Here is a 120,351-nt window from a genome sequence, read left to right on the forward strand (position 1 = left end):
AAGGGTTTGCTTGAACAATAGCTGCAGAGGCACACACCTTTTCTCAGCAGTAATTTAGCATTTACATTTCAAATCTGTTTTGCCTAGCCCTGGCAAAACTGAGCCTCTGGGGGTCCTATCCACAGATACTCAGAATTCATAGTAGTCAGCCAGAGATATTCCAGACAGGAAGAACATCATCTCCCCAGTGTCAGTCAGTACTTTGTTCAGAGGGAAAGATGAGGAAACAAGACAGAAGGCTGCTGAAAACACAGATGCTCACATTTCTTCCCCTGGAAACAGAATAAAGGGTTCCTTTCTTTTTATCATAAATCACAGGTTTTCCTTATTGCTTTGCTTTAGACTTTCAATCAGCACCAATGGCTGTAAAGAACCACATGCTCAAGCAAATCTAAATTACCTGGTGGAAAAGCCTCACCTTTCTCTCCTTGCCCTGTCTGATTGATTTCATGATTACTGGGGAATTTGCTGCATCACACATTCGGTTTGTATTATAAACTGGTCCAAAGTAGTTCATGTCACCCATCCAACTTTTGTTTCCATATTCAAATTCAAGCTCCCACTCCCTCTGTCAGCATCACCAATATATCTATGAGTTCTTACCAAACAACTGTGCCACACCATATGTTGCAGAATTGTTCTGGATTTTCACCAGCTTAGTTTAAAATTCAGCCCTCAGTCTGAGCATAATTCAGCTAGAAGGAGATAGAGTAATAGATCATTTTTTCTGCCTCACTTGGAGGCATTAACTGTTTGTCACATTGAGTCTTGACATATTGATTTCTTTACCTCCACTATAAAAATGAAGCATCTGCTCCATGGGGCTGCCCAAGTCATTTTGTGATCCTTGTGCTTTCTTGGTGGGGAAAATTTTTGGGAAAGAACATGTCATATCAATAGAGTGGCTGAGCAGCCCTTGCCCACTTTCAGCAGTGATTTTTAAAAAGCCTGATGGGATCCATGAACCATAAGCCTCAGACACTATGAAAAGCAGCAGGACTGAAGAGGAAGCCTTGGCTTTCAACACAGGAGGAGCCAATTTTTGTCAGGAAAGTGTATCCCATTACTAGAAGTCCAAATAGTGATAAATCACAACTACTTGAAGTCATGAAACTTGGATAAACCAAACCAAAAAAGAATGAACTCTGAAAAAAATAAACACTGCATTCTTTTTGGTTTGCAGATTCTTTAGGATTCATTCTTTAAAACTTAAATCTACGAGCATGTGAGAGAATTTTAGAAAAAAACTTGAAATCCTTGCATAGAAACCTCACCGGAGCTTCAAAAAACATCACTGCATATGAAAATCATACAAGCTTAAAACTTAGATAACCCCTATATTTAGAAGCATAATTTTACAAAATATTGATATTTTTAATTTATTTTGTTTGTTACAGTTTCACATGCCTGTCTTGGTGTCTTACAGACATTGCAAATGCTACCTAGGAAGAGAAATGGATGGATTTTCTACTGACTGCATCTGCAAAACACCAGAAAATATTGTTTTCTGGATCGTATGCATTTTTGTGAGCTGGACGCAAAAGGCAGCCGGAAAGGAAATACATAAAGCTGATCCAATCCTTGCTCAGCTGCAAAAGTATTCAGAAAGATCTCTCCTTTCTCGTTTCAGGTGCTGTGTTTGCTCAGCACACTGAAGATGACTGGCATTATATTCTCTCCTATTCTCTGTCACACCATTGCAGCATTTACTTTTCTCATCTTCATGTTCACTGTGGGTATTTTCTGGAAAGAAGCAGATTCTCTTGTTCAGAAAACACCTGCTGTCACTTCATATCATTCTCCTTCTGCCAGATGTTAGTAATGAGATCTTTTAAGAGCTGCCTGGAGAATGGGAACAGGTTGGTAATAGCAAGGAAAAAAACCCAAGCGTAACCCATAATTGCATCTGTAAAGGAGTTTCTCCCCAGCTGCCTTCTGCTTTGGGTCTTGATCCCAAATCTGTGGAAGTCAATAAGAAGACTCCCACTGACTTTGGATCAGAAACTAAGAGACTTCTGTGAAAGGTATATCGAGAATATTTTGGTAATCTACAGCTTCTTGCATTTGCAAAAGTTACTCTGCTTGTGGTGCAGAAAAACAGAAGTGCAAGAGATCCTGACCTTGCAAACACTCGCCTTTGTGAGCAACCCTCTCCTGAGTAAACAGGCAGCCTTTCATCAGTGGCTCTATTTGCCTAAGTCCTTGCACATACATTAAAGATTTATAGCGGGACCATTATAGACAATGAAGTTACGTACCATCCTGTTGTTTTCTAATAGTGGCTTGATTTAAATTAGACGTGGAACAAAGGAAATAACATTTTAAAAGAGGAATGAAAGCATAATACAAGCACAAATAAAATTTGGTTATAGATGGAATATCTTTTCTTATGAAGAAATACTGCACCTAGGGAAAATGTTTTGTGTAGTGCTACATAGCCTGGGATTTGATTTAAATTGCCCTTTAGACATCCTTAGATCTCAAAATGTAGCCCACTGGACAAAACCAAAACCAGCAAGGGAGTGTCCTTTTTTTTTTTAAAGCATTTACTTAATAGGATCCTCATAAAACAGATCTTCCTAAAAAATAGTATAGTCAGTGCATAAAAATGAAGCAATATGTCTGAAAAAAATAAAACCAAAACCCCCTAATGGATCAAGATCTGGAAAGGAAATGAAAGCAGCATATATTCTATGGGAAAGTTTCCTTAAGCAGTATGTAGCACTACAGTATTTGCTCTTTTTAAAAGAAAATGCAATGTGTCACCTGAATGGGTGCCAGCTGGATACACCTCTCTCTTTTGACCAAAGCAGCTTCATTTCCAGCTTACTGGACAGGACTTGTACAGCCCACACTCACCCGGATGGCTGATATTAGTATTTGTTTCCAAAACTACCCTCTGACACCACGACTGATTCAAAAGGATACTGTCTAGCTGTTAGGAAGAACAATGCATGCAGAAACCATCCCCGTCCATGAGAGCAAGAGGTTGAATAACAGTAAAATGCAGAGAGGGCATTTTATATATAGCTGTGCACACACATGCAAACCTTAGGGTTCATCTTTGGGGTTTCCACCAGCTGCCCATTAAAAGGGCTGCTATGAAGGACTCGAGACCCCCTGCAGCCCACAAACACAACAATTTTTGTAGCTTTTATCCACAGTATGAAAGAAATATACTAAGATTTTTAATAAAACAAAGAACACAAAGCTTTGCCATTCTTTTTTTTTTTCCTCTTCCCTCTTTGAGGTTCCTTCCTTGAGCTGTTAGACCTGGAGAAACAGCACATTAGAAGCATTGCTCCCTACCCCTGCCTGCAGGTGAGGGAAGCACAGATTAAATACAACAGAGATTGGGCTAAAATATGTCACCTGAGTCAACAGAACAGCTTTATTTTGGTTCCCCTGCAGCTATGATCTTGCTCTAAAAGTGAAGTTATGTTTTGAGGTGATATTTAATCAGACACTTGTTTGTAAGAAAACACCTGAACTGACTGCTAGGCTATTCTGGGTTAGTGCTAAAGCATAAATGTACCAAGCATGGAACAAACTCTTCAGTGATATTTCCCTGGGTTCCAAGTATCTGGATCTGATATATGTGTAGTGGCTGGAACCTATCAGCCTCCACATCACACCATTTGTATACAAGGGAAGTACCATTACTATTGTAGCAATCTGATCCCATGGATTCAAAATTGAAATGTGTATGTACACACGCTGCCCTCAAAACCATTTATATACGCTCCAGTGACTTCACTGGGTAGTCTGGTTACAGACAAACTCTTCTTAGTTAAAATTCACCGAGGTTACAGTTTAAAACTGAATTTGTGAAGTTGTTTATATAAGGGAACCACAGATGCAATCAGCCAGGCTGAGATTTTTTATGAAGTCTGTGATTTAGTGGTTTAAATTTACTTGGTTTTCTGAGATGGACTAAAAGCACATGGACAGTGTATTATTCTGTCTTAACTGACAAGAGGTAACTTCTAAAGACACATTACCTCACTTGCTTACTGTCTTGAAAATATAATCCTACCGTGTTCCAAGTATTATGCTAATAAAATGTTTGCTACCCTACCTGCAGTTATTGCTGGTTTATGTGTTATGTGACAGCAATAACTGAAAGACATCAACATGAACTTCGCTAGATATAGCTCTACCACAGCTTTGAGAGCCACTTTTTCAGGTGAACGAGGTAAAGAGAAACTTTTCATCTCCAGGAAACATAAGACTTTCTAGTGCACTTCAAAGTCTTGGCCAACTGGAAGCAAACGCTATAGGAAACTGCTGTAGAGTCCATTTGGAAGCTGACTGTAGCACAGGAATCTAAAGAAATAAATTTGGCATCCAAAAGGAGGTTTTTTGGAGTCAACACTTTCTAAGCAGAGGACAGAGAGAGACTTGGCAAGGTTGGTGCATATATTATTGATATTTTGTGTCACAAAGGGGTAATCCGAGATCTAACTCTAAGCCAGCTGGGTTTGCAGTGGTCTTGAAGCCCACCCTTCTCAGGTGTGGGACTTTGCAATGCTGGTGAGACTGTCAGAAAACACATACAAAAAAAACCCAAACAAAACAAACACCAACAACAAACCCCAAAACAACCAGCAACAACAAAACCCAAAACCAAATCAACCAACACCACCCCCCCCAAAACAAACAAACAACACAACCATAAAACCACCCCACAACCACCCACCTGCTTTTGCACTAACATGGGATTTTCTACTTTCCCTCCTACCTGCTACCAAAGATAAAGCTTTTATGTGGACAGTTGTCAGAGAATTAGCATGGGAGTGTTGAGGAAGGGAATAATTGTGCCTGCTTTAGGTTGTTCAAATTGAAACACTTTTCTAAAGGAATCATTAAAAAATGGAAATCAATGATGGTTGGCATCATACTCAGAATGTTCCCTTGGGACACTGAAGTGCAGAAATGCTTTGCTGATATTTTGGACGGAGTGCAAAAGAATTTTCCAAGTTGTTTTCCATCTCACAGCAAGAAAAATATTGCATTTTCTTATTGATATTATTTGTAGCTTAAGCAAGCATCTGCAAAACATTAATTTTAAAAAACTGTTATAGGCATTAATAACAGAGAAGGAAATAACACTGGCATTTTTAGCAGAATTTTATCTCTGGGGTTTGATAAGAACGGGATACTCTATATAAACAGAGTCTTGTTTCCTTATTTGCCTAGGGATCACAACAGTTGTCTTTAGCTCTCTTTTCTCCTGACAAATCATTCCTGTAATCTCCTTATGCTCCCACATTAAAACCTTTGGCTAAATTGAGAGGTCACTTAACTGACAGCTTAATAGTTAATAATTAGGATACATAACAGGAGGCAATGGAGCAGGTCATAAAAAAGGAAAGAAAAACAAACAACAGGAATCTGTACTAACTCACATACTACTTTTTATTCCTCTTTTTAAAACAAAAATTCTGTTTCTTGCTATGCTCGCTTGCTTCCTTCCTCCCCTTGGAGATTACATCTGCTTACACTGAGTTCATGAAATGTAAAGCAGTTTACACTACCGTTAGGTCTCTTCTGAGGAGATACTTGATATTAATATTTAACAGTGGTGAGGATGTGAACCCCATGCAGAACTGCACAACCAGAGGGTGCTGAGACTCTGTGCACACCCAGGATAGCAAAGTACCAAGGCAGAGATTTCAGATGGGCCAAGTGACCTTGTTTTCAGTTTATTTTGGGGAATCCTACTTGACTCAAAACATCTTTTCAAGTGCAAGGCAGATGATCTTACAAAACCTTAACTGAGAAATCACACAACAGGTAATTCTAGGTAACTCCTCAGAAATGGGGACACACAAGACGGGGTCGCTGTTTAGATGGGACAGAAGAGACTGCGGGTGACAGCAGTGGCTTGTCTGAAGCACTGACCAGGGAGGGTGTCCTGGGCACCCCCAGACACCCAAGAAGAAGCAGGTCCTGCCAGGTGCTCACCTTGGGGCACAGACAGCTGTGAGGGGATGGAGAAACCGCTGGAAACAGCATTCAGCTACAGTGAAAAAAAAGTCAATAAATGATTTTTTGTGACAACTGGGGCAATGGAATGCATAGAGTCCAGCTATTTTCACTCCAGGGAAGCCAACTATAGAATAATTTCCCAAAGACTATCACGCAACACAAGTGCCTGATCATCCCAAAGAACAGTTGCAGGATTGTTCTCTCTTCTTACAAGGGACATTCAGTGCAAATTGTTCTACTGTGGCATTACTATCACACCAGATTAGAACCCCAAGGAAATAATCACCACCCCAAATTCTAGTTTCAGTCAGAGTTGTGATCCCACAGGCAGAGAAATTCTGGGAACCTCTTGAAGGACTTTGCCATCGCTTTTTTTCTGAGCAAAGATCATGGACAGGAACCAATGTAATTAGTATGGCATTTCAAATCTGTTTTCTGCAAGAACCCAACCTGGCCTCTAAACAGATAGTATGGAGAACAAAACCAAAGAAGTCTGTGGGGTTTTTTTTAAAAAAGGTTAAAAAACATTAAGTATTTTGTCTTTTGCTGGGAACAAAATATCTTTTCTTAATAGATACCAATTACTAGAGCTTTTTCGTTTTAAATCTTGTCTCCTTCTAGCAGAGCAAACCCAGGATTGTCTCACCCTGGAGCAAGAGAGGAAGGGGCTGCATTGGCAGGAATTCTTCTGAAGCACCAAACCTCTGCCCTTACATCTTCCTCACTTTTCCCCCCTCTTCATCATCTGATCCAACAGAGTTTCTTGCCCATCCAATGTCCAGAAAATGTATTTTGATTAAGAAAAGAGAAGTTTCTCCACCAGCTCTATTAAATTCACCAGCTTTCCTGAGAGAAGAGTGCACAGTATAGATGTATATGGTTGCCGGCAGACAATTTTATCACACAACTGCCCAATAGCACTTTTCTGAAATATCTGGAAGTTCGGCTGCGCAGGGAAAGTCAGCATTTTTTAGAGCTGTTTAAGCCATAAAACAGTAGTAACTGTCAGGGGAAAATAAGAATAGCTGTTCCTTCAAAATCTGAGTGATTAGACTAATTTTCAACCTTTCCTCTATGTGATCTATTATTTAATATCCCACCTTACTTCATAACAGCAAACAACATCTTTCAATTCTAAATTTTTGTTTTTCCTCCATTATTGATGCTTTTCTTTCCAAAATAAGAGATTCTTGCAAAATGCTTCTGTAAGAGAGTTCAGAAACCAGGAGCAGCTGCAAACAAGTGCCATGTCACTGCTGCTATTTAGCATTTTTCTCACCTTGGAATCCAAATCAAAGAGAATTTTAAAGCAAGGAATAAAATTAGAAGACCAAATATGTCAGGGTGAGGAAAGCCAGATCTGATCCAGTACTGGCTTGGATAAGCAAAATAAGAATTAAGCTACTTTTTCAAGGTTTTTTCCTCTATTTATATTACCATGAAATAAAAATCAGTAAATGCTCCAACTACAACCTCATGTCAGAGGAAAAAGGAGGGGGACAGCCAAATTTCTACAATTCTTTGGCTTTTGTCATATGACATACAGGCTATTTCTTTTTTCCCACTTGATCTCTTCGTAATATTATCTTAATGAGTTTTCCCCCCATTAAAGGAAGAACTGACTACAAAGATTGAACTCCATTTCTAAACAGAATTTATGGGCAAATTTTTCTGATTTCTATTCTTTTGGTTTCTTCTGGTCGTATTAGCTTTGTTTTTCCTTTTTCCACACAGCTCCGGCTAATATAACCTGTCATTCAGTGAGCCCATAAACAAATTGTCATTCAGGGTATTAAACAACTAGTAAAGTTCTTGTGAAAACACTTTTAGCAAGTGAGAATGCACTTGAATGAATAGTAGCCACATCTTGAAAACAGTAAGGAAAATTATGCAAATCTCTTTTTTTTTAGATCTCAGTAACTTTCTGAGAAGCTGCTGTTTAAAAACATGACAGTAGCACGAGCACAGAACATAAAATCTGGGGTCATGTACTTTCATTCCTTCGCAAATATGCAGTATTTGCTTTTAGAGCAGAACAGCTACAGGGACTCCGAAGGGGTGCTGGAAAATCACTGCTCCATAAATTACTTGCTGGTTACTGTTTAGAAAAAGAATAAAAGCACTTTTTCAATAGATTACAAGAAAAAAAACACAGAGTTCTCCTTTGCAAGAGGAAGGAATGATGAGCAGAAGGCCTCAAGAAAATTCTTCTATGTGAGGAAAGATTTGTATATAATTAACTTCTTTTTGCCAAATAGTTGTTTCTGACATATTTCCATGCAAGCCAATGTTGTCTTCCCTACTTAAGTGGCATGGCAATAATTAATACATTTATTATTCATTAAACGACAAAGTACTTTAAATGCCTCAGCATTTCTGAACAGCAATCAAATCTCAGCAATACAACCCCCTTCTCTCCTAATTTACTGTATTAACAACCAAATATTCAAGTTTGCAGCTTAAACTTCCTGAGTGCTGGAAGGGGGAGGTTAATTTTCTTCAGCATGTGTTGCAGGTGAGGTAGGACAGGAGGGCTGGTGTTGGCAGAACAGGAGCTCATCTTGCTGAAGCATAAGACCAAACATTTCTAGGCAGTATGGGGACTCTCTTAAGTATCCATAGTCAAATCTTTAAAAAAGCACCTTTGTCTTATTAAAAAAAAAAAGGGGGAGGGGGAGAGGAGGAAAGGAGGGGTGAGTTTGGCCTTATGTACAGCTCAGTTCTCCCATATCTATATTTTAAAATAGGATTTATAAAATTCATCAAGCTCAGAGCAGGTGAAATGTGGAAAAAGACATTTCAAAAATAAAGGGAAATCCATAGATAGATGCTCTAGTATCTGTACGCATTGTTTTGTGTGAGGGCTTGGGTTTTTTTTTTTTAATATACACAGAGAAAAAATAAGAAAGGAAGGAGAAATCAAGAAGACTTACTATTGTGGCTTCCTCTGCTTGCTGTTGAGAAGCAAGTCCTCCCATTGCTGACTTAACTAGCCACAGGGTCCCAGCTTACATTTGCATGACCGAGAGCTCTGCATAACATTTCCCTGAGTGCCACTGCATGTAGGAGTAGATGGAAGATGATTTATGGATTTCATTGTTTATGGGGTTAAATGAGGACAGAATTATGCCTAGTTCACCGTGTCACAAATAATTCCTTGAGGATACAAAGTCTGCACAGCGCTGTCTTACCATAGGTTTATGCCAGCATAAAAATCAAAATAACAGGAAGTGAACTGCTGAAGCAGAATGCATAGGGAACATAGCAAAGCACATAGTGCTATGGGAGATGAATTTATCTATAACTGAACCATATCAACCATGGAGAAGAACCAAGTTTTATTCCCAGTTAATGCTCAGTGCTTCCAGTGAAACACTCACAGATCCTGTTATTGTCAGTAAGTTCAGCTTTTGGCAAACTGTATGTACAAATAGAGTCCTGCAATGCTTAGGGCATAGGCAAATGAATCTGAAAGCTAAATAGCTTTTCTTCTTAAAAGATCAGCACTTGAAACATCTAATAACAGTTAGCAATATTGTGCACTGTTAAGTACAAACAGAGAAATAATTAATTGATCTAAAAGCAGGCTGAAATACAGTGGACAATAAGAGTGGGATACTCTTTAAGTAGCAGGGAGATGCCTGCTGCCATTCCTGCAGAGCATTAGAGGCACTATAGATATGATCCTATGCGACTGAAGCTGGCAGTAACATCTCACCGAGGTGCAAAATAAGGCTGAAAGTGAATATGCAAGTCCATTGATATTGATGCTATTTGCTGCAAGCCTGGCAAATAAGAATAAGGAACTCCATGTTTTTAAAGGATGATTCCCAGCTTGTACTGTCGTCAAAGCCCTGACAGTGACAGAACTACCATTCATGAATTTCAGCACATCCCAGGAGCTAAGGCTGGTTTTATCATGTGTTAACATCACTGCAGTTTGAAACTTAAAATGGAACACAAATCTACTTGTAACTCTGGCCAAAGCCTTATTGCAAGGAGTTCTCTTTTTGGTATATTAACTCCTGTTTTCATGGTTGCATAGTAAGATCAGGTGTTGAAAAAACTAGCTGGTGTTTGGGGCAAATGCTGCTGAAGTGGTCATATGAGGTTGAGGTCTCAGTGAATGTGAGATAGGATTTAGTTCTAAAATGGAAAAGTCCAACATTTGTAAATTAAATGCTCTGGAAAGATTCTGTGCAGGAAGAAAAGCCTTCCAATATAGATTTCTATCTACTTGGTCCAAGTCTGCAGTTTTTCAACATTTCTGTAAGCAGTAATGCTGTCCTGCAAGACAAACACCCATTGATTTGAGTTCCTAATGACTGCTAGGTCAGGATTGCTGTATATTTACTTAATTTCTCTGATCTTCCTTCCAGTTAATACTCAAGATGACAAACTTCCATTTTACCAGCTGTATGGATGTTAGTATGAAGCACATATAATGTCAAAGGCTTTGTATTAATTTACTAAACAAGTTATTTCCAGCCATTTTGTTTGCATATATGCCTAGTCAGCATAGATTTATGATTTTCTTTCAGCTCAACCTGATATCATTTGTCACATGGACTTGAATTAATGCAAACACATTGACCTACAGGAAGGAGATCGTTACTGTTTCTTGAAATATGAGAAAATAACCTGAATTCTAGGGAGGATTTCAGAGAAATGTATTAATTTTTAGAGTCAGAAAGGTCCTCACTACTTGTAATTAGCAATGCTTCAATTTTCTGCCTTAACATTCAATAGAGGTGGAGATTGGAAAGAGAAGTACCACATCAATACAAAGACGGCAGTGTACAGGGTGTTCTATAACAGGTGCTATCCAGCAAACTATGCAAATACTTACAGCATGAATTCAAGCCCAGCAGTATTAGTTGGACTTAGGTTAAAAGTCAAAGGCATAGGAACAGATTGGCTCCCAAATCCTGCCTAGGAACCCCTGTTCTCATTAAGGTCTATGAGAATTTAAGAACCCAAATGCAATTAGATATCTTGGTCTTACTGCTTTACTTTTCAGGGCTGCCCTAAGCACATATTTAAAGTTAGGCATGTGCTTAAACCCTTATGTGAAAATTGCATTCAGATAAGCGATCTAAAATTAAAATGTCAGCCTGAACCGTTGTATACTTGCAAATCAAATTTATTTTGACAACAAGTTAACATAAGACACAGTGGAGACATAGCCTAGAGCTAGAGGGATTGTATGATTTAATGCTCTGCAATTAAAAAACAAAGCCCTGAGATGCTGCCTTTCAAATGTGCACGTTAAAGTTCTGCCAGGATTCTGTTGTCTGCCTGCATGCCAGTGACCTGGAGCAGTCGCCATGCTATTTCATGGAAAATTATTTAGTAAATCAAAGATTTATTAAGTCTGTTTGCAGAAGGCAGAATAAAACACTTGGGTCATACTGCCATGATGATTATGCTATTATTTTTTCTTTAATTAATATTGAACAACCTGTACTGCAGCCAACTTCAAGACACTTCAGAAGTGCACTTCTCATTCTCTGGCTGGAGCACAAAAACCTTCATTCTAGACAAGGATAAGATAAATAATATTGTCATTCCAGGAGCCTACAGAAAACCACTTTTCCTAGAAACTTCCATGCACAGGCAGAGAAAACAGGCTCTTGATTTTACTGTCTCACCTGAAGAGGGGAGATATTAACTTTTTTTTCCCTTTTCTGAAAAATTAAATATAAGCCAACCTTGCATCAGAGCAGATGGAGTCCTAGGTCTGAAGATCCCAGAGAGAAATTCAATTCCTACCTCCATGCTTCTGTAACTCAATGCGCTGTTCACCGGGATAAAGCCAGACATGGCCTTCCTCACCCTGCTGACCTGGGATAAGTGATTCTTTCCACCTGTCTATCCAAAACCACCCATCACTCTTCCCTTCCTGATAGTTTACCAGCACAACTGCCCTCGTGGTCACTCCCCGACCTGCTCTGTGTTATTAAGGGGAAGTTTTTTAACACTTTTGACAGAGGTAAAACAACACAGAATTTTATACCAGAGATTTGGCATTGGAGTAGAGGGAAAGGAAAGAAAGTAAAGAGCAGCTGGACACAATACCCTCAGCTCAGCATGTCTGACCACCAACCTCTACACCTTGTTCTTGCAGCTGAACTTTATACAACCACTGGAAGAGACTTCTTCAGCTCTCATGGGAGACAGCTGGGATTTTGGTGCTAAAAGCCCCCAATATATTGCTGTTTCCCCACCATTGAGGCCAGTGGGCAGAGGCCTGTCACTGTCAGTACTCAGTGACAGTATCTGAACTGTGGAAAACCATATTAATTGGAAGCTGCCTGACCCAAAGAAGAGAGATGTAGATAACGGCAAACCCATCCTGGTGCATTGGTATAACACTATGTTGTGTTAAATCCTTAATAGAAACAGTCTTCAGAAGCTATTCTAATCAATTAAGAACAGTTGGACCCTTTAGCACATGGTTACTATTGTCTACTTATTATGTATTTAAAATGCAATTATGGACAAGAAGAATAATGTTCATTTCCTCTTGACCTCTTTTTAGTCAAGTGAATTAAATCTACTTTCTCATCTGCATTCAAAGTCCCAGCTGCTTCCTGACTAAAACAGATCCTGTAGGCTTTTTATATCCAGTAGCGATGCAGCGATGCCATATGTAAGGCAAGGGTTTGTGGGGGAGCTGGGATGTCTCCTGGCTCCTGAATTATCAGGCTGTTCCAAGTCCCACTGCAGAATCATTCCCAGGATGGTGATTCATGAGGTAGGAAAGAACATAGATCCAGTTCCCAAGCTGAGCTTTCAGAGTTAGAAAAGCAATCTTGCTTCTCAAGCTTTAAAAGAAAAAAGTTATAAGTGTCACTTTCTGTAATAGAGCAGATCTTTGAAATTATTAGTTTCCCAACAGACAAAGGGTAAAGTAAAAACTGTGAATGCATAGTAAAGGAATTTTCTTAAATATATATAAATAGCAAACTATCACACTTCCACTGAAGAAGAAAATTTGCAGGAGGAGCAAGTAACTACACTTCGAAATGGCTTCACACATGGTTTCCACAACTGAGACAGCACATCTGAAATTCAGGACAACACGAGAACTCCAGAAAACACAAATGTTCATATTTCTGGAATTATATTGATGCAAGTTGGTTGCTATCATAATGAGCTTTGTCAGAAGACCTTAAATAGAAAGGAATGGAGGGGAGTCCCTGCAGCACAAACCAGCTGATACATGTACCACAGTGGTGTGTGGTAAGGATGTCCCTAATTTCTTAAAAGCAGATCTGCATTCATTGCTAAACACTGCTCATTTGATGCACAGATATGCGTAGGCTAGCTACATTTCACCATTAGATTGCTAATACAGTTTCAAGGTTATATTTATAAGAAACCTGGCAAACACTTTAGTTGGTATCCACTGCAGTAGGTCACCAAGGAAAAAACACAACAAAACAAAACTCACACCCACAAAAACAACCAAACAACCCACCCCAAACAAACAAACACACACCAAACCCACCACCCCAGTATAGCATTCAGGAAACTACTTCATAAGCTTAGAGAAGTTTTAAGTTGGGAAAAACAGCCTATCAGATTTAAGGCTTCTGTGAAGACTTGTTGCTTTAAACTATACCTTCATTAGATGCCAAGGGAGTAATTTGAACACCATTCTTTGTGGTCAAGCTTAGGTTTTTATGCTGCTATTATAATATGCAAATACTTCCTACTAGAAGTTGCATATAAATAGCAATGGCCATATCAAATATCAGATAATTGCTGGCATTTATTTTTCAAAGTTAAACTTCTGCTTGGACTTCCCTTTGAGAATATGAGGGGTTTTATTAGTTGGCAGAGAAGGGGAGGTGATACCAAGGGGAATTTGGCTTGGGAATCCAGAGTACCAGTTGCAGCATCCTTTTTGGCAGAAAGGATTCCCTCAGACAAAGCTCAGCGGAGTTTCCTGAGACTGCCCAGCTCTCAGACCTGGTTTTAGCGAGGCCTCAGAAGATGTCGTGATGGTGCTTTCAGACAGATGGACTCACCACCAATGCACAAAACCCACCATCTTGCTCACTGCATAGTCAGTAGTGAGTCAGTGTGGCACTTGTGGGAGAAGAAAAAGTTGAGGGGGAGAAGGGCTAAAGTTTGTGCTTGTCATAGTGCTGCATCATATGGGAAATGCCAAGTGTAGGCTGTCGGCCTATATGGCCCCCTAGTTTCATATAGGTAGCTTGGAGACACAGACTTTACTCAGTTTGAACCTCACATGGGGCCTTCCTCTCCTCTAACCTGACCAACCACATGTCCATGTGAATAATGCACCCTGTATCTCAGGACATCATTGCCCTTTCTTTTCATGCTCATCGGGGACATTTGCCAGAAAGATGATGACATTTGTCAAGTATTTGTGTTCTGTTTAGCCAAAAAATACTGGGTTAAAGTGAAGCAATCAGAAGTTTCTAGCTGCACACAGTCTGCCTGGTTGAGTCAATGCAGTTTTTATGAGGCATTTTATTACTAATAGAATTTTTCTAGAAAAATCAACCTGCCTCCTGCCAGCCCAATGTTTGCAAAACTAATTTAATTCAAGGGTTCTCACAGTCAGGTAAATGCAAGGCAAACATTATTCTCTGTTAGGGAAAAGTCATTCAAAGAGAGGTACCTAGTAACGTGCAGATCATATTTTAACATACCTATACAGTGCTATTTTCTAGCTTAGCACTGCATATCTCTGCTTTTGAATGGTTTGCAATCGCACTTTTCACTCAAGCCAGGAAAGCTGCCCTGGGCAGCTCTACCATGTGAGCCCCATTATTTACTTGAGGCATCACCACAAGGTTGTGACCTTGGTAACATTACATACATCAAGCTTTTTGGGAGCAGCCTCTCCAACCTCCTTCCCACACTCTGTCGTCTTTATCCACCAGCTAATACATGTCTTTCCTATTTTGAGTCTTGGTGTATTTATAAGAACTAAATTTTATGGCAGTTTCGGGCTATTTTCTATTGTTGGCCCCCCTCAAAGCTGCAGGTGCAGTTTGGGTAGCCAGGTAAACGGATAGAGATGCTGGACTGAATCACAATTTGCAAAGTAGGCTCGAGCAGAAAGCACCGCACTGTCAGGTACTGATCTGACCTACAGACTGTGGGGCCATGTTGGAGGTTTCAGTTATTAAAGGAGCTTCCTTGTATCTTTGCCTAATATATTCCCCTTAGTTCTTAATAGTTACTTTCAGTTTATTCAGAAGAGGTCATATGGTTTTATTGGCCTTCTTTTAGAAGTGTTAACTTTTAAACTCTGCTAAACTTGAGGTCTGTGCTTCCCCACTACAGGTGACTCAATCCTGCTCTGGGTAGCCAACCTGAAGCAAAACAAGGCTCCTTGCCTTGTCCTACTGTAGGAAATCCCAGTGGCCTGTGTTGGCTCCCACCACAGAAACCTGAGCATCTCACACACATTTGCATCCCAGGCTCTACACACAGAGGTCTCATTTTTGCCTCAGTACAAAAATAATACAGGATTTTTTAATAAATAGGAAGCTATTTTTCCCTCAGCCACTGCAGACAGGTAATTCTTAGTGTTAACCTGCAATGACAGGGAAGATGCTAATGGGATTTGTTATTTCTGTGAATAAGCTAATGTCAGAAATACTGCAAAGCTGATGAAAACCATTTGCACTTGTTCCTCTTCTAAAGGAAGACCTATGCTGAGCCACGATGGAATTATAAATGCTCCTTCTGCCACTTCGCTTTCTCCCTCTTATCAATCAAAACCCCGTTTTAAGAAACCTGACTGTTATTGGCACAAGAGCAGGAACAGCTTCTGAACCCAACATTGATGGAACAGCACCAGGCAGAACTGCAGCAGAGCAACAGAAAAGCAAGTGCTGGTTTTGAGCTGAATGTCTTGTCCTTCCAGATGCTCCCAAACTCAGCTGTGGAACATTGAACCTGTGGGAGATCTGGAGTAATTCCTTACCATAATGCACAGCAACAGGACAGCTAGAAGACCTTGCAGAGCAAACAATCCAAGGGGAAGGAAAGAACAGTCAAAAAATCCCCAACTAACCAAAACCAAAGAAAAATACACAAAAAATTTCAGATCTGCATTTGTACATATATAAAAATTTGCCTTAAAGTCTAGTTCTGTAATGAGGTATGAATGCAGTCCAGCTAGTTCCTATCCTGGCACAAATCTTAACATAAATGTACACCAAACAAGGCAGGAAAACTTAGTTAATCCTAATGGCATCCTCATGTCTTGCTCATTGTATAGTTTTAATGTTGATTGGCTGGATGCTCTGTACCGAGTCACATGTGTGTAGAGATGATGCTCAAAGGTAATTCCATGTTTTTCAGGACACACAGATTTGGGGATGTAATTTCTATCTGTTAGATGTGTACTTGTTTCTGGCCCAAAGTCAAGTGTTCTGTAAGACAACTGGTCTCCATTGCCTGCACTTGCAATTAACTCAGTCTCGAAGAACACAGATGTAAAATGAGCCTGTGATAATAAACAAACAACTACCAGTCAGGGGACAGACAGAGACCCACGGGGACACATCTCACCTTATTATTCATAGGACTGAGCTGTTGGAGCTTAGCTTTCTTTCATGCATGAAAAGCTTTTGAGGAATGTCATTATCATGCTGAATATGTAAATGTAAAGAGACAGAATTAACCAAGAAGCAAAGACCAGTGCCTGGTTTTAAAAGCATTAGAGCTACATTACTTAGAGATAGAAATAGAGATTGAATCTGAAATAGGATCAGACCTTTAATTTTTTCTCTTTAGTTTTCAATGAGGAGTTTCCAGCAGTCAGCCTGAAATCCTTAGCAATCAAAGAAATTAGAAAATAAGAAACCTGTTGGCTGGGTCAGATCAACGGTCCATCCAGCCCAGTGCTCTGTCTCTGGCAGTGTCAAGAATTGATGCCCATTAGGGATATCACGTAAGCCTGGCCACACTTGCCAGTCTGTCCTCCAACATCCACATGTGCTGTGTTAGGGATGTTTTATGGAAGACTTTGCTTAGTGCCTTTAGTATCCTGTCGTCCATACCCCATCCAACCCCTTCTGAGCCTGCTGGTACTTCACAGTCCCCTGTGGCAGCAAGTTTCAGAAAGTCACGACCTGCTGAATAAAGAAGTATTTTTATCTGTTTCTGATTTCCTACTAGTTCCATTGAATGCACCCAAGTTTCCCTATTTTGGAAACTGGTGATTTTTTTTTTAATAACTAGGAGAAAACCATTTCCCCACCCACCTGATCTGTGATTTTGTACAGCTCATATTATTCCTCAGCCACCATTTTCCCAAACTGAACAGTCTCCTCTTCTTCAGGCACTGGTAAAGCAACTAATCATTCCTTTGGCATTTTTAATTGTTCTAAAGAGAACTCTCTAATAGAAGGTACCTATTCCTCAGCACACTGAACTGCTTTCAAATTGCAGTGATCCTAGTCCACCGGAAACCAAAATAATAAAGATGGCTAGAAGGAGAAAACCAGCATTTAGGCTTGGGACATTTGAGCGCATTCAGTAATTGGTGTGGTCCTTGCAAAGAAGAAAAGACCTTCCAAACTGCTGAGTCAGTTCAGGCAAGCCCTCATCACTCCCTGTACATTAGATTCACCTAAAAATGTTCCTTGTGGCTAATGGTGCATTAATAAGGTACTGGCTGTATAGGAGTGTTGGGTGCTGTGCCAGAAACACGGTCTGTTATAAATTGAACATGTACAAAGGCTCTGGCAGTCTGATTCCCAGTGACCCACTGACAAGCTACTGATCTAGCTGAAGATGTGGAGATGGAATGTAATTGCACACAATCTTTTTAATCAAGGACTACACTTCCAATAATCTGCTGCAGTGACAAAGAAAACAACATCAGGCTGTAACACATGTCTGGAATCAAAGCTCCTTTCAATATAGTCTTAATTAAGGCTCTGAGTACAAGTTTTATAGAATACTCAATGAGCTGTTGGCTGAGGAATGGACCTTTCTTGATGTGACGGAATGGCTGCACATGTACTTCAAGTATAATCAGAATCAAGCACGTACAAACACAGGTAGAACTCAGGCCATGGGCTGTACTTGGTAATACCATCAATACAGACAGGGATGAGAGGGAAGGAGGGAATGAAAAGGCATTAATCACCCTCAAAACCCCAAGCCCAAACAAAGCTCTGGACAAAGCCTTCACTAGCACAGATCAGAGCTGCTTCAGGGATGCTGTATTACAGCCAGGTGATCCAGGGAGCACACCCCAGGAACAGGAATGATGACCAGGGTAAGAGCCACCGGGTGACTTTTCACCACTCAGACAGTCTTCAGTGTCAGGCTGTGCTGGTGGTCACTAAATCAGTATTCTGCCCACTTGACATCATCAAAGCCCATTCAGAAAGTGAATTACCAATCTCAGAGATGGCTGTTCTCTGTCTTTGATTAAACCCAAACTATTTCACACCCATCCATCTGGAACTTCTCAAAAACATTCTGCAATTAAAAGATATCAGAAGTTTATTTTGTCATCCCTCTATATAACCACATTATAGCATAACAATCTGCCACAAAGGTCAAGCAACTTTAACAACATTTGCCAGCTAGCCTCAATGCCAAAAATACAGTCTTGAGCACATGTGATTTACTAGTACAGATACAGTCCACATGTTCTGTGAAGGACAAGAGGCAGAGACCATGAACAGCTGGGACTTAGACTCGGGATCATGACTGATTCTCGCTCTTCTAAGCAATGGGCCATTTATCCTTTCACCCAGCCTTGCTCGATGATACACAGAATTTAGAGGCTGCTCTATTTGTTATCTACCTGCAGAGCTGGAGACTAGAGTTCAATTATCCTTAAATTCTTATCAGGATCCTTCAGTCTTGCCAGTGCTGTCATGGAAACATAATGCATGTCCTGCCTCAAGGTTTTGGTTCATTTGTAATAAAAATTGTCTGGCCTCTCTCTGAAGGAAAATGCAATCCATCCCCACTGGAAGACAGTTGAAAATATAGTTCATCTGGATGCCAACTGGATCCTCATCATAAAGAAGCTTTTGTACAGTTCTGTACATGAGTACTGCACAAAGAAGTGGGCTCTGAAAAAGGGGAAGGTTTTCTGTAATGTTGAATTGTTTGCCTGGTTGCAGTTATTCCAGATGCTGCTCCAGGCACTCAGCATCAGTGAACACGGCCAATTTTCATTCTCCCAGTTCTTATAATTGTAATAGAAAAACTGTTCTCTTGAAAAAACAGGGAAAAACTAGTAATGATATTTCCACTTTTCCTTTTAGCAAATTATAACCAAAATGGGCTAACATGCTGCAACAATTCAGGTTTTCCAGCTGAGAGGGTGAGGAGCAGTGAGCTCCTCGGGATGCTCACACAGCACAAAGCGCTGCTCCCTCAAACAGCCCTCGCCCAAAGGCATTTCAGATCACCTGAGGCTTCTAACTTCTCATTCCAGGGTTTCACATTTTTTTTTTCTCCAAGTCCTCATACCAGTGAAGAGAGATAAATCTGTTTAAGTAGGGTTGTTTTTGCCAACATTTTCTAAGGGTTTCTCACCCTTACCCAACATCATCTCAGGGCTTTAGGGCTGTTCCTCCTGTAGTTCCATTTTTGCCCAGTGACCTGGCAACAGATTCTGAAGAGTACCTAATGTCATGTCCCGCTTTGCAGTCAAATCCATATTCCTACACAGGAACACCTCTATATCCCACGGCTTATTCATTCTGTCTTTAAGACTCTCTTGCAAGATTTTTTCAGTATAAAGATACAATGAAGTTCACATCTCTGATTTACATAACCATAAAGAAATAGCACAATAAATTCCATGCATGAGCACAAGCTACAAATTTCCATCTTCACAGCCCTCTGCAAACTAAACCAGTTCTGAAAAAGAACAAACATGAGCAGTGTCTTTGATGGGGGCCCAGTGTGAACCTTGTATCATTTTGTTTTGAACAAAGTCACACTCTGTACTTCATGCTTTATTTTTGCTTTACATTTATTTGATCAAATCCCTCTTCCCACAAGTTTCTGAAGTACCGAGAAAATTTTATATTAAAAAAGCTTATTAATTAATTATCAATATGGATTCATGAATACCTGCATACACAAAACCTACATCTTCTATTATAGCAAAGCTACCTGTAACTATTTTTTTTTCTCTTTTGCATCTGACTTACTAAATCAATACTTTCTTGACTAGGAGTTTCCTTCATTAGTGAGAATCTGACTTCTCAATTTAAATAAGCAGTTCAGAAATGACACAGGGACACACAATGTCTCCATGCCAATGTTTGTGGCAGTTCTGCAGGTGTAACCCAGCTGTTTTGGTAAGCATTCCTCCACAATAGTTTTCCTTGAATGTCAAAATGTTGATAGCACCTCAACCTGATCCAGGCCCTTGTAGCTTTTCGAGAGGGAAGGGAGAAAGATGAGAAGTATCCTGCAAGTTAGAAAATACTGGACACCACCACTAGAAGGTAGGTGTTAATGTAAAAAGGAGTTGCTGTTTTACCTTGAAGTCCACCTTTAGTTTTTGTATTAAAAACAAACAAAAAACCCACCACAAACAAACAAAACCAAAACAAAAGCAAACAAAACAAACCCAAAACATTTCAGAGCAGCCATGGAAAAGATGATGTTTTTCTTTTTTGCCTCCCTATCAGCTTTGCTGCAGTGAAAAATTTCCACATTGATTTGCTTACAGTTCTCCTGGCTAACAGCCACAGTTTAATTTATAAAATAACTGACAGGACCAACAGGCTTGTTTGTCTCCTTCCATTGGATTTAAACAGCAGAGAGCTTAAACAGCACATATTCTGTTAAATTGAGTTCATATCATATCTATTCAGACCTTACAAGCCTTGGCTTAAAAGCCAAATCCGTTTGTTTCTCTAAGACTCCTTGGTGTTTGCCACACACCACAGTGAAGGGGGATGCACATGCTTATCACTGAGTGATAAGAGAAGCAGCTTCAGACTCCTTATCAAAATAAGTATTGACTGAAGGAAGTTCGTGACTTACCTGCCCTTGCCCAGCAGCCAGCAACTCATAATGTCCACCACCAATTCTACTCTGCTTTTTTACCTCTAAACTACCACTTCCAGTCTCTGAAAAAGTTCTCTAGATGTTCTCAGGCCCTTGCTTCAGTGAAGTTTAATCAAAGATTATCCATGCAAGTTGAACTTTGGGAGGCTGGAGGCACTTTTCTCTCCAGAACCCACTGTTCATCTGTTCACTCCACAGCTCTAAAGATCAACCTTCTCCCAAGCATAACCTCCTTTTTCCTCCCCCCACCCCGTTTTGTTAACAAGGAATACCACATGCTCCTCAAGGGAGTGAGAAATGATTATTTGATTTAGGATGCTCTCAAATTACAAGCAGCCCACAGTTATTTTAAGTGTATCTCGCATCTTTTTCTCAATGAAGATTAATGTTATTCTTGCCATGGGGTTATGTAAGAAGGAAACATTTTTGCAACAGCAATTTTTAGCACTTTCTCTGGATTGATTTATATGTTTATTTGGGTTTGACTTTTTGGGAACCTATAAATGATGTCTTTATTTTTCAGAGGAAATACTGACATCCAGTAATTTATGACTGGCTAAAGGCGAGTGTGTTGAGGAAAGATTGTTTGTCTCTTGACCATAACCGAGGGGGCTAGATTGAATAAATGAGTTTTCATAAACTAAGCTGAGCATAAAGATTGAAGCCAATATGTAAAGCAAGCAAAAAACCCCAAACTGATAGGCTAGACAGTGGGTTAAAAACAAAGATTAAACCTGCCTGTGTGCTACAGGTACATAGAAGAAATAACGCTCATAGGAAGCTGGAGTTACTGAAATACAGTATTGATTTTCTTCTGAAAGAACTGTAAGCATAAAGGACAATTAATTTTTAAATGAAGGTAGCGGTCATATTATTGCTCTCTGGATATAGAAAGAAACTCATCTGTCTACATCTATCTACAGCATTTGACTCTGTGCACAGAGGCAGTGAGTTTTTAATCAAAACTAGATTGTTAAGAATATTACAGCATGATTAAGTGTCCAGACTTGTCTTTTATAGATTTGAACTTCAAATTGAAGGCGAGTTCATCTGACACACACACAAAATACATTCCCGAAGCAGCACTTGACCTTCCTTCACCTCCATTCCCTCACCCAAGCAACACCCTGTCCTGCCACATCCCCTCACCTGGACTTGGGGTCACCTGTGGCTGGTTCCTCTCTCCAACCTTCATAACCTATATCTTAAAACTCCTTTCTGTACCAACCCCTTGAGTAACCATCTCTGCAGGCATCCTGAAAACAACCAGGCAGGTTCCTGCCACCTCACAGCTTCAACTACCACAATCTATTCTCCTCCAGCCTGGACAAGCATCTCCCACCACCACTGCAGGGCTCAGCTCCTGCTCTTTTTCTAAATTGAACAGGGAAATGGGTTTGTCATCCAGCAAGATTTAAGGGTTTGTCTGGTTGAAATTATTTTGTATGAGTGTTAAAAAAAAAAAAAAAGTCATCCCAAATCAGACTGGAAAAAGTCCAGATAATAAGTAGTTTTAAAGTCCTGGTGTAGCAGTTCAGATCAATTAAATAGTTTTGTTTAAGCAACTGAAATATTTCACTTTGATTCTGGCCATCTTTTGTGAAAAAAAGGAGAAAGGAAAAAACAAACCAACCCCAACCCACAACAAAAACTAGATAAAGAGACAGACTGCTGAGGAGCATCATTTCAGACCTGGCTGATCTTTCACTATGTGCTAAAAAAAAAAAAAAAAAAAAAAAAAAAGGGGATTTTCCTTTTTAAGAAGAAATAATGGCATGATGACTTTGAGCTCTAACATCGCTCTTTGTATCATAATTGTACTTCTAGGGAATGTCTGACAAATCCATCTTGCATAGGACTGCATTCGATTGCCTCAGGCTGTCACTGGAGCAATTCCCAACCGCTTAATGAATCTGTAACGCCCACATCCTGCCTGATGAGCAACGGTGAATGTTCTTCTGTTTTTGCAGAACACAGGGGTGAGGAGAACTGCTTCCAGGTCTGGGTGGACACGAACCTGAGTGGAGCCTGAACACCATTAAAGCCACGCTGACTAACAAAAATCTAAAAATATGACTACAGTCAGGATTTCAACTCCACAATGCTGCTATGCCGGGATGTGACAGGCTTCATACCCAGGTCTGGAAGGTAGGGATCTGCTTGTATATATGAAATCGCATAGTTTCCCATCCCTCCCCTCCCTGCACATCTGTTGTTTTGGGAAAAGAGTACAGAAGGAAAAAAAATACAATTTTAAATGTATTGTATGGGTTGAGAATAGTGGAAACATGATTAACCAGTATAGGAACTAGTAAGGTTTAGACCAGCTCTCTGCAATATATGTAGTATATTATTACTTTATATTTAAAGCGACAGTGCCAAGATTGTCAGGTTTGGAAAAAAAAAAAAAACGAAACAACAAACCTATGTATTTTAAAGTATGTTTTGCAGGTAAGAATAATGAAGTTTGGCTGCACTGATGAGCACAAGCACTATATAGAGTCTGTAACAGAGCTGGTATACTAAAGAGGGTGCTAACATATCTCCACCTGCTTGTGTACATCATAAAAAAATGAATATATCCTCTCTTCTGTGGCAACCTTTTGTGAAAAGAGCACTGGGAAACACAAAACAAACCTCAGAGCAAAGACCAAATGCTCGGGACAGATTATTTGTTGAGGTACTAAAGTTCTTTATCCCCAGACCATGGTCCGTGACTGTTTTGCACATCACTGTCAGGCTGCAGATTTTCCCAACTGCAAGAATGGTTGGACAAGAACAACCCAGGGAGACCAGGGCACCAAAACTAGATGATGCTGATCCCTCAGCTGCTGAGATACAGTTGCTGCCCAGCGCACACAGTCGCTTTTGGTACTGAAATACACTGCCCATCACAAACCAGCTCAGATCCATCCCCAGGATACCGAGGCTGCTTGTGGCACCCATCTATTCTCAGAGCAGTTAGAGAGGGAGAGGCTGTATTGAAACACCTGGAGATTTACAGAAAAGTGTACACTCAAGACTGCTAAATTTAATAATCTGAACCAGGGATTGCCTTTCGTTTGGCTTTGTTTAAACCAAATTACCTTTTCAACAAATCTGAAGAAATTTAAAAAATACAATTCTACAGCTGGGTGCTGACAAGCTGGAAAAAAGTAATTTTTGTACCATTCAGCTACTCAGAGAAAGCTTGATCATTCAAGTGTGAACCTTTATAATTGTTTTTGCTAATCTTTCCCCCCTGCCCGGGCACCCATATGCTGTCAACATCAGCTATGCTGGTAAATTAGAGCAAAGCAAAGCCAACCAGTCTGGAGCCGGAGCAAGAGTTTGTTTCAGTAGCACCGATGGATTTCACAAGCCAGACTGGGATTTCCAAAACCATTCTGCTAAGGCACACAGCACATCCCCATTGGCTGAGATAGATGGTAGGATGTGCAGGTAGGGTCTCCTCCAGCATGGACCAACTCTGCTTCAACCTATATGATGCTTCCACACTCCCCCCAAGCCTGGCTGTACCACTGGGCTCCAAAGAAATGAACAGGGAGGTTGACACACTGGCCAAAGAATCAGTAAATAAGCGGAACAAGTTTTTCAGCTGTGGAAGAACACAGGTACCTTGCAGATAGGGGTGAGTGACATGCAGCTGTTGTACCCTCACTCATGTAAGCACATCATTGCTGTACAGGAGATTCAGCTATCTGTGCTAGGAGACACGAGACATGTTGGATATTCATACGGGAACAAGCTTGTTCCCTCCCTGTGCACTGCTGTATCTGCAGGCAGATCCCCATCTGCAGCAGTGCTAAAGGGTTTTTAAATAATCAAACAGCATATCCACAGTAAAAGCCAGGAGCTGGACTTTCTCAAGAGGAATCAGCCCTGGTGAATACATGCAAATAACTCCTTTCACATTTGGGTACCCTCTCTTGCTGGTCCCCCAGATGCCTGATCTAGAACAGTGGTATGTTCCAACAACAATAAATTCACCTGGAGACAACTGCCTCAGACACAACCCCATTCCAACACCAAGACCCATTCAGCACTAATAACTGTCTCTACACTGCCAAGCTGGCTGAAAGGCAATTGCAATAACTAACAGTGCAGAAAAGGAACAAATGTGTTTTGATGTCTAATCCACTATGCGACTCAGATGAGCATAAGCATGATGTTGGTGCTGTTCTGACCAGCTGGAACCACGGAGGAGGTTTCCCTCTCTGACAGTGCTGGTGTACAATCAGATTCAGGTGAGCAGTCAAGCTGTGAGCAGTGAGAACAACTGGGAGAGTCTGGCCTTTCTGGCCAGCCCCAAGAGATATATTCTCCATCATTAATGACAATGCAGAATAGTAGTCACAGCATAGAAACACTATCAATTCATGAGAAAAGCAGAAGGAGGTAAGGCCCGTGAATTATTCAGCCTCAATATGCTTTTTGGAAAAAATAATTATATTCCCAGGGAAAATGCTGACTTTTTGGGAAAACGGATCAGCCTAAACCTGAAACCATTCGATTCAAGCTGTCACTGTAATTTCCTGTGCAAACTCCAGCTCAGATGCCATGCTCTTTCACTCTGCTCACTGGGTAAAGCTTTCTGTCTGACACATCCTTCCATAATATGTTTTTCCCTTCCAGTAGGAGAAGGGACTGCATGACAGCTCAGGTGTTTCATAGGAAACATCATCCAGCCACAGTCCTTCGGGCAGAGGCAAGAAGGAGGATGCAGCACTTGAACCACAACACCTGTGGGATTGTGTGATGGCATTTTGAAGAGAAAAATCTCCAAGGAACTGTTATAAACTGTAATGTAAGATCTTGTGGTTTGTGAAACAGAATGATAAGAGTCTTCTGGGAATAAAAGACCTTTGATCAGGCTGGGTGAGCATTACAAGCCTGACCCCGCTTCTCAGCGATTTCTTCATGAGCCCCAACTCACTGGTCCACCCTGAGGATCTGACTGGTGAATACACACGATGTCTGCTTTGTTTCATTCACTTTGTGTCATCAGCTTCTCTTTCATCTCCCTACTGCAGGACGGCTGTTGCAGTAACTTCTGTGCTTTCAGGAAGTTAAAAAAAATCTGCCGTCCTTGTGCTTAAAATAGACTAGAGGGCACAGCTGATTTATACTTGCCTTGTAGGATCTAGGAGGTGGTGGAATTGGAAAACCATTTGAAAAGGAGTAAATTATGAGATGGAGAAGTGTAACCTTTTAAATTAAAAGGTCCTCAGTTCACTCTGAGAAAAATTCCCAGGGCATAAAAGTTCAGGAGTCCCTGGGACACCCACTCACTGGCTCAACACGATGCTGCAAGAACACGATGCTCTATCCTGATGTGAACTGCCAGCAGCATCCGCTCACTGGAAATGTAACCAGGCAAACTTAGCTATGCAGATAAAAACTGCTCCTCAGATTTCCTCACTGCATTAATGCAGTTCTAGGGAGCACCTGGGCCATTTAATACCCATGTTTAACCCAATTCTCCCTATGGTTCAAGTTCTTCTTTTTCCCATCTCTCCCTTCTCCAAATAAAGCAGGGATTGATTCTTAGATTGATTATTGCATTTGATGGAAATGACTTCTTGTTGTTGTTCTTTGTTTTAAAGAGGCTGCTCTTGTACAGTAGTAACCGCCAACGCTTCTACCTCTTACCCTGACCAAGGGTGGATATGAGGAAAAGTTTCCCCTGCCCCTGGGCAGAGACTTGATTCCATGAGTCAGGTCAGTTCCTCTCCAACATCATCATACAAAGCAGCTAAAGAACTATCCAGAGGAAAACTTGCAAAGGCAGAAGAGAGACAATATCTACTGAAGCCATTTTGGTTATGGATTCAGATGATGAGGTCAGAAGAGACTTTTAGCTATGCAGACATCCGCATCAAATGAGACAATCCTTGTACTAAGCACATAATCACCTGTACCTCTCTGGGAGATAAAACATCCACTTAAAAATGATATTGCTCTTAAAAATATTCTTTTGCCTGAAGAACCTATGAGTACCAGAGATTAAATGTTATGGAGAATAAGTACACATAATTTTCACTTTGCTTTGTGCCAGCAAGAGACAGGGAATGTTTGGACAGAGAAGAAAATTGGGATGGAAACAGTCTGCTCTGCCATTTGTCTGCTCCTTCACACTAGCAGAGGAGAGGAAATATTTTTATAATTGGGAAATGCAGAGACAAGAACAGCGTCTGTACCTCTTAAGAGATTATGTTTCAAGTGGATTGTGTTCATTCACCACAGCTTCTCTTTTCTTTGTTAACATCTCTTTTTATTATCTAATGTTTTAGCAAGAAGCATTCATGGGCTGAATTAAGGTGGAGATAAGGTTTCTCCTGTTCACAGCTCTCCCTGTTACCTTAGCTGTTACATTTCCAGCAGGTTTATTCCCCTCCAAGAATGTATCACATAGATCTTTCTGTTTCCAGTTCTACCCTCGAGTTTCCCCATAATCAGAAGCAGCAATCACTTCTCTGACACTGGCACCATGTTTGTTTTGCAGGTGGTTGATGATGTTAGGAGTAAAGAGAAACCCAGATGAAGAGCGGCATAAGCAATGGAGGTACCAACCCCCGAGCCTGTGTACGTTGATGTGGACAAGGGACTGACATTGGCATGTTTCGTCTTCCTCTGCCTCTTCTTGATTGTGATGATTATTCGCTGTGCAAAAGTCATCATGGACCCTTACAGTGCCATCCCTACGTCTACATGGGAGGAGCAGCATCTAGATGACTGAGAGGACTTTACTAGGCAGAGCCACAAAATGCTGCAATCCAGGAGGCCTCTTCCCACCGGGAAAGCAAACACACAAAAAGCCATTTTCAGATATGCAGGGTAATGGCAATATCTCTAAGAGCACACGGTGTGAGTGATTCTTGCTCAACAGATCAGGATATCAGCAAGCCATTCAGGCAGCCCAAATTAATACTATGCAGCAACCCTTATTTTACTGAAACCGGTTATCATTAACTCAAGTAGCACAAGACTTCCCAGACTTTTCACATTATAACTCTTGGTCTAGCACAGTTCATCCTCCTTTTACTGTTTCCCACAAAATCAGGGTAACCATCAGAATTTGGTAAAGCAACAAGAACATTTTGTCCTTTCTGAAAATGGATTGCTCCAAATATTTTCCTCAGATATTATATTTCTGTTTTGAAAAAGGCCCAGGTTTTACAGTTTCGTATCCTAGAGCATCGGTAAGTAGCAGCTCTAAAGCACCCTGGTTAAATAGGGTAATATGAGCAGATTAATTCCTGACTCCCTTGTTTTTGGATACACACTTCCTACCACAACACAGTCATATTTCCCCATGATCAGGATACAGAAGCTGTCAGACTGTGATTCCCAGGGGTGTGATGCACTACTGATGACCCTGTAGCACCACCACACTCTATCCTACTCATGCAAACACCGCATTTTATCATCTGCCACGGTTCCATGGATTAGCCAGAAGCATCAGACCACCTACGATGAGCTTGGTAGCCACCAGAAGTCCAAGGAGAAGACCTTGGACAGCACTGGTTTCAAGTATATAGAACTTGCTGTGATTTTCAAAGGGTGATTCCACATGCAACTTCATCCATCATTCGTTTCAGGTTCACTTCAGTGAGGTGAGACACAAATAGAATGGCAAAGACAATAAGCAAGGAGACATTGATCCTAGTTTTGTCCCTCAGATTCCTAAGCATAACAGTTACAGTAACATACAATAATAAGCATTCTACCTCGGAGATATTCAGCACCTTTAAAAGAATTTTCCCACAAATGTGTAAGGTGAAGAGCTGTACATTTCCTTCTCTGAGTTCATGAAGACAACCATTTTGCAAGAAAGCTTTTGTGAACATGGGAGCTTTAGAAACGTGTTATTTTCCATCTGAACAGTGGAGATTGAGGGATTCCCATGTCCTCTATTCCCCCTAAGGTTTGCTCACAGCTGCCTTTTTTAGTGACTGCAAGCTTGGCTTAAGGGATTTTAAGGAGTTGCTGAAGCAATATGGAATAAGTACTTCAATCACAAGCAAAAGATGCAGACAAGACTTAAAAGCACAAATCTGCAAGAAGAGCATTTAACTAGTTCTCCTCTTCCTCAACATCCTACCATCCATTCCCAAAGGTCTGGGAAGGAATCAGGACATAGACATTGAAGGTTACCATTACCAGTTCTGACAGATTTGTTTGACGATCACACAAGTCACTTTATGTGCCTCAGTCTGCTCATTGGTGAAATGGGTACAATATTAAGTTGTCACACAATGTTTTTTCTGTCTTATAATACCAGAAAGCACTTGGAGAGCTTTACATAGAGATACAGAAATAAGGTGTTGATTCACAACTCTTCCTGTGAAACTAATAGGGAAGGTCTGAATCTTAGTATGCAGCCAGGGAAGTTCTCTCCAGGCAGAGGACTTGTCCAGACCTCCATTTACTCTCTCACTAAGATTGTAGCATTTTGAGTCATGCCAAATAGCTCCTGGCTTTGTTACATATTCCACTGATTTCTGAGGACAGTCTGGATGTAAGGTGCTCAGCACTGTGATTACAGAGTTCCCAAAATAGCAGGCTGTGAGGCACGTGGAGATTTTTGCATAAATCTTTTGCACTGCACAAATTTCACTAATCTGTTGTAGGAGATCTCATTCAGGAGGCAGGAGATTTGAGGACTGGCTTTAATCCTCCTATTCTCTACCAAGAGACCTCCACTGCTTCAATTACCCACTGCAGATTGCTCATCAGGCTATTATTTAGCCTCAGTTCCTGCTAGCCAGCTAATCACCAGTAACAGGACTTTTTCAAGCGTGAATGTTAATGTTCACCATACTTTGAGCAAACACATTACTCTCTCTTACTCATGAGTGTGTCTATCTGTACCACAAATGGGTGCCCTAGCTCAAAGGAGATTGCTTCTGTTCCCCAGGCTAAAGTTTTAAACCCATTTTTTATCACCACATCTCATATCCCACCTTGATACTAGTGGGGCTACTTACAGAATAAACAAAAAAAATCCCAAATAAATCGATTTCCAAACCAGAGATGCTTTCACTTTGCAGATTACCTGGCTGCATTCACAGCTGATGCAGAGCAAGACCAGAGCCTGTCATCACTTTCCCAATGCCAATACTGCACTCAGTGTATATCTGCATGCAGAAGTCTCTTTGTCACGCGTTGCTGATAAGCCCCTGTTCAGCTAAGGACTTATGCACATGCTTAAGTTTAAGCCTCCGAGCATCCTGCCTGACTACGCAGAGATCAGGGCCAGTCGTGTGCCTGTCCTTGGCAGGGTCAGCAGCGCACAACCCTTGCAAGAGCAAAGCCTGTGTGAGAACAAAGGGTTACGAATGCTGGGGATGCAAACGAACAATTTTTCTTTGCAAGAATGTTTGCCACTACTTTTTTCTCTGTTTGTCCAACTGTACAAACCATCTTATGGATTTTCCTGATGATGCTAAAGGAAAGAATCCTATGGGTAGCTCTATTTTATAATGAAAAGGTACTTAACTTTCTGGCATAGCCTGTCAAGTCCATCCTGCTGTTGACAAAAAGGGTCTCTTTAAGCATCTACATCTTCATGTCAAACCTTTTCAGATGACTGTGTAAAAGTCAATGCAATTGTTTTTATATAGATATTGTAAACGCATTCTAATTTCTGCCTTCTCCCACTGGTTACCATCACACAACGTCAGCACTCTTTAACCAAAAGCAATACTAAACGTCATGCCAAAAGCAGAAATGTTATCCTCCTTGCATTCAGAGTTGGGACTTGCCCACCCAAGGTGCATCACTGCAGCATCCCAATGCCCGTCCTGCAAGCCCTGGCAGCAAAGCCACCCACACAGCCCATGGATGGTTCATTTTAGCAGGGGCTGCATTGCTGGGCTTGCTAGTAATTTCAGCTGCATGCAACAAGTGCCTCTGCTAGTTTCTTTTAATCATTATGCCATACTACCAGCAATTGCACTCAGAGGAAATAATTCAAACTTGTGGCAAATATATTTATCTAATGCAATAAACAGCTTCAACATGAGAAGTCTTCTTGCTGTCTCTCTTGTGGTTCACTTCTAGTTGCCAGGATCTCTTAAAAGCCACCCACAACACAAGAACGTGATTTTCAAGAAAGATATACATTCCTGCGAGCCCTCCTTGGAGGGGGACAGCAGAGAACTGCTCCCTGTGTAGCAGCACCACTACAGGCTCCCAGGAGCTCAGGACAGAGCTGATGGAGCTCTGGGGTTCCTGGGGCTCTGCTGGGAGGTCGGGTCCTCCTAAAGGGCTGTTTCAGGTTACTCCCTGGATCAGGAAGAGCACAGAGCTGAGCAGAGCTGCAGTTCAGCGGGGGACTGCAGCATGCTGTGTTTCAGCAGTTCTTTATCAGCAACGAATTGCATACCAAAAGAAATACGGAGACCAGAATCCCTCCTGCTAGCAACTGAAAATGAAGAGTGTGGAGCAGCTGTGGGGTCTCTTTGAGGAAGTCACAGAGTATGGGATGTGCTGAGTAACAAGTGCCCAGGGAACCACTCCTCTTGAAAAAGATGAAGAGATAAATTGCTAATTCTTTCATCTTGTAAGAAAACTCTGTTGCCTGAAAGCTGGGCATTTTATATATCTGCTTGTCCCTGCAGTGAGTCCTCTGGCACTAGGACTTTTTTGCCTGAAACCCAGTTTGCCACATTGACAAATCCCCACTGATAAATCATTATCCATGCCCTAGTCAGAAGCAGAGGCTGCAGTCTTTATGCAGCTACTATGGCTAATGACAGTACACCTGAGCTGAAGCCAGCAGTGCCTGAGCTCAGGTAGGCACCCTGGAGAACTGCAGGCATCAAGGTTTTTCCTGATAAAAAAATATGGACTAATGCCAGCCAGGGAACTGCATGAGCAATGCTGCTGCAGCCTGGGCTGCCCAAAGGTGTCCCCAGCTTGTTGGGTCATTACAGGTCTCAGTGGGTAATCGCAGCCCATGTTACCAGAGCTCAGAAGTCAAGTCAGCTCAGGACTTTGATGGGGAAAATGCTGTGCTCAGACTCCGCCAATCTGCAGGGCACACACAGGGAGGGTGGTGAGGACAGACTTCATGTTTCTAACGGGTTCACTTTAGCAACCCGTGCCGCAGAGAAAAGAGTGCATAAGAGATTATGGCAGTGACTTGAAGACAGCTCCAAACTAAACTTCCATGGAGCCAGACTGATAGCAGTCACCTGCAGCTTAGCTCTCAGTGATAACTCAGCCTATAAAGCCTTGAGCTTTATAGATACTCAAGGACAGCAGCAACGCCACGACCTGCATGTGGACTGAGAATTACTGCTGGGGGGCAAGGACACAGCCCAAAGGAGCAGCCACCCCTGCAGATCAACACGGCAATGCATGGAGTGACATCCATGTGCCAACACCAGACGCCCCAACCATCAGCACAGCAGCACCATTGCAATGGCTTTGGCTGAGCTGCCCATGATGGGAAAATTAAATGCAGGCTGGAAAACTTAAATTCATCTTCTCCCCTTCCTTACCCTTTCTGTCTCTGACCTCGTCAACCCAGATTTGCCAGGCTTCAAACCACTTGTCTTAGCTGTTTTACATCTCAGGTGATTTGATTTAAATGACATTAAATCCCTAATTTTAACCTTGTCTTAACATTGCAATGGGAATTCTTTATTTCAGTCAACATTCTTTTGTATTTACATTTTTTTATAAAACTGTTTTTGTTAAAAATGGTTGACACCCTTTGACCACTATTCCTTCTTGCTAACCAGGAGGAAAACACTGCTCATACATACATTTTTAAAGTAATACACCATTTAAGATTCTGTTTGCACTTATTCTCAGGGTTCAATTAAATGAACAATGGCATTAAGATATGTTGAATGATACACTTCTTAGTTACAAAACTCCATGTTTTGTACTGGGACTTGGCCAGGCAGCTCCCAGAAGGAAACCAGAAATCAATCAAAAGTGTATTAAAATTGCATTCAGTGTGCTGAAGCTGTAAGAAAAGCAAAGTTTTGTGAAATGTATTTTATATTTAAGACTAATTGGATTTCTCAGGCAGCAGCTGCATTGCCTCTGAAGAACAAACAAAGTACCTGGTATGGGCAAGTGGGCAGCAGAACTGGGCAGCCCACCAGCCCCCAAAGACAACCCCAGAGCCACCCAGGATCAGGGTCCCAGGACACGGCAGCTCCAGGGCATCCACCACTCTGCATGGTAATGGAAATGCAAGTCCTGAGCCTTGAAGCACATCTGCCCCGGCTCCAGCAACAGCAAAGAGGGGGCCAAAAACCCCTGCTTGCCCTTGTAGCTCCCAACCAGTTCCTTAATATTCACTGGCAAATGTGTCGATCCTACAAGCCAACCCAACAGGTGCTCAACTGCCTCCAGGGTCTTCTGCTCCTGCAGTATTTCCCTTAAACATTAATCATATCTACCCCAGCCCTGTTACAGCTGCCAATTAGACAATATAGAGCAAATGGAGTAAAAATTAGAAATCACAGGTCTGTAATTAAAACTTCACCAAAAACCACAGACGTGCAACAGAGAAAGCCTTGAGGTGAAGGTGTTCTTGGAGATGAGGGGACATGAGGAGGAACAGCTCACAGCAGATTGGTGTGGGGCAGCATGGTGTCAGCACTTCAGTGTGTCCTCAGTGACTTCCAAAGCCTTCAATCAATTTTTAAATTCCAGAAATTATCTCTCTCTTTCTCCCTAAGCAGTAACTATGTGGGCATCCTAAACAGAGGCACCAATCAAGCCTGAGAAATGACCTCCTGCCTTACTGCCTAAAGCCAAAACCAGTATGAATATCACCTACCAGCTCTGTCCCCTTTAACAAGGGCACTACCTTGACCCTGGATAGCTACTGAAAAAAATGTTTTACTTTGAGTTATTACCACCTGCTTAATGAAAGAATAATGAATATTGCCAACTGAAACATTTCCATCAAAACTGATTTTTTTTTCCATGATATCACATCCATTTCTAATTAGAATCACTGTAGAAAACTATTTTTGGTGAAAGATGCCAGCATTTCACACAGAAAATCTATTGTTTCCCTTAAATGCTGAAATATGCTTTAAGGGCTTTATTCCATCCTGTTCTTTTGACACTTAATTATACCAACAGTGCTATTATAAATTATAGCCAGCTTTTTCATGGCATACCAACCAGACGATGCCTTGATCTGTAAGAAAACAGACCTCAAACAGAGGCTGCCCTTAGTTTCCTTACTAACAAAATAACAAAAACAGATGAAATATTATCAGTCAGCATGATTCACTGGAGGTATGACCCTCCCAATAAGGCAACACAACACAGAAGTATCTCCTGCATCCCTCTAAGACCCTCCATCCAATATTTCAGCATTACTTACCCCAGGATTGTTGCGCTCCAGCACAGGTCACTACTGGGAACTGCTGAACTCTACTGAACATGAGACACCCAGTTAGCAAGAAGGATGCTCCAGGCAAGCTTAAGAGCTGTGGTTTCTATTTAGACACACATTTTCCTTTCCTCTGGTCAGGAAAGAAAGGTCTCTCTTCCAACACAACTTTCCATGGCTCTGAACAAGGTATCTCTGGTGGCTGACCCAACAGAAGGGTTTTCATTTTCCTTCAGGCTTCTGAAGATCCAAGGAGGGATTTCTTCTCCTATGCCCAGGTCACAAACCTGGTGCTATGACAGGGCACAGGAGAAGGAGCTCTGGGATTGATTTTTATTCCTTTTTCATTTTTGCTGGAACCCAGGTTATAAGGAAACTAAGGAAGACATTTAAATCAAATTAACATTGATAATCTCTAGAAGCAGAGAGAGCAATGCTCAAACTTAAATTGCAGCAAAAACCTCCAGAAACAGAGAGTAAGCTCTTTACAAAGAGGATCAACCTAATTGAAATAACACTTCAAAATAAACTTTTTGAAGCACCAAGTGCACATGCTGAACTGAGAACATCCAAACTGAGGCACCCTTCTGCTCCAAGAACCTCATCTTCTCATCCCTGCTCACCTTCATTTCTGTTCTACAAACACCTGCTCCCAAAGCAGGAGGGAAAGCTCAATGACTTTCAATTTAAAGGCCAAGTGGCCCCAGCTGTCCCAGTGAAGGTGGAGCAAGCAGAAGGTGCCCAAAACACCTGGGTGTTTCCCAAAACTCGCATTGGAGGCTGTTCCCTCCCCAGGCAGTGGGTGCAGCTGTACTGCTGCAAGTTCTAGGGAAAAGCAATGCTAATTTAGGACAGCACTGCAGGTTGCAGTATAGATGTATCCTTCATTTTTCCCTTGACACAGGATACCCTGGTAGGGGTGAGGATCAGGAGTGCTGGTGGCTCTGAGCTTGCTGTGACCAGCTATGGGACCCACTCAAACAAAGCCCATGACCTTATCCTGAGGGTGAGAAAAAAGTGGCCTTGGGCATAAAAAAAAAGTTTCTCTCCTTTTTTAGCATCTCGCAGCTTTTTGGCCCCCATCCACGCAGCAGGCAGCAGATGTCTCTGAGCTCTGTCCTGAGCAAGGTTTTGGACTTTGTCCAGCTCACCTCTGAAACCTGCTCTCAGAGCTGTAGCTGAGCTCTTTTCCATCTTCTGGGAACCTGGGACTTTCCCATATGTCCCCAGGCTGGAGTAGCTCAGCTCTGTCACCTTGGATTCACAGGGGGGACCTTTCCACCTCCCACCCATGCTCAGTACAATGCAGAGGTGCTTGGCCAGACACTGGGGGTTGTGGCCCCACAATGGGACATATGGCCACAGCAGATGGAAAGGGGCTGGGGCTGTGGCTGTCAGCCTGCCTCTGGTCAGGATTTGTGCCTGGGTTTCTCTGTCATGGCAGGGTTTGGTTTGCAGCAGGGTTCTCAGCATCACTGACCTTCCTGCCTGTCCAAGCAAGGAGCCCAATTTCCACTTGTTGGCAGCAACTGCAGTGTCAGCTTGTCTCTTTGGGATAGGAACTCGTTGCCCATGTACAGGACTCACCTTCCCTTTGCACAAAGCGAGGGGAGAGCACCATGGATTGAACAGTTACTATAAGTATTCCTGCACCCAGAAAGCGTTGACACTGTGGTCCTTCCTGCCTGCAAAATATCATGAGTCAAGGTCAAACCCGACGACTAATGATATGCTGCCCAACATCAGCTCTCGTCTCTCTGTAGCTGCGCCCTTATCCTCAGACATTGCATTTCCAACACATCAGATACAGCAAGGTGCAATATGGGTGTTGCTTCTGTGGAGAAATTCCTCCACTGGATAAATGTTTTCTGTGTCCTCCTGCTGCTACCAGGAGAAAAGCCAGACTGTGCTCAGAGGAACCGCATGAGTTATTTCAAAATCCAAGAGGGAAGGTGTCAACGGTGGTTGTGCTTTAAGGTCAAAAGAGAGTACAAAGCATCCTATAAATTGACAACCAAGTCAGAGTACATTAAATAAATGTCTGCCTATTAGCTCAGCTCTGAGTTTCCACAAGAGCCTGAAGGGGAAATAGCTTTTCCTTGATAAACAACGAGCCACTGTTTTCCTGGCCAGGTCATCCCTCCCGGTGAGAGCGGAATGTCTTAGGCTAAAAATTTAAATTGATTTGGGAATGATCCTCCAAGCATAATTCTTTAAAGGGACTATTATTACTGCACACTGGAATAGAGCTCGTTTCAGTTAACATGCCCCATTAGCAGTGATTTATCTGCATTGCCGTATTTTTTCATTAATCTTCATTTCAAATACATTTTTCTCTCCTGTGTGGCCAAGAGGTTCAGGCTCCCGACGATGACACGAAACACCCACGTGGCTCACACCAGCAAAACTACCCAGCAGACCTCGAGAGGAGCAACCGGGCAGCCACGGAAAAGCAGCCACCTGTGCTCATCCTGCTGCCACTGCACGGAGCCGGCAGCCTCATCAGGCTCTTCACTTTGAGGACCAAGCAAATATTTAACAAGTTCCCTTTGCATTGTACCAGAGTTCATTATCCAGTCTCCTGAGCTCCTTCAGTCAGTAATATCCCTCTAATTGATGTGATTTGGCTCTTGGCCATAGAGTTTAATTGATTTGTAGGCCAGCGGGAGACAGCAGATGCCCTTTACACTTGAGAAAAGTGGCATGTGGCTTTGTTTACTGCTGGCTGCAAGGGGATGCCAAGGCAAGAGGTGCCTTGTAGGAGTGCGGGAAGGGGGGTCTGCCTCCTCCCTGTCCTCTTCCGCAGCCCCTGTGAGGTGACCAGGTGTGACTGCCTGCGGGTCACTCCAGCCATGAAGTTCACCCTCCCTCCTTGACCCCAGGGAAGCTGGTGCACAGGGTGAGAGAAATCATAGAATCATTTGGGTTGGAAGAGGCCCTTAAGATCATCGAGTCCAACCATAAACCTGATTCTGGCACTAAACTATGTCCCTAAGAACCTCATCTCTATGTCTTGTAAACACCTCCAGGGATGGTGACTCCACCACTTCCCTGGGCAGTCAATTTCAATGCCTGACAACCCTTTCCATGAAGAATTTTTTCCTATTATCCAATCTAAACCTTCCCTGGCACAACTTGAAGACATTCCCTCTTGTCTTATCACTGGATATTTGGGAGAAGAGAGACCAACACCTTCCACGCTACAATGGGGAAACCCTTCTCTAAAATCAGGGCAAGGTCACAGGGTATCTCCACTCTCTCTTCTGAGGGGTGTCCCAGCATCAGGTCTCTGTTCTGGGTCACTGCTTCTGCCAGTGTTGGGGCAGGAGGAGCAGGGACATCCCACATGTTCCCAGGGCAAGGGGATGGTGGCAGATTGGGGCTGCACCCTGCTGGGGTTTGCTTCCAGGAGCTCGTCGGTGCTGCACTGTAAGGGCTGAACTCCAAATCCTGCACAGATTTTCTTTCCGAGATACAGGAGTTTAGTGCTGACTCTTCTTGGTCATCATTAGTTATTTGTTGGTGGGTTGGGTGTTTTTGTACAGTATGATTTTTATTTTCGCTATTTTAAAGGGTTGTTAGTTGGTCCTGTACTTTTTTGTTTTGCTTTTCTGTTCCTTTCAGTTGTACTATCACATTTGCAAATTGCTTTGTTACAGATTAGTTTAGGGCATAATCATGTAACTCTCTTTAACTTAGGATGGTCTACAAGATTTTACCATCCATATGCAATTCGCCTTCAGGGTTTTACCTTCAGTGTATTAACACTGAAAAAAGGAGGTCAGCATGCAGTCTCAGCTGTTACCATCAACATAGTGCTCTAAATGCACAACTTTACTTGAAAGCCTCTTTTCATCATTACAAAAAAATATTAATAAAATAGAAGAGTTAAGATTCTCACTTTCCATTTCGGTAATCTCATTTTGAGAGTTTTAAGCGAGCATTGAAATCCTTTTCTTATCACACCAGAGAGCCACATTCATCTTTAAGATATTTATTGATCGTTAAAAATAATAAGATTCCAATCACTCCTATAAAAAATAATACATCTGAATAAAGGAGCATGACTGTTAGAGGTGGGGGGAGAGATCCTCTTCCTCAGATGTCGCCTTACTCCGGTCATCATGGATCTGACAGGGCTGGAAGGATTTTTCCGGAGCACTGGCCGAATCCCACACGGAAGCCATTGCCCTGGCAGTAACCTGGGCCCAGAAAACAACAGACAGCTTGTTCTGTAAGGACAGCAGGATTTTACCAGGGGTCAAAGCAAATAAAGGCATAAAGAGACCAAAAACCAGTGGAAACATTTCAGAAATGAAATGAGGAGTAAAAAAAACAGAACACCTGGAAGAGTTCAAGTAGCCCAGGAATAGAAAAGTAGAGAGAAGAAGCACAAAATGTTAAACACAGCAATATGTGAGTTCGGTGAATTGATCAAAGAGCAAACAAGATGTGCAATATTTCTGTTTTCAAACCTAATCTGCAGCATCATCAATCTAACTGGCAAGCTGATTCGCTGCCTGGCCCAGCCTTGCAATTAATAAAGTAAATCTGAATTCTCTTTCTGCAGTATTAGGACTGCTCTTGGGACATCGGGACTCCTATAGCCAGAAAGATGATCATTAAACCTCTTCAAACAGCAGGACCTACCCTTGCAGAGCCTGTTTCTCTCGCTAAAATCAAGTAGTTTATTTCCATGAGAAACTCAGCATCTGACTCAAAATACTCATTTATCCTCTGTTATATAAAGAGGCATTGAAAGTCTGCTGACTGCTGCTGAAGTTACCAGGCTGTGACAACATCTCTAGCTGCAGGACCATCCAATCTGTCCCTGCTCCTGCATGGTGGGACAGATGACATTAGGACGGAGATGCTGCAGAGCCTCTTGCTGCCATGGACCAGCCGAGCTGCTCCAGAAACAGCATCCCTGAGCAAAGCTGCGGGTGGACGAGGGGAGGGGACACAGCCGGAGGCTTCAGGCCCATCTGGGAAGACTATTCTGGGAAGAAACAGCTGAGGAGACCTACTGTAGCTCTCCGCCAACAACAGCTGAGCAAAGGAAGGACACAAGTGGCATATGCTGTATTTTAAGGACCGATTTCATAATTAGAGATGGATTTTCTTAAAATAATGGAATACATCATCTTTGCTGCATGTGGTAAAACCCAGATGCCTTTGAGAAGCCTAGAGGGAGCTGAACAGAGCAGACTTTAGCCTCAATTCCCGCCCTTAGCAGGGATCAGTGGCAACCTCTGCTGAGCGAGAGGAGAACGGATGGGTTCAGGCAGCCAAAGTTACTGTAGCATGAGGATGGACCTTACCAGCTCCAACCCATAGGGCAGCTCGCATAGCCAGGCTCAAACGACATTTTTCCAAGGCCAGCAGTGTCTGTAAGTGCTAACAGCCTGCCCACAGCCACCACCCCAGTATCTGCCAGGTAATTCTCATTCCTAAGCTTTGCTTGAGTAAGGCACTTGCTTTGAGGCTCAGCTCAGTTTCCACTTGTCTCATCAGGCTTCATCGCCAACTCTCCTTTGAGCGCTGGCTTATTATTTCAGTCTAGTTTAGTTATCCCTGCTGTCAACTACAATTTAGAGCAGTACCAAGCAGCAGCACATTTAACAAAGCGAGCTCTGTGCTGCCAGCGCAGCGGCCTGAGCAGAGCGCAAGGAGCGACAGAGAGGATTTTACAATGGCTGCAGCAAACCTTCCCTTGCAAGGCTCCCTCCCCGAGATGCACTTCTTGGGAAAGATATATTTCTCTCATTTTATTGTGTTTGAGTCCTGAAATAGTTCCCACAAGGGGAGTGAGAATAAAATGTTGAAATAGGAGACTAGCAATTATGGGTTGGGTGCTTCGGAAGAGCTAACAGCACAGCCTCGGGGGAGGATGCAATAGCAGCAGTCCTGCCTCAAGGGTGTCTTAAGGCACTGGACTTGCTATATATCACTAAATAGGAGCAGGTCCCAAACTGTCCCAGCAGACAGCCCCAGCAGCATCTGCCTTTAACAAATAGCGTGGTGCCCTGATCACTACAACCACAAACTGTTGCTGGTGTAAAATAGCACAGCAGAGTGATTAACATGAGACTGTCCCACTGGAGCAACAGTGCCTTCATCCAGGTTAACACCACCACCATTGTGCCATCTTTAAGGATAAAAGTCATCAAAGATTTAAAGTACTTATTTAAAGGCAACTTGTTCTGGGTCACAGAACAATATGGGTCACAGTCTGGTCTCATTTGTCACCCAGCTGGTCACCTTGTGCCAGGTTGCCAAACTGCAAGGTGCTCATTGCCAGTAAGGATGTCAGCATGTAACCCTAAAGGGACATTCAGAATACCTGACTGTACCCTAAGTTAGGGCTCCTGGCACAGTTACTGGAGGGACATCTGCACCTCTGCAGGGCAATGAATTGCTGGAGGAGTGTCTCTGCATGGAATGTATGGGAGCCTATGGAGAGCAGCGTCAGATGCCTACATGTTGCAGCATGAGTTGTTGCTGGGCTGTTGGAAGGCAGAAGGATGTCAGAGTTATTGGGGACTCCTTGGTTTCATCATCCACCGTTCTCCCCAGTACATCTAAATCTCCAGTTGTCTCAGCATCTTCCTCTGCAAAACTGGCAGAATCTCACAGAAACGTGATTTTCAAAGCTATTGCACGGACCGCCAGATGGGAGGCACCAAGGCTCTGGCTGCAGCACTACCAAAACTACTTATACAGCCATCACTGGGAGATCAAAATATATCCGCATATGCGTAATATTTTTTTCATCACGGGCAAGTTCTTGGGTTTTGTTAAAAAGCTTTCTGAAAAAAAAATGAGAAATTTTAGAATGTTTTGGCAAAAGTCCTAAAAGTCTTGGTTGGATTGAGCAGGCACAGGTATGTGAACACAAACCAGCATCACGCTGTCATGTCCTTCAGGTTGCTGCATAGCCATCAGTCACATTTTCTCTGCCTTAAGTCATATTTTTAAGTGTTTTCTCATCGCTTGAACCTTTTTGCTCTTGTGCAGACTATCTCTGATCACATCAGCACAATGGAGGTGCTCAGAGCCAGCTGTGGCACTGGCTGGGTCTCAACTGATGTTCAACAAGATATTCTCTAAAAACAGAGTATGTGACACAGCAAAGACATATGCAGGCTTGAATCAAAAGTTTCTCAGGCTTGAATCAAAAGTTTCTCATGGATGTTTTGCCAAATATTTGTCACATTAAAGGCATAAGGGGTTGACAGGATGAGAGGAAAGGGAATAACAGATTTTTTTGCACTGGTCTTTGGATTAAAAAGAAGTAGGAGTAGGATTTAGATCGCAAATCATGACGGTAGATTTTAATTAATAAAATACTTAGTTTCTCAAGGTGAAAATTAAACCCATGACCCAGCATGAAGCAGCTCTGAAGCACAGCCCTTTTCAGAGGGCAGCTTCTTAGCTGTGTTAGCAGGCTTCCTGCTGTTTCCCACATATTTGATTTGCAACACACTTCACTCAATATGCACATTTTGCTTTTTTTTTTTTTTTCAAAATAACGTTTTGCAGCATTTGCCAAGCTCTGTTCCAAATGCAGACTTGGACTGTGTGGTGGCAACAAATCAACTAATTTTAGTCGTAATATATTTCTTGTCCATAAAAGCGAAAAGCTCTCCATTCCCTTAGCTTTCACGCCCAGTCATAGTGAGATCATCAATTACTTAGCAAAGCAAATAATCTAATTCAGAAAGCATTTAATGCAGGGAAACTTCTATCCACCTGCTTCTGCCTCCTGACAGGTAGGATGGAAACAACCGTGCTTGCGCAGCACAGTACAGAACAGCCCATCTCCCCGCCAGGTGCTTGCACTGGGATCAATCTATGGAAACACATCCTTGCTGCTGTGTAAGAGCAGATTTTTGGCCATTACCTGTCAAAATGATTTCGTCTCCATCCTGCAGGAATTTACGAGACTGTCCCCTGCCGAGAGGGATTTCTTTCGTTCCATTCCAGGACAGCTCCAGCATGGAGCCAAAGCTCTCCAGCTCCTGCAGCAATGGTCCATAAACAAATAAACAGCTGTTTAGTACCTGTCCGACCATTAAGCTACTTTCTGCTGGAAGTACAAGTATGTTAACTCTATAGAACAGAGTTTTGCTGTTGCTTGAATTCATTGATACATTATTTTCCTGCCTTTGCATCTTACTTGCTTGTTCACTGTCAGGAGCCGTGTTTCCAGCCATTATCTGGTGTGTTTAACATAGTGCTAAAACCTAAAAAGCAGTTTAGTCTGCTACAGAGAGAATGGAAACAAATCAAGGGCACTTCTGCAAACGCGGTGCTTTTATGTTGTCACGTTTCGCAGTTTTATTTACATTTTGTTCTTCAGAAGAGCAAAGCTGGCAAATGTTTGTAAGTCTTTAATGTCAATCTGCAGTATAATAGTTTAGAAGAAGGAAAAAAACACTTCAGAAATGCTTAAGATTGAAGTACAGGTATCCCAACTTGGGAACAACTTACTGTCTTCCAGAGCAGGATTTAAATCTGACGTTTCAGAAAGTGCTGGTACCTTACCCACATATTGCAACAACTGTGCATGTGGCAGTACAGGCAGAATAACAGCTTGTGAAATTAGCTCCAAATATGTAGCATTAGAGAAATGAAAAGCTATACCCATGCACCTTTTACATGTTCCTCAGAAAAAAAATCCCTGCATTTCACAGAGTATAAATGGGCTGTGTGGATTCTTGTGTGCAGAAATTAATTTGTATCTGCAGTAAAATAGTTCTTAGGAAAAGGAACACAGGAGGGATCATAAAAAACAGAAACCAATAACAGTATACACACCACTTCTCAGTGCAATTTTGGGCTACAAAAGCATTAACTCAAAGTACAGATATTTTCATGGCTGCTCACATCAAACAGGGCTTAGACCCAAAGCCCTGCTCAGTTGGTTTTGGATTGGTGACCAGTTCTCAGCGACTGTCGTTATTTGAACACTTACGGGTCCACTGATGGTGCCGGAGGCCAGGAGATCTCCAGGTCTGAGGTTGCACCCGTTGATGGAATGATGAGCCAGCTGCTGTTTCATGGTCCAGTACATGTGCTGGAGGAAGGAGAAGAGGAGGCTAAAGCAGTGAAGGCCAATCCTCGCAGGCATCTCATTAGCCTATGCAGAACATACTGCATTCTCGGGATGATGCTGGTAAGACTGTCCCTAAAGAAAAGTTTCCTCACTTAATGAGGAACCACTGCTACTTAGTGCTGCATTCACAGTATTTACTGTGGCCTGGCTGTTTGCTTCCTCAATGATGACCAAGAGCTGTTGTGTGCATATAAAACACATACTTTAACATGCAATTTAGTCATGTAAAATTTCTCTCCTTTCAGCTGGATGTCATCCCTCATCTTATTCTTCCTCTTTAAGGCCAGCACTGCTGACCCAGGATCCATGATTAAGTCCAGTATTTTAATGAGTTTATAGCAAAATCTCCTTATTACTGATTTGCTGACTACTGATTTACTGATTAAGGTAATTACTGTGCAAAGAACCAAATGTGAATATGAAATTGATTGAGAAATCCTGCAGCTGGTACATATACCTCCTGCCTTATGATCCCTTCAGTCAGCCTGCAGGGACAGACGGACAGACAGGGGCTGGGGACAGACTGGGGCTGGCACCTCAGCACATCGAGAGGCAATTCCTTTGCTTGCGAGTCATCCGCTTTCATTGCTCTCTGCAGAATTAGCACATGATTTACAATGCTCTGAGCACACTAAGCTGAGCAGTGGGAAGAGCTGCCACCTTCTTCAGTGCTCAAGCTTTCAGGTATTTCCACCTCCGCAGAGGGATGAACTGTCACCACCCTCCACTCTTCTCTGTCTGTCCCCTACACAAACACACGCCAGGCTTGATCTCCAGCTGATGCAAAAGTCAGCGTTCGAAATCGCCTAAGGCTGGAGCTGATGGAATCAGCAAGATTTCAAACAAATGAAAGATAGTGGAGCTTTACCTTGAAATTGGATCTGCATATGGTGGTTGGCGCGCTCATTCCTTCTCCTGCAGAAAATAAAAAATAAGAAACAGGGAAGCAAACTGTGTTGGATGAATAACTTTGGAGTCTTTTGATTTTACAGATGAATGGAGACTTCTTTTATCGTAATCTCTAGCAGGAAACAAGCAACAACATTTTCTATATCAATATGAAGGCCAGCATTTCACAGAAAACAAGTGTGTGGGTGGCACTGGGGTAGTATCAAGGCGCCCATTTCCCACTCTCTGCTCTCCTAAAGGAGCAGCACCTGGACCTACTGGGCAGCTGGGCCATGAGCTGGGTTAACATCTGTATCTCTTGTCGATCTCATCTTTCCATACCCAGGCAAGCAGACCCCACAGGGACCCTCCTCATCACGAACCGATCCCCTGGGAGACATTCCCTCCTCAACACATTGCTGCACAGCCAGCGGAGAGCACGAAGAGCTTTGCCTCCTTCTCTGACGGAGATAATATGGGCAAAGAAGGGAAAGAAGGATCGCAGAGCCAAGGGTAAAGTGTCTGAAATACATGGTGGCTCTGCATCCCTTAATTGGCAATTTCAGCTTTATAACCCACTCAGCAGTATCGTACCTTTAATAGCAACGAAGAGCTTGATGTCAAAAGTGTAGGGCTCTTCATCCTGAAGGTAGGGCAGTGGTTTGGGATCCTGAAAGCATATAAAAGGCACCACAGTCTAAACAAACAGAAAGGAAAACTTCCACAAGCCATCCCAGTGACTTTTTGTTTAACCAGGCTGTGCTGCACACCCCATTTACTCCACCATTGCTACTGCTCAGATCATTGCTTTGCTTGCTCTCATGCACACGCTTTGAAAGATCTTTCTGAGCAGATGTGATATCCATATAATCTGACTCCTTGGTCTGCACGTGGGCTCCAAAAGCCCTCTCCATCATTACGGCGTGGATGGCAATCCAAAACAAACACAGGGCCCACACACCTTTGCTCTGTTCCTGCACAGAGAAGGCAGTTGTGAGCTCTCTGTAGGACTCTTTATTGTCTTTTTCCATTATAACTAAATCTCTACATAATGCAGACAACTGGAAATGCTTGAACAAAGTGTTTTGGCTCAAGTTCACTCTCTCCACTGCTTGCTGGATGCCAAGGGCTACCAGACACTAATGAGAAGCTCTCTGATCAGTTTATTTTCCAGATGTTTTTAAGGAGAGCATTTTTCTGCCCTGCTCAAGCAGACAGGATGGCAGCTCAGGGCATGATGTGGCAGTGCCAGTGACATCAACGAGCATTTGAACTCAGATGTCCCAGGATGCCTTCATATGTTTAGAAGCAGGATCACACTTGCAAACTCTCTAAAGAACTGGTACAGCTCAGTGATTTCTACTGATGGGACCTACCAGCCCTGCTGAGACTTTTCTAGCCCTACTTTCCGCTTGTTTCTACCCTTTCTCTTGCTAACCTGGACAGGGTTTGGCAGCACAAATGGCATAAGAGCTTCCATGGTGACCACCCAAGGAGAGATGGTTGTGCCAAAGCTCTTGCCCAGGAATGGACCCAGAGGAACATATTCCCATTTCTGGATGTCACGGGCTAGGAAGAGAAAATTCAAAGCAATACTGTTGAATACATCCCAGGTATTGCACAGCTTTCACACCTGTTTAAAGAGTAATATGGACAAGTTATCACCACCCTTTTCTAGCCATTGTGCCCAAATCCTGATTTCAATCCATCCCTTTGAGATCCTCAAACTAGTTTTCTTAGACCGGCAAGATTAGGAAGAAAAGTCAGCTATAATTAAAACAAGTCAGGCCACCCCTATATGACCAGTAGTTTTATCCCCACTTTATTTAATGTTTTTACACCCCGCTAATGGTCCATGCCAGTTGCAGGGCCGTTTCGGCCATTGAAATCTATGCATATACTGAGGGATTTGTGATTGCCAAATCCTTTTCCTACTCCTGATACTGAAATCAATCCTCTGTTGGAATCGCCATCCTTAGGGCTGCTCAATCCCTGCCCAGAAGAACTTAGACTGATATTAGCTCATTCATGAGTAAATAAATCTTCATTAGGCAGCAATTTCTGGTTCTACTGATTGATCGAATATGGATTGAGACAGAGCCTGAGAAATGCAGACAGCATTTCATTTTCATCCCTTTCAACCATACCCAGTGGTTTCAATCATGACTATTCTAGTATTAAAATATATCATTTGTCCCTGTCTAAGGTTTCCTGCGATGCTGTAACCCCCTCTCCAGGCAGAGTCCCGCGGCACAGATTACCGCTCCAATCGTTCATCAGGACCATCCCAAAGATGTGCTCCTGTGCTCTGCTGATAGGAATTGGCTCCCCATACTTGTTGCCAGGACCTACAAAGAATGCCTGAAATTGAAAAAGGGTGATTAAAGAAGTTTTTGAGGTTAAAAATTTTCACTGCACAGGGGGTTATATGCACAAGCAACAGAGGATGTGTGGGATGGGATTTTGCATCGTTTCCCGTATACGATTAGATAAAACCCATGGCCTAACTTCTTCTTTCTTCCCCTCCATGAAACTGGCAGGCTTGAAATACTTAAGAGCACTGTGTTGCTAAGAGACAGTCTTAAACAAGGGTGTGACATTGTCAAAACACAGGAGAAAAAATGGTCCCTCTCAATCACAATCTGGATGCAGAGCAGGTTTGCCCACTGAAGTGACTCTGTTTGCTGCAGACAGTGACCAGGAAAGAGTTTGAAGTCATCTGAGGGGATGCTGAAGGTGGGGAAGAGGAGACAGGTGGAGAAATGTGCCCACTGATAAAACAAGTTCATGAACTGGGTGCCTGCCCTTACTCCCTTAGAACACGTACAGCCTGAGCCCTTGGCAGAGATATCTACAGGGAATCTCGGTTGTCTCTTTCCACCAACAGTATGAAAGGTTTTCTTCCGAAGCCTTCACCAGTGTAAATTCACTCTCACAGCTGCTGGCAGTAAAACTCAGGCTGCAAAGCAGACGTACGGCAGGACTTCAGGTACCCACTCCATGGGGCTGCCTCCTACTTTATTGCACTGATCTGCAAAGCATACAACATTAAAGGCTTGCAGTTTATTTTTGGTACCATTTCCCTTTATATTAGACTTCTTTCACTTCTTTTTTTTTTTTTTTTTACAGGGGAGAGATGGGGAATAAATCATATCAATGATACAAATCATATAAATCATAATGAACAATCCTGTAAAACTCTCCCTTCTGGACCACACTAAGCCACAAGAAGATGCACCTTCCAAGGATGATTTTTACAACACTCACAGCACGGGTTTCATCCTTCCAGCCAGAAAGATGCGGGGTTTGAATTGCGTTCCCAAGAACTCACGTCTTCCTCTGCTCTAGACTCAAGGCACAGCCAGCCTGTACCTCCAAAACCCCCAGCATCCACTAAAAGATCCTGGCTACAGCGCAGAGGCAACTGCTAACCAGATAACAGGCTGTGGTGTCTGATAAAAAGGATGATGCCTGAGTGCTTCCAGACTGCTGCACTGGTGCTCAGTGTTGGCCAGATGAGCTGTTTCCAGCCTGAAAGCTGCATTAGCAAACCACTGAACGAGCTAACGCACCCCACGACTCCTCAGAAGGGAAGGTTTCTGTCATAGAAATATTTATTGCCAGCTGCACACGCTGCTCAGAGGGAAACGCAGGGATGGACCTCATGAGACACTCATTTTAGAATATAAACCTACCTTTTCTTCCCTGTTTCTATTTTGATGTTTGTTTATTGAAGTAGCAGGGGCAAAAACCTCATCTTACCATTTCTAACTCAATATCCAGACGCTTACAAGCACCAAACACTGGAGGTTTATCTGTGGATAGAAGAAAGAGTATTTTACGACAGGGAGGCAGGTAGGGAAATAAAGGTAACAGCCAGAAGAAACAGAGCAGCTGGTGCTGCCCAGCATGCAAAGACAAGATGGACTTAAGTCAGGGCTTTCTCTTGCCCTGACCCCAGGCTGGGCTTTAGACAAGGCATCCTAAGGCATCCTCTCCACTATTCTGTGATGTGGAGGAAAAATAAAAACTAAAAAAATAAGAAGTCATATTAAAAGCCTATCGTGGACTCACCATTATCAGGTCTCATTTGCCCCACAGGTCTCCGGATGGGTGTCCCGGACACCACAACGGACGATGCCCGGCCGTGATAACCCACGGGTAAGTGCAGCCTGTGAAAGGACGTCACAGAGCTCAGGTTAGCTGTGTCACCATCGCCAGCCAGAGCAGCTTTTTGGGGTCGAAACACCATGGGGGTGTGAGGTACAAGGAGCGATCTCTGCATAAATGGCATGGACATTTGCAGCTCACTTGCTCTGATATAAAGATGTGAGCAAACTATAATCCAAAGCCGCGTCTTAATGCACTTTTGTGCCACTGCTCCGCTTAATTCCTTGGAGCTTAAGCTCTGCTTTCTTGTCATTCAGCAAACCCCCATTTCTTAGATAAATCTGTCTTTGCAGCAGAGAGTTGCATTGTAATTGGTGTGGCTGCTACAACGAAATGCAGAGCAGACTCGGCTAAGGTTGGAGAAATGTGGTTTTCAGCTCTCTTATCAAACTCTTGACAGTACAGATTCTCATCCGCCACAGAACTGAAATCAGTATTTTCCTGAAAAACCACTCAGATCTTTGAAAATTTCTGTATGAGTACATATAAGCATACAAAATAACGCTGTGTCAGGGAAAAACCTGAACTACCCACCAGTTAGGCATCAAAGCATTCTCCTTCCCCCTGAACATGATCCCAACGTTTGTGGCATGTTGGCGTGAAGAATAGAAGTCAGTGTAATCTCCTGCATGGAAAGAAACCCGTAAAATAGGGATGAACGGCAGGAAAATCCCTCATCTGCCAGGGCTAGAGCACAGTGCGCACTGCTGGCAATGAAAAGAGCAGGAAAGGAGGCAGTGAGAGCGCTGAGCAGGAGCAAGTAGCAACAATTAATATTATCAGTGCAGGTGTGTAATTAATAGCACAAAGGTGGTGATTGGCACAGTTCACCTATAAAATTGTGCATGCAAAACTGGCCTTTTTTTTAAAAAAAAAAAAGCCTCCAGCAGAGAAAAGGGGTAAAAAGAGCAGGGACATAAAACAGCAGCCGGCTTCCCATAGACAAGCCGGGTCCCGCTGCTCGGTTTGTTGTTTTGCCGGCGGTACCCGGGTGGAGGGAATCGGCTCATACTCAGGACATCTGCTGCCCTCTGCTGCCATCCCTGCAAACAGCTCCCACCCCTCGCATTCATGGGAAATCAGAGGGTTTGGGGGGAAAAACCCCTCAATTTAGGAGAGGGGGGTTATATCTGCAGGGTCAGTAAGTTATCTCGCAGCCCCAGCAGAGGACACAGCCAGGACAAGAACGAACGATGCACAGGGCAGAGCTGAACTAAGTGTGGCAGAAACCTAAATAACTTGTAGGTGTGTGAGACAGCAAGTTCACATCCCTGCTCCTGTGAAGGTCGCACCTCTCAAGCGATTTTGATCAAGTTGTTTTGGGTCCAAATATAAACTTCTGTTAAAAACAATAAGATGTTTATATACCTCTATGGACACACTAACTCCAAAACATTCCATGGCCTCACAGGAGCGGAGGTAAGATTTGAGCTGCAGAGTAGTAGTCTGGGAGCAGAGACTTGTGCTTATTTATGAGGCTGTGCCAGAGTATCTGCCTTGCAAAACTTTCAAAGATCTGCATTATTTTCTGATGGCAAATGGGGAAAATGTTGGAAACAAAACAAGTGTTTCTTCCCTGGCTCTAGTCACAAAGGCCTTTGGTGATGTCAATTTGATGACAAGACTTATATGGCATCAGGCAATATCTTCACTGATTTAATGAAAAATGCATCCAGGAATTTTCTGGCTGCTACTGAGCTTCCCCAGGCTTTTATTCTTGTGCCACAGACAGCGCTCACCTTTCATTATATACAATAATCTACTTCTGGCTCCTGCAAAACCCATTCAATGTCACAGCTATGATCTGTCTGTCTGAGCAAGCTGGAAATAAAGCAGCTTCTCCGGAGGAGAGTGAAGGGCAGCACTGAGCAGCCTTTGGCTATGGGAGACTCACCGATGTGGGCTGGCAGGTGCATCGTCGCAGAAGCCTGAGGTACAAATGCTCTAAAACGAAAAATGATGACTCAACTCTCAGAAAACTTGCAGCTCTCAAATATTAATAGTTTGTAAGCATGTAAGGGGCTCAGTCTCGACTAGCTCCTTCCTTAATTTATTTTGCAAAGACTTGCAGCAAAAAAAAAACTTGCAGAAAAATGAAGACAAGTGCACAGGCTGCTGTTACTGAGGCCGAAAGGAGCAGCCGTCAGGGTGTGAGCGGGAGGGAGGTGATGCTCGCGGTGAGCGGGCTGGTTTGCCAAGGGGCACGGAGAGACGCCCGATGCCCGTGCACACAGCCCAGCTGGTCACCGCTGCCTCTGCCGCATGGAAAGGATGATTTCATGGGATGGGGCTCTCGGGGTGCCCGATTCAAATGGCTGGACATGCTCAGGGAAGATCTGTGTGCCAACCCCTTTCCTGCCTGTGTATGCCTAAATCATCCCAGCAAGACAGGGAGGAATGGCTCCTGTTGCTGCCAGGGCAAGCAGTTGTAGTGCTTAAAGCATCACTCTGGACAAACAAGAAGGTATGTGATTAATGGACACACACATTTTCCATCAGCACAGCATGGAGCAGGGCACAGTCCTCCCCTCCCACCCCTACACCAGTGCACTGCCCCACATCTGAAACCAATTTGTGACAACAGGGTTGGTTTTAGCAAACTCCGGCTGTTTCTGAGGAGCAATTGGAGGGGTGACCCCTTGCCAGAAGAGGCTCCAGGGCAGTGCTGGGGGAGGTGGCAGAGGTGGGGTGGAGACCCTGGCAGCCACCTTGTCACCAAAGGCCATGATGGAGGGGATGCAAGCCCCCGCCTTCCTGGGCAGCCCAGCTGGACACCCTGCAGAGAGGCAGCAGGTCTGCGGCACCCCAGGGCAGAGCTCAGTGTCCCCAGGGGGAGCGTGACACCCCAGATCTGTGGGCATCTAAAGGACTAATGAGACACATAATTAAAAGAGGGAAGCTCTCAATATACCCAAACCCTGGTTAATTGGGGTGTATTACAAGGGGGGTGGTTAGTAGATCGAGAGAGGTCCTCCTTCCCCTCTACTCCGCCCTGGTGAGACCACACCTGGAATATTGTGTCCAGTTCTGGGCCCCTCAGTTGCAGCAGGACAGGGAACTGCTGGAGAGGGTCCAGCGTAGGGCAACGAAGATGCTTAAGGGAGTGGAGCATCTCCCTTATGAAGAAAGGCTGAGGGAGCTGGGTCTCTTTAGTTTGGAGAAGAGGAGACTGAGGGGTGACCTCATTAATGTTTATAAATATATAAAGGGTGAGTGCCATGAGGATGGAGCCAGGCTCTTCTCGGTGGCAAACAATGATAGGACAAGGGGTAATGGGATCAAGCTGGAACACAAGAGGTTCCACTTAAATTTGAGAAAAAACTTCTTCTCAGTAAGGGTGACAGATACTGGAACAGGCTGCCCAGGGAGGTTGTGGAGTCTCCTTCTCTGGAGACATTCCAACCCGCCTGGACATGTTCCTGTGCGACCTCACCTGGGTGTTCCTGCTCCAGCAGGGGGATTGGACTGGATGATCTTTTGAGGTCCCTTCCAATCCCAAACATACTGTGATACTGTGATACTGTGAATTCCCGTGTAGGTGGCCACATTCAGACCTTCTATTTTGGCGCCTTGGACCACTGGGTGGCACAGGGCACAGCTGGAAGGCCACCGCGCCACCGTCCGCTCCCTCACCTTCCCCGCAGCTCCGCGTTGTCCCTCAGGGCCGGCTCGCCGGCCGACAGCAGCTCCTGCAGACGAGCCCTCGCCTCCATCCACGCCGCCCGGCCCAGCCCCATGAAGGCGTTCAGGGTCGGCTGACAGGTGACAGAGAGGCGAGAAGGCAGATAAAAGACCACGTTTTGCTTCCCCTTTGTGTGTGTGTGGAAGTTGTCCCACGCTTGCACCCCGGGGTTATGCGGCGGGGGTGCCCAGATCACCCGTCCTCCCTGTCGATCACTCCCCGTGCTCCTGTCCTCACACCACAAATCCTCTGAAGCAGGACCTGCTGCACCCTTGCCATGTGCCCATGTGCCTTAGCGGCTTTGATAACTCAACTAGATGTAACCAGAGACCATTTCTATTTACCTTCAAAACACAGCCTCTCTGTCATCAAAATCCCATCTGACTGGGATACAAGGGGGACTGAAGTAATTGTTTACACATTCTGTCAGGCCCCTGCATTGCCAAAGTCTGATGAAAATGTCCTTTGGACCCCAGATGCCTCTGCTCCCCTTGCGATCACAGATGTGATGAGATTACCCTGTAAGTAGAGCCCACCCAACAACACATTTTCAGTTCTTATCTCACCACAAGTTTCTACAAACTCTTAGGGGTGTTTCCAAAGTGTGCGTGGAAATTAGAACAACAGACACTATGATAAATACCTGGTCAAAGACATGCTGATGTTTGGCAAGAGCTGGTCCGTTGAACAGATGTTTAATGACACTGAGATCCAAAATCTGGTCTCCAATTGCGACCCCAAGTCTGTGTCTGGGCTGCAAAGCAGCAAGAGGAGAGCGGGAAAGAAGAAGAGTTTATGCTTGTACCAAAAAATCCTCTGAAGAGGGCATGGAGGAAGACAGTGACAGAGAGTTTTATTGATCAGGGACAAGGGTCTGGTATTACAGCAATTTGCCATTAAAAGCTAATCAATGAGACTGGCTACTGAAAAACGTGAAGACCCGGAGGCAGAACATTATTGCAGACTCCCTGCAGCCTTTGAGGGGTGGGAGAGCCTTCTCCTTGCCCCCATCTTTTGGGGGAACGATAGGACGACAAATAGAGGTTTATTTCCATGCTCTCTTCCCCCCGCTCCTCATTAATGACATGCATTTCAGAATAAACTTGTTTAATTGCCAGTCCAGCCCTAAATGTTGATGTTTGCATATCTGAAATATGCTGTGAAGTAGGAAAAAAAGCTATTCCTCCTTCTACAGATGGAGAACTGAAGCATAGACCTGCCACAGCAGGACTGATCTCATCCTTATAGCCATGTAACTGGAGAGAAATAGGGATTTCTGCAGCAGACAAAGGGTGCTCTGGACCCCACTGACGACGCTGGGAACGCAGCGCACCTTGCTCAGCCACGTTATTTCTGCAGCACGTTGAATGAGGCCGCCATACGTAACCCACCCTCACGCCACGCGAGGCGAACCCCAGCCCGGATCCTCACTCCAGGACCAGCTTCCCACATCTACAGGGACATCGCGGCTGCATTCATGGGACAGATGCAACGCAGGACACAAAGACCCTGTTCATCTCCGCAGCACCAAGCCCGTGCGGAGCCGGCGGCGACGGAGCAGCACGGCCGGTCCCACGGCGGCTCCACCGCAGCTGCACGGGGGGTTATAAAAATGCTGCATATTTCAATTATTCCCGTCTTTAGACAAACTAGTTACAGTCATTATGAAAACCGGCTTACCAAACGGGAACAGCCAACTATGAAAATCCACACTGTTAAACCTTTAATTTCTAAACAAGATTCCAAAAGTGATAGTAAGTGTTTATTCAGCAAACATTCCTGCAGAAAACTCTAAAGGTTGTGTCAGGTTAATCTGTAACTGGGGTAGTCAGGAATGGCATCGACTGCTTTAGCTTGAAATTGTGACAACGCTAGGCCACTTTTAGAACATTATTTTCCTAAATAATTTCTCTATGTCCTTGTCTGCCTTTTCATAGGGTTGGAGTGATGCTTTCTTCAGAGAACACTTACTGTACAAGGCAGAAAAATAATCCAAACTTGCTAGATAACAGTACACACATCTAGGAAGAGATTAAACAAACCATCTCAGTTTTATCTTTGGAAAATACCACATCAGAAAACACAATCTTCCACTTTATATATATATATTTTTTTAACCTGCATGGATAAGCCAAGACAGCAGAAACCAGGAGATAATCATGATGTTTCCGTGAGCAAGGATAAATAAATCCTCCACTTTTTCCTTCCGAGAAGCAGCTCTTGGCTTGTTTCCCCTTCTCCGAGGTCACGTCCCCGGGCTCTGTCCCACCAGGCACTGGGAGGTGTGAGATTAAAATAAATATATAACGTGGCTTCTTAAGAGTGAAGATGAGATTACACTCAGCCACAAGGAAAACGAAGGATTGAATTAAGAATAAAAAAATATCAGTGTGAACTGTGCCGTGCCTCTACTTAAAAGGATTAAATGCAGAATTAATGATTTCACAAACACAGTCAAAACCACACAAAAACTGCTGTATGTATTAGCCATAGTACTTCTTATAAGTATCAACACTTTTGTGCAATCTTAACGTGGTTATTCTGATAACAGCTTCTTTGAAGAGCCGATGCAGCAGCTACGGTTTTGCTGTCTCATCAGGAAGGTCCCGCGAGTGTCCCAGGCTGGGAAGTTCTCCTTTATAGCAGGTTGCAGGGAATTCCTGCTGTTATTCGTAGCCTTGGGACAATCGCAACACCCTGAGGACAAAGTTTGCTGTTACTCACCTCCTCCTTAGTGGAGAAAACCCCATATGGGAGATTCTGGAGAGGAAAATCCGAGTCCTTGTCCACCTGTATGAAAGACATGCTGACCACCAAGCAGTCCGCGCTTGCAGACGAGAGCCCCCACGTCTCGAGGAGGAAGATCCTCTCCAGATGTTGTAACCAAGAGCATAGCAGCACCAAATCCCACCCTCCATCCTCAGCCTCAAACCAATCGCAGACCCGTCTCCATCCCACCCTCTGCTGAGGGTTAATTAGTGCCAGAGGTCTGCAGGAGCCAGCAGCTCTTCAGTGCTCCCAGTGACGTAGGGACCGGTGTTAAACAACTCTTCCTGCTCCAGAAACCCTCATGTGAACCTGGGGCCCTTCTTCCTACAGTTGGACTCAATCTTAAAGGTCTTTTCCAACCGAAACAATTCTATATGTGCATGACTGCAGCTGGGGGATCTGAGCAGACAGTTCCAAAAACAGGGGTAATTCCTCTTATTTTACTTCCGAGTGGTCATTTACATGCCCGAGTGTATGGGAATGTATCGGATGATTTGGTAAGGAGGTTGGTTAAATGTAAATATTCTCAAGTGACTTGCACTTGTCTGTTCCTTGTACCAGCGACTTCAGAGATCCCCCAGTAGCGAGGTAACTAAAATACAACTTGCTCTTTGCAATGCATCCATAGCCTCTGGCTCTTGTGACATAGCTGTGTATGTGTACACACCGAGCAACGGTGAAACAATCATCCCCACGCTGAGCTCTTCCAGCAGGAGCTCAGCAACAATCGGGACATCACAGAAATCACACCTGAAACCGCACTGTGTGCTTTTTAGTTCTGAAATGCTGCACCCGATTTGAGTTCTTCCATTTTCTCCAGACAGCTCCAGCGGCTTAAAACGAGACATATTTGTGCAACCAACCCCAAAGAGCAGAGAGGCTGGTCACTTCACTCCCAGTCCCAACTGCCTCCCACCTGCAGCAGAAAATTCACCCATATTCAGGAAAAGTAGAAAGTAATGAGGGAATATCCTTGCAATTAAAACTAAATAGCAAAGACCCTTTTTGATAAAAAGGGTGAGATGCTTGCCCCTGCCAAAGAACTGGTGTCCTGCTCAGCTGCTTTTTTTTGGCAGAGAAGACTCATTAGAAGAAATGCAGCACACTGTGTAGCCAGATTCAATGTGAGGTGACACAACACCACTGATGACAGCCCATCTGTGACAGCTCCTCTCAGTGGAGACACAAGCTCACATGATGAAAGGGGATCTTAGTTAAGCACAACGCCTAGCACAAACTTCTGTATAATTCCCTGTAAAATTCCTGTACCTAAGGGACAAACCATTACACTGATTGCTGGAAAATGCAGTGCAGGGGGTTCATGCCAAGATTATGGGAACTGGGTGTAGAGCTGCTTGTTCCAAAACCACCTTGAAAGCTTGTTTCAAATACACACTACGTATCTTGAGAAGACAGATTCGCTCAAGTGTTCTGTAGTGCTGCAAATGTGCTGATGTTAAAATATTCATCTCCTAACCTCAAGCTGATGACACAAAACATGAAGCTTCACTACTTACCCAGATTGAGAAGCAGATTGACCACCACGATAGCACAGAGCCAATGCCAAAACAGACGACATGCCGTTCTTAAGCATTATGGAAAGGTGGGTTTCCAGTCAAGATACAAGTTTGTACACTAGGACCATACACTCCTTCAGTATTCTTAGCTCTGAGAAATGCACAGGACAGTAGGTTTATTGCTTTGAGAACAACAGGAGCGACAGCAGAACTGCCCGGTGCTGACCTGCCTCCCTGTTGAGGGCCAGAAGAGTTGTGGCTTCTTAACAGGTGATGGTAAAGAGAATATGTGAACTCCAAAGGCTTTTATTGTACTTTTTCTTCTTTCAGTCTCTTAAGATACCAGAAAATACAAACAGGATTGGTTTTCCCTCCCATTCTGAAATCTACAGCGTCTCCTCTCTGCTGGGCACTGTCAGCTGAATAGTGGATCGGAGGGGAGGGCACGTAAGGGAGAGGAAAAAGATACTTTTAGGAAAAGGAAGAGACCAAAAGCAGGGAAAAGGGGGACTCAAACTGAGAAGGGAAGGGTTACAGAATAGGGAAGCAGCAGCAAAGAGGAAAGCAAACTGAGGAACACCCACAAAGGACAGGATGCTGCTGCTCTCCCATGCTCTGTGCTGTGGTAAGAGAGTTTAGCAAACGCTCTGAGAAAATACAGGATCTTTGACCCATAAAAAGTCAGACCATTACTGAAATGTGCCAGTAAGAGTTATTTATTCCCCTCTTCACTATAAAAACCATGCGCTTCATAGATTGTGGTTAAGCCATTTTTGCAAGCACAAGATACTTCATTTATTATTGGGTTTTGCAGATTACTGTCCACAGCTATCTGACAGAGGAAGCTCCTTCTGCTGCGTAGCGTTTTTGTGCTAAATGTGGTGCTTTATCTACTAATTGCCAGCCATAGCTTTTAAAGAGCATTCCAAATTTTAAAGGATGTAGCCCGGCTTTGATTAAAAATTTAACATTTTAAATAAAGCCATGCAATCTCATTTCTTTCACAAACGCTCCAAAGCAGCAGCAAGCCACCAAGTGAAATTTCAACTGCAGATCAGTATTATCTGGAGAGGAATTAGTTCTACTTTGGCGTACTGTTAAGTGTGGTGATAAGCAGCATTGAAGTTACCACAGAACTACGTAAACCACTCAACCTTTAAGTTATATACGTGACCAGGGTGGTTGGATGGTTGAAGCAGACAGACTCCAAGACAGGCAGTCTTAACTCTGAGCATCCTCACAAGACAACAGAAGAACAATTCCTCCTACCTGCAGATCATTGCAAGCCTGTAGATCCGCTAAGGAGCACATGGAGGGCGGCAGTGGCAGCGTTCAATGCTGAAGTCTATAGATACCAAACTTCAGAAGGACATCTTGCTGCAGAAACTGCCTCAAGAACCATTCTCTCACCTAACTTCAAGAAATCTGTGCAGCGCTGTCTGTCAGATGATGGATCACAAACTTCATGGCTGTATTTCCAAAAACCACGTAGATGGATCCACAGCCTTGTCACCAGGCACATCTGTGCTACCTGCAGGTCTGCCCCCAACTGATGGACATTGTCACAAATGACCCCAACCCCTGCACCAAGTGACACTGCACAGGAAGCACAGAGAACTCCCTGTGTAGAATGTATCAATGCACAAGCTCAAAAGCTGCTGGAAACTTTAGCTGTGACTATCAGAGAGTAAAAAGAATAAATCAGAAGTTAGCTGGAATTGGGATACATGTGGTCTCTGTGAACGAATACACCGTAAGTAAAGGAACCACCCACCAATGGTTCCCACCTATGAAATCAAAACAAGAGAAATCCAAATTACAGATACTAGTGACAGCCACAGGGGCTCCAATTCTTTCAAATTTTATTTAATCAAAGTTAAGACGTGGATAAACATAAATACAGCACAGGTACTTCAGATCATTCTTCATATTTGTGTACAGACAGACTGGTGGATGTAATCCCAATGAAACCTGCAGTCAGTGAAGAGCATACAGCCTTCCCCCCCACACACACAAAAACAAACCCCATTTAAGAAAAAAAAAGAAAACAAACACCAAAACACGCAGACAATCTCAGCACACACTCTCATTACAAATGATTCATACATAAATAGGTAGAGGGTGCAAACAAGCTAATATGCAAACATGTATAACCTCTCGTTAATGGGAAAAAAAAACAAAAACAAAAAAACAGAAGCAGCCATAATGATTAAAGTACATTCAGTTACTGATAACTAGTTGTGCCATACAAGGCATTATCAAAAAAAAAGGAAATTGTGCTGCAGAGAAAAGCTATATACAAAAGAAAATAAACCTGCAAAGTTAACGCATGCATGTTTTATCCTGGAAAAGCACAGCCCTCCAATATTTTCTCCACATTTGTTATAAAAGCCCTCTGCACTTAACTAATTTTAAAATCATCTTAAAGGATAATACTTGTAAAGTTTACTTAAGTCTTCAGCCACAGAAAACTGCAATGAAAATAAATGTTCAGAGTCATTTTCAAAACAAAAAAAAAAATAAAATAAAACCAAAAAAATCTATTCATCTGATGACATGCATGATTAAAAGGTCTAGGCAAGATACACTGCTCTACATTCCTGATGACTAAGGAAAGAAGCTCAAGTCAATTTAATCTGCAGATGGTCAGAGGATTTTGTATTCCAGCAGAAGCAGCAGTTCAGATCTTCTGGATCTTTTCCCCAACAACTACAGGATTCTCTTTTCTGATTTTCTCAGCAGCATCGGCTTTGTAGTTGTAAGAGCAACTGTGTACATCTGAATAACGGTGCATACCACAGTAAACATTTCCACACCGACACTCAAACCCTGTGGACAGAAATAGTAGCTTAAGACATTTCAACATTCTTAATTGTATGGATTTGCTTTAAAACCTGAATCGTGTTCACTCACTAGCAATAAATGTCAAGTCACCACTGTCAATCAGCCAAAGAGCCTCTGCTGCAGAAAGCATAAGAATCACAAATAATACATTTTTAAGCAATTACAGCAAGATCTGATGATTCCTTTGTATTCCATGACACACAAAACACATCCCTGGACACCTCCTGCCCTTTTTCTTTGTTTAGGAATCTTCACCTGGCAGAACTCAAGTTTTCTTAGGCCCTTTCACTGAATCACTGCAAAGCCAGTGAGTGAACAGCAGCAAACTATCCTCCAATTCCTCAGCTAAGCAGACTTGCAAAGGGAAGTATTGGGAATTACGAATTTCAATTAAAGACAGGAAGCTGAAAAACAAAATATACGAATGACTAAATCTATTAAGAGCCAAGCTGAAAGCAGCTATGGCCAAGTTCCGTTTCAAATCAACAACATCAAGATGACCATTGACCCTACAAAGGTCCAAAGCGTAACCAAGTCTCCCTTTAAGAAAAGGTGAAATCGGAATTTCTTACCAGTAAGTCCAACCTTCTTCCTGCACATGAAACAACGATTCTTTTTCTGTTTTGGTTTGTCAAGTGACTTGTCTTGTTCTTCAGGTGTAGGCTCTGCATTCTCTGATGCTGAAGCTAACATTAAAAAAGTTAATGAGAACAATGGAAAAAAAGAGTCTGTCTCTCTCCCCTTCTTCTGTTTAAGTCATACAATAATCTAAAGCCCAAGTTGCAAATTTAAGTTCTGGGGTTAGTCATTTTGCTGCAGCTTCCATGCCCAAAGTGTAATGCACTATCAGTAGCTGTATTCCCCCTAGACCTTCCATCTCATTTAAGGAGTGAATTCGCTGAGTGCTCGAAGTTCACGGTGCAAAACAGCATAAAGAAACATCGAAATTCAAGTTTGAGAGTAAGATTCAAAGAGGTCAGATCTGGTAACAGAATGAATATCCAACACCAAGTATTTCCCTACCAGTGTTACTAGTCTGGTTCCCAAAATCTGCTTATAAGAAGCATTGTACTTATTAGGATCAGTTGAGCAAAACACTCAAATACTGAATCGACATTATTTTTGCTGAAGGCTGCAGTACCGAGGCCACACAAAATGCAGGGTTTCAGAACAATCTCTACCACTGTGATGCTGCTAATCTTGCACATCTTGAAAAAAACCTGCACATGGGCTATCGACTCCCCAGGGTGAAAAACAATCGGCTCAAGACACACAGACTTGCAGGGAGGACACACGCTACCCTGAAACCCCAAAGGAAGCAGGTAAACGCCTCATTTTAAAAACAACTTTGCACCTACTTTAATGTTCTCTCACATCTGAAGGAGAGAGGTTACAGGTTGTGTGGGAGAATATAAACAAGCAATGGTAGTATTTGCTTGACCCAGGTAAAAATAGAAATTGGCTGCTTTTCCTCAAGTATTTGCACATTCCTTACATTACAAAACAGAAATAGAAACTAAAAAAACCCAACTGCATTTCAAGAATGGCCCTGAGCCAATCTCTGCCTTCCAGCCATGGCTAGACCACAGCAGGACAAGTCTCCTGGGAGTAAGGTACACAGAAGCCAGGAGTATTTGCAGCAGAGAACAAGAGCAAGCTCTGGGAAGGAGGAGTGTCAGTGGAAGCAGAGCCAGAAGCAGCACTGTGGAGAAGGGGATACAGCAGCACCGCCAGACATTTGTCAGGGAAAAAGCTTCAGCATCTCTGTGCAGCTGGACTTTTGTTAGATGGAGACTGTCAGATGCAGCCCTGTGCTAGTTCCACACCAGCCGACTGCTATTCTGCAGAATGATTCTGCTGGGTTTTTTTCCTCTGCTGCTATTCTGATGACTTTTTTGTTTTTTTTAAATGGAAAGGACACTTTGCATCTTTGCAATGTATCAAAACAGTGTAGTCAGTACCAAGCATCATCAATGGGCAGCAAAATACCTGACCTCCAGCAAAGACTTTGCCAAGTGGACAGCATATGCCAAAGGTTAATCTAGCAAATATAGGCTGCTACACATGGTTTATTAAACTATTTATAATCACTGTGTTGGAAGCAGAGCTTTTTTTTTTGTCCAGAAGCATATAAGAATTGCTAGTTTGCAAAAAAAAAAATGGTTCAATGGCTATAAATGGCTTTTAAAGGGTGTATTTCTGAGTGGACAGGTAATATCCAAAGGTTTGCAAGATAATCATCAAAAGCAGTAAGGATTGAAAGATAAGTAAGACTTACTTAGATTAACTCTTGCTTTCTTATACAGGACACTTCAGTGTTTATTAATTCATTAAGAAAGTTTCATGCCATGAATTAGTGTTCAGCAGCCAACACTCTCAAGTTTGCATTTCCTGTTGTACCAAAATCCAGTTACCTCAATACAAATTTACTAAAAGCCGCTGTAACTGTTAGCTAAATTTAGGAAAAACTGGCACTGTTCCCTGCATAACAAGGCTCTCTAACACATACATACTTAGATTTTCTTTGTGTGTATGGCTCTCACATCAATTAGGTTTAAAATGTTGAAGGGCTGCTGTTCACTGTAGAACTGAGTGGGAAGATTCTTCTACTGCTGCCACAAGTTACTTTATATCTACTGTAGTAACTAAGTTTTTTATCTCAATTTGCTTTTCCATAGAAGCCAGAGGTTTGACTCAAAATCCTCTCTGATAATCATGAATATCCCAACTACTAAGTCACCTTTAGATGACAAGGTGCCCATGTTTAGTGCTCTAAGCGCTATCTGTGCTGAATGCAACAGAAAAAAAACGCAGGTAAAATGTGATAGCAGCTTGGAGCTCAGAGGAAACACATCGCAGCCCCTCCTGGCTCCTGTACTTTGTCTGGGCTCTGGATGCTGCTGCCTGCTTTGCTTGAACCAACTCCCCCCCTTTCCCCAGCCCAGCTCTGCCTTTCACTGGACAACAGAAGCACCGGCAGCACCAGTACAAGCTGCCAACTAACCAAGGAAGACTACAGCATGAACACACACTCATTTTTCTGCAGCTGACAAGTCAGGTTGGCTGCTGGAAGTTCCCTGTTCTACAGAGCATGTTCTTAGCTGATCAAAACAAGCAGAGCCTGGATTTCCTACTGAAGGCAGAAGCTTTTGCTACTGCTTTGTTTGTGCCAACCCTGCTTCAACTTCTGCATCCTCTGGCTGACCCTGAAAACAGCGCCTGTGAGATGCAGCACAGCCTGACCCTGCATCCCTGCAAGGATGAGGCAGAACGTTTGCTGCAAGGCTCTCCCCGCTCTCAAAGCTGTATGTTTATCATCCCTGTATTACCAGGCAGAGCTTCTCAAAGAAAGAGGTTCCTCATCCCCACAGGAAGAGTATTTACATTTACCTCTCAAGTGTGTCTGACCAGACCTAGGAAGAACAACACCCACTGTTTTGGTGTTAGGAAGAGGCAAATTTTTAAAAAGTAACATAAAACTACACTTACCTACAGAACTTAGTTTTACATCTTTCTTGTGAATGTTTTGTCTCTCCTTGGAGCATTCATCCAGTGAATCAGAATATCCTGCATCATTTTCTGTGCTTGTATCAGAATCATTCTCTACCTCTGAGGCCCTGGCACCATCACAAAAAACTGAAGTATTCATCGATTTCCAGTTCTGTCTCTGAGCTGGCCCTGATAAGGTCCACTGAAGTTGATGCCATTAGCTCAGCAGCCTCCACCTTAGGTCCAGGTTATCTCCATGTAAAATTCCATAGCAACTTAACAGTTTTAATATCGATTTTTTTACACTACATCAGCAATGACTGATTTTTAAACTGTTCTAGCTTACAAAAATCCTATATGAGTGCAAAACCAGGTGACTTCACTGAGAAGGACAGCCATGCACCTTTTAGCTAGCTAAATCTTTGTTTAGTATTTTGATTTTTCAAAATACTAACCACACCGTATTACACAACTGATTGCATTTTGCAATACTAATATATGGACCCCTCTAATTTAGCAATGAGTAGGAAAATCAGAGTGGCTGTTTCAGTTCTGTGAAGTTTTCAAAGAGGCTAAAAACTCATCTGTCAATACAATTTATACTTTTAGCCCCTATGTTCTTGAGTTGTAAGAGCTCCATAATGTATATGGTAGAATACTCCTGCCTTCCATGACCAGTTTCATTTACCTTTAAAAACTTCCCTGAAATATAAAGCATGAATCCTAACCTGGATGCTTTTAAACTCATTAATCCTAGAGAAGTGAAATGCCTCTTCACCTGCTTGCAGGCTTGCTGGGAGGCAGCCCTGTTAATCCTCAAGCAGACAAATATGGACTCTGTACCAGCTAAACCCAACAGGGCTGTCACGTTGAGCGAAAGGTACATCAGCCCACGAGGAAAACTAAAATGGGCTGGAGAGGTGTTCAGAAGAAAGCTGCTACAAGAGCTGGATTGTACCCTAATGCATTTCATTTTAGGTCATCGTTAATGACATGTTTGTGACTTTTAAGAGCGCTAAACTTAAAAATAATAGCATCTACCTAGTTTCTGGGCTCTTGGAAGTGTTCAGTACCTATAAGCATTATGACACAATCACATAAATGTAAAATCTAGATTCATATATTCTATAGTTTTCCTCTATTTCTTTTGCAATGCATAAATCCAATGAAGACAAATCCGAACTGCTCTTTGGGATTTTTATCCCTTTGTAGTTCTAGCTTGTCTGCAAACAGCAAGAACTGTGTGCACACACCTCAAGTCCCATGTATCTGTCTGCTTGAAAAAATAATAATAGTAATCTAAGAAATCCTAACTATTCTCACATTCTTTCATTCATTGTTATTGTAGCCAAGTAGACTTTGTTAAACAGCAAGTTAAGGGCACCTCAACTACAACAGACCACTTTACTATACAAACAGCATAAAGCTATTTGCTCCAGAACAGACATTCCAAAGCAGCAAGATTTTTATCAGACTAAACACTGAGCAAATTATCAAATCAGGCCATTTCTTTTTTTCCTCTTCTACACTGACACAAGTAGCATTATAAGTTCTTCAGTCTGGGACCAACTCCCACAGTACTATGATTTCTTTTTTAATGCTACAAAGCCAGACAATACTAAACTTTGATTCACACATTTCTATGACATTCTTGTCAGCAGCCTAAAATTCAAAATTTGAATGATATGACAAAAAAACCCCACAACTTTGGGATGCACAAGAGTAACAACAATTCAATGAAATCCACTTAACATCTATTATATGCTGCTTTCTTTACAAACTTACACTTTCAAAGTATTTTAAATATTTTAAAATTGGAAACGCCAAATTTCCTATGATTTTCAGTTAAGGGATAGCACAGAAGCTACTCTTCAGAAAATGAGGCTGACCCTGCCACAGTGAGTTATAAATAGGGATTGTAATTTAGAACTGCAATTACATGGTGGTGGTGTTCTTAGTTTAGAATCAGCGTGGTACAAAGAAACGGACACAGCTCAGTACTTTAAACACCTAATATAGGTTGATCCTTGAAACACATACGGTAAAATGCAAATACGCCCCTGAAATCAAAGCTTCTAGCTGAGAAACCTATTTTATCTTCTCGTAGGGAGAATTAGCTGTAGAGGTAAAGAATTAGAAGGAGCACAACTCTATCCAAACAGCTAAGAAGAGAGACATTCCTCTGAAAACTTGCTGGGAAAAGTCTTTTCACGTGCCCAAGTCACCTCACAGTATAAGATTATGTTAAAATAAAGCTCTCCCCCTTTCCCTGGCTCCCAGTGAAAAGACAGTGGATGTTGCAAACAGCTTCAATTTACAGTTAAGCCACGTAAATAAGACACACATATAAACAGAGACCAATTCAGGCCCTGGATGGAAAATGAAGAATCATGAGACTAACAGGAAGGAAAAAAACAAAGGTAGTAGGAAGATCAGCTTACAGAAGTTGCCTTTATGTTCTCTGACATATGCCACATCCATAACAGTGTAAACCTGCAGTGCAATAATGTTGCTGTGCCTGACTGAGCTGTTTACTCCCACAGCCCCCAGAAGGGGACGTACCTACACTGGGGCCCTTACAGCTGCCACGCAGCATGTCCCTCGTGCCCTATACTGCAAAACAGGGACAAAAGTAAAGCCATATGTCTATTAATCAGATGTGTATCAACTCAAAATGTCGCTTGAAAACCTACCTCTGCTGTGCAAATATACAGAATTTAAGCAGCATAAGCCTTTTCAGCACTTGGTCTTCTCCCAAGCTGGGTAAGGCCAGACATCCTTGATGGGTATTAAGAGCAAGGCTCGTGTGCATTGTCAAAACTGAGGCAACAAGAGCTCTCAGCTCCAAAAAACAAACTACATAGTGGGTATTAGAACGTGCTTAGAACATATCTTGTTTCTAATAACTGACATCTCAAAGGCTAGCACAAAACGGCATTAGCATTAAAATCTTTTCCAAGGTTTTTCAGCTACTGTTTATGTGACCGAGGAGGTGGCCTCAGCGCAGGAGCTGAATAGAGAGACTTCAATTCCACCCGACAAAAAGGCTCAGGTTTAGAAAAGTATCAGGTTTAGAAAAGTATGAAAACTTATATTTAGCACCTTTAAGTGGAATTACATGTTGTATCTGCGGAAAACTCAGACTCCTCTGTTTAGACTAGTCTACAGAAACCTAACTCTACCCACTAAAGCCTGAGCTGTGTCAGCAGAAGGCAGCTTACTGACTTACCTTTAAATACCTTTTATAATGTCTATGGATTACAAGTCTGAGCAAATTTAGTATACTATCTTGCATTTTTTCATTTTCCTATGAAATACTATTAAACACTCCTTAGTTCTAAGCTCTGCAAGCCTGCACATAAAAAGAAAAAAAATAAAGACCTTTACATTGTACCACAATAATGATTTTAGGTCAATATAGTTAAAACTCATCCACTCAGACATTTTCCTTCAATAAATCAGAGTTTGTGGTTTAGTATTTTTATATTTGATCAAGTGAATTTCAGTGGGTCAAAATATTACACCACTACACTTCATAGGGGGGAGGTTCTTTTATAGGTGTTTTATGTTTATACAAGATACTAACACTGCTCTTATAATAGCTGTGTCATAATACCCTCTATCACAAATATGCTTGTAAACTTCTGCGATATTTGCTGCAAATGATTACTCTGAGAAGGAGCAGATACTCAAAACTCTACTTACGTGTATTAGCTGTGGCATAAAGACAGAACAGTAGATGGATTTACAATTCGCATTTCTAAAGCAAATTAAAGCACTTACTAGAGCAGATAGTGAAATTGCTAGTTAAACACAAAAGAAGTTTAAGACTTGCCTTTTAAGAAAAGTTTATCCTTAGTTTGCCTTAGAATTTTGGGGTTTGAGAATAAGCCATCTCTTGAACAGGAGTATATTAAGAACAGTTTTTAAAACATTATTCCTAAGTTCTACCTCTGAAAACTAGTCACCAACCTTGCAAGTCTTCTGTCTCAGGAACTGTTTTGTCCACAGCTGAACTATCCGGTTGGGATGATGCTACAGACTCTGTTAAAAGTGACTGACTTGAAACAGGACTGGGGGGCAAAAAAAACAGTTATGATTTTTATGAGGCACGTCCATGTTCTATAGAGCATTCCTGAAAGAAATACATTAGAGTAAGTCTTGAGGAAAGAACACGACAAAACTCTTCACTCTGAAGTTGCTTCTGTAACCATTTAAAAACACCACAGTGTCTAAGAATACCGGACAATCTGAAGTGATGAAAACTAAACATTTTTGCATTCATATTAAGTGCAATAAACCAGTTTAACTATAAAATGGGAAAAAATATTTTGGGATATTTTGGCATACCATCCTTCCACACAGAAGCAACAATGCAACATTCAATATGCATGGATTTTTGTAACATAAGTCAGCAACATAATTGTAGAGGAGCTACTTTTGGTGTTTTAGGGATATGAACAAGAAAATTGCAGCGTGTCAGTGTTTCCAGTAATAAAGCATCTGCAGCTGTACATAGAACTCCTTTGATTTTTACAGTGTAAAGTGGTGCTGCCCAGACTTCCCAAGCCTGTCAGCAATACTGCTGAAAATCACATAATGGCTTAAAACTCACAGGAGAACACCCAGGCCAGTGATGGGAGATTCAGCACCAGCCACCTGCAGCCAAACGGCCCCTCCAGCAGCTCCACTATGGAACAAGACAGAGCTCAAGTCCCAGTCCAGTGGTGGCTCTACCCCATTTGCCCAATTTCTCCCTTTCCACATAGGGATCTGCTCTGAATCCAAGAAACTGGATTATCCAGCAGCCCATTTACCAAAGCCCTACCAGTAGTTCGTGACACAACCAGGGCGCTGGAGCCATAATTTTAATTGCCAAGGATTGCATGTAGGCCTTGAACTGCAGGTTTTCTCACCAACAAAAGGGCATTGTCAATTTTGTGGACATATCATAACTCTGAGTTATTAACAGAGACTGAAGTTGAATCCTTGCTTTTATTTTGGAAAAAAGAACAAGTCACACTGATTTTTTGAAGTGCAAGTCTAAAAGCAACCAACCACTCATTTCTCCTGTAACCACTAATCAAGCTAGTGATCAAACAGATACTTTTTTCTCCTCTTTCATGGGATTATGAAGGTTTTGTGAGAAAAAAAAAAAAACAAACCCAAGGCACTGTAATTGCTTCACCTTTGTGTATTGACCTGGATAAATTCTGACCCCCTCTCGCCCATATACCAGAAGAGTTTTATCAGAGTAAGATTCTATTTTCTGCCCCAATTAGAAGTCCCAGAATGGAAAGAACAAATATAGCATCAAGCATGGCACCTAGTGCTCAGTTCATATGCAGGATCCAAGCATGAGATGACACCTCCTATAAAAAGCCAAGGGGCAGAAAACAGAGTCTGAACAGAATCAGCCAACAATAACTTTAAGAAATCATGCTCAGCCTGTGTTTTACTACAATCAGCTTTTTAAAGGAAAGCCTGCATGAATATTACTGCAAGTTGGCTTCCACAGTATAACACACTGACATTTTTCACTCAAAAAATTTCCAAAGCACTTAAGTTGCTGTTGGTTGTATCATTCTAAATTGAAACACGGCCACTAAATATAAACAAATATTTCGCTTTTACAAATGGAGAGCACTTAGTAAGTTTGAGTGATTAACAAGAGGACATTATGTCTCCTTGAATAATCCAGTTGGAAATTACTTGTTTAATAAGAAATCAGTTCAGTAGCACAACTTGTACTAAGATCCAGATATCTTTCCCCTGTTCTAGAAGGCTCCACTTTTCACAAAGCAACCAGTTTGTTAAGATACTACAATACATTTCTGCCATTTTACAAAATCCTCTAAGATGGAAAGAGCTCTCCTTTGGTAAGTGTACAAACAACTGCAGATTGTGGAGTCAGAAGACCAGCCAGGCAAACCTCTGTAGAACAGCATGAAGAGGGCAATGCTCCTATTGGAGGCTAAATTCTAAAGATTAATCTGCATTTGAATGCAAGACATAGCTAAAAGACCCGCTACTATTTACTGGGAGATCCCACGTTTTCAAGTTAGCAATTAAATCTTACATGTTCTCCTAATCCAGGTCCTAGCGTTCAATTATGCAGCATCAATACAACTCACTACTCACCTCGATACAGATTTTTATGTAAAAACACAGAATAAGAGGCAGAAACAGCTTACCTCGGCTGCATAGACGGAGTCGATGTAGAATCTAAACCTGACTGAGTTTCCTGGGTGCTGCTTTCTGTGCACTGAACCGGTAAGGACTCGGTTATACTACTGACAGAAGTTTCTGGAAGGAAGACACCAACGTGAAATGTGTTATACTGCTTCCTGGGATTACTAGTGTTATACAGTCTTTTTTTTCGACTCTCATGACACCAGCCAGGAAAGTAACTGAATGTCAGCCTATATCATAATGAAACAATTCTACAAAAAAAGTCATATTGTTTGGCCATATTTTGATCACCTTCCAGCCTCAGACCCCCAGAAGTTACAGAGTATAAAATGTGAAGCTGGTACTTTAAAATAGTTACTATTTTCTGCTAATTAAAGCATCTACAAACATCTTCCTCAGCATAAACCATAGTACCCTGACACAAGTTTGATTTTTGTTCAAGAAACTAAGATGGATCTGTGAGAAGCAGCAGTGTAGCATTCCAACGCCAACAGAAGATCCATGTTGAAGTTGTAGAACCCAGGACCCCGGATTTCAACAGAAGTTGCCACTTCAGTTTTTAAAGTCAAGTTCACATTAAAGCCAAGGAGGAAAGTTTGCCAAAGTGCCCCATGAGATTCCTTGCAGTCAGGATCCAGAAGAGATTTTCAGAGCTCCAGGGAAGCATTCCCTAGCCCTCCATCCCCCAGCAGAACATGCTGAAGTTGAACATACTGGGGTGAACAGAGCAGAGAACGGATCCTTCTTCTGGAGGCACTACCATTAATTTAAAGTGGGAAGACCCCTCTAGCTTTATTTCTAGAGAGTGAATGTAGGAAGACAGCTTTTATTTCAATGGGAAATGTGCTTTGTAGGAAAGACCACAATACATGGAGCACTGGGCCAAAAAGGGAGTTAGACGAAACTATTCCTATAAAGTGTCTACAGGTTAATCCTTCAGCATCAGGCTGCAGAAATTAAATACCTTTATTTTAAATGCTTTTCACAAGCATTCCCCAAGCTAAATGTTATCTCTACTGTCAGTAATTTCAGGAAAAATATGTTGGTATGCTATTTTTTTATGCATTTTTCTATCTTCCAATTGGAAACGCTCAGATTAATATAAAAACGGGTTTGCAAGAGTCTGCTTCTGAGGAGATTAATCACAGCACAATTATATTACAAGTGTTTTATCTGAGTTCATTCCACAAGGTAAGATACTCTTATAAAATGGTTTGCACTAATGCTTCTATACTTTTATTATTTGGACATGATCAAGAAGCTGCTGTCTGCTGTGTCATTTTGAGCTGTTCAAACAGAATTATGTTGGCGTTACTTACCAGGAGGGCTAATTCTACCATTACTGTTCTGCCTTTGAAGATGTTCTTTGTAGCACACTGAACACATGCCGTTTGTACGAGGGTTCCCATAAAATCCGCAACCAGTGGAACACAGCATAGGCACTTGGCTACGGTTAGTTTCTTGAGCCATTTTCCCTTCTTCTATAAACCTGAAATTGATATATACAACCCAGTGTTTAGAGACCTGAGAAAACTCTTATTTTACAGTTGACATTCAAAAATCTGGAGTTTCCCATAGCTCAGCAAAAAGATCTTCTAGGAAAGACGCCTTGTGGGTAACTCAATGCCCTTTCCTAAAAAAATCTATAAAGTCTGTCCAATAATACAAATACAGCCATATGTATGCTTTGCATACATGCAGACCCTTCCAGCACCACCACTCTATGGTCAATAAACAGCCCACAAAGAAAAGTCATGATAGAAAATATTGAAAGTATCACTGCTGCCAGCAGTAAGTTACAGAGAGGCAGGGGAGGGGGACACCTACACTGAACTCCCCGTGAAACCTGAACACCTGATACTGTGAATGAGAATTATAAAATGAAAGACACGTATGGTAACATGCTTACTTGCTGCATAATAATTGTAATTAACAGTCACATGGATTCGCAAGTTACAATTAAGTCACTGCGTCATTAGTGAAGGACAACACAACTGCTCACCACAAAATCCGCAGTATCATTTTTCACATGCAAAAATAAAACCCCTTTCAGTCAAAAGTATTAGACTAGGTATGCATACCTCCTATATATCAATTTTGTGTGCAAATATACTAGAAGTGAGAAGAGAAATACCAAGCCAATTCATGTAATATCCTTAGATTTAGTTTTCATAAACACTGTACAGTTTGTATTTGTCGTCCCTGACTTGAAAAGATCTGTAAACCTTCTTAATACACGAAAATTATAGCAAATGATGATTTTCAATGGTGTTCTGAGCCTCCTAACTATTCTCAAATGCTCTAACCTGTACATCAGTTAACATCTATTACTCAGTGAGATAAAACTAATTTTCCATTTTTTGCCCCACCCATAAACATATTCTTGCCCTTTTTTGTATCGGTTTTGAAAGAAAAAAGCTTCTCATCAAGAAACTGAGTACCTCAAGATATCAATTATTTAGTTTGAGATCAACTTAGATGTACCATGTTATACTTCCTGATTAGAAATCAGGCTGAAGCATGGATTACTTTAACTTTTGCAAGTCAAACCAAAGACAAGCAATATTGCAAAAAATAAAATAATAATGAAAGTAACACCAGTATATATTTCAAAAGCAAGGAAAAGAAAATGCAGAGGGGAATGGGTTTCAAGATGTGTGAATACTTCACCAATTGCCAAGTTACAAAACTAGATTAAACCACAGTAACAAGTACACCAGGGTAAAGAGATTTCCTTTTACGTAAGGTGTGTTTGAAGCCAAATACAAACAAGTTTCCAATTATTTGGTTTTTAATAAATATGGTCCTCCCCTCTCACACCCACTCCCACTGCATTTTGGTTTTATTTCCCCAACACATATGAAATTGATACCTCAAAAGCAAACCTCTGGGTTACAAAGCTGTCATTTCTGTGTTGGTGCTAAGTCTCCTGTTCACAGCAATAAGACACTGTATTCTAAGGGTGAGATAGTAGTCAAGATAAAAGACAAGAAAGATGTACAGGCAATAAGATTAAAAATCTGATAGTATCTTGTTCAGCTTCAACCTGCAATTAAACTTATTTCAGCTGTTTGACTGTACTCCCCCACCCCAATATAGATGCATTTGCTTTCGACATACAAAGCCCCCATTGACCTCAAACAACAGCTAAATTTGATTTTGCTGAAGTATTGTACTTGTAGCTGAAAGAGCACTTTCATTCCTGCCTTTCTCTAGACAGCCCTTCCCAATGAAACTGCAAGTTCTGCATGTGGGAATTCAGTTCTTAGGCTGGGCCCAACCTTCAGTGAAACCATTTCAGGAGACTGTAAAAGAACACGAGTTGTCTGTGCTTTGGTAAGTCAAACCAATTTAAAGCTGAAACCTTACACAAGTCACTCTTGGCATAGAATGTTTAAGATTGAAAGACTAATTAAAAAAACCCCACTTTGGACAGATTATTTCAAGGGCTAATAGAGATTCAATGTCACAATACAAGTATTAATCCTTTTAATTTTAGACAGCAGCATATTAAATGAACCCTACCACATTAACTTTCAAAATTTACCATGATTGCCTTTCTGTTTAATAGTTTTAGCTTCAAACATCACACAGAAACTCAATAACAGCACCAGTTATGCCTAATTTTCTCATTCCCCAACACAACTGTTGCTGAAGGGACCGGGTGCTAATGCAATCACAGCATAACAATCTCTAACATGGACATAAAAAAAAGAGTCTGCTCCAATTCAATAAACAAATTGTGAAAGGTGCACAAAGATGCCCAGAAGAAAAACAAGAAAAGCTGGCCTGAGTTCCAGCTAAGCCAGTTCGCAAGTTCATTAACCAGCGGATCCTGGCACCAGCCAAAGCACAAGCCACTGGCATGAGGCTCCAGAACACTTAAATCTCCAACGGGAAGTGCCAGGGATTCTCCTGAACACACTGAATAAAAGCCACAGGAAGCACAAGATCCTTCATTGGTTGCTAATAGTTGGGGAATAAAATGGAGAAGAGATAAGATCAAACTGACGCAATGTGATGAAGTCAAATGAGAAAGAAGCTGAACTAATACAACAGCTGGGTGCCCACACCAGCTCCAGCACTCAGCTGGACCCTCACTGTCCCAATTGGTTCCCTGATCCATCAGGGAAAAAAAAAGGCTATCACCACCATAAAAAGTTTTCTGACAGTTCAGTGAGCAAAACCAGTTCAAAAAGAAGGCAAAAAAGGTGCCACACACAGAAGAAAATCTCTGGAACTGATGACATGTGACCAGGAGGGACAACGCACAAGGGACCACCTCTTCTAGCAGCCTGTAAGCTCCTAGCTAAGATGGTTGAGCTGATCTATCCAAACCCTAAAGCCACAGAATGCCAAAGCAGTATAATAAGCTCTTGCTCCTCAGTTTCTCAATCCCTCTCCCATGCTGCTCCCTCCCTCTCCCATGCACCAAAATGAACTGAGGAAGACACCTCAGAAAGCCAAGCACTCCATTTTTTCCCAGTTAATTTTAACACAAGACTAGTTTCTGAGCTTGGGTTTATCATGTGTGATGTTTGTGCATGAAAAGGTCTAGCTGAAAATGTGTGGAACCACTTGTTACAGCAGCAGAGCAGGCTTGGAGCATTAGGAGAGTCACTAGCCAAAAACAGGCATTGAAAACGTAAGGGAATAGAGATCCAGGTACTGGTAGTTCCTGCCACTGTCCTTCAGCCTCAGCTCTCCTGTCCATGTCCACCCTGCACAAGGGTGAAGGCCAAGATGACACAGCACTGTGCCTCATGGACTTCTCTTCCCCACCACCAGGGCTTGGTAAGAGTCAAACAGCCACACAGGGAGCAGCCCCACTCTATCCTCATCTCAGCAAATGTGAACAGCAGGAGATCACTGAACAGATATTTTTGGGGGAGAGAAGACCTCTCACCCCAGTTTTTGGCTCAGCTTCAGCTGTTTTTTTAATTTCAAAGCTGTCCATGACTCCTCATGCAGGAAGACATATAGCATCACACACGCCAGGAATGGTGGGCTGTCACTGAAACTGCACCCTTGGAAACGAGTGGGTCTCTGGCAGCCCCTGCTGCGCACCCCCACCCCGTCCTCCAGTCGTGTCAGCTCATCCATCTGATTGAAAAAACAGGAATACTTATTCTGGTGGACTGGAGAGATTGCTGATCTGAAAGAGATCAGCTATAGAGAACTGACATCCAGTGCAAAGGAAGTGACAAGGCTAAAAATAGGACGACCCTTTTTAGGGGCAACTAGCCCTTGCAGAGCATCAAGCCTACTATAAAATATATCGCAAGTGCATACCCCATGCATAGCTCCAAACCAGTCTCCCAGCTTGGCTTCAGTACAAAACTTAAAGCAACTTCATAGCTGAAATGACAGCAAGCTCTTGGGATCAACATGGCTACGTGTATGTCCTGCTCGGTTTGAGGTGTCACAAACAAATATGGAGCTTGGAAAACCGCTGGGAAAACCTCCAGGCTCCGCCAGTTCCCTCCAAGCTGTGCTCGCAGAATGTTCATGGGGTCATCCTGTTACTTTGAATGCAGAATTGCTTCATCTTAAAGGAAAAAACAAAACCAAAACAAATAAAAACCAACCCTAAACCAAACAAACAACAACTAACCAACGAACAACAACAAAACTCTTTACAATATTTTAAGTATGTTCCCTGCTTTGTTCTACATTATAGTTGTATAACCAGTTGTATGAGTGCTACTGCGAGAAGCATACTAAAGGAAAGGGCAAAAGCCTTCAAAAAAAAAAAAAAACCCTCAACATCCACTTTGTTGAAGACTATGGAATAAATAATCTGGTTTTAGCTAAAAAAACTGTTAAGCTCAAGCAAAAATTACGTCTGGTAATTTTCGTCTCAATACAAACATATTTATTGTCACTAGAAGCCTGCAGAGCTGTGTGCTACCATGCCAAGTCCCTCTTTTCCTACAAATATAGTGCTTAAAGGCTGCCCATTCCTTTCACTCCTCTCATACACAGGTATCTTAATGTATCTAGAAGGCCTGACCCACCAAAATCTCTCATGCAACTGATGTAACAGTCTGCTGCTACAGGTCCCCCTCATCACTGCACATCCTCAGAGAGTAAATTATCCCCTGTACCAAGCAACAACCACAAAGAACCATATAAAGCATATTCCTGATTATAAAATGTATATAGAGTTGAAGCTGTGTAAATGCTAAAACAGAGCAAGTATTGGATATCAGGTTCTCTAGGAAGAGCCATCTCTTCCAAGACTCTGCAAAACAAGTAACGATATATTTATGCATATCCCTTCCCCACAGAACAGGCACCATGGTACTAGTCTTTTTTTTCCTTTTAATCAAAACGTTTATTTGCTACTAGTTACTGATAGCCTTGCTTTATAGACTTCAAACGTTAATCAGTAAGATCAGAGAGAGCAGCATTTAGCAGGATTAAATACACAAGGTTGAGGAATAATCTCTCTTTTTCCCCCTCTCAAAAAGAAAAAAATCCTGCACACAAGTCAGTCTCTTGAATTCTAGTTGTCCTCATACTTCAGGTTGTGGTAAGGAAAGTAAGCAGATCCTCGCATCCACTACCCCGGCTGAAATAGTGTCTTGTATTCTGCAAACACTCCTACAATTCGTGACTGGTATGAGAAGGATTCCTCCCAAATGCTAATGCTGAAGCAGAAGAGACCACCCAAACAGCATTCGGCTGCTTTAGCTGCAGTACCAAACCAGACACAGTTTGAGCCACACTGACACCAGCTTTGGAAATGGTTCTCAAAGAGAAAGGAGAGCATTTAGTGTGAGCTTCTCTCTTCACTGTCAAAGATCCACGCACTGAGGACTGACACTGCAGCTGACACCTCCAAGGATGAATCCAATTTTTAACAAGTGATTAAGATATCCCCTCTTCTATCATAATCACCTTTATAACAAAGCAGTTCAGCACTGATTTAAATAGCACCAGTATTAACAGTCATTTTCCCCTTGTGCTAACGAAGCAAGGAAGAAACCACAAAAATTGTGATTTGTACATCTTAAAAAGACAAAGTTTCATCACCGGCACAAATAAAAGCAAGATATAAAGCAGTGTAGACAAAACAAACAAACAAAAACAACATGACATTTCATTTTATAGCATGTACTGGTAGAGATACCTGATACCACATGTATCACCGTATGAAAAGGCATGTTGGTACAAAAAACAATCAGTAGGAAATGCATTCCTCTACAGGCTTATCAAAAGAAATGCCACAAAAAGGCCTAAGAGCTCTGTTGAATCTTGCTGCAGAAGTTACCAAAGCACTGACTATGTTCAAGGATACTGCTTCAAAGCAGAATTTCCAGAGACAGTTGCTCAGGTGTCCTGCTGGAAGCAGGACACTACTCACGGTATAAAGCACTAGACTCGCAAATTAATACAAGTTACAGAACAGTCCCACTTTCTTTTTTATTCCATTGCTCTCTTCCAAAAGGCCTCAATTTACATTCACTGAGCAGCCACTTGTAGCTGCTCGCAGGCATTACCATGTCCCAATAACTTGCTGTGGAGCCAAGAACTGGCTGATTTGAATAGGGGCCTCAGTCACCCCGGTTCAGCCCAGCGCACTGGCTGCACTCAGACATGTCCTTTCATCTGCAGCTACAACACTACGGCTGGTTCAGATTTGCCAGCACAGCTACACATGTAGTTACACTCTGACCCAGTTTCATCAGAATGCTTTGAGTTTAAAAAAGTGAATATGGTTAAGGACCAACTATGCAAGCAGATCTGGAGGGGCAGTGACCTCTGTTCCTGCAGCAGCAGAACACACAGCTGCTGCATTTTTCAAAACACAGGAGTTGTCCAACTTCCTCAGCACCAAGAGAATCCATGCATTTTAAAGCTTTCCATTCGTTCCAGCAGGCCTCCAGCTTTCTTCCTGCTCACAACTGAATACAGTTCTAAGCTGTAATTTGAATTACTGAGGCAGAATTTATATAATGACATATCAAAAACAAAATATTCAAACTAATGACCAAAGACTTATGTAAGATGTTCTCCCAACTCACTTGACAAGTCATCCAATATCTACTTATGTTCCAGTCTATTCCTGTTGAACAGCTTTTTTATTTTTGTTTCATGCATGGACTTATTTTAGACTGAAATCAAGTACTTATATTAAAACACTCCTAGCAGAAACTTTACAAAAAGATGGAAAGAGCTACAGAAGTATTTTCTTCACTTCTAAGCAGTCAGCAAGTTTAAATCCTTCAGTACAAGAATTACAATATAAATACAATTTGGACCCTCAAGAAAGCTACAGATGGGAGAAAGACTGAAAGAATCCTACTGAGGGGAAAGAAGAGCCACAAATATGAGAGAAAGTGCAACCTCAGAAGTGGCAGATGGACAGAAAAGAGAGTTCAGGTCCTAGGAAGGGAAGGAACATCAGCAACTTTCATAACTAATCTGAGCCAGAATATCATACTACCAACATTACATCATTACAGAACCCGGGAACACCGGGTGCAGACAAAGCCTCCAGTGTCACAGCGCGTACATTGCTAACTACAGCTGGCTGCTCTGCTGCTCAAGGTTGCGCGAGGAACAAGGGAACATTTCACTACAACCTCTTCACTCTTACTAGGCAAGAACAGAGACGCACAGATACTACGCTGGTATCAAGAAGATCACTGATAATGAGGATTCGGCTTTCTATGCTTGTCTGCATACGCTATTAATAGATGTTACTTGGAAACTGTAATTACTACTTGTGGCCACGCTCAACCTCTGCAAAGTACGGATTACTAGAGCCAACAATTAACTGCTGTAAAACAGGGTCCCTTGGAAACTCTCATTCACCTCATGAAAAATGCATCAAATTACTTGCAGTGACCACTTAAAGTCTGCAAACAAAAACCAGAAGTATGAGCAAGTTTTTCTTATTTAATTTCCAGACTTTTTAGTATAGTCACCATACTAAATGAGGCAATTCCATGAAGCTCACTACTCTACTGAGTATTACACTTAAATAATGAGCAGTGTAACAGGTACATTTTATCGACTAGTAGGAGGAATCACATTTTGTTTATGTGGGATTTCAAAAAGGCAGAATACAGACAAAAGGAGTTTCATGAAAGTGCTGGAATTCCAGAAAGCTGCCACATCGAGCTACCAGCTTTCAGTACGTGATGGTGGGTTTTTGCGAGAACAACTACTACTTTATGCTGGAGCATCTGGTAACTGCTGCAGCACCTAAAAGACTAAATGAAGCACTCTGTACACAGCCTCCAAGAATTTTCCACCTATTTATCATGTATTTCAATTTGAGCCTAAAGCAGCAAAATACAGCTCAAGATGCCAAGGATTATCACTGTAGTACATTTCTGCATGTATATTTGTACTACTTAGTTGTTTAAGACTAACACCGCAGCACCACTAGAATCAGGCCCTTGCATATGACAGTATCCAAACTTTGTGAAATTCAAAGAAACATCGTTTTTTTCCTCTGACTTGGAAAACTTAATAGGTGCTTATTTACTTCTTATTCCCCAGCAGCACAATACATTTGCAGCCAACCTCAGTTAAACCAGGAAACTCCAGTCCACAGAGCTACAGAGATGCTTTCAGAACGGGCACCACCAGCATGTTCTAAGTTTCTGATTTTTCAGTGATGACTATCAGAAAATCTAAGCTGACAAAGCTGTCTTTTTGGAGACGTCAACCTGAATGCAACTGAAAAACAAAACCCACAACCTAAACCAATCTACCACAAACCACCCCCCCTAAGTCACTTCTTGGTTTCGAGGTGGACACACTTGTTTACAGCAGGACACAATAGGGACCTTCAATAAAGATAACTAGTTCAACATGAAAAAACACAGTAACTATAGTTGTTGCATACAAAAGAAAGACAATTTCTGAGGGAACTGCAGACCAAGAAAAGTGACCATGAGAAAGAGCATGTCATGTGTTTTGGGAAGCTGTTTATGTGCTGGTATTTCTGAGAAAGTCATGATGAGGAGTCCAAAAGGAACATCTGAGGAAAGCAGAGAGGACACTGGCCTGCTGCCCCACTGCTCATGCTGTCCTACCCAAAGCACTGTGTGTCCATACACAAGCCAGAGGAGAGACCAAAGTGTTTTCCTCCCTAAATGTGACATTGTACTCAATTTAACCTACCCAGATGATGCAAGATTTAAGGCCAGAGGCAGACAGGCTCAGCAGATCCATTCTGGCAGATGGCTCTCTCCATGACAAGACTGCCACAAAAACCTTAAATGAAGTTACACTTGTGACAGAACATGCAACTACTAATAAAAGACTATACTTTTAGTTAGTGCTTGCTCTGGTGTCTCTGCTCAAGAGGAATAAAAATTCAGGAGTTACACCCATTAGCAAAATCAAACCATCTCAGTAATTACTTGTCAGCACTCTGCTACGTCAACTCGCACAAACCACAGTTTCCACCATGCGCAGCTGAACCGGTGTCCGGCTGCACTGGTTCCAGATACTGCTGGAGGAGTCCTTTTCTTCCCTCTGGTCTTTTACTATCTCATAGCTGTACTTTGGCATTAAGGTACCCAAGCCAAAGACTGCAGGAATCCTCAAGCTGCTCTTCCACATTTTTACACAGCCCTGTAAATTCGGGGTTTACTTAAAATCAGTCAGATTACAGAAGCGCCTTGTTTTAAAATGCTCTGTGAAAGATAAAAAAGCTACTCTGAAACAGACAAGACAAGGCTTCATTCTGCTTTCTTCAGCACCATATACTGAAGCCGGTCATTTCAGAAAACAGAGGTTATGTAAAATTAGAATCAGGTGAGCCAAAAATTCTCTACATTCCCTTAAGATATCCCACCAAAGTTTATGGGATGCAGGAAGGCAACTCCACAAACTATCTTTGATGCTCTATTTTAAAACAGGTTTGGCTTTACAAACTGATGAAAAATAATCTGTAAGAAAGATTCAAACACAAGATTACTCATATAATTACCGAAAGAATAGATATAGATTCAGTAATCGCCTCTTTTGAGCTTCAGTGAATAAGTAATCTTCTCTCAATACAGCACAAGTTTCACTTATTTTAAGCATATGAAACCCAGAAGAGATAAAAGCTGCTTTAACATGAGTTCCCAAAATAGACAGCTTCTTGTTAACAAAACACCTGTTGCTGAGAACTGACAGTAAGCAGAAAATACATTATAATTTGTTTTTGTAAACAGCACTATGTAGAATTTTAATTAGCTTATAATGCTATAGTTCTACATGCGCCTAATGTTAAAGGAGGTCCTGTTCTAATATCAGGGTTTCAAGCTGTTAATAAATAAAATTATCACCGTCATCATTTCTGGCTAGGGCATTTTGAATTCAACTTCCAAGAACATTGTGATTATCATGCATGATGTGTTGTGCTATTTAGAATTATGCACTATGTCTAATTTAAGTGTTCAAAATTATACAATACCCTTACTGTGGTTTGACGGGGAACTCAACCTAAAGCTGAGGCCCGACCAAACAAAGAGGGTATTTAGGGACAAGTTTTCGGCAGAAGAGGTATAAGTATGACATTCCCTGTGACACAGCTGCATTCCTTGTCTTCTGCAATGCACTTAAATTTAGCCAAGGGACTCAAAGGTGCTACTTTGTTTTAACCCTAACGCTATTCTAAGGTTTTTTCATTGGTGGTTTATTTTTTCCCTTAATTATTTCAATCACTGGGGAAGCCAGCTTACATGTTCCCAAACAAGTTACTGGATGTCTAACTATTAAAATCTATCACTGTTGCCACAGTGTTGCTGGGCCAGGAGCTGATCTACCTTGAAGACTTCGTTCTTCAAAAGCTTGGATTGGTTCTTATATCTGGCTTACAGTGGAGCTCGACAGCTCTGTGCTACAAGAATCGAGGTTAAGAGTGCACTGCAGGAAGAAGGTGAAACTACCTGATTAGTATCAGAATGGAACTCTTAAGACACAGCCTTGCTCATAGTATAAGCCCAGGAAAAATGCATGCATGACCAAGAGGTCAGAGTAAAAATTAAGTAAGAGTTGCCTTGTGTCAGCCTTAACTATCCAAGACAGTGTCAGATTAATAGATAAGGGGCTAAGGAACGATGACAAATTTGCAGAGTGTAAGGCACTCTCCTTTCTGAAGGTTTCCAAAACCACACCACTTGCCCAGATGGAGAGGTCATTACAGTACTTGGGAAAAGCTTAAAAACCATTGGAAGAAGCTTGATTGAGGACAACTGGCATTTTTCCCACTGCCATCATGGAACAGAAAATCGGGTTTTTTTACATTTCTTTCTCAAGCCCATACAGAACAGACTGCATGTATTTCAGTTTCCCAGCTGACAAGCAAGCCAGAGCTGACAGCTTTCGAGTAAAGCCTGCATTGCAAACATTGTGCTTTAATCACCAGGGCATCCTTTTTACCTACTAATACTCCAGGTAAAACTCTGCAAACTGCCTTTCTGATAACCAAGTTTGCTACTCATTCTGTTTTCAGACAAGATACAGCTACGTGAGCATGCATTTCTCATACAATGTCTCTCCCACTTGCTGTCCAGAACACTTAGATCAGCAAGTTAAGAGCACAATAGCCTAAAAATAGCATGGCTGGATGCCACTGTCTCCCCATTTATTACGACGGTACCTTTGTACAGAGTTCTTTCTACAACTCTACACAGAAAAATACAGCCATAAATGGCTTTAAGGGAGGGACTTTTATCCAAAAGGGCCAAGCTGTTAAGTAGTACCATGGGATTTCCCCTTTTTACTCAAGTCACATAAACAGAAATTAGCATTTTAGAAGCATTTTGAACAATAACTCTTTAAGTACATGACTTCTCTTTTTATCCTCTTGCAACGGTGATTGTATTCTGCCAGAGAACAGATTGACACATGACAGAGTAACAGCACTTTCTAGAGAAAGGAAAATTCTTGATATAAAGGAGAAGTAGACAAACATAGAAAATACAAACCAGATCTCTCTTCAATTATTTTGCTTGGCATATTTAAGCCTGTATCACACTTTAGAATGGATGAAGAAGGAACAAAATCTGCTCACAAGATACCAAACCTCAACTGTCAGCAAGGTGCTGCTGTCATGATGCTCATTCCCTTCCATTAACACACATCAGCCAAGGGGCTTCCATCAGGAAACAACGGAAAAAGAGCACAACATATTCTCTTTTATTATTGTATAAGGTTGGAATCAAGAGGGAGATCAGCAAGACTGATGCTCTTCAGCTTGGCCTAAAGATGCATTCACAGGTCCTGCAGCTTCAGCTGCTCCATTACACTGGGTTAATTCCACAGGTACCACGGTTTGAAAAACAAAAGCCCAATGCCCTAACACAATCTGCCAGAAATCTCTTCTGCCTCACACTCCTTTATGAAGACAAAAACCCCCACACTGCTGTTGAAGACTATTTGTATTCCTTACACTAAAAAAAAAAAATTAACCATTTTAATCCATAACTCTGGGTTTCAAGGAAAGATTTTGCCATGTTTACAACCAGCTTGATGCTGCTTAAGTAAACCAAGCAACACTGCAACATGCGTTTACACTGTTTGTGCCACCCTGTGCGAATTCACCAGATCAAGCCATCAGGGCATATGAAGAAGTTTCAATAAAGTCTTCATCTCAGGCCTTGACAGTCTGAAAAATTAAGGTGTCAGAGCTGTGGCAAGGACAGAGGAATTCCTCAGCATAGCAGAGTGATAATTCAAGCACTCTGATTGTGCAGTGGGGGATCTGAGGTAGAAGATAGAAGGATAAGTAGGTAGCAACTAATCAGGGATTTATTTATATACAGAATGACTAGGTATAAACTTAACACCATGGGTCACGGTCACATTATGACATCAAAGAATAAAAAGCTAATTCTTGCAGTAATAGAGACCACAGGTAACACTCAAAAGTTTCATAGACACCAAGTTAGAGAAAAGCAAATACAGGAAGGTAACACAATCAACCAAGTGACCAGAGTGTGAAATTAGATTTTTTTGTTGTTGTTTTCCAAATATTTTTTTAAAGCCAGTCAATTACTCCACTGCTATGCATAGGAGTTTTAAATCACAATCAAAGCACTAAGTCAAGTTTGACTAGACATATTAGGAAGGCAGAAAAATTCATGCACGGCTGCCAAGCCAGTCCACAACAAATCAAATACTCCTTGATCTCAGCTCTCGTCTCAGCCCCCGCGTGGTTTGTCACACTCAGCTGACAATTTGTTTGTTATGTAACTAATAATACACCTTGACCTAATGCCACCCTCATCCTCTCCTAGGATACTTTAAACAAACCCCACAAAAATACACTCATATTCAAAACAATCCTGTTGATCAATTCTAAGGTCTCCTCCCTAAAAAAATGTTCCCAGTAAGTCCTTCCATACTCCCACAAAGGGGCATTTCTGTTTGTTTTGGTTGGGTTTTGTTGGTTGTTTTTTTTCTTCTTTCCAAGTTAGTAAACATACTTTTGATACCATAAAACACTAAAATAATTACTTTTCTAGTCACTTTCCACCTTTGTTTGATAACTAATTCCAATTAATACCTACAAAATCACGTTATTCAAGGACTTAACAGCAATATCCAACAGTACGTCATACTTGGATATTTGGATAGCATAATGCCAACACAAGAAGTTTGGTGAAGTTCACTTAGAAAACTCTCCTGTACCAGCAACAAAAACTACCTTGTGAGCTTCTTACCTAATGCTAAAGGCTCTGGGCAGGAAGAACAACCTCTACACCGTTTAATACTCAAACACAGATGCATCTTTTGCCCCTGCCTTGATAATGGTGCAGATTCCAATGCAAGGTCATTCTGTTACATTCTGCTACACCATAATGTTACATTGCATTCAGGCCTTGATTCCAGATACCATTTTAGAAAAACATCTTTGATTCATACAAGGGTAGGGGAGAAACAATTTTATCCTTCTTTGCAGCCTCATATCTCCCCTGCCACCCCATCCTCAAAACCAGCACAATCAACAACTCATGACATGTTTGCTTCTGGCAATCTAAGTTGGCCTTTTGTATTAAAATACATTAATATGTCCAATCTAGGTACTGAAATTCTGCATTTTCGCCTGCAGACTCAGTGGTTTTCTCTTGCATCTTACCTCCAAGTATAATTTAAAAACTTAAGAGGAAAAGATCTGTTTTCCCCATGCAATATTCTGCTTTCATCAACCTAATTACATTCAATGGCACACACACAAAAACTGTCTAGCCTCCTGCCTTGTCCAAGGCAATGGTGAAAACATAAGTCCTTGGTTTTTTGAGTTTCTTGTTTTATTTGGGTTTTTTTTAAACAAACAAACCAACCCAAAACAAAATCCAGAAAATATCCAATGCAAAACACTTCAATGAACTCAAAGCACCTCACTTCTGTCCTCAAATACTGCTATTATGCTCCTACTCCAATTTGATTATTAAGTTTATATTTGTTTCTCTAATCCTTCACATAGATAAATATGCATTAGCAGCATGAATCACAGGACATACCATCCCAGCGTCATCTTAAACCCTGGGCTAGTTAAACTGTTCAGGTGGTTGCCAGGGCCAGCCAAGTCAGCCACACTGTTGATAGTTTAGTTCTCCAGATACAGGATTATTACATTTCAGACTGACAAATACTGTATCCTGAAGGTCAGAGCACTGTGATACAAATAGATCCTGACAGGGCAGAATAGCTGAGCAGGGGTGGTCTTCAGCATGGAGACGGATTTGGCTTCTGCAAGATTGCTGAACAATTTAGTTAAAGGAAGAGCTGTGTGTTTAATAAAACCTCTGCTTAAAAAGGAGCTATTTTTAGGAAATACTCAAATGCGAGAGTTCATTTGTCTAAGTAATACTCAAAAGATTGTCTTAAGTTGATCTAAATGGAGCAGAAGATGGATCAAGTTAGGACTTAACTCAGTTTATCTCTTAATGCAAAATGTGATAGCCAAAAAAAGTTACTTTTCAAATGAAAAAAAAAACAGTTTCTATCAACAATTGGAGAACAAGCAGAAAAACACAACTTGATTGAAGAGAAATGTTTTTTACACCGTCAAAGCTTTGTTTTTGCTAATCTCTATTTAGCTCAAAAGCCCTATAAACACGGTTGGAAGAAGGGATCTGTTAAAAATATATCACCCCACCCCTTCAATTAAGGGCTGAGAAGCTTATGACACATCTGAGACATCCAACAAGAACAGGGAAGAAGGACTTCATGTTCCTGATATTTCTAAAGGTAAAAAAAAAAAAGAGCAGGTTTTAAAATCCCAAATGTTTCACGCCTCTCAAGTAGATTTTAAAGCAAAACCAGATCCAAGCTATTTTTATATCTTTTTAATTATGTGTAATTAACTGCGTATTTTCACAAAACCTTACTACAGTGTAAATATCAGTGTCCGGATCATCTGCCCCACCCAGACTGAGCTCCACACCACAGGAGGCCGACGCTGAGGAGTCCGTGGGTCTGCAGAGCTCTGGAACTCTGTCCCTCCAGCGTGGACATTCCCTGTCACAGCCCGGCTGTCACCACCAGCAGCTCCTGAGCTCACCCCTTCACCACCTCCTCCCGAGAAACCACAAGCGAATGAGTTAACAGGCCTGACCCCACATCTCAAACTATGGGCTGGTGTCCCTTTTTGGATCCAGCTGAAACTCTAAGATGACATTATTCTTCTCCCCACTCCCTTATGCCTTGGGCACACAGTAATTAGCAGAAATGATCACTAAACCTCTGGGGAAATAGGGGGAGGAAGAGGAGAGGAAGAGAGCCAGTTGGGTTGGCTCAAGCCACTAATTTAGAACAATTTATGCCAGCCTAGTTGACTTGGTCTCCAGTGCTCACACGACCCGCTCCACCGGAGAAGCGGCTGGAGGCCCCGAGCAGAGGGCACTGAGCAAGGAGGGATCTGAAGCCCATGTTGCTGTTTGCAGGATGGTCAACTGCCCTCCCCAAGGCTCCGAGCATGTTTTACAAAGATCATCCCACGGGAGATGCGCAGCCTTCTCCAATTAGCAGTAAACAGAACCAGAGCGCAGAGTTACCACCCCTGCACACGGTGGGCCACACACCACAATGCTGGTAAGTCCCACCCAGGTGGACCATAGAGCACAGATCCCCTTTGCCTCATAAACAAGGGGAGATAAAACGGGGTCCTGCATTTTGCATGCAGGTTTACAATCACTTTAAGAATGTCTTATTCACAGAGATGTATATTCCATCCTGGCACAAGAAGCAGACACATAAATCCCACAGCCCACAACGCATTCACAGTGTTTAAGATCTGCAGATGGAGCATGTGCAGGAGAAGGTTTTATGAACAAGAAGTGCTGGAACAACCAATCGTCGTGCGGGGACAACACGAGTCCTGCCAGCGACGGCTTTGAACACAGGCAAGAAACATTTGCTGTAGCCTGAATACAGAAGTTGTACAGCTGTGCCAGCAAAGTGGTATGTTTATCCTTTAGGGCAGATTTGCTTTCTACAAACAGCCTGCATTAGAACTGTATACATTTGGTGTGAGAGCTGAGCATTGCACTTCTATGTGGAATAAAACAGGAGAATTGGTCCCAGATTATTTATCTTTCCTAATTTAGTTGGGGAGCAGAGGGGACCCCAAGAACAATGGCTACTCAGTCATCAAGCAATATGAATTAAGTTACCTCATGTATTCAGCTTTTTTCCTGTTCTAAGCAAAACCAGCTTTTGGCTAAACGTAGTATTTAAAAGCACACAAATACTCAAATTTGCTTCCTTTTGTTTAAGCAACTCTAATATACATACTCATAAAGCAAGTTTATAGAAATTATAGCTAACTATATTGTTCTTCTTGCCATCACCTCAGACATCTGATTTAGCCACTCAATCTAGGCCTGGCATCACTTGCAAGTTAAGAAATGAATCAAAATCCAGGTATTTAAACACTTACATATCCCAGTTTTAAATATCTCCCCTGATAAAAGACATCTGGCCCACCTCTCAGCTGAAAGACCATATTTAGACACTGTTCATTCTACAGTAGTGTTTCTAGAGTTTAATTCCAATCTAAAATATTTTAAAAAATGCTATAAATAGATAAAAACAGATAGGAAGAGTGAATTAGTAATTCAGACCTATAAGCCAGCAGAGCCTGGCAATATGCCAGTATATCAAGACACACAAAAGTAAACCATAGCCTGCATTTGGGGAGTAAACAAAATGGCTCAATGTAAAACTGAAAGAAGGAGGTATACTTTAATAACCACATTTGTTTACATTCAGTAATAGTCTAAGCAATTGCTTTCCTTTGTCATTTGAAAGACTGTTGCTCAGTTTTTACATCCATTCTCCTATCACCTTGATTAATCATACAAACCCCATGAAACTGCTTAGACTCAACAAGTATTTGGGCCATGAGTATTTCTTTCCATTCGCCAGGAGCAGCTGTACACACACAAATGTTTTTATAAAAAACAGGAAATATTTAGGGAAGAAAATATATTCAACATTCTGAAAGCATTGTTCTGTATGTGGCCTCATCTAACATGTTTGTCAAAGATACAGAAAGGACGACAATTAAAAGAAAGTCTTCATTCTCACTAAAAACTCCCTGACTCGCCACTTCCTGCTTTCCTCCCCCTCACCCCGTCCCATGCCACCCACAGCAAATCGTACTTTTCCTGTTCCTGAAGATCTTCTAGATGCATAAAGTGTCACTAAAAATACCGTATATGATAAACCTTGTACAGAAACTGAAAATAACCTTGCCTCAAAGAAAACACCTGCTATCATTGTGCAATTCAGGCTTCAAGAGATTCTGACCAACATCTATATATCTCTATTTCTCCCCCCCCTTTCTTTTTTAGCTGGAACATGGGACAATAACACTTTATTTTCCTGCCTGTGTTTGTAATCAGAGCTCTGACAGACCCAGATACTCTGAAAAAAAAGTGATTAAAAGAGAAAAATTGCAGTGTTTTACATAATTTTCACACATCTTTGTTCTAAATGCTAAAGACCTGCGAGACATTCATCTCATCAAGAACAAACACACAGACAACAGCACAGCAGTCTTCAGTGATACAACAAAAGACAATTTAAGACAAATGCCTTAGAGCAAATGCTATCACTGAATAATCCCATAGCAGCTGTCATAATTAGTTAGCTCAAATCTCATCAGAATCAGAGAAGTCAGAGTTAAAATCGAGCTCTCTTCCTGTAACATTGTGTAACTCCAAAACAGCAGCATTATCCTCGCTATTTTAGAATTAACAATTCTCCGTAAGATAAGGTGGAACGACTCGATCCTTCGACGCCAAAAAACCCGGTGCAAGCCAACAGATGACAAAAGAAACTCGGTCAAGTTTGAGGCTCTCAACACCTTATTTCCTGTCTAAAGAGCCCTTTTGTTCTGCTTCCCTGCATAAATGTTAATATTCTGCCATCATTAGAAAGCGAAACAACGAAAAAAGCCCCACGCACATGAACTTCGCTGCCCCAGAGGGCGAAATAACGCCACACGACGCGATTAGAACCGGAAAATTCCTACCAACGAAATCTCCACAATTTTCTGTTTGCTTCACCCCAGATTAACTTCACTTGAAGCTGTACTTCGGCGCAACGTAGCATGGACGCGGAGCCCCGCCTCCCCCGCCCCTATTGGCCGAGCCGAGGGCAACCCCGCCCCGCTGGCCAGACTCCGCTCCGCAATTGGCGGAGCGGCGTATCCATTATTTAAAGAACTTTTTCCTTGCTAGCAGGTTACGCTGAGCAGGTTAGAACACCCTGGGCAAGCTGGTTCTTAAAGGGACAGCACCCCGCTCCCGGCTGTGACAAACGACAACCTTTGGCGACGCGTCGCCCCGAGCGAGCTCCAGTGAGTGTCCCGGCGAGCGACAGCGGGCGGCCTGCCCCCCGGCGGCCCCTCTGAGCCTGCGGGCAGCCCCGGGCCCTGCGGGGCCCCCCCCGCCCCGTCCAGCACCCCGTTCCCGAGCCGGAGGGGTCGAGGGCGGGGAAGGGGAGAGCGCGGAGCGGGCTGGAGACGCTTCTCCCGCTGCGAGGACACAACCGCCGCTGGCTCTGCCCACAGGGTAAAAGGAGATGTGGGGTTTGAGCCCATCCGCTCCAGGGGTGAGTGGGGCTATCCTGGGCAGCCGGGCACTCGATATGAATCGGTAACCCCGGCTCCAAACGCGCCGGGGGGCAGTTGCACAGACTTCGCCCAACTAAAGCGTGAGTCAGCAAAGCGCAGCTCGGCAGGAAGTGACCGGCTCCATCTCACACGGGGCCACGGCTCCTGCCAGAAACTTTTCGTGCTTATTCAGCCTCCACTTGGCTGAACAAATCTGCAAAATACTGTTCACGTTCTGACAGTCAAGTGCGTTTCTCACAGCACAGCCTCCTCTTAACACCGGACAACGAACCTGTCGTTTAGATTAAAAGCGTTTCTTTTTCCTCAATGTAAACATCGATGCTTGTTCCCTACCCATCTATCAAGTGAAAAGCCTGGAACACACATGAGTCAAAACAAAACAAGGCTTAATAAATATTTCACAAGCACAGATATGACGTCTCATTTGAGAAAAACCTTGCCTCATTCCAAACAAGCCTTGCGGGGAAGAGCCACAGCAGAGTCAGTGTTGTTCCCTCCTGCACCCACAAAGTATCACCACAGTTACACAAGACTTCTGGTGAACAAGGTTGCCTTATACAAAACATTTTCACGTGTCTAGTGTCAACTAAAAATATTAAGCTAGAAGAAGACAGAGCATATGTCAGTGTTGGTTTTGTACTGTGCAGGGGCAGAAAGGAAAAATTCCTCCTCGTTCCTGGCTCTTAGCACCTTTCTCTAGCCAGCGCCAGAGCAGCCTTCCCTTACTTCACCTCCCACCCGCACCGCAGAACACCGAGCCGTTTTAACTTTCCCGATGTAGATGAATCAAGTCCAAGACAGTTTAGCATACTGCTTTACTGCAAATACCAACATCAGGAAAACAGTTACAGCTAAGTGCTCCCCTGAGCTGTGATACATACACCAAAAGAGCATTAAAAACACCTTCAGGAAGGACATTTAATTCCTCTAAAACAGTCGAATTGCATGTTTTGCGTTACCTTCTATTTCAGAGCAATCTATCACACCACAAATCCAAATAGGACTGAAAAGCAGCAATTAGTACAGTTGGAAGTTAATACAGATGAAGCACTATAAAAAACAGAATTAACATTTACATAACTTCCCCTATAGAACCTAAAACATAAGCTGAAAGAACCAGACCTTAACCCTGGCACATGAATTCAGTGCCCTGCAAGAGTCAGCACTGCTAGAAGTTACTCAGGTTCCCTGAGAACAACTGAGAGCTCATACTTACGTGACACTTCTCTGACCAAATGTTATCCAAGCAATCAAAACCAAGAACGTAATCCATGCATACAAAACACACCAGTAAAGCATCCTCTAAGTATCTCAGTAACCAATCTTGGAAAGCTTCAATTTAGAGCACGTGAACTTCAAACCCATAAAAACAACAGCAGAAGTCACAACTCTTACCAACAAAACCACCTAGTGCTAGAAGAGGACATGATAATCCTACAGTTATTGTTTGGGTACCTTCAAAATGGAAGGGGAAAAAATAAAAATAAATCAGTTACCCCAAAACTCTCCAGCTCTATTTGCTACCATGGAAGTCTAGCCAAATCGCAACTGCAATGGTGATGAAAAATAATTTCTATCGTCAAACATCCCACACTTCAACTCGTGCTTCTGTTATGCTGGCAACCAGCAGCTCCTTATCACTACAAGGGAGAAGTGTCATCCCTCTTTCTCCCCACCTTTCCCCTCCCAGTCACGCGGTCTGGTTGACTCCCTCAGCCCAGCTCTGGTGCTCATCAGACCCTTCCACCTGCCTCTGCGTCATGGATCGGGCAGAAGTTTGGCTAGGTTCTGATAAGCAAGAGCGTGGCTTCCTCAGAGCATAAGGGGAATGGCAAAGCAGATTCGCCTCCTTTCAGCACTGACCTCCTAGATTTTCTTACCTCATCTCATTTAAAACCAAAAACACACCCCACACAATATGAAACCATCATATTAAGAATGCCCCAAGAGCAACTTGCTGTCCTCACAGAAATAAAGATCGCCAAAAGTATCTGTGAGGTGGGGTATCCAGACTAGCTTTACAGCTGACCCTACCCCACTGGACTAGAAATTAGGGGTAAACACATCTGTATCTCGCTGTTGGGAATCTGGACATTTAAAAAAAAATGTTATTCAAGTTATCATCCCACGTTGAAGGACCTACTGACACTAAACATTAAAAAGCTTAACTTATAAGCTCAGTTTGTGCACATAAACCACCTATTTTCCCTGTAAACACACATACATTTTAGAGAAAACACAGAGGCACCATTTTACGGTCCAAGCTGCAGCCTTTGCTATTCTTACACTACCTGTAGCAATGCAGAAAAATTAAAACAGCAGATTGCAGCTGCAAGAACATTAAGCAGGGAAGCCTCGACAGCAGTGTAAAAAGATTCAGTTTGCTGCCACTGAACTTTGCACTGAGGACAGTAACAAGAGAAAGCACCTGACTCTCACTTGACTATTGTAATCATGGACCAGCTAAAAGGCCATTTGTTCTGTAATCTTACACACACACAAGACAGCAAGTTTGCAGGACTTGACAGCTCAAGAGATCAAGAACAGAGCCTTTCATCTTTAAGTCACCAGTTCAAACAGAGACCAGAATAGTAGCGATGAAAAGCTGCATGCGATAGCTGTTCAGGGATTAGATGAGATGGTTACTCGCCATCCAGTTCCCAACAGATCAGTGTGAATCACAAGAGCTTTCTTCACAGTTTTGCACCTGTTTTTCACACTCTTGAATACCTTATACCTCCCAGATTCTGTACACGTTAATAAGTAGCAAAGCCACTGAACTGCTTGCTGCATACACATACTGAACTTGCATTGTAGAAAAGGACTTTACCCTCTGGTTGTCAATTATGTCAGCACTACAGCATGTGCTGAATTTTTTTTATTATTTTTTTTAACAATTCTAGCTTTGACTTTTAGCTTTTTTATTATAAGAGACAGCTTTAAAAGTAATATTTAGCTTCCCATTCCTTTCACAGCCTCAGATGTTGCAATCCTGTTTATTATAAACAGTTCCCATAAACTTGCTGTGTAAGATACTTTTGGAAAAGATCCATTTTAAAAGCACATTAGTATAGGAATTTCATAACATTGGCACTTGAGAAATGATTCAGAGACATTGGTAATAATTTTTTAATCAAACCTAAACAATGTAAACTTCATGAGGGCCATGTCTACATAGGGACAGGGAAAAAAATTTCCTGTGTGATGGAAGAAACATTCATTCTCGTATTCTTATACATTCTTCAATACATCAGTGAGCAGTCTCTAGAAAATCAATTAGCAATAGCTTCTTTCCAACCTGACTTTAGGCTGGTTAGGCAAGATGAAAACAAGTTCAGAGTTTATGTTGACTGAAGGTTCTGCAGCGCAGATTCACTGTCCTGCTACGAACACCACGACCAAAAACAACCTTCTACACAACCCTAGCAACACACGGTTTCCTAGCTCTTAGCAGCGTTATTATTTCACGAGAATGAAGTTGCCTATGAAAAAACAGTCCTAGGAACTTCTGTATCCTTAAGAGTAACTAAAGAGGCCCTCACATGCAAAGAATTCAACTTGCTATTCCAGGAGTCTAGAGAGAGCAACATACCAGACTGATGAGATTTCAGTAATCTTGAAGAACTTTGAGTTTTCTCTTGCTGCTTTCAGTCCAAGATGTACTGCTGCACTGCAATAATCAAATCTGGAAACAACAAAAAGGTGCATGTGGTAAATAGCAGATCTTCATCAGAGGGGACTGGTCAGTTGTCTGGACAGCAGGACAGATGCACCAGACAGAAACACATTCCCCTGGAAGCTTTAGCAGCTATTTCAAACTATGCGGAAGCTTAGCTACTCTGAGAGCTTAAAGTTCATCCACATGTTAAATTCCCACTGTTTCTTTCTATGTACAGAATAAGACGTTTTTTACCCTCCCCTGTCATCTCCTGGTCTATAAAGCTGCACATCCTTAACTGGTCTCAGTCACTTTCAGCAGTTGCCATGTTGGTTTCAGGTTATTTTTGAGGTTTTCTTTGTTTGTTTTTAATCAGGACATGGAATTATATCTCATTCAGCTGCACCACTGAGGACTCCAGTGATACTTGGCCACATCACTCACTTTAGTCAGAGTCCTTGAGAAAGGATCTAGACATTTAAAAAGACTTTTCCTTGACATCAGATATCTTTTCAGGGAAAAAAAAAAAGTACACCAGTTTCCACTGAATTCAGAATGCTCCAAGTACATTTATATGTAATCTCTAACACTCTTTGTAGTTTAAATCAAGTATCTTGAATCCAAGTCGTAGCCCATTCAGTATTTTAATAAACCTACATAGCTATTAGCTGCCAAGAAAATTGAGCCAGAAGTTTGTATACTTGCAATTCTCTCAGAAATCAAACTGATTAATACAGTTGTTACAAAAGGACATACTTTCACAGAAACAGGGATTACCTTTATCTGTAACCATAGCAACTTTTCAGTAGTTTCTGTTAATGCTACTCTCTTTCTGATAACTTGCCACTATCTCTTCTAAGCTATTTGTATAAAGTTTTGAATGTGATATCTGAGACCATAAAGCAACAGAAAGTTGAAACAGAAACTTACATTCTTAGATCACACTCTTAAAAGTGTTTTATGTAATGTACAAAGTTGTTCATTTTTGCCATAAATTTGTTATTAGTCGAGAAGTAAATTTATTTTAATCTGTTACTATTTTGAAATGATTCATAGTTTTGTAAGACAAAAAATATTTTAAGAGGTATCCTATGAAATACACACAGGAGAGCTTCTTTGGTAGTGAAGAATTTCATCTCCTGTATCTCAAAAGTAGTAAGCCTAAGGAATTATGCCACCAACATGTCATCAACTTTGATATTCAGTATCATAAGGAACAAAAATCCTCCCAAAACACACTTATTTTGGCCTAAACACATATATGACAAATCAGAAAAGAGCTAGTCCTCTTGTTCTATGTTACGTGATAATATAAAGAACAGGTGTAGGTACCTCAGCACCAGATAAACAAATCAGGCAGAATTCAAAACGCAAAGCTATAAAAGCTGAAGGAGAGACAGGAAAGAGACTAAGGAAGGAATTGACATATTTGCTTCCTCAATTGCTGAGTTACCATCATCCACAGTTCAGAAGAGGATTAGCAATCTGTGAAAGAAGTTATTTAAGATGACATCAGACAAACAAAATCATTTACTTGGAAGCAGGAGGAAGAAAATAGTTCGAGGTTTTTTTCTCCCTGAAGTTCATAGGGCAGCCTACCAAGCTGCACCCTCCTCCCTTCAGTGTACACAGTCTGGCAGAGTTAAGGAGCGAGCACAGATCCTTAGCACAATGAAAGAAACTCAGCAATGCTCTTTACTCCCCATAACTCCAATGTAATGACATGTTTACAGGACAAGTCTGGACAAACAGCCAGGGAACGGACTCCAGAACACAACAGTGCACTTGAAGTCAGTCCATGCAGGGGCAGAAGTAACTACCTTCGGGTTTGCCGACTGTCTCTACATTACATCAGCACATTTAGTGGAAGCTTCTGCATTTCGTTATTGTTGCCATTGTTATTAGCAGTGAGATAATTAGTGCTTTTATTTTTTAAGATTCCCCCACACCAACTTCCTGTGGAAACTAGTGGATGTTCGCACCCCTTACCTATCACTCCGGGCTTACTGCACAGCCTACAAGGGGGTATATTTGCTTAAATTTCGCAGGATTCCTCAGTGAACACAACAACAACAAGAACTTCGGGTACGACAAAGCACAAAGGGGTGACAGCCCGTGGAGGCTTAAACCCTCGGTTTAAGCGGAAGGTGCCACCACACAAACTGCATGTTGCTTCCTGAATCCTCCTGTCCCCAAACCACCCGAAACTTATCCCAAGAACAAACAAGCACACGGACTGCACCCACCGACAGCCCCGGCCCGGGGGAAGGCCCCGGAGCCCCCGGGGACGCCCCCCCCTCACAAGGCACCGCCGCTCGGTCAAGTCCAAAGCCCCCCCGGCCCGGCAGCTGCCAGCCCCGACCCCGCCGCTCTGCCCCCGGCTTCTCCCAGCCAAACTAAAATAACTCCGGGGAGGGCGGGGAGCACAGGGCTGGCTGCGCGCCGCGGGCCGGCCCCGGCCTCTCCCCTTCCACCCAAGGACACGAGTACAAACACCTCTGCCCTGGGATGGCTCCTGCGCATGCAGCGAAGAGCTGCCCGGCGGGGGGGAGGAAGGAGGAAGGAACGACCAAAAAAGGGAGAAAAAGAGCTCCGGGGCCCTGGGCCCGGCCCGGCCCCGCCGCCGCTCCGCAAGCCCGGGGCCGCCGGGTGCGGGAGTCAGGGGGACGTGGGGGGGCAAACCCTTCCCTCAGCCCCCCTGCCGCCCCCAGGGACGAGCGGGCGGCCGCCGCCCCACCTGCCCGGCCACAGAGAGGGGCCGCCGGCCCCCAGCTCGCCCGTCCGCCAGCCCCCGGCCCAGCCGCGCCGCCCTCACCTGCCTCCGGGCCCGCCGCGTCCCGCCGCCGCCCGCCCGGCCCCGCCTGGCCCCGCTCGCTCCTCACCAAACTTTTTTTTCCCTTTCTCCGTGTTTCGTTGCCCTCAGAGTGACGCGGGCGGGCGCTGATTGGCGAACACGGGGAAGGGTGGCCGTGAGGCGGAGTGGGCGGGGCTACGGCCCGCGACTAATTATTACACGGAGACGGCGGCGACGTAAACCGCAGAATGCTATTTAAAGGGACAGCGGCCCGGCCCACATTTCCCCCCCCCTTGCGAGTGCCCTGAGGTGAACGTACCGGGGGGAGGGGGGCAGCGGCCCCCAGCACCGGGCAAGTTGCAGGGGCGAGCAAGGGGCCCAGTCGGGGCCTACGGGCGCCCTTGGTGGCAGCCCGTGAGGACATTCCCACTCACGCCCCCCAGCCTCTTCGCACGTCGTTGTCCACCCTCCAGCCCACACCAAATAAATTCATTTTGCTGTAACAGTCCTGTGTAGCCGCCTGCTGCCACCCCCCTGCCCTGGGGGGTGTTTCAGACCCGTGAAGGAAAAGGTTTTCTGCCGGAGGGGGAGTCACTTGGGTGGGCTCTGAGCAGTTCTATGGAGGCCCCTTTGTCACCCACTTTACATGCTCCCTAAAAAGTCAGCTGTGGGTCTTGGATCTCATGTTATCTACAATATGTCACATAACTTGTTTATCTTTTGTTTGTCTTCCATCAAGGGGCTCAGAGACAATACACCACAGCTTATTCTTATATAGAACATTTGCTTATCGCACCCGCTATACACAGTCCCGCCTAATGGCACAGGCAACTGTAAACTACACCGTGAAAGGTGGTTTTAAAGGTGAGATTTAAGGATGATGAGTGACTTGGCAGCTTGAAGCGGATAGAAAAGGAGGACAGGATTCCAGAGAGATGAAACAAGGCAAATAAAAGAGGAATTTTATCTGCGGATAGCAGAGAGGAGAGGGCTGAGAGTGGAGGAGCTGCCAGGGGGTGAGCTGAGTTTGTAGAGAGTTTCAGAGGAGGAAAAAGAAATGAGCAGTTGTGAAGCTTAAGTAGAGCCAGAGGAGCTGAGGATAGGTAAAACGTGTCCATTTCCTAGGAGAACAGTGAAGAGATTTTAAAATTTTTGGTCTCTTTTTGAGCAGAGGAACTTGAGACTATGCTAAGGAAGGCAAGAGGACACAAAGATTTCAGCAAAGATGAAGTCTGAGCAGAGATCTTCCACTGGTAAGAGCTCACTATTACCACCATTGTGAGCAGAGGAGGTAGATCCATAAACCTGGCAGAAGCACTTAATGGAAGAAGGCTCCTATCTTGTTTTGTTTTGTTTTAAATATCTGAGCTTGGATCAACACTAGAAAATGCTGGTGCAACCAGCGTGGAAGTGCTAACATAGCTTTACAGCTATTTTGGTAAAGATTATTCACTCTTGGCTGTCTTTGCTGATGCAATAAGTCTTCCAAGTGCCAGGTTGCATGAACAGAAGATGACCTGCATTGCATGTGGGTATCACAGCATTCCCCACAACATTATTTGGAGCGCTTTCATGGTCTTGGCAGTAATCATAAGGAGCTGTGGGGAGTGATGATCACATTCCTCCAAGCCTCTCCATGATCATGTTATTCTTTTTTTTTTTAAAAAACCCAAAACTTAAATTCCCTTTGGTTCATCTCAGACTGCTTTCTTTGTGCCAGGTTTCATCTCATTGTTACAAATATAGATGCAGAATAGTAGGGTGGAACATTCACAGTGTCTGTTTAGAAAAAAAAGCCAACTCATTGCTTTGCAGTTGTGAGCAACAGCTGGCACTACAGCAGCGGGAATAAAAAGGAAAATGCAAACAGTGAACAAGATGGACACCTCCTGCCAGGAGTTATTGACCAGCAACACATGGTGGAACAAATGTTAAGTTATGGTATCAAATGTCAAGGGGGGGCAGCAGAAAGATCAGATGGGATCTTCCTCAAGTTGCCTATGAAGTTCATCTGTTTTCTGATGTGCCAAAATGAGAAAACTTTAGTTACAGTAACGCTGGAGTAAGTAGATTTCTTGAAGCATTCAGGATCAGCATGTTTGGTATGGGCAGAAGATGCCACAACTCAAAAGAGGCAAACAACTGGGAAATAGGGAACATGAGGTTTTATGTCATCTGCAGAAAAAAAAAAAAATAATGAAGAAGCCAGTAGTCAAACTGTCTCTGAGGGAGGAAATTCATAAACAAGATGGTCAGGCTTACTCTTGGGGTAGAATAAAGGATGCAGTTAAAAATTAAATTTACATCTTGATCCACTATGACTGGAAAACATAATATTGAAGAAATAGCATTCAAGTTTCTCATTTGGGGACCTCAAGACTAACAGGCTAAAAAATCTTGCTGAACACAAGTAGGATAAGGATAGAGGGAAGTGTATGATCAGAGAAGTGGCTGAGCTGTTAACCATCCAGAGAAAGGGGCAGAAATCAGCTAAAGAAGATGGGGAGTCAAAAGCAACCATGAGGCAGCAGATGAAAACAGGCCTGTTTTCTGCAGACCACTGCAGAGGAGTTAGAGGTGATTCATCCACCTTAAGTTGATAGGTATAACTTTGATTTTTAAGAGCATATGAATGTTCAGGAGGACGTACAACTGCCAGAAGCACGTGGAGCTTGCTATGCAATGGGACATTCATCTTCATGGAACAACTTCATTCTATTAGGCATGCTTTTGCTTCAACAGAGCGGTCAAAAAGAAGCTCCAGACAATTCAGCAGGGGACCCTGGTACAAGCTGAAATACCCAGGAAGGAGGTGAAATTTTCCCAGCTATGCTGGTGATTTGATGATGTATGGACAAAATGGAAAAAACTGGTGAATGCTACTTTCTCATTTAAAACATCACAACTGGAACTGCGTTTCATCTCCTTGACCTGCATTATTTAGATCTGGCCGTCATATCTTAAGGCTCCCATCACCTTGGTAGCTCAGCATAACTTATTTTCAAGGGCCATCTATTCATATAACTATTTAGAAAATGTTGGCACAAATTTTCTGAAAGGAGTTTCTTCTAATTTTTACTCCTGCAAATCCATTTAATCTATCTGCTAACACAGAGGGCCTTTTCCTTTGGTTCTTTTTATGTTTGCTTCTGCTATAGTAGCTTGTTATTTCTTTTGCTAAAGCTTTAGAAACCACTTGAGGAATCTTAGTAATGTATTCATTTTAAGGTAGATTTATTTTCAGAGCTGGTAAATATAAAGTCTCTTCTTCACTTCAGTGGGCTTTGGATCAGGCGTTTAATGCTAACATCATTTCAGTTCTTCTAATCTAGTTGTTTGGAGGCCAGCATGCATCCCCTGAGGCTGCTGTGATTTTCACCATTGGCTTTAGTGAGAGCAGAATCAGCCCCTACTTCCTGAGAGACAGCCCATAAAAATCCAAAAGAAATAAGAATAAGACTCTCTTGAAGAACCGTCTTAAATTTGATTTGACTCTGAATCTCGCTGGATTTGTTGAAACAGCTGGTTTGACCTTTGTTCTACACCTTATCCTAACAGGATGAGCTGGGGTTTCAGTCACCCAGGCCCACTGGAAACTGGGCCCAGCAGCTATTTGGCAGCATCCCTATAGAGCAGCCATGCCAGCTCTCTATTGCAATGCCCACATTCAGAGATCTGTAGAGTTAGAGTCCAAATTCTGCTTGTATTCACAAGCCCTGAACGTCACTGACTTCAAGGGGGCCGTAGGATTTTAGCCAAGAGCAGAAACTGGCCCAGGATCTTTTAAGATTCTCTCGTGCTTCTGTTTATATGATGTTATCATCAAGAACCAACAGCATGCTTCATGCTGCATTTTACTTTTAAATTATATAAAGGATATTTACTGTGCCGATGCTACATATTTTGCAAGAAAGATGCACATATGGAAATGAAAACACACTGATTACCACTGGGATTTCCAGCTTTCAGCACTGATTTTCCAAAACAACTCAGGGACTATTTCTTATTTTTTAAAAATGCACAAATGAAAATCCCATTTCTTAGCAGTTATGTATGGCATTCTGGAGTCTTACTGATCAAGTATATTGTGAAAATGGTCAGAATAAAAAAAGCCTTGTAATGTACAAAAGGTTCAATACTCTATATACTGGTTTCCCAGTCAGAAAGATGAGTCCATCGCTAAAAATAATTGTTTTTCTTCCTCTCAAGGAGTGGGAGAAGAGAAGGAGATCTGGGGAAAGCTAAGTGATCACCAAGGAGAGCAGGTAAAAATAATGGATAAAGACTGAAAATGAATGGATTAAAACAGCAAAACCAGGGAAGCGGGATGCCAGGTGGAGCACGTTGGCCAATGCCCACTGCTGTCAGACAGCATCAGAGCGGCCAGGGGACTCAGGTCAGCCACCGATGGCACCTGCTCCAGAGCCTGATACTCTTGGAGCTACAGAAGGGACCTGAGAACAAACTACGTGCTCGGTGTCTTTCTCGAGCAGGGAGCAGTGTAAGGTGGAGGTTCTCCACAGACCAGAGCTCCAGTCTGGCTCTGGTTGGAGCTACTGGGCTACTCAGCATCTTTCAAAATGAGGCAGAGCATTTGGCCGCATGGTTACAAATCTGGGAGCTTCCTTCTAGACAGCCTTGTTCAGAAATCTGGGCTGGGGCTTTTAAAAGCCTTAACGACTCCCTACTTAAGCTTTTAACATCTGTGTTAAATAGTTCATTGAGCATGCCCTGGTATTCAGGAGAACAGTGTGCCATTGTCAGCTCGTGAGTAACTTTAGGCAAATAAATTATTTTGTACCTCGTGCTTTTTCTTCTTGCGCATTTGCTTTGTCTATGGAGATAGTAAAGTCTTTCAGGGAAGGAGTGGCTCACTCTCTGCATGTCCAGTCATCAACACAGCCAGCTCCAGTCTCACCACAGCCTCTCTGGCCTCCTCAATCCTACCCATAACAGCAGCATCTTAACACGTTGGCCTCTATATATGCTTGCCTTTCACCCTACTGTACAAACCAGGGGTTTAGTATCAATTACTATTTAAAACTAAAATCTGGAGTCCTAAATTCTGTAACATTAAAGTATCCATATACCATGCTTGCATAAACCCTTGCACAAAAAGGTCATTGTACAGAAAACCCAGAGGCTCTGGCAACCAAGCACTAAACTGTAAGTGTAAAGGGACCAGAGGTGCTTTAACAAGACAGCAATATTCCTTTGGCCACTGAAGAGTCTCCACGCACAGAAGAAAGCTGGCCCTATCTGACTCTGCTCTAGTCCTTGCAGTTTAAGGGGAGCAAAGACCCCGTTGTCAGAGCAGCCCTGCTTGGTGGTCCCCAAGCAGCAGCGCTCCTGCCGAGGCCTTGGAAAGCCAGCAGAATTTAGTGCATCCCTGAGGGTGCTGTGGGCCAGTTTCTGATTTTGCAACCTTCTGTTGCCTTCACGGCATGTAGCAGAGCTCTCAGCTCCGACTGTGTCGCTGGATTCTTGGGTTTAGAGACAAAGAAATGTCTTGCCTGTTCTGTGTAAATAGTTTTGGGGCCTGGGCACATCCTGGTGTCTAGAAAGCAAACAGTATGCTTGGAGCATCTGTCAAGGATCTAGCTCCAAATGTTCCAAATGACAAAAATGTCTGTTCATCTGTCTACCTGCCTGCTTAGGAATGCTGAGAGCACCGGACAGCTACGGGTTTGATGCTCTTGTTTGTTCTGTTACTGTCCATCTGACCTTGCTATTTCATAGGCAATTTGTCAATGCCAGAGAAATCTGCTGCAACAACAGAGGGAATATCTGGTGTCGGTATTCTCCAGCTCCTCAAGAGAACTACCTCATTAGAGAAGCTAAAGCGTTGCTTTGATTGCTTAGAAGCAAGCCATTTGTTTTGCAAAAATCTCCAAGCAGTTATTCACTTCTTGTAAAATTATAATGCCTGAAGTCTTTTTCTAAAGCAGCCTTGGATACTGGAATGACTTGAAATTTGCAAACAATAAAAAGTTTTACAGCAAAGCAGCTCTGATCAGTGTTTCCTTAAGTGAGACAGTTAATCTTCTCTGTCAAAATGTCATGAGATTTTGCTGGATTTAAAAACAATAAAATGTTTTATTGGAGAAAGTAATAAAACAGGACATTTCTATAGCTTCACAGATGTTCATAACACTTTTGAGATTTTGCATGCTTTCTTTAGGAAATTTGGAGCTGAGACTTTTAATATACCGAGAGCACATATTTTTGTTCCATAATATCCAAATATTTTGTCACTATCAGCTTTGAACTCTCTCATAAACTTTGGCAGGGGACATCAAGCTGAAGTGGGATGACTGCTGTCCTGCTATTCTACTTGAGGAAAGAAACATGTTGGAAGATGGATAGCTGTGTCTGCTTTTGGGTAGTACCTTTCATTCAAGGATCCTAAAGAAATCCCTGAAGTCTTCCTCACCAAAAATATGACACAGCCTGGCTGCTTTCCTGGTGTGTACTTATTGTTGCAGCGCATCAGGAGTAGCAGAGTCTATGCATCTCTCACCTCTGCGCTGGCTGTTTCCCAGGGAATCGCCAGTGACCATAGGTTACAGACCACACACCCTGCACACAGGGAGAAGGAGGGGCCAGAGAAAGAGTTATCGTGTTCTTGTCCTCCTGGAACAGATGGAAACCCCTTGGGTATCATCACATGTGAGCAGCTCCTATGCAGCTGCAGCCTACGTGACCACAATGACACAGAGAAGGGAACAGCAGAGGCCCATCCATCCTCATTCCCATCCTACCCCTGCTACATTTTAGCAAACTAGATCTCCTCCAGCTCACACACTGTTTAATTTAATCTAAAGATTATGTCTGGTGCCTGAATCCCTATACTATCTCTTAATATTTTGTGCACCATACGGGACATATTCAAAACACATACTAGCAATTTACCCGAGTTACACATAGTAAATAGTCAGTGAACTTCCTGTGCAAAAGTACATGCAGAAAAAGGTTGAGGATTTGCATCATTGACAGGTCTATGGTTGAAAAAAGGTTTTGTCTTAACATCAAACTCACAAGCGCATTTGTGATCCTGCTGTAAATGGCTTTGCTAACGTTCCTTAATCACATCCGTTGCCTTCAAACTTCAGTGTTCTCTGATTCTTCCTTTCCTCCCAGGGATCCTTCCCCCTCTTCATCTTTCTCCCTCTCTGCTCTTCACATCCCTCTCTCCTGCTGCCCTGTGAAGTACTTACCACTGAGTACTGGGATTATGACATAGCTGATGAACTGGGAGATTGTGACATCAGAGCAATAAATCACACCTCACTCCTGGCTTTCTTCTGCCTGCTTCTTTCTTCCTTTTCCACTTCTCCTCTCCTAAAAGAAAGAGGAGAATAGTGACATTAGAAAGAAGCGTTTTCTCTCAATCGCTCTGCTCCCAATCAGCCCTCTTGGAGGGGGTGATTTTATTCCTTTGTTTAAACATCTCTAGAATTTGTGATAATAAATTCATGCCCCCTCAGTGTTCAGTCTTCAAAGTGAATACATGATACACTCCTCTATTTTCACAGTAATGGCCATTTGACAATATTCTGACATCTCACAGGCTCACAAAATTTTCCCTCCTTTGGGAAATTGCTAATTATCAGAGTTGCCACAACAAACGAGTTCTGCAGAAAGAGAGCAAAGCGTCACAGTGCAGAGCTCCAGACTGGTGTTGACTTTTTTTTTTTGCTTAGAAAAACCCTGAAATTTCTGAAAGTCACACCTCCTAGAATACAGTGTCCCGTATGTGAAGAGGCGATGGGTTCCTGTGCACTTCAGCCATGAGAAAATTTAAATGTGTAATTAATTCAAGTTCTTCATAAATACTGCCTTATAAAATCTACTTTACACTGTGCTTTGCTCTTTCATGTAGCATTCTCTAGAATCTGCTTGAGAATATTCATTTTGCCTAATTTCTTGTCCTTACTGGTGCAAAATAATACTTACATACCCCAAACCAAGCTCACTAGCCCTCGCAAAGACTAGTGCTTAATATACTGCTGTTATTTGCTGACGTACCCAATTATACAGTTGAATATGTCGACATTAAGTTATGCCTACATGACAGGCATTGATGTGGCTGTTATGTAATATAGATGTACTCAAACCACCTTACAACGAAGCTCAGGCACTACTACCAGTGTAGGCATTGCTGTGCCATGGGGACTGCAAAACCAACCAGAATAACTCAGTAAATACTCCAGTCACTACCCCTTGCCAAGCTGGTTTTATCCACCTCGCAATTTAAAGAAGTAGTGGAGATGCATTGGTACTAAAATGCTGGATTATGAACTATAGAATAGACACACCTTTTGTGCTACTTTTATGTTTGTGTCAATAATGTCCAGCAGAAAATACTGGTCATTTACAACACAACTGCTAAATGTGCTGGAGCTGGTCAGCCAGAGCCCTTGCTCTTGGAAGAGAGGAATTGGAAGAAATACAAACCATAAAACAGAAGGTTATCTACTAACAAAACATCTCAGTGTAGTTCAAAATCAATATTAAATCTTGAGTAAATCAGAGAAAATAAAGCAATAAGTAAAACAGGGAAAATCATAAATTTTAGAAACGTATGTACTAGTCCATATCTAACACAAAAAAGTCACTATTTCTACAGCATCTTTTTTCTCCTGTGTTACAACAGATTTTTTGCATGGTCTTGTGCAAGATGCATAATTTTTCTCTTCCGTGGTGTTAGATAATACTTTCCTACTATAGCAGCTCATGTTCCAAGTGTCAAAGAGTGTTCATTAGATAGGATTATATCAGGTCCTGAAGAAGGGACAGGACCTGCAAAAGGCAGCTAAAAATGGGATGAGTTCAGCTGTCCTCGGAGTCAGTGGGAGCTGAGGGCACGGCAGGTGCTCAGACGTTCTCAGGCTCCGTCTCTTGATAAGGAAGCATTTCCCTAAACCAGCGTACAGGGAGCAGCTTTGCGTAAGGGCAAGTATTTACACCCTTAATCCTCAGTGGACAAATTAATTGTGAAAAAATGTTGTTTAGTTTCTCATTGGCACCACTTCTAGAAAATATTTCAGTAGAGTCAGGACTGATTCTTCTCCTGAGGAATGAGTTCCTGGTAAGGGCTTGGGCAATGTTTGAATACAGTTTCTAATGGGTCAGGTCCTGTGAACAATGGGGTGACAAAGGACAATCCTGCACAAGCTTTGCTTGTTCAGCAAAGGAGAGCAGTTCTCAGATGTGGGGGGGCTGCACCAGCACAGGGTTGGACCTTGGTGGTGAAGAGTCTAAGTACACGGTGGCAAAGCTGGAAGACGGGGGTAAGCATTAGCAGATGGCTGGGCATGTTACCCCTTACAGCATTATGTATGTTAGATTGAATAAGACACAGTGGGAAACATGGGAAAGTGCCACTGACCGTTTCTGTGCACAGACAAGAATCTTCTACCTGCAGCTGAGTTTCCTTCCCTGGCTGTTACCTTATGTATACCAGAGAATCAACACCTCAGCTTTGCAGCACACTTTGTCATGTCCAGGTAATTAAAAGAATGCCACTGCACCTGGTAGAACTATAAAAATGTCCTTATAAAAGTCTCAGCAGCATTTAATATTTTATTCATTGCTATGTTGTTGTGTTTTGCCTGCAGTAAAACAGCCTCATGGAAGTGAGACACTACCACTCAGGGCTAACAAACACTCTCCCTTCAACATGTTACGTTAGCTCTGTGCCTTTTTTGTCCTTACAGTTTTGGATTCTTGTTTTTAACAATATGTTTTTTGTTTTTTGTTTTTTTTTTTCTTTTCTTTCTTTCTTGAAAGCAAACTTTATTTTGCCAGAAGCAGGGAACCAGAACAAGCAGCGTTTAAGCTTTCATCCCTTTTCCATATGTGGAAAAGACTGTCTGAAAACTTTATTTCCCAGGGAAATATATTCCATGTTTTAATCTTGTAATGCCTGAATAATTGCCTTCCATATAACATTATCTCATCTGTTAATGAATCAGGAACTAGAAGGAAAAATAAAACAAAGTTTAATATATACAAAATAATATTGATAGTTTTATCACAGTAGGTGTAGAAAGCCAAACCGCACAAGCACAGACGTAGCTTTTAAAGGAAAATTAGAAAGCTGCCAAAACAAGCTGTTCAGGAATAAATTTTCAGGTCCCCCAAAGCCACATGATTGGCTTACAGACTCTTGGTTTTCAAAATATGGGTTTGGTGTGTTCTTATGTGTCTTCACTTTTTTATATGCTGGGGAATCAAATGAAACCAGCTTTACTTTACAAATATGGATGCTGAAAGTTTAATAGATATTCTCAAGTGATGACATGACTCCAGAATTGAGAGATTTCAGAAAATCACCACTGAGACCACAATAATGTTGTAAGATTTAGCATCATTAGTCTATTTAGTTCTATCAAACTACTTGAGGTTCCCATACACACAGTTCCCTTTAGGCATGCTGTGCTTTTCCATCCAGCAACCTTGTCTCAGAGATAAAGGACCCTGTCTAGGATTTACAGACATCTTGTTGCACAAAGGGAAGCAAAAGCAAGTTGGGACATCATGAAATTCCCATCATGTCCTGTGTATGCTCAGATCATCCATAAATACATGAGTAGTATGTCTGACTCACCCCCAAATCCTGGACATGTGTATAGGAGCCACAGGTGGAGATTGTGCCAACAGTGCAATAAGCAACATGACTAACATCTGTCACATGTAGTTTGTTTTCCTGGCCTTTTTTTCAAGGGAAGGACCATGTGTCTTGGCAGGAACTATTAGCGCTCTTTTTGTATCCAAGATCACAAGCTCTAGGAATTGCACCTGGCACAGGAAGCAGAAGGTGATGATGTTTGTGGTGGCCATAAGCCCCTGAGGGAATTTATTGCTTACTCTGCGATGGAGCCCATTCCCTGCCCAGATGAGCCGCACTGTCATTTTGCAGAATCCCATTTATCTGAGGAACGCAGCTGCCAGCTAGGTGTCTAGTCTGAAGGTCTGGGTGATGGGGTATGTCAAGTCCAGCCATTTGAGCATCAAAACTTACATTAAGAAAAAAGGAGGGAAGGCTCAGAAGAAGAAAATTCAGAACGATATTCAGTACCAAGCTGTGTGACGGTGAAGACAAATGCCAAGCCCAAGCCAAATCGGTGGCACAGTCAGCCAGAGGCTGAAAGCACAGTCTCAGGGGATGGTCCACCCTGCTGTGATTTTCATCCAACACCAACACATTGATACAATTTTTAAAAAGTCTCAGCAAAAGCAATCTATACTTTCTCAACTAGTCTGACACATCTAAACACTAAGTCATCGTGCTGATGTGAAAGGCAAAATCCTCATATAGATGGAAAAAGAAAAAAAAGCAATCATTTAATGTCATTAAGTACATTCAGTGACAGCACCAGTGTGCCAATTCTGGCCATAAGGTCTGATTATATTCCCTGTTTTTCTGAAAACAAGAAATTATGTGTAGCTCATGAAAAATGAATGCCTTGAATTTCTAGGCTTAATGGTTGCAAAGCAAAGCTTGAAGACATGAAATGGGTGTGCCCGTAACCTTAGAAAACCAAAAGGCAAATTGAAAATATGCATTTCATTGTTTTCGATCATCCTTGTGATTTGAAGTCATGCATGACTTTTCTTGGAAGCCTGGCTGACAGCTTTTAAATGTTCATACGGGCCTGCAGTGTCCCATGAAGAATGAAATGCTACTGTAAAAGCTGTGCCCAGGTGACAGGTACAGGGCAACCAAGCAGACATGCAACACTTCATATTTGCCAGCAGCTTTTGTTTCATGTTGGCAAACGTGACAAGTCTGACGCTCCTGGTGTTTTATGGGAGCAGAGAGAGCTGATGAAGAACAAGGCAAGGGGAAGAGGGACTCCTGCCTAACTCAAAAATAGGTGAAAGTTGATACTGAAAAAAAAAAAAATCAAAAAAACAAAAACTGAATCTAAGTGCTACCGCTGTGTTAATGAATGGTTGGGAAGACAGTGAGGGAAGGCATGTGTTTATATCGCAGAGCTGGTAATAAGAGATTCTTGTTCTCGCCCTGATTTTGCCACTGACTCATCCAGTAGGGTTAGGCCTACTTCAGTTCTCACTTCAGAATAGATTAAACTTAACTATAGACCCAGCTGCTGTCTCATTTATTCATGTTGAGTAACACTTTCTTCCCTGGTGACACTATTTGTGAAGGAAGAAACTCCATAGTTCAAAGGAGGTGACTGAGCCCCACTGTAGAAACAGAAACATAGGAAGCATCCACAGCATGGAAGTGTTATAAGGCTTAAGTAATTAGTTCTATGCCTAATGCATCTCTTAATTAGTTGACCCATATGTAGATATCAGGATCAGTTACTGATCTGCTTCTCTCCAGGCTTTCCTTTGAGAACAAATGATCAGGAACTGGGGAAGGTTTGGGAGTTTAGGTTTGCTCAGTTGGCAAGACATGGACTCATCCCATGGAGCTGGCCTGGTAACCAAGGACCAGCTAGGCCCTCTTCAATGCTTAACTTGGAACCAGCAACAGAAGGAGTAAAGAATTCACAGTATTTTTTACAGAGATGCTTCTAAAACCCCTTTTACTTCAGTCTAAGATGCTCTGCTCCAGAACTGAGCTGTGTTTGAAGAAGTTCTGCCAGCCTCGAGTACACACAGTGTACCAGCCTCATTAGCAATCACTGACAGCATGAGTGTGCTATTCGGTAAACCCTTCCAGGGAGTTTTTCCATCGTTAACCAAATGTTTGATGAAAAACAAAGTTTTAAAATTCAATCAGTTGCATAGATGCTTGGACATCATTTGTTCAGGAAATTATTTGGTTAACAATGATAAGTACTATCAACATCAATATATATATTATTTAGAGGTGCCAATTAATATGACATATCTGCTTTTGTCAATGCCCGTACTGTGCCATGCCTCCATTCCCCCTGGAGCCATCCTTTGTAGAATGGCTGCAGATCTCTTAATAAGCACGAGATTTAGAAATTAAATTTCATACACATCTGTTATAATTGTATTATTGTGGCTACATTGTTTAAATATAAGTGAACTTTGCTCTTGATACCTCCTCAGATTTCAATAAACTACATGTGGAGTGAATTCAGGCCAATGTCTCATTTGTGCTCTTACAGAGGCCCTTACATTTTTAATTCTGATTGAGAATATTTCACATAATCTTCCTTTGCTCAGTCATCTCAAAGAAAACTTTGCCTTGCTAGAGTTTCCAATTCCTAAGTTATCTAGTTTGCATTTATTGTCATTATTTCAGTACACAAACACTAAAAATAAAATAAAATAATAAAATAAATAAAATATCAGGCTGGGCAGCTAAAGATCATCTGGTATTAAACACACACTTCAGAACCTACAGCTGCCATAAACCCCTCACCTTAATGCTTACTGGCTCAAGAACTTCATGTCCACCTTTTATTACACATCTATAACTCACAGCAACATAAAACCACATTATTGTTTTTCCTGATAATTTTGCCATCCTGCTGTTTTATGAGCCAGTCGGTTGGTCTGCGAGTCCATGCACCAGGTACTGTATCTTGATGAAGGAACTGGATTATCGCCAAATAAAACAGTCAGACTACTATTATGGCTAATATGCTGGAAGTGTTTGCAATGGGTTTTTAAATAATCCTCTGCATTTATATTGCACCATTCATCCTGAAGAAAACCAAGGTGCTGCGGAGGCTGATAATGGGTCTTTTTGCTCATTGCTAAAATGTAACTGCTGCTAAGCTGGAGAAATAGTGACCATCTTGCACAAACAGCGTTAGCAAGTGCAGTAGGTAATGAAGCAAACAATAATATTGCCATTTGAAATTGCAAGCTAATTACTTGATTTGCAATTTGATGAGGACGTAAGAGCTGATATGCTGCTGCTTGTAAAAATATGCCCCGAAGTATTTTTGGGTCGTTTCATCACTTGTGAGTGATGGCATTTCCACCAGCATTAGGTTCCCTGTCATCACACTTGGCACAACATTTCCAGCTGAGCTCAGGGACAAGATTGTGACTCGGGCAGTGAAAAGTTTAATTTCTAGCAGCGTACAAGTTTCTCTAGAAAAATTCCTAAGCAGTCGAGGGACTTGTGAAGCTCAGCTCCCTTTGGCTTGGGAGAACTTGAGCATCCACCGCTTTACTGACGACAGCCCAAACATATGATAGGTGTGGGAAGGTGCATGACAGGCAGCCTTCAGCCAGGGACGTGTAGGCACTTTGCTGATGTCTGAGTTGTAATGCAGATAATACCACACTATATAACAGTCAGTGAATCTTGCCTACATGTAGTAGGAGGATATGTAGCATTCTACTGGACTTGGAGTGATGCATCATTAGTGCATTCCCACAGTCTGCTCTAACTTCTGCTTTGGGGCTGGCTCTGCTGTGCACACTTGAAGGACAGAAGACTAGAGTTGAATATGGGGAAGGTGAGAAATTTTGCTATTATGTCACTTTTGATTCACTGTGTTGCTATATGTAGTTATGAAAAAATTTAGATAGTTCTTAACAGACTGTCCTTACCACGTTGCATATATACTCTATTGTTATATGAATGGAAATGTGCTGCAAGCAAAGGCATACACCAAAGATGAAATCTTGTTTACAGGGAAAGTATGGGAAAAATTTGCTATAGAAGTAGTGGTTTCTGCCAAAATTTGATCCAACACCAAATTCTTTGCAAATGAAAGATTACCTAGACCCTACAGTTGAGTGCCATTCCTGAAGCCAAGAGCCCAACTCAGTCAAGATTTGCCCAACTCTTGAGACCTAGGGTAAGAAAGGTGCATTCCTAGCAGCTGGATAAAGGTGGATTCATGGTACAGGCTTTGGACCCATTAGAGTGAGCACTAATGTCCCAGGACATCTTTATCTTAACACCAGTCTCCTCCCCTCACTCACAGTACTGTATTTTCTCCCTGGCTCCCATGCATCAAGCATGGCATGTAAAACAGTTTCAGATGGTGCTTGTTTTCTGTGCTTAACTGAAATAATTAGGCAAATTATTTAGCAGGGTGCACAGGGATTTAGGAGTAGGATTCCCATTAATATAACCAGACATACAAGGCTAAATCTCTGCACAGTATTGCTTTAATATTTTTAACTTCGATAGTTTGTTCTGTCCATACAGAGATACTGTAGACAAACTGAAGGTAAAGCTTCCCACATTTTAATCACTCGCAAGTCAATATTCCCTTTCTTCAGGTTCCTTAAGCCAGAAGAAACCCTGTGATGTTGCATCACGAAAGGACAATGTGCCAAATTAAAAGCACTGTAATAGCTGAAATCAGTTGCTACTGATCAGTCCTGTGTAGGCTGATAACTCAACTGCTCTCTGGAAATGAATCTCTAGAAATTCCTTAGGAGTCAACACTGACTGATGAAGCCATTTACCCATGATAACAAGGGGTACCTGTGCTGACTCAGCATCCTTCCTAATTTAAATATGTCACAATGTACCACAATAGCAGAAAAGGGGAGATGGGGACTAGAGACATCAACATTAGTTTGTATAGGGTTACAGAGTACAGAATAGCTTGTCACTATATTGTAACTCAAGCAAGTAAAGGGATGTATGGGAACATCGGCAGAAAGACACCACCATTGAAGATATTTAGCTTTAACGGTGAAATTCTTAACTATTATTTTGGTTGTTTAACCACTGAACATGCTGGAAAACATACTAGTGGTACAAAAGAAATTTCCACCAAATATCAAATAGGTATCTCAGGGCAGAAAGGCGATTTACAGCATTACTGCACCACCATCCAGACAGCTTCAGAGTCACGTGCAAGAATCATCTACTGAAGGCTGTGATGGATGAGAGGGACTGATTCTCAGTAAGGCAGCATGAGGTATTCACTTCTGCCATAAGGATGGCTCAGCTCTCCCATCACAGCTACTGCACAGCTCCAAACTGACACCCAGGGAATTAAGGACAATTGAAATCAGTACTTGTCCACCTCGATCCATTGAGCTGCAGGCTGCAGCAGTTCAGATTCTGCTTGGTGAACAGCTGAGCTGTCTTTGCAAGAGGGGGCAGAGGTGGGAGGGAGTGACTCCTGAGAGAAGGAACCACAACAGTTGGTTGCAAGGCAAGTCATCACCACGTGTGAATCAGAGCACCTATTCTGTATCATTAGATCTCTGCAAAAACATTAAAAGGAATAAAAGGATAAAGCAGTGGGGGATTTGTCTAGCTAGCAGAGTCTTAGCTCAGAGTTATGAATCACAAAATCATAGAATCGTTTAGGTTGGAGAAATCCAACCATTAACCAAGCGCTGCCAAGTCCACCACTAAACCATGTCCCTAAGCACCATATCTACACAATTTTTCAAACCCCTCCGGGAACGGTGACTCCACCACTTTACCAGGCAGCCTGTCCCACTGCCTGACAACCCTTTTGGTAAGGAATTTTTTCCTAATATCCAACCTAAAGCTCCTCTGGCACAACTTGAGACCATTTCTTCTCATCCTATCAGTTCTAATTTGGGAGAAGAGACCAACACCCTCCATGCAACAGGAGGCCATGGTTAATGAATAGAGCATTGTTTGGCAAGAAATGAATACAATAAAACCTCAGTTTCTTTGTTAGGTATCCAGCTGGACACCACAAACAAAAAACCTGACTACATCATGCAAGTGTGTTGTGCTTTTACCTTCTAAGGGAGATTGGTTTCCATTAGATTACAAAGTAATTACATATAAATGTAGCTTGTTATTACAATTCTTTCCAGTTTTCCATTTGCAAAACATTACATACTAACAAAGCTATTTATTTATTTTAAAATGAGATTTCTACCCTTTTATGAAACCTATCATTTTAAACTGTTTTGCAGAGCTACACAACAAATTAATTTAGTGCACTAAACAATAACGAGCCTGACCATGACTGAATAGGAATCCACTCACAAACTGACTACCCAGAAAAAGTGACTAGCAAATAACAAATGACAGACTACAAAAGAAATGTTGTTCTACACCAGTTTCCAGATTATACAAAATTAGCTTCTATCTAAGTCACTAAAAGGGAAAAATGTTTTCAGGAGCAAGCACCTTGGATGAAAGATCAATGCACAAGAAAACAAATTGCCTCAGAATGTGGTAAGACAGTTTAATAGAATAATTTTACAGCTAGCAAGCCGTACTGTAAAAGAAGAGTGATTTAAAAAGATGAAATTGATAAAAACATCTTTTGGATTGTCTCACAAACGTTCAATCTTTGGTGACCACCAAAACACATGTCTGAAGAATTAGAAGTTTTACATCTTTGGCATCTCTAAGGCAGATCTATCTGCTAACAAGAGTGCCTCATGGGAGGAAAATAGGATCCAATGGGTATGCACATACATACATATCTATAAATGCTAAAAACAGTACTTCACTTTATAACATGTCACATTAGGCTATGTATCAAAACTAGCACCTAGGCCTGGCTGAGATGAAGGTCCCAGCATGGTAGCTGCTGTATAAATAAACAGCTCAGCTGGCTTCTAACAAAGGATAGAAGAAAACAAGTATTAGGGCTCTGACTCACACAAAGATGACAAATGACTGGAGCGATGAACCTTTGCGTCAGCTCATACCCGCTTCAGCTCCGTTCGGCTTGTGGCCACAGACTCAGTGTCATCAATAGCCCAGGCTAAGCCACCTCAGCATGACCCAGAGCAGCTGAGACACACACAAAAACTCCACTTCCCACACCTCCCTGGGAAGCTGCTAAATATAGGCAAAGACACAAACCTGAACGTAATTATCTAATTTCCTCTATTTTAGAAGTGGGGAACTGAGCGGCAGAAAGACCAGTAGTTGTCTCGAGGTCATGGAGAAAAGTTGTGGCATAAGGAGAAAATTAAGCTGTACCTGCTGAATCAACAGATCTTTTGGAGAAGCCCACCCTATGGATGAGAAAACCAAAACTCAGAGAGTTAAAGGGGCCTGGTAGTCCATAGGAACACCAAGTTTTATAAAGAATATAATGAATGACTCTGGATTTTGTGGCTTGCCACCTTTTTGTTTTGATCCCTGCCAGCACATCCAGCTAACGATGGAGCTGTGCTCAAGTGAGACAGCAGCTCTTGGTCCCCTGTAAGCAGCCAGAAAAATTAACTCCCCCTGCAACTGCAATGGCCATTTATTAGCTCAGCAATATAAAGGAGGGACGAAAAGCAAACTAGTTACATTTGATGGGGGCTTTTTGGATCTGAGTTGCAAAACAGATAGGGAATGGCTGTTTATTGTCAAGCCTCCAGAAGGAGAATAAGGGCAAAGGAGAAACAAGGATGTTGCTATTATTTACATTATTTGGGCACTGGCCATTGGAAAGGCGTTTCTCATTGAGTGATTAACAGCCGTCCAGCACAAAGAGCAAATAAAAACCTTGTCTAATGCAGTGAATCGCATTCTCTCTGGTCTTGCTGCATTAAATCATGTGAAACTATTTACTGTTGCTCCTCAATATCATTAGTCTGCTGTGATGTCATGTTTCAAAATCAAGAATAATTAAGAAAACATAAGAGATCTTTAATTAAAGTCTTTTCTCTTGAAAATCAATAACTTTAGGCTTCATTTAGCTCCCTGTAGATAGATTCACATCCCTGAACAGATGAAGTTACCAAAATCAATAGAGCTTTGCTGAGGCACAGGGGGTCAGTCTGTGCAGAGCTCCTCTGACTTCATGAGCAAAGCACTCGCTGCTGGGTCCGAGCTTCCATCTGCATTTGGGTTTTAAAAGGTTTCTCGGCTATAGAATATACTATGAAAGCCTTTGATTAAGTCATTATGATGCATAATTCCTTGTCATGCCAAGAATCTAGTCCTAAATTGATACAAAGGCAAGTCTGATAAGGGTATTCTGGAGTTTTATAGTGAAAACTCAGAATAGACGGAGCTTTTGCTATCGAGTTTGCTTGCTGTTGCTACTGATAGCTGCTAAAATGCCTCACAGATTAAATGCAATCATCTTCTCTGTTTCCTAATGGGAGACTATCATGGTCACACTCATGTTTCGTGAAGGTTTTGTGTGGGCTCAGCGCTTCTCCGTCCGCTCAGTGAGCTGGGGCAGGAAAATCCGCCTGGCTTTACTGGGTGAAACACCCAGCACAAGGCAATCCCTGCTCCCAGCTGAGGCATTTAGGTGTTGCTTTGTCACCTACAACAGTCAGCACGATTAAGTAAATGCTTTGCATTGAGATTATTTGAAAAAAGAATCTGGCTTTCTGAAAGACGGAGCATCATTACTAACATGCTTCGGCGTCTGTACAGGCTTCATTTCCTTAATGAACCAGAGGTTCTATACACAGCCATGGCAGTGAAGTAATGGAAAAATATAATTCAAAGCACAAAGCACTGTAAAGTTATATGATTAAAAATGAGCTCAAAAGTAAATTTCTTTCTGCCTTGGTTAAAGAATGGCAGCAGGTTTGGATAACTAGTGATGGTAGCATCAGCTTCCTTCACACTTATTTAATGGGATGTCATTTCACTTTAAGAGATTGAGGGGATAGTATTACATGGTCAGACAGCATAGCGATGAATGTGGTATAAATACCTGGGGAGGCAGATTAGTTAGCTATTTCTGCTCACAGCCTTCTCCTAGGAGCACAGAAATGCCACCTCAGCATGCTTTTTTGGAGGATCAGAAAATCATAATAAACACAAGGATAAAAATATACTATGGGAGTTACAACTAATTTCTTGCTATAATTTGCAGCAATTTACACATAATCCTCATGGCTTTGAAAATACTGCACAGTGCAAACACCAGAGTGTCTGCTGAAATGGTGCAAATCAGAAGAATGAGAAATGCAGTTTGGAATAAAAAAAACCCTCCAGAAGGGTTGTTTGGAACATGCGATTCACAAGTTCTCCCTTGCAGTTGAGTTATGCGGGAGATTTAATTCTGCCATTTGCAGTCCAGTTTCTTAGGCTATACATGGATGGAACAAGCTTCATAATACCTGCTTTTGGACTTTAGAAAAGTCCTTCCAAACAGCAATGTAGTCTGTGTCTTCCTCATATGTTGGATGAAGGGCTTCTTTGTTTTTTTCTTAAAAAAAATAAATAAAAGACTGTAAACAGTGGGCACTAGCATGGCAACATTTTCACACAAATACACATTTGAGAAGGTATTAAAGTTGTAGCACAATTACTGAGTTAGGGTTCATAAATATGGCTTAATATAAATATTTGTGTCCAGCATATGAAAATCACTGAAATCACATTACACATTAATTTCCTTAAACATAATTACTATTCTGGGTTGACTATAAAAGAGGAAAATATCTGTGCACTATGCATTTTAATTTTTGTCCATTTTTATAACTTAAAATAATTCAAAACAATTTGAAAGGGGAATAAAAACAAATGTGCCCCCAGACTGGAACCCTGCATATAAAACAAACTAAAGATGAGTTATGAACCTCCATGAAAAGTGGTTTATAGCAGAAATACTAATGTTGCTACAGCCCTCTTTTATAGGGTCATCAACAGAGGGGATATCATAAAAGGGGGGTAAAATGATTTATTAGAAGAATACATTATATTTTAAAGGAAGGATACTTAATCTGTGAATCACTAACACTTGACCCAGTGCAAAGGTTTCTAGTAGTAACAGGAGCAGATGCAGACTTGATTTAAATCAGGTAGAAGTACAGGAGCAGATGCAGGCCTGATTTAAATGAGGAGAACACAGACGCAAGCCCACTCCTGGGAGGGCTGATGTTGACGTCTGCAGACCTCTGAGGCATCCAGGTAAATTGTACCTGGTGAACTGAGCTTGAATTTAAAAGCAATTTCTTTAAAAACCACATGAGATACATAAGCTTCCCTTGGAAAATCAAATAGCAAAGAAAAGCGTGGCTATCTTTAAACTGTTAGTAGCCTTAATGTATAGCTGCAATTCTTTTTGAAGGCACCTGAAGGAACTGGACACCTGTATCCTACTCACGCTCAGTGGAAGCTCTCTACCTAAATCTTGTTTGTGTTTTGAAACTCCCACCCAGCGGGACTCTCTTAATGGCAAGTGAGGCTCAGACATGTTAGTGAAATGCTGTCTCACCACATTTTGAGCATCCCCACCATTTAAAATAGCTTTAAAGCACCGGTGCAGCTGATGGTGAACGCCTGTCTCTCCTAATGGCATTATGTCTTTCCAAGACACAGATCTGAACCAGAGCTGCAGGTCAATACCCAGTTGGACTTCGCACATGTTCACGCTGCACCTGCTACAGCAAAATGAACCAAAAGTCAAGACCACCCTTGATTGGTGGGTGTGAGGGACACACAAAGTTTTGTTTGTCACACTGAGGTGTGAGCTCTTGACTTCTTATTTCATGAACACTCACAAGGAGACCTTTTCTTTTTTCCTTCTTGGAGCAAGTATTTTCAGCAATGAAGTGTTTCTGCTGGCATCTGTAAGATCTTGCTCAGCTTCTATCGAGACATTACTTGTTCATGCTCCACTGTTTGGGAATCTGAGGGAGTCTTGTGTTTCTGTGGCTCACTGCTGACTACTATGGCTATTAATTCAAATTCTCCTAATCCTAGATAAATATTTGAAAAGGCTTATGAGAATGTAGAACACGTGTCTACACACGTGCATATGATGACACACGGCACATACATAGTGGAGCAGCGTGTCTGGCTGCCCCCTTGACTCATGATGATGAAAGACGCAGGGATGACGAGAAAGCCAAGTTCTGAGCTAGTTGAGTGAGGAGGCAGCAGCTGATCCCTGAAGAACACAGCCAAAACTGTCCCTTCCTATAGTCCCTTATGTCGCTGGAGTGCTATAGAGGAGTCTTAAGGAGAATGGAATGGCCTCGGAGAATTATTCTCATGCAGGAGCAATGGAGAACCAAGGTGTGCATCTTCATATGATCCATCCTCGCAGCCTTTGTTGCATAGTGTTTAGGGAGCGGGAGAGAGCTTATGCTGAAACACACAGAATATAAGCTGGCTCTAAGTCTCTGTTTTAGTTGCCACCTAATTTGAAATCCAGGATCCTGCTGTTGTGTCTCCATCCTAAAAATATTAGGAGATGGCTTAAGTGGTTTAGAATGAACTGCTCCCAAAACTTCTTATGGAGATGACCTTTCCAGGCTTTGGACAGGAGACTTTGGTGCTTCTCGGCTGATAGAATTCTTCAGGAAGCACAATGTCATTTATTAATTTAGATAATTACTGGGGCTGAATCCCAATGCAATTGCATTTTACTTTTCTGCTACATTCAGAACACATGTATTTTAGTTCTTTGCTGCGACTAGGTGGCAGCACTCCACTGGGCAAACCTGCCTCTGAATTCAATGCCAACAAACCATTTCAACCCACAGAAAAGCCAGCTTGCATATTACAATGTATAGGAAAATAGAGGGTAAATGAAAGTCACCAAAGCCTCCTGAAGTCTTTCATTCGGGCTGTGCAGGACAGCTGGAAAGCTGCAAGTGAACTGAGCCATTCTTTTGCAATGAAATCCAATACCACACAAAAGTTGTCCTGGTTTGGACATCAAAAAGGGAAGAAAACTGGAAAAAATTCTGTAAGAATTTTCTCAAGGCCTCAGACAGTTTCTTCAGACGAAGCTCACAGTTCCCACATTCACCTGGAACTGGAAGAACTCTGGCAAGGGAAATGCAGCACAAAATAGCTCAACTAAGCTGTTGTCGTTTTGGCTTAGTTTTGTCTTGAATACGATGAGATAACATCGTCTCTCACAAGTCAATTTTATGAGGATCTGTCAACTCAGTTCCCATCTGTTCTAGAAAATAAGTCTTTTCAGGTTAGGGTAGGATGTGGAGTCAAATCCACAGAGCACAGATTTAAATTAAAATATTTGAAGCCTTTTGCTATGCCAGGTAGTGAGGGGAGGGTTTGCATTTGAGATTCCGTGTCAAGCTGGTTTCTGTTTCCAACCTTTTATTAACACTTACAACTACAAAATGTGAATAAAGTCTGGTAGGAGAAAGGAAGGTTCTGCCTAGTGTAGAAAATGCGAATCAGAGCATTAAAGTGGCATGATACAAGCAAGAAATCCCAAAGCTGAGTTCTTACAGAGCTAGCCATTAGAGCTTGGGAAGATTGGGCTATGCACTCTGGTCTGACTTTTTATGCATATAGATATATAAACTGTCATTGCTACTAAACATTAAACACTTGGAATTGCACGCTCTGCTACATGCAATTGAAAAGCACATGTGTCTCACATTTTAGTCATAGACCTGGGGCAGCTTCAGCAGCCACATCCTGAGCTCTGGTCACCGGTGTCACAGTTTGCTGTTAGAGATGTCTGCTCAGAGCTGTCACCCCCTCCTGGGAGCCCAGCGCTCAGCTTCACCTATAGCCCTTTCAGTGACCAAAGGACAGCAAGTGGCAGCATTTGCACCAAAATTGCCAAGGTAGTAACACATTTCTTTCAATAATGGTGACATATTCATAGCCTTATTTCATTGCCTTCCTCAGAATCCTAAACATTCCACTAATGGAGAAATATTTGCTTCTGCCTGTGTTCTGCGACGGTGAAGAAAACAACACTTGTCTCCCTAGGTATATTGTTCACTGTTCTCATCTTCGACTATTATAAAAAATACAAAAAGCTTTTCATTAACCAGTTATTAAGAGAGTCAGGAGTGATCTATAACTTCATAGACTGTGTTATATAGAAAAAAGGATTATTGTGATTTTTCCTTGAGTACCTCTCTCCGCCCTGTTTGCAGCAAGCACTTGGCAGGAGGGAAGCTGGGTGAGTCTTCCCCTGCCCAGACATTTCTGCCCAGTTTAGCTGAGCTGGGAAGGGTTAAGGACTGTCACATCCTTTTTTTTTTTCCATTTGCATTCCTCATGAAATGTTGGCGCTTTGCTGAAATCACTGAATATAACAAAGGCAAAGCCAGCCCAACAGCTCTGCCAAAGCAGCAGCTGGAGGTATTGGATACAGGACACTTCTGAACCTCCAAAATGAGCTTTGGTAGGAACATGTATGTGTATGGAGAAGGGTGAGATAGCTCTAGCTTCCCACTCCCAGTCCTAGCATCACATCCTTCCCTGGGGGTAACATTGAACATGAGAATTCTTCCAGCTCACACTGCTCTCCTAAACCCATTCTCTCCCAGAGGTGAACACAGCACCAAGCCACCTCTTTCTTTGCTTCCAAGAGAAAGTGAGGGAAATATTGTCCTGAATCACTGAAGTGATTGACGCCTGTGCTATGCTAGAGATAGACTGTGCATGGAAGGCTACTATCTCATTCCGAGCCAGACTCACCACACACAGAAGTAAAAACCAGAGAAGGAACTGGAAACTACTCTGGTCTACTCGAGGGGTTTCTGCGAAACTGTGATGTCAGAGCAGCAGCATACACATTTTTTGGGGGAGGCTGGCTAGGGTTAGTGATATACTGACACCAGAGCTGTGTCACAGTCTGGATATGCTTTGCTCCAGTATGATCAGGTGCCAGGGCTATCCTGGCATCTGAGACTGGAGCCCTGTGCTGGCCACCAGGCACGCAGCCTTGCTCATCATCCATAGACCTGAGCATCAGGGGGTGCCTGGGACTGGAAACAGGCTCATGGCCATCCCTGGAGCAAGAAGAGCTGCTGGTGTCTGGGGCTGGCAATGCCTTTTGCTTTCAGAGAAGGAAAAGGCGTGAATGAGAGGTAGGTCGGAAGTAGAGGGATGAAGAAAGAGACATGGAAAAAGACAGAGGTCTCCAAGCAT

The 120,351-nt window shown here is 42.3% G+C and overlaps 3 protein-coding genes across 8 annotated transcripts; 1 reads left to right on the forward strand and 2 right to left on the reverse strand.

The window, feature by feature from the left end:
- Positions 1-27,601: 27,601 nt before the first annotated feature.
- CTXND1 (cortexin domain containing 1) lies at positions 27,602-27,781 on the forward strand (the record flags this gene model as incomplete). The annotated part of the gene is made up of 1 exon (XM_082060918.1): positions 27,602-27,781. One exon carries the CDS (start codon positions 27,602-27,604, stop codon positions 27,779-27,781), a length of 180 nt encoding a protein of 59 aa, XP_081917044.1.
- A 10,714-nt stretch (positions 27,782-38,495) lies between these two features.
- FAH (fumarylacetoacetate hydrolase) lies at positions 38,496-55,350 on the reverse strand. The gene is made up of 14 exons (XM_082061136.1): positions 55,000-55,350; positions 52,919-53,029; positions 52,227-52,348; positions 50,488-50,537; positions 49,128-49,218; positions 48,498-48,595; positions 48,186-48,238; positions 46,685-46,784; positions 45,862-45,992; positions 45,018-45,093; positions 44,404-44,450; positions 43,395-43,496; positions 42,321-42,438; positions 38,496-38,619 (listed from the first exon to the last, which is right to left on the reverse strand). The coding sequence occupies exons 1-14, from the start codon at positions 55,078-55,080 to the stop codon at positions 38,540-38,542; spliced, it is 1,260 nt and encodes a 419-aa protein (XP_081917262.1). The 5' UTR covers positions 55,081-55,350; the 3' UTR covers positions 38,496-38,539.
- A 3,056-nt stretch (positions 55,351-58,406) lies between these two features.
- ZFAND6 (zinc finger AN1-type containing 6) lies at positions 58,407-95,774 on the reverse strand. Of its 6 annotated transcripts, none has more exons than XM_082061326.1 (7): positions 95,664-95,774; positions 92,783-92,875; positions 70,406-70,575; positions 69,089-69,200; positions 66,867-66,967; positions 59,978-60,091; positions 58,407-59,390 (listed from the first exon to the last, which is right to left on the reverse strand). In XM_082061326.1, exons 3-7 carry the CDS (start codon positions 70,554-70,556, stop codon positions 59,242-59,244), a joined length of 627 nt encoding a protein of 208 aa, XP_081917452.1. In that variant the 5' UTR covers positions 70,557-70,575; positions 92,783-92,875; positions 95,664-95,774; the 3' UTR covers positions 58,407-59,241. The 6 variants fall into 6 exon arrangements, with proteins under 6 accessions (XP_081917452.1, XP_081917453.1, XP_081917454.1 ...); XM_082061327.1 differs by having other exon boundaries at positions 95,731-95,764; XM_082061328.1 differs by having other exon boundaries at positions 95,668-95,686.
- Between the last annotated feature and the right edge of the window lie 24,577 nt (positions 95,775-120,351).

The sequence above is a fragment of the Streptopelia decaocto genome (genome assembly GCF_964273445.1).
Source record: "Streptopelia decaocto genome assembly, chromosome: 9".
NCBI lineage: Eukaryota > Metazoa > Chordata > Aves > Columbiformes > Columbidae > Streptopelia > Streptopelia decaocto.

Bases quoted from the DNA above. Each gene is read 5' to 3' on its own strand.
- ZFAND6 (XM_082061324.1), bottom strand. From the start codon at position 88,667: ATGCTACGTTGCGCCGAAGTACAGCTTCAAGTGAAGTTAATCTGGGGT. The intron at 70,576-88,587 runs GTAGGAATTTTC...TATCAATTTCAG, and splicing joins AAATTGTGGAGATTTCGTTG to GTTTATAGAAGAAGGGAAAA. The intron at 66,968-69,088 runs GTAAGCTGTTTC...TTTGCCCCCCAG, and splicing joins ACTCCGTCTATGCAGCCGAG to TCCTGTTTCAAGTCAGTCAC.
- FAH (XM_082061136.1), bottom strand. From the start codon at position 55,080: ATGTCTTTCATACAGGTGGACAAGGACTCGGATTTTCCTCTCCAGAAT. The intron at 48,239-48,497 runs GTGAGTCCACGA...TTCTATCCACAG, and splicing joins GCAAATGAGACCTGATAATG to ATAAACCTCCAGTGTTTGGT. The intron at 43,497-44,403 runs GTAAAGCTCCAC...TCCTTCCTCCAG, and splicing joins TATGCAGATCCAATTTCAAG to CACATGTACTGGACCATGAA.